The sequence below is a fragment of the Symphalangus syndactylus genome, chromosome 3 (genome assembly GCF_028878055.3).
Source record: "Symphalangus syndactylus isolate Jambi chromosome 3, NHGRI_mSymSyn1-v2.1_pri, whole genome shotgun sequence".
NCBI lineage: Eukaryota > Metazoa > Chordata > Mammalia > Primates > Hylobatidae > Symphalangus > Symphalangus syndactylus.
The window spans coordinates 74,563,770-74,707,948 of NC_072425.2; the positions used below are offsets into that span (position 1 = coordinate 74,563,770).

The 144,179-nt window shown below is 38.6% G+C and overlaps 2 protein-coding genes across 4 annotated transcripts; both read right to left on the bottom strand.

Moving 5' to 3' along the window:
* Positions 1–10,074: 10,074 nt before the first annotated feature.
* Positions 10,075–92,990, bottom strand: CFAP95 (cilia and flagella associated protein 95). 3 transcript variants are annotated; one of them, XM_055269957.2, is made up of 7 exons: positions 92,720–92,990; positions 72,419–72,527; positions 60,068–60,186; positions 58,778–58,846; positions 29,822–29,879; positions 14,221–14,354; positions 10,188–10,346 (listed from the first exon to the last, which is right to left on the bottom strand). In XM_055269957.2, the coding sequence occupies exons 1-7, from the start codon at positions 92,869–92,871 to the stop codon at positions 10,316–10,318; spliced, it is 672 nt and encodes a 223-aa protein (XP_055125932.1). In that variant the 5' UTR covers positions 92,872–92,990; the 3' UTR covers positions 10,188–10,315. The 3 variants fall into 3 exon arrangements, with proteins under 3 accessions (XP_055125933.1, XP_055125934.1, XP_055125932.1); XM_055269958.2 differs by lacking the exon at positions 14,221–14,354 and having other exon boundaries at positions 10,075–10,346; XM_055269959.2 differs by lacking the exons at positions 14,221–14,354; positions 29,822–29,879 and having other exon boundaries at positions 10,075–10,346.
* A 16,732-nt stretch (positions 92,991–109,722) lies between these two features.
* Positions 109,723–110,246, bottom strand: LOC129478519 (large ribosomal subunit protein eL21-like). Its single transcript, XM_055270072.2, has one exon. The coding sequence runs from the start codon at positions 110,206–110,208 to the stop codon at positions 109,723–109,725; it is 486 nt and encodes a 161-aa protein (XP_055126047.1). The 5' UTR covers positions 110,209–110,246.
* Positions 110,247–144,179: the final 33,933 nt, after the last annotated feature.

Sequence of the window (144,179 nt, forward strand, 5' to 3'; positions counted from 1 at the left end):
CTCTCCCAAACTTCAGGAACTTTCCAAAATGTGCTCTGCCTCTGCAACCTTTCTCTAGCCATGATCTCTGTCTGCAATTCCCTCCTCATCCCTTCTTGTCCCGCTGTACCCACAGCCAGTTCCTTTTGGCCAAATATGTACTATTTGTTTTTCATGTATTAACTCTAGTGCCCCTCTTTACTGAGAAGCCTTCTCTGATTTTCCCCAAGAAACTGAAGCACATTTCTAGAATCCCCCTGCATCTTCACACATATGCATTGTAACACTATCATAACATATTACAGTTTTCAGTTTGTAGGTCTATTTCCCATATAATCTATTGTTTTAGAGACAGGCCAATCCCTTCCTGGTGCCAGTCCTGGGTGTTTAATAAATACTTGTGGAACAAGGGAATAAATGGACAACATACTTTTCTAATAGCAACACAGCACTGCGAGGTCCTCAACTGTGAAAAGTGTTTACTATCCAAAACCCATTTGCAGACCATATTTAAATAAATGTCAAAAAGCACATTTATTTTCTTTTGTTGCTGTTGTTGAGACAGAATCTCACTCTGTCACCCAGGCTGGAGTGCAGTGGTGCCATCTCGGCTCACTGCAAGCTCCGCCTCCTGGGTTCACATCATTCTCCTGCCTCAGCCTCCCAAATAGCTGGGACTACAGGTGCCTGCCACCATGCCTGGCTCTTTTTTTTTTTTTTTTTTTTTTTTGTATTTTTAGTAGAGACAGGGTTTCACCGTGTTAGCCAGGATGGTCTCAATCTCCTGATCTCGTGATCTGCCTGCCTCAGCCTCCCAAAGTGCTGGGATTACAGGTGTGAGCTACCGCGCCGGGCCAAAAAGCACATTTGTTTTCTTTGATAAACTTTCTTTTCTAAGTATAATACACATATGGAAAAGTGAACAAATCATAAGCTTACAGCCCAAAAAATTTTTACAAAATGAACTACCACCTAGTCCAAGAAAAAGAGCAGTATCTCCCTGAAGCAGCCCTAGTGGCTCTCCCAGTCATACCTTCAAAAGATAGTCACCATTTCAACCTCTAACATTCTAGATTAGTTTCACCTTAATTATATGCTTTGAACTTTTTTTTTTTTTTTTTGAGATGGGGTCGCACTGTGTCTTTCAGGCTGGAGTGCAGTGGCAAGATCTCAGCTCACTGCAACCTCCGCCCACCCCAGGTTCAAGCGATTCTCTTGCCTCAGCTTCCTGAATAGCTGGGGTTACAGGCGCCCACCACCACGCCTGGCTAATTTTTTTGTATTTTTAGTAGAGATGGGGTTTCACCATGTTGGCCAGGATGGTCTTGAACTCCTGACCTCGTGATCTGCCTGCCTCAGCCTCCCAAAGTGCTGGGATTACAGGTGTGAGCCATTGTGCCCTGCTTTGAACTTTTAATAAATGAAATCACATAGTATTTTTTGCACCTGTGGACTCCAACTACCTCTTGACCTTTTTTTTCTACCAGATTTTTTTTTAGAACTGCTGTTGTTGAATTTATATAGAAGTATATTCACCATGTAAAAAACAAGATATTTCATGCAAGTAGATTAATTTATGGAAAAACAAGTTTCACATCTCAAGGCTAGGCTATCAATATCAGATATCACATCTCTGTAACAATTTCTCAGCCAGAATCTTCAGGTGCCAGCATTTATCACAAACATTTTTTAATGTTTAAGTAAACTTTCAATTTTAGAATGGCTTGAGATTTCCTGAACAGTTGTGAAGATAGTACAGAATTTCCATATACCTCTCACCCAGTTTTCCCTAGGTATTAGTCCATTCTTGAATTGCTCTTAAGAGATGCCTAAGACTGGGTAATTTACAAAGAAAAGAAGTTTAATTGGCTCACGGTTCTGCAGGCTGCACGGGAAGCATGGTGGCATCTGCCTGGCTTCTGGGGACGCCTCAGGAAACTTAAAAGTCATAGCAGAAGGTGAAAGGGGAGCCAGTACCTCACATGGCTGGAGGAGGAGGCAGAAGGGGTGGGGGGGACGCTACACACTCTGAAACAACCAGATCTCGTGAGAACTTACTCACTCACTATCACGGCAATAGCACTAAGGGGATGGTGCCAAACCATTCATGAGAAACAGCCCCCACCATCCAATCACCTCCCACCAAGCCCTACCTCCAACACTGGGGATTACAATTCGATGTGAGATTTGGTGGGGAGACAGATTCAAACCATATCACCCTATTATTAGCATTAGTTTGGCACATTTGTCACAATTAAAGAACTAATGTTGACGCATTACTATTAACTAAAGTCCATGCTTTTTTCAAATGTCCTTAGTTTTTATGTAATGTCCTTTTTCTGTCCCGGCACCCCATGCAAGATATCACCTTACATTTAGTTATCACATGTCCTCAGGCTCCTCTAGGCTGTGACAATTTCTTATACTGTCCTTGTTTTTAATGACCTTGAAAGTTTTAAGGAAGACTAGTTGGATATTTTGTAGAATGTCCTTCACCTGGAATTTATCTGATGTTTTTCTCATGACTAGATAGGAGCTTTACCACAGAGGTAAAGTGCCATTCTCATCACACCATGTCAAGGGTACATACTAGCAATATGGCTGATCACTGTCAATGTTGACCTTGGTCACCTGGCTAAGGTAGTGTTTGTCAGGGACCTCCACTGTCATTACTCTTATTCTTCCATTTTTATGTGGTACTTTTTGGAAGAAAGTCGCTATGTACAGCCTACACTTAACAAATTGAGAGTTAAGAGGAGCTCCACTCTTCCAAGGGTAGAGTAGTTACATAAATTGTTCAGGATTCTTCTGCATGGAAGATGTGTCTATTCTCCCCATTTATCCATTTATTCAATTATTTATTTACATCAGTATGGGCCATTTGAAGCTCTTTCTGTTGACTCGTGTCCCTTTGACATATCTTCATCATATTCCGTGTGTGTCTGTCTGTCTGTTGTGCGTGTTTACTTTCTGGGACTACAAGATGCGCCAGGCTCATCGTGTATATTCCTGGCCGCACCATAGAATCAACTATTTCTCCAAGGAGCCCTGGTGCCACAAACACTTTTATTGAGTCAGGCGTCACCTCAAGCTGAGTAGCCAATGCACATTTTCTACTGTTAAGTTCTAAAAGTCTAGAAATGTAAAAAAATGCATCATTGATATTTTTCCATGAGTAATCACCTCCTCTACCTTTCCTTAGCAGCATCAGAGAGGGGAGACAATCTGCTTATTCTCTACTCAGAAAAACTCCTGCCCCTACCCCAGGACTTCAATTAAGGTAATCCCATCTTCAGAGAAACCCAGGATTCTCTAATATGCCATCTGTTTGGCTAGCTAATGAGATAAGTTTCTCCACCTGATTTCTCTGAAGTGCGAGGCATTAAATCTGCCTCCACACAAACTTCATTTTCTTTATTTGATTGTCTTATTGTGTTTTTCACCTACCCATTTCCTTGAGTTTTTTCTCTTCCTTCACAGCCACTTTCTTGCAGTTATTCAATAAAAACCAGAAATGCCAACAGCTTCTTTTTCTACCTTCCTGCTTTATAAAAGAGCTTTATGTACACTCTGCTGGACTTTAAACGATGTATAGAAAGAGGCATCTTGAAAAGAAATGCTTTTTAATTTTGGTTTCCCCATGTTATTTTCTTCACTTGGCTTCAATAGAAAAATGTTTCAGATTTCAACATTTGCTTGGGTGTTTAGAAATATTTCTTTGTTTAAGGTACTTTAACTTTTAAAAAGCCACTATATATGCTGTGCAGTTTTTTTTTTTTGAAGTCATGACGAAGGGCTTTTCTGTGACCAATTCTTGGGTTTCATAAAAACAACCTAGTCATCTTGTTAATGATCAGTGTCATATCAAGTATCTTGTCAATATACTGCCTAAATTAAATCTATTGGGATTTTGAATTAATTTTTAATAAAAATGTTAATCAAATGCATCCAAAGAATACAATATTGAAAAATACTTTCACTTTAATTCATTCTTTATCTCTCCTCATCTTCCAATTACAATGTAAATTTCTCCTCTTCCAAATCTCTCTAACTTTGCTTCAGGTTATCCCATTCTATTTGTTTTCCTACTTAGTGATTCTACCTATTTCTATAGACTTAAATTAAGTTTAATTACATTTATGTTACATTACATAAAAACGCAAATTTTTCCTGATAGTTCTTGAGGTTAAGAGCCTGTTGCATAGAATCTTATATTCTCATAAATGAACACTTTATTAGGCACCTATGTGAATCCAACACATTAATTGCCATGGTAAAAGGTCTCTTATTAAGCCTTTAGCCTGCTCTTACCCTATAGAATAAAATAATTATAACCTACAAATACTCAATTCTGCCTACATTAAAATGATAGGTGAAACTATAGACCATAAGTTCTATTGGTACTTAATGAAAACCTTACAGGGAAATGTAACATAAGTAGCTCTGATAATTTAAAGTAGAGGGAGTTAGCCATACCTCTTTGTTTAGAAAGATAAGGAAGAGAGTATAGAATATGTACATGCCAATCACAATAACTGTTAAAATAAATTTATACTTTATTTCATCATCATGAAGTTGGGATTCTGTCTAAATCTGTTGACTGAAAGAGGTATTTAGAATTTTTTTCTTAGCAGTAGAACTGAAATTTTATAAAATCTACTTCACATGTGTATGGGGTACTTAGTAGCCACTCAACAAATATTTATTTTGTCCTTCATCCTTATTTAGAAATTGCTTAGATTAATGTTTTCCCTAATGTTTTCCATGAAATACTAATATCTTGGAATATATTTATAGATATCTCCTGCAAGAAGAAATGATTCTTTGATGAAATAAGCCTGGGAAATGCTGGATTAAACAGAGTTTAACTGCTTTCTGTTCTACAGAATTTCTCAGGGTCTTTAGTATTTGAATATGCAGGGTTTATTCTGATTGGTGCTCTGGTTGGCCAGCAATCATTATTTTAAGGAGGATTTTAGTCAGTTCCATGGATGCTCTGGCAAACTCAGGTTTTCCAAACAGGACATAACATTTTCTTAGGCCAATTTTGCCAACTCCTCCAATTTCCCAAGATTACCACTGAAGCCCTTAGTAGGACAAACATGCTAAATATCAGAATATTTTTAAACAAGGCCATTCCGATCATACAGATTGCATTTTTATCAATTACCCAAGCATTCATTCATATTAAGATACGATTATGACAAACATATTTATACCAACCCTTCAGCATTTCTGAGTGCTCACTGTGTATTAGACATTGGTAACCCCCAGATGAGCAGATACAGTCTCCACTCTTCAAGAACTCATGTTTTGTGAAACGGCCATTTGACAAACTGGTTTCAATCGAAACAATGAAAAATAACAAATATTGGCAAGGATATGGAAAAATTGTAACCTTCATACATTGCTGGTAGAAATGTAAAATGGTGCACTACTTTAGAAAATAGTTTGGTAGTTCCTCAAAAGGTTAAACATAAAGTTACCACATGACACAGCAATTCTACTCCTAGGTACATGTCTGTATTAGTCAGGGTTCCCTGGAGCGATAGAACTAATAGGATAGACGTATGATAGATGTATATATAAAAGGGAGTTTATTAAGGAGAATTGACTCACACAATCACAAGGTGAAGTCCCATAATAGGCCGTCTGCAAGCTGAGGAGCAAGGAAGTCAGTCTAAATCCTAAAACCTCAAAAGTAGGGAAGCCAACAGTGCAGCCTTCAGTCTGTGGTCAAAGGTCCAAGAATCCCAAAGCTGAAGGACGTGGAGTCCGATGTTTGAGGACAGGAAACATCTAGCATGGGAGAAAAATGTAGACCAGAAGACTAAGTCAGTCTAGTCTTTCCACGTTCCTCTGCCTCTTATCCTGGCTGTGCTGATAGCTGACTAGATGGTGTCCACCCAGATTGAGGGTGAGTATGGCTCTCCCAGCCTACTGACTCAAATGTTAATCTCCTTTGGCAACATGCTCACAGACACACCCAGGAACAATAATTTGCATCCTTCAATTCAATCAAGTTGACCATCACAACGTCCAAGAGAGATGCATGCAAAAACTCATACATGAATGTTCATAGGTGGAAACAACCCAAATGTCCATCAACTAATGAATGGATAAATCGTGGTTTATCTATACAATGGAATATTATTCATCCAAAAAGGAATGAAGTGCTGATATATGTTACAACATGGATGAACCTTGAAAACACTATGGAAAGTGAAAGAAACCAGTCACAAAAGACCACATATTGTAAGATTTTACTTACAGAAAAAATCCAAAATAGGTACATCTGCAGAGGCAGAAAGTAGATTCTTGGTTGCTTAGGACTGTGGGAATTGGGAGGGAATGGAGAATGACCACCAATGGATATGGATTTCTTTCAGGAGTGATAAAAATGTTCTAAAATTGATTGTGGTGATAATAGCAGAATTCTGTGAATATACTAACAACCATTGAATTATATGCTTTAATGGGGTGAATTGTATAATATGTGAATCATATCCCAATAAAGCTGTTAAACATTTTTTAAAGTTATGATCTTAATATTTGGAACAATAATTTACTGTGTTAGGTCTTGCTCAGATTTTCCACTTTGGTTTACAATGGTTGCCTCATACCTCATTCTCTGCTATTTGGAGTGAGCTCCCAGCTATCTGCAAACTTCCCTGCTGCTCTCTCTGAAATAAAGTTAGCTTCTGATCTGTACATCTTTATGAAAGAATTTTCCTGCTGCTTTATTCTTGGCAGTGGCTGTGCCAGGCAATTCCATGGCCTCTCCCAGCCCGCCACCTACATTCTATGTCCCACAAAAAGACTTCACCATTTTTTCTTAGCATTTTCACAAATCTGGAATTTTTCTGCACCTCTGGAGCACTGGTGTCCATGGAGTGACTTTCCTTTATAAACAAACCACTGAGCTATCTTGGCCCTGCCTCTTGTCTTGATCTGCCAGTGTCATATCCTAGGGTTTTGGCCTGGTACTCTCACTTCTTACTTCATCTCAAATACGTTCCCAATATAAACCAGTTGAGCTGAGGTTTCTCTATTCTATATTTATAAAGCAAAGTCCTTGACCCACTCCCCATCTCTATGTTCTATCTAGGCTGGGATCTTGATTTTGACTTGAACTGAACCAGATGCGCTATATCCCCACTATCAGGATGCAGCCTCTGCCGTCTTCATTCTAACCCTAGTCACCAGAGCTGCCAGTTTGCTGCTTTTCTACCATTCCTTCCCCCTACTATTTCACATTGTCTCATCTCTCCCTAGGGAGGGGGTCATAATGCCTCCACAGTTGAGTGAAGTGTACCAGGTGGAAATTGCAGCAAAACGATGAATTTAGCATCCATCTAAAGAGACCCCGCCCTCCCTCATACCCCTGCTGATTGTTACTGCCTGAAAATGAGGCCAAGTGGTGCCAGATCTGCCAGATATTCAAGGGAGAAGAAATCCTGACTTTTAAGTAAAATGTCTTAATTAATAAAGTTTGGTTCTATTTTTTAAAATTAATTTTTAAACACACTGTGCAGACCACATAAAACTTACATGTAGGTCAAACTTAACTCAGAGACCCCCTCTTTGAAATATCTGCTTAGGATCTGCCCAACATTCTCTCATTCTCCAAGCAGTCTGCACCCTGCCGTGGTGGGCTCACACCAATGTCTCTGACACAGCAATGCATAAAGGCCAAAAGAGAGATGCTGTGTACATTTGAATGAGATATTGATGTAGAAATGGATCTCACTAACTTTATAAACATGAAAGATATAGTGTGATTTTGGGGTCTCGGGTGTGATTTTGAGGTTTCATTTGAATGAGATATTGATGTAGATACAGATCTTATTAACTTTATAAGCATAAAAGATATAGTGTGATTTTGGGGTCTTAAGTGGGGTTCTATGACACATACACATGGACCAGTCAGGAGACAGTGTGGTCACTTCCCACAGAGGACATTATCCAACGATGAAATCTGAATTCCAGCTTGTCTTATTTGAAGTGGTCTTTGATGCTGGTGAGATGAACCACTGAAGCGCTTATCTCAATATAAAATATTTTTACCTAAAAGATCAAGTTGTTAGAATAATGTAGAGTTCACTGAGTCCAACATTCACTCATTCACTCACTGAAGGCAACGTAATGCTTGTCATGGGGAAAACCCCTGCAGTAACCTTTATTTCAGTGCATCATTTTCCTTGGCTAGTTTAAATACAATCTCTCTTTTTCATTCTCCTTCTAACCCAAACCCAAACTGATTTCTAAGGTGATCCCTAATAGCAGACCCAGTCGTTTATACAAAATGTCATGTTAGTCATCGTGACAGTATTAACATAGCTGCTAAAGTAAGTGAGTCTTATTTTATGTTCCAGGCACCAGGCAGTGTTCAAAGGTAATGATGTGGCCATTAAAACTTTTTCTCCACAAAAAGAAATTATTAAATGATGAGTGGCTTGACATCCAGATTTGCATACTTCAAATGGCTCTTCACCCCAGATATGTTAGTGTTAGGAATGGTTAAACTTGGATGTATAGTATGTGGAAGGAAAGGTAATCCTAGGTAGACATCTACTAGAATAAGTACTACATAATGAATTAACATTTATATAGACTATATTATACTTAATGTATATGTAATATACATAATTAGCATATATAATATACATATTTGTGTGCATATGGACACACATTTTAAAGCAGCAGGAAATTACAGTAAAATTCTTCTGGCACATGCTTACCTTGTATGTCACATTTTCTATATTAATTATCATTTCTCTCATCAAAAAGCTTATAGTCTTTTTCATATCTTGTGAATCCAGCATTAGACGCAGTGTTCAATTAGCATTTATCATGAAATGCTAGTTCATGAATTTTTTTTTTAAAGAAAAATAAGTAAATGAAGACCAAGTTGACCAAATAATTAAATACATCATCGGAAGAAATAAAAGTTTTCAAATGCACCTCAAAGATCCATCAGAATCTGCTACTCCTATAACCCTGGGCAACAGCTATGAACTGAATTCTGTTCTCCCCAAATTTATATGTCAAAGCCGTTACTCCCAATGTGGCTATCTGAAGATAGGGTCTTTAGGAGGTAATTCAGGTTAAATGAGAACATAAGAGTGGGGGTCTAACCAAATAAAACTGTAGCCTTACATGAAGAGGAAGCGAAAGATGTCTGCCATCCCCATCCCCCTCCTGCCATGCAAGAACAGGGCAAGAAGGTAACAATCTTAGCAATTGTTTTGACTCACCTTCCTATTATACAGAAATTTATTTTTGCATGGTTTGGAGGCTGAAAAGTCTAAGATCAAGGTTCTGGCAGGGTTTATTTCTGGTGAGGGCTCTCTTCCTGGCTTGCAGACTTTTTTGTTGTTTAAGCCACCCAGTCTATGGTATTTTGTTACGGTAGACCCAGCCAACTAATACAGCAGCCTACTTAAACCTCCACGGACCTCTGTTTGCTCATCTGTAAAATGTAAGGGTAAGTCAAAACAATGACTAAGATTTCTTCCAAATCTAACACTAGATGACTAGATTTCCCATTAAACCCCTAGAGTTTCACAAAGATTCTATCTGCACCTCTGCTATCTGTATATTCAAAAGGTCTTAACTTGAATAAGGAAAAATGTCATGCAAAATAAATAATCCACAATGAAACTAGCTACCACAGATAAATATAAATTTATAGATACCAATTTCCCCCTCAAAAAAAAATCATATGCATACTCAACATTATTATAGGGCCAGTGTTGCCTAAACTTTGGCCATTTAAGTTTTATGTCAACCTATATATTTATTCACTTAAAATTTGTCTTCAGTGGAATTTAAGTTGGCCTACTTTTTTATAATTAGCCACACCCTAAGAAATCATAAGCTTGATTGTGCTAGTTTTATGTGTTTTTCTAATAATTATTAAAAGAAATACCTAATCCATAAAATAATGTTTCACTAAATACCATCTAGAATTGTGTAGCATACTCTCAGCAAGACACACAATAAACTTTGGAAAATACCAGAGTAGCTTATGAAATAAGGATATAAACACTGGTCCAGAAAGTAAGACTTTCTGCTTAAAGGAATCTACTATAGTAACACTTCCATTGCATTTATTAAGATAGAAAATCATCAACTGCTACATCCATTTTTCATTAGTCAGAGATGCTGATTCTATACATTATTTTTAAATGGGCACAATAGGCCCACTAGTCAAGGGATAGTTTCTGTTTTACATCTGAATTAGCATAAATCCCACTCTCATCATGCCAAGTGTTGATGCCAAATCTTTTAGAACCATTTAGATCCGTGAACTGAGAACGGTATTTTCTGTGGACTATGGAATAATCATCTTGACAGGGATAAGCCTATGGGAGAAAGAAGAGAAATAATATTTAATAACTGAAATATGTAAAAAGAAGTAATCTTCAAAAGTTTATTTTTCATATATTATTCTTATGATTGAAGGTTAATTTTTAACAATTGATCAATTTGTTCTCTCAAATAGCAAATGTTTCAATTAAAAAAATGGCTATTGCATTCATAATTACTTCAAAGCCCAAAAAAAGAATATAGTTCATGGTTGTTTATAAAACTAAAAAGTTACTACACATGTAAAATTTTTCTAAACCACAAATACATAGCATAAAGAACAATTTAAATTTTATGATCATATATATAAGAACAAAACAATTATAATTTAACTACAATTCAACACCTTTTAAAAATATGTTATAACCTTGCAAAGAATAATATCTTGGGTTATATCTTTAATAATTGTTACCAAGTCATACTTCCCATGACACTGGTAAATGCCAAGCTCTGACACATTCCTGTAAGAATTTACCTCAACATAACCCAGTGTAGTGTTTAAGACGTTTATCCTTAGGCCACTTCAGAAAAGCTTCATTGTAATAAGACAAGATACTATCATTGACTATTTCCCAAAGGATATATTGATTCTTACCGATTACACCAAGGGTAATGGCAGACATGGAACATAAAGACTTTTAACTGTTTATCTAATTTCTGCTTTAAATTGGCTCTAATTTTAAAGCACTAGGACAATATTGAAATTAAATCACCAAAGCTATAAAACAATGAAAGAACACCAGTTATAATCTTAGATTGGTTTTGTCAAAAATAACTGAAAATTTTATTTATATATTCAACCTTAATAGTGTCCATGTATTTATTGAGTGCCTATTACGGGTTAGGCACAAGTATTTGAGTGTTTATGTTTTTAATCCATAACTGGGCTCTGAGGTATGAATTATTACACCCACTTTACACGTAGAAATGATGATTTGCTTAAAATCTCAGGAGAGAATTTAACGAAAGGCAGTAATAAGCGACTAAGCCAGGACTACAAATTAGATCTATCTGACTATAAAACTCATTATCCCTCCAGAACCCTAACAAAACCTTTATCAATTAAGAGATGAAAATAAATATCGACTATAAAATTGTAGAGCTATATAATATCTGTGTCACTGTTCTATGTAGTTTGGGCTTTTGCTTTTGTCATTCGGGCTATTTCTTCAGGTGTTATGGTTGGTTGCTTGGTGGGTAAGTCAAATAGAGGTCCTCTAAATGAGATTTGAGCATCACTGGCCAAAATGTTCCCTCAAAGGAAGGTGAGATCTTCTCATTTCCATCCCTGCTGCAGTCGAACTGAAGAGAGCTTCAAATACAGCATCTATGTGCTCCTTGAGCATTTCATAGGCAGAGAGAAGGATTTTTATGAGGTGAGTGACAAGATGAAATGTGCTGTTCTAGGAAGGTGATTCTGGTAGCAGAAGCACTAAAGACTAGAGGAGGAAAAAACTGGATTCTGGAACTGTGGTTAGAATTGGATCTCAATCATTCACATGTCATCAATTACATGAATAAACAAACATAGTCTAAACATACAATGAAATATTATTTGTCAACAAAAGGAATAAAACACTGATACATGCTACAGAATTGAAAAACCCTGAAAACATTGTGCTAAGAAGCGAAACCACATATTGTACAATTTCTTGTATTAAGTGTGCAGGACAGGCAAATTCACAGAGACAGAAAAGTAGACTGGTGATTGCCAGGGAATGGGATGATGGGAAGGAATGCGGAGTGACTGTTAATAGGTACTGAGTTTCCTGGGATGACAAAAATGTTCTGAAATTGACTGTGGTGATGATTGTACAATCCCATAAATATACTAAAAAATCACTGAATTGTACACTTTAAAAGGGTGAGTTATAGTATATGAAATTATATCTCAGTGAAGCTGTTATTAAAAAAAGAATGGGCCAGGCACAGTGGCTCACTCCTATAATCCCAACACTTTGGAAGGCCAAGGTGTGAGGATCACTTGAGGCCAGGGGTTTGAGACTAGCCTGGGCAACACAGTGAGACCACGTCTTTATAAAATTAGCTGGGCATGATGACAAGTTCTTGTAGTCCCAGCTACTCGGGATGCTGAGGCGTAAGGATCACTTAAGCCTAGGAAGCTGAGACTGCAGCGAGCCGCAATCATGCCACTGCTCTCCAGCCTGGGCAACAGAGCAAGACCCTGTCTCAAAAAAAAAAAAAAAAAAAAAAAAAAGAATGCATTGGAAGAAGCAATTCTGACATTAGAAAAACTAGTTAAGAGACTGTTGCCTGTTAATCCATGTTAGTTACACTGGGTTCCTCTCATTCTCAGTGATGTGTTGGTAAACCAGTTCTAAAAAATTAAAATTGTAATATTTGCCAATTTCTGTGGCGTAAATACCCCCACTAAGGCTAACTTCAAGTTACCAGAGTGAGGTAAGTGAACACTGAAGAAGAGGTGAGCATAGTTAGCTCATGCCAACTGTTAAGAGCTGGCTCCAGCTCACCCCTGAGTCTGCTTCTCCCATTTCCCAGGGTGTAGCAGGGATGCAGTTTGAGTAGGATTGATCCCAGTCCCAGGTCTAGGAGCAGAATCTAATTGGCTGAAGACAATCAGAATAGCGGCATCTCATTCTCAATAACAGTAATAGGTTCAGTGTTAGGCATGTGACTTAAAGTGGTCCAAACAGATTAAAGCCCAGGACTTCCGTTCAATGGTCTATGTGAAAGAGTTCTTTTTCCATGATTGGACATAAAAGAAGCATCTATCCCAGGGTGCTGTTTGCAGCTCTCCTACAACCAATTTAGCATGAAACCAACACCATAAAAGTCACATCTGAGAGTCAGTAAGAAACACAATAGCATTACTGTATCAATCATTTCCTGAAGTCTGACTTTTTAGAACATGGAAGCCAGTAAGTTGCTTTTATAGTCTGACCCAGTTTGAGCTGGATTTTGTACATCTTATTAAAAGCATCCTAACATACACCTGAATAATCTACAATATTGGAACACTGAGGTACTTGGAATCAGAGCAAATAAATGGGTTAAAACCAAGGGAGCAGGGCATATATGAAAAGTAGGAGGGGCCGGGCGCAGTGGTTCACGCTTGTAATCCCAGCGGAGATCGAAACCACGGTGAAACCCCGTCTCCACTAAAAATACAAAAAAAAATTAGCCGGGCGTGGTGGCGGGCGCCTGTAGTCCCAGCTACTCGGAGAGGCTGAGGCGGGAGAATGGCGTGAACCCGGGAGGCGGAGCTTGCAGTGAGCCGACATTGCGCCACTGCACTCTAGCCTGGGCGACAGAGCGAGACTCCGTCTCAAAAAAAAAAAAAAAAAAAAAAAAAAAAAAAAAAAAAAAAAAAAAAAGAAAAAGAAAAAGAAAAGTAGGAGGGAAGGAAAACAGGAAATTTGTGACAAAGCATACAACTAGGAATCAGAAACATGCAAACGTAAAATAGGAGAACAAGGTAGGTATTCAAAAATTAGAACAACTTACTAGAAACCTAGAGGGTCTAATTATAAGAAAGCAGAGTGAGTATGCTTTTCAAAGTTTAACACAAAAAGCATGAAATAGAATAGAAAAAAAAACCAAGTATACGAAGAACAACCTTAAAAAACGTTACTATTGACTGCAGCTCGGAACCGAGGCAAAACTGGTATTGTGGGAATCCTGGACAAGAAAGTCATTTAGTATACCACTCAAGTCAATAAAGGGGGTAATAACTGGAAAATTCTTCATGTGTTTTCCTCTTTCCATGTATGCAACCACCCATTTGTACTTTGTTTCAGAAAAACACCAACCAAAGAGCAAAGTCATACCAGCTTCTGACATACAAAATAGGATTTTTGAGCAAGACAATATCCTTGTAATCCAACTCACAGTTTTGAGGACTTTAGAATGTCAATGACCAAACCTGGGAGATTATAGAGTTCTCCAAATGGGTAGAGAAAATATCCTTTGCTATGAAGACTTAGAGAAGAGTTGAAATGAAGAGAAGGAAGATAGGGAAGAACCTGTCTAGGGAATTATAAGAATTAAAAAGCAAAGGGGAAAGGAAAGCAGAAAGAGCCAACATTGTGTCCCAATTTTCCCATCCCTGGGCTTTAATCAGGCGAAATCCCTTTGACCTGAATAGGGAATGGTACACTAGATGAATGAGAATAATGGCAATAAATACACAGGATCTCTTTGTAGATTCTGGATATTAGCCCTTTGTCAGATGAGTAGATTGCAAAAATTTTTTTCCCATTCTGTAGGATATGAACAGACACTTCTCAAAAGAAGACATTTATGCAGCCAACAGACACATGAAAAAAATGCTCATCATCACTGGCCATCAGAGAAATGCAAATCAAAACCACAATAAGATAACCATCTCACACCAGTTAGAATGGCAATCACTAAAAAGTCAAGAAACAACAGGTGCTAGAGAGAATGTGGAGAAATAGGAACACTTTCACATTGTTGGTGGGACTGTAAACTAGTTCAATCATTGTGGAAGACAGTGTGGCGATTCCTCAAGGATCTAGAACTAGAAATACCGTTTGACCCAGCCATCCCATTGCTGGGTATATACCCAAAGGATTCTAAATCATGTTGCTATAAACACACATGCACACGTGTGTTTATTGCGGCACTACTCACAATAGCAAAGACTTGGAACCAACCCAAATGTCCATCAATGATAGACTGGATTAAGAAAATGTGGCACATACACATCATGGAATACTATGCAGCCATAAAAAATGATGAGTTCATGTCCTTTGTAGGGACATGGATGAAGCTGGAAACCATCATTCTCAGCAAACTATTGCAAGGACAAAAAACCAAACACCGCATGTTCTCACTCATAGGTGGGAATTGAACAATGAGAACACTTGGACACAGGGTGGGGAACATCACACAATGGGGCCTGTCGTGGGGTGGGGAGAGGGAGAAAGGATAGCATTAGGAGTTATACCTAATGTAAATGATGAGTTCATGGGTGCAGCACACCAACATGGCACATGTATACATATGTAACAAACCTGCACGTTGTACACATGTACCCTAGAACTTAAAGTGTAAAAAAAATACATAGGAGCTTCCTGGCCCCCGTTTCTGTTGGAAACTCTTGAAATGGATCAACTCTCAGATGGCCCTTTCCTTTCACTAGCATGGTCAGGTAGAGGGAACCACTAAGATTCATCAATCCTGAGCCACTTTTGTTTTCCTGTGGCATGGATGAGATCCTAAGGTAGCTGCAAGTCTGCAGAGGAGGATACTAACAGGGGCTGCAGAGGTGACCATTGGAGCTGGGGCTGCATAAGAGTCACAGAAGTTGTCTGTAGGGTGTACAGTGTCTATGGGAATGGAAATGAGGCTGAGTCATCCCAGACAGGCCTTCTGGGCTCCAACCAAGCCCAGGGATAAAGAGAAAAAGACTGCCAGTTACAATGTCCATAAAGTTGGGCCACTAATGCCAGCAAAGGAAAGAGCAACCAGGTAGACTAGGGATATCACCCCAGAGAACAGAACAGGCAGAAAATACCACATGTAAAACCCTCCTCCTCCCTTCTGGCATCAGGATGCTAAGTCACATCCTTCTCTCCATGTATCTGGATGCCATTGTAGGGAAAGCTGCATTCTTGTTGCTGCAAACAACCCACTCTGCTCATACTAGTGTAAAACAATAGCCATTTCACTATGCCTCCAGATTCTTTGGGTCAGGAATTTGGACAGGATATGGCAAAGGCAGCCCTCTGCTCTGCAATGTTCAGGGTCTCAGCTGATTCATAGAAAGAAGACAGACTCATAGAAGACATGAAAGTTGGAAGTGAGTTGAGGGTAGGGGCTGTACACATCTCATTCCATTTGGTCACTGATGCTGGCTGGCTGCTGGGACCTCAGCTGGGGCTGTTGGTTGGAACAGCTGCATGGGTCCTCTGCTTAGCTTCCTCACAGCACAGTGACTGGGTCCTGAGAATGTGCATCCCACAAAGTGAAACAAGAGGAAGGTGTATTGCTCTTTATCACCTAGCCTTGAAAGTCACATAGCATCCATGCCACCATAGTCACAGTTCACCACGATTCTCTCTAGGGGAGTAATTTAGACTCTGCTTCTCAGTTGGAGGAGTGTCAAAATCACATCATAAGAGCATGTGGGACAGGAGCACAAGTTGTGACCAGTTTTGGAAAATAGGATTTTTCTCCTCTTTTCAGGGAGAAAAGAGTATGGTGTATTGGGGTCCCCAAGACCACCTCAGGTTTGATGATCTAGGAGGACTCACAGTTGTGTGTGTATATGCACACACACCTATATACAGATGCTCCTCAATTTGCAATGCAGTTACATCTTAATAAACCCATCTAAGTAAAAAAAGCTCATAAGGTGAAATGCATTTAATACCAATAAATGCATCATAAAATCAAAAAATTGTAAGTTGAACCATCGTAAGTCAGGGACCGCCTGTATAGTTGTACTCATGGTTTTGATTTATTACATAAAAATGATACAAAGCAAAATCAGCAAAGGCTATGGGCTGACATCCACAGGAAACCAGGTGCAAATTTCCAAGAGTCCTCTCCCAGTGGAGTCACACAGGATGAGTGTAAATCCCCCAACAGTGAGTTGTGCCATGCTATCTGCTGGGAAAGCTAATTGCAGACTCAGTGCCCAAAGTTTTTACTGGGAGCTAGGTCATGTAGGCAGCCTCTGCCTAGCATGTCCCAAAATTTCAGACTCCCAGAAGGAAACAGGTGTTCAGCATAAAACATATTGTTTGCACAAACATTTTAGCTACAATGGGTCATTCTAATCAGGGAATTCTTATCCTGAAAGCCAAGTTTCTAGATGCCCATCAAGGACCAACATTGTAAGCAGGCTTCGAAAGGATAGTAGTCTCAGTTCTGCTATGTTAGCTCTTCTCTGCACATACAGGATGGGAGAGGATCTCTGAGAAGGTGAGCGTTTTCTTCAGGAGGAATTAAACACTTTCTATAGAAAGCAGAACTATTTAAATTATGGCATCAGACTAAGCTTTATATGGATTGAAGAACTTATGTTTTCCCACTGGTGGGCTCCAGAAGAAGGTCAATTATCAGTTAGATAAATTTCCTCTGCATATGTGAGTTGTAGTTATATTTTCCACACCCTAACATAATTGGTAAATCTCTCTTCAACATTTATTTAGTGGGAATGGGGAGAAGGTGTGTATTGAAACAGATTTGTGAATTACTATATGTTACTGTTGGCTAGGTCACTATTCAGTGCTACACACACAGAGTTGTGACAGAGTTTACTTAAGGAAGGACAACCATTGCAAGCTTTTTCTGAGCCCTTCAGGTAGATGAGTGTAATCAGAAGAATTTGTCTGATGTGTGGGATGAGTGGGCATTAGTGCACAAAGGCTTATGCAGAATGAAAGAGTCATTTCACAGGAAGAACATAAAGGACTTACATAGCTAACTGGGGATAAAGAACAAAAGATGATTCATAGCTTCAAGCCTGGAAGGCCAGGAGAGTTATAATAACACTGAAAAGAATTAGAAAGACATGGGGGTGGGGATGATTTGTTTTAGGGGGGAAATGATGAGTCACATTTTAGACATTTTTAATTTAAGATGACATCAGTAAAAAATGTTTATTTGGAAGGTAGTGCTGTGGGACAGATGGCCTGGAGAGAAGTCAGTGCCCTAAGCACAGCAGTGATCACTGGCAGGGAAAAAATAGCTATAAAGAACATTATTGGGACCATAGATTATATTTAACATGGACTGTGGATTATATAATTGCACTGTATCAATTTTGCTGAAATTGAAAACTGTACCACAGACACTCGTCCTTATTTTTAGGAGATACACATTGAACTATTTAGAAGCAAAAGGGCAGGATGTCTTCAGCCTACCTTCATATGATAAACAGCTATCAACTCTGCAAAGAATATATGGAAGCTCCTTGTGCCATTTTTGAAACTTTCCTGTAAGTTTGAAATTATACAACAATTAAAATTACCCCCTGCCCAGTTGGTTAGGGGGTTGATTGGTTGATTGGTACAGAGCCATGGCAATGGATGAATTCTCTGAGATTGTGTAAAACGAGAGGTGCAGGGATCTGGGGCACAAATGTTGCGGAATCCCATGATTGGGTCCATAAAGAAGCCATGAAGGACAGAGAAGGAGAGGTTAGGAGAGAGTGTTGCAATGTCATAGGCTCTGAAGAGGGAGGGAGGCTGAAGAATGTAGCGGTAACCAACAATTGCTAAGCTCCAAAGAAGCCTAACCCAGAGTAGCACCTGACAAAACACAACAATGTCAATCAACCTCTAGCCACCCTTGAGGGTGCATTTTCAGTGAAGGATTGGGGGAGTCTCATAAAACATGCTGGTAGAAGGAGGAAAAGAAAGAGCATCAGAGAAAGGAATGCTGAAGGCAAAACAGGCCCTGCAAGACAAGAAGCACTGGAGTTGCAGCAAAAGAATCACCGTAGGGGAAAACTGGCCTTCAGAAAATTGGTTAAGAAAGCATTCTTCTTTCTTTTCTTCTTGTTCTCTTCCTTCTCTTTATTCTTTCTCAGATCATGGCAAGGCAGGTTAGGATGTTAAAGGAGGGTCCTCTTAGTGAGTGGTTCCCCCAACCCACCTTCCCTCATGGTTTTACCACTTACATCAGTAAAATGCATTAATGTATCTTTAAATGATGGGCTCTCCCAGTATCCACTCCACCTCCACCCCCATGGCCCCTTGTATGCTCTATCCTTACTCTAAGCACCATTATCTCCTGCACCTTTTTTCGGGATAAGATGATACTGCTACTTCTTAGTCAACTGCATAGCCAGTCCTTAGCTGATTTTTTCCAATCTTCTGGTAGGCTATTCCTTGGTTCTACTCATTAATATAGGATTTCATCCTTTTTCTTTAGGACTTTTCATTTCTGATAGTTTTATTTTTCAAGGTCATTTTCAGTTTTAGGACTGCCTTCTGGAACATAGTAACTCTGCCTAATTTAATATTACAAGATAATTTGGAAACATAGTCTCAATTCTTTCATCCAGATCGTCCATAAAAATGCATAATGGGCTATGCTTCCTGGCCAAATTAGTCAGTGCAAACTAACCTTGCGTCCACTATTAAAGATAGCTATTAGCCGCCTGGCATTATTACAGCAAAGACCATTTTCCCTAGTGTGCCTATAAGGATGCTCATTTTGAGTGTTCCATTTACTCTTAAAATGATATTTGAGTTAGTAAGCTTATTTATGTGAATGTCACATTGGATGGAATAAAAATAGATATAATAGTAAATTGTGATATTTTGTTTCATTATTTCCAGCAGACATCATGTATAAAAGTCTTTACCAATTACATGCACTTGACTGAAGACTTGCCTTCCTCTAATAAGGTTGTCTTCTAAGCACACGTGCAGAATGGTGGGAGGAAAAGAAGAATTATCCTACAATCAAACCTACCTTATCTACCCTGGGGACCAATGGGGGATGGGTATCTAAGGTGGATTCCCTCATTCATATCTTTCACTAAATTTAAAATATTTTATTTCTTTAATTTTTTCAAAATTTTTTTTTCAGAGACAGAGTCTTGATGTGTCACTCAACCTGGAGTGCAGTGGTGTGATCATAGCTCACTGCAGGTTTGAACTCTTGGCCTCAAGCCATTTTCCCATCTCAAGCCTCCCAAAGCATTGGGATGACAGGTGTGAGCCACCGCACCTGGCCAAATTTTATTTCTACTGGATATTTTTTCCTCCAATGATTGTGTCACAAACATAAGAATAATTGGCAAATGTAGCTAAATAAATATGTAACTAGTGGGATATATTCTTATGTATTTAAGAATTATTTACTACTACTATTTACTTGATAAAGTTTTAGAAGGGAGAAGCATTTGTAACAAATACAGGTATTAATAGAGCATAAGACTCTTAGCTACAGGGAAATAGCCATGGAAAGTACAAAGAAATTTAAGCTGTGGATAGAAATATAAATATCTCTACCACTAATGAATTCAGTCAACATAGTAAGGTTTCACTACAAAAAAATATGAAGATCTGTGTAAATGAACACTTCACAAATAAATTGACTTTTAAAGATTAATATCACACAAATTTTAGTTATGGCCAGCATCAAAAACTAAGCAATACACAATTAAACATTAGCTATTAATATATTTATTTCTTTCTAATGCACAAAATTGATTGGCTCTATCACTTCAATCATATAAAACACAAATATGATTTTTCTTATTCTTCAGTCTATATTATGTGAGGACATTTACCTCTGCCACTGTTTTATAATGGAATGACTTAATGGGCTGTATATCAATTTGAGGCCTAGGCTTCTCAATCTTTAAAACTTTATTTCTCCTTACAAAAGTCATATATGTTCACTGTAGAAATTGAAGATAATTAAAAAGAAGAAAATAAAATATCTCATAATTCCAAGTTCTCTGAAGCAGAACTTAGCTTTATGGCCTAACTTAGAAACAAATGTTAGACCAGCAGCAGCTCATGCCTGTAATCCCAGCACTTTCAGAGGCTGAGGCAGGAGGATCACTTGAGCCTGGAGGTAGAGATTGCAGTGAGCCAAGATCACACCACTGCACTCCAGCCTGAGTGACAGAGCAAGACTCCGTCTCAAAAAAGTTAATAAATAACTTTAGAGGCAACATAAGGCAAAAGTTAAGTTTCTGGAGAAATAGGGTATCTCTCTACTAAAAGAACACAACCCTAGAAAACACTATCTGTTTCCTGAGAATTAAGACCCACAATTTCTCTACTGTTGGTGATATACAAGATGAGCAGGAAGTTAAAATAATTAATTTATAATTAGGTATAATTAACATTTAATTTTCAACTAAGTTTGAATTAAATGTCTACCAAGGTCTTTAATCCAAAAGGATACGTGGTCATAAATGAATTACTATTTCAATGGGAAAAGATCATTGAGACAGAATCAAATCAAATCAAATAGTAGAATCTGAGAGCCAGAGAGCTTGGAAAGATCATTGTGTCTGTATCAAAGAACCAACAGAATAGACACACACACAGAGAGAGAGAGAGAGAGAGAGATTGATTTTAAGGAATTGGCTCACATGATTGTGGAGGCCAGCAAGTAACTCAGGAAGGATTTCTGTGTTACAATCTTGAGACTGAATTCCTTTTTCTCCAGAAAACCTTAGTTTTTTGCACTTAAGGCTGTAAACTGATTCAATGAGGCCCACTTACATTATTTGGAATAATCTTTACTAAAAGTTAACTGATTGTAAATGTTAATCACATTTACAAAAGACCTCCACAACAACATCTAGACAAGTATTTGACTAAACTACAGGGCAAATAATCTGGTTAAGCTGACACAGAAAATTAACCATCATACTGTCTAACCCTAGTCTTTTTTTTTTTTTTTTTTTTGAGACAGAGTCTCACTCTGTCACCCAGGTTGGAATGCAGTGGTGCAATCTAGGCTCACTGCTACCAGGCCCAACTAATCTTTTGTATGTTTAGTAAAGATGGGGTTTCACCATGTTGGCCAGACTGGCCTGGACCTCCTGAGCTCAAATGAACTGCCCACCTCAGCCTTCCAAAGTACTGGGAATACAGGTGTGATCCACCGTGCCTGTCCATCTAACTCTAGTCTTAAAGCGAGGAGATCAAGGCCTACAAAGGTTGGAGTATATAAGTTTTGAGTCGTGTTTTGCAAAGTAGCCAGAAATATGGCACTTGGAATCAGACCCAAGTTCACTTTGAACACTTATATGGTGTGTTATTACTCATACTTAAACTCTCTGGGACACAGATTCCTCAGTATATAATTCTAATAGGTTGATATTCTGGGGCAGTTGTGAGGATTAAGTGAGCTAATACATGTAAGATAACTAAGCCAGTGCCTGGAACATGGTAGACAGTGTTACTTCATTCCTCTCTTCCTCCCTTTATTTCTTCTGTCTTCCCTCCTTTCCTTGCTTCCTCGCTTCATTCCTTCCTTCCTTCTACTCATCTACCAGCAACTGTATATTTTATTCAATAAGGCAAATTCTATTGTATCCCAATCAACTCAGTAATCTATGGAAGTTCTATGGAGTTATATGAGCAACAACCAGCAGATCCTAAGGTTGAAGCTGGGGCCTAGGAAATGTGGTTCTTAGAGCTGGCAGAATGTCATGAGACTCAGAACCAGAACTGTTTGTTTATAAAACTATATAAAACCAAGCCTTCAAGTATAAATATAAGGTCAGCACACATATGTATGACATGTGTTGAGATCTTTCAGGCAAGATATTTAGGTTAGAAAGGCCACATATCCTTCTGAAACCAAGTCAAAAAAACCTGTTTCCATGGTTAACTAGCAGCAACATTATGGAACACTCTGGCAGGGATTATAAGACCCTTTCCTCTTCTCCAATTCCACCCCCTACCACTACCTTATTTGCAGAGGATTCTAAAACTCTCACTCATTTCATTTCAGTCAATAGTACACGATAGATAAATAAGCAAATGGCAATTATTTGTTTGTTAGTGAATATTGAGTCAGAAAATTAACAAGACAAAGAAGATTAAATTGTGGATATAGTCAGATGAAGTACAAATAAAATAGCACTAAAATGAAAGTAATAAAGATACATTATAAGCCTGGAACTTAGTTAAATTTCAGCCTTAATTTTCCAGGTACAAGTTTGGAAAAACCACACTTTACTCTAGAATACAAGGCTTTTATACTTGATTTTTCTATGTGGCCAGATTAACTTGAACAATTTTCCATGCTATTATTTTTTAAAATAACAGAAGAAAAAGAGGAGGAGGGAGAGGAGGAGGAGAAAGAAAAAGAAAGAGACTGTCTATGCTGAAATGAAAATGGGGAAGACAATAGGGACATGGAATGAAGCAAAGATACAAAGAGATGGCCTTAAAATAACTGGGATTTGAAAGCTAATGTAATTCAGACAAGTGAGGTTTTCTATAGAATCTTCACCCTGTTCTGGATTCTCTTTCTGTCCCAGCTCTTTCTGTTTCTCAGCAAGCCATTCTTTCTCTTGTCTTCTTTTTAAGGCACCTGGTGGGCAACCCTTCTTAGTAAAATGGGATCGCTCCCTTGACCCTTTCGTGGGACTCATGAAAGGGTGGCTTGCTTACTCAGCCAGCAGCTCTCAACTCCTTGCAGGTAGGTAAGTGAGTGCAGAGGCTGGGATAAGTGCTTCTGGGTGACCAGCAGGAGCAGAACTCTGTGTGAGCCCATGGAAGCGCCTAGGGGTTGCCCATGACCATCAGAGCCCCTGAGGGCATGTGTTAAAGTGTATTGTCTTAGCTTTGCCATCCACAGATGGCTAAGTGTTTTAACAGCTCTGTGTGACAGCCCTCTGTATCCTGAGCTCTTGTTCAGTGTCCAGGAAGAATCAAATCACACAAACAAATTGAAGATGGTGTCCAGGAAGAATCAGATCACACAAACAAATTGAAGATGGTGAATGTGGAGCATTTTATTGAGCAGTGGAAGTTGCTCGCAGTGGGATGGAGAGCTGGAAAGGGGATGGATTGGGAATATAATCTTCCCCTGGAGTTCGGCTGTCCCTGGCTGAACTCTTCTTTGAGGTCCTCCCAACAAACTGTCCCTCTGAAATCAAGCTGCTTCTCTCCAATGTCTGACTGCTTCTTCTCTGCTGCTCTGCTGGTGAGGCCTAGGATTTTTATAGGTACAGGATGGAGGGTGGGGCGGGCCAGGGTGTCTTTGGAAAGGCAACATTCAGGCAGGTAAACAGTAATGCATATTCTCACTTTGGGCCATAGGTCCAGGCTTGAGGATGTGACCCTCACTGGGGATCACCCTCTTCTACCCAGTATTTCTCTACCTCCTCTCCGTATCATTAGGAAATAGAAAACCAAATGCAATTCCTCTTTGGAGAGTATTTTTGAGGTGAAAGAGCCTAATTAAACAATAAAGGGCTCCTAAAGGTAATTCCTCCATGTCCAACTCTTGATTTTTAGCGAAGATGCATCTGCATCTGGGATGGTAAATATTTCTCAGCCAAGCCAACTGAGTAAGTTCTAGAGGCCCCCAGTCAGCCAGGTACTGATCTGGCTTCTAGGAAGTCCAGGCTGAAACAACTTAGCCATCAGACACAGAAAGCACAGTGCCTAGGGCTCACAATACTTTTAGGGGCCCATGAACATATTTTAATTTCTTTTAAAATCAGAATCTTTAAAAATGAATACAACAACAGGAATGTACTTAATGCCATTGAATTACATGCTAAAAAAGATTAAAATGGTAAATTTTACGTCATGTATATTTTATGTCATGCATATTTTACCACAATAAAAAATGCAGATGCCATTTTGAAAAACAAACTCCGTAGAAACTCAAAGCTAAGCCCGGAAATGATGCTGAAAATATAATATCCATAAACACCTCAGAGCAAAGAAACTGATGACAGCTGTTATACAGAAAATTTGTCTTAAAATAGGGCATAGAAGTCCAAGAGTACTTCCCAGTGGGGGAGAAAAAAAGAACACTGTGTGATAACAACACTCATTGGTATGTTAGTAATAATTTCAGGAGGGTTAAGAATAACGCAGTCACATCACATGGCCGTAAAATACAGTAACGCAGTCAAAAATAGGCAAGGATTCAAACAGCATAAAAGAGGGAAGAAAAGATGGGTATTTTTTACAAAATGAAAATGAGAACTATAGCCTAAAAAGATATTTCTTTTTAAAAAGCTTTTATTTTAGGTTCAGAGGTATATGTGCAGGTTTGTTTATTTAGGTAAATTTCATGTTATGGGGGTTTGGTGTACAGATTATTTTGTCACCCAGGTAATAAGCATAGTACCCAATAGGTAGTTTAGATATTTCTTTAATAAGCTTTAAATCCAAAAAAAAAAAAGGAGAATATAGTCTAACTCAGATTATTTTTGTCTTTATATCAACTCAGTTGTAAAATATAGTTGTTTGTTTGTTTTAGTGGAGGAAGGGGCCCATGAAGGCAAAAGTGCTTAGGGCCCAGGAAAGTCATAATGCAACCAGGAAGTCCAGAGGCTGAGACATCAGGGTCCTGGGGGACTTGAGGCCACAGCTCATTTCCAACCAGCACAGAAATCTCAATATTTTAGCAATGCCACATCCATACCAGTGCATAGAGTCCCAGTGGTAGGACAGGCAATCCTGCCATTTCAGGGAATAACTGCTGTTAAAGGGATATAGTTTCTTCTTTACTCTGAAACAATACATGGACGCCTTGTCCACGTATTGTGAAACAATTCTCTGTTAACAATTTTCTCAGTTTCTAACAGCCAGCTTTGGACCAGTTCTCTAATGTGCCTTCTTTCCAACTTTTCCGCTATTCTGGTTCTTTGGGAGATGATAGAGGTACTTTCAAGAGAAGGTTTCTTTAATTGAAATTGAGATGAGCTTTAATAAACATCCAGTTTAACAGGAGAAGTTCAAAATAAACAGCTTGCAATTTTCTTCCATTTCCCTCCTTGGAAATGACCCCATGGCTTCCTAATCCTCTGTATTTCTTTACCAGTGCTTAGAGCTATGGAATGATAACCTGCATTTCCTTTACTTTCTATAATGCTGTCCCACTTTATACAAATGTGGATTAAGCAAATGTAAGAGACCATAATATAAAAATTAATCAAGTCTCAATTTATGCACAACACTTGAGATAATATAAATCCAAATATTTTCAGATTTCTTCAAAACTTGCATAATTGCAGATGTAGTAGACTGAATGAATGGTGAACTGCGTTCATGGCAAGGCCACATGGTGAAGTCTCTAGCAAGAAAATATTCTCTCCTTTTTCAGTATGTGTGAATTATACGCTTGTTTATGTGCATGACAACATCTGTTAGAGTTCAATCACTATTCTCTGTTATTTAACTATCCACTACTATTATAATTAAAAATTATTTGTATCCAATAACAATGTCATGCAAGCATTCTTTAAATGTGGGTATCAGAAGCAGCACTAAAAACATGCCTCAAAATCAATTACTTTGGAAAAGACATTAGAAGTAAACGAACAAAATTGCAAATAAAGGCAAACAACTGTCATGGTATGCTGTGCTGTTAATGTGGAAACAAATAACATGAGAAATATTAGAAACAATGCTGAAAAAATTAAAAGCATAAATATATAATGCAATGGTTAATGATTTATGTGCCCTGAAAATACATCCCACATTATTTATATTTATAATATTTAGTCCTTTGAAATTTGTGTTTTTAATTAGATTTCTTTTATTTAAAGATATAGCCAAATCCCATGTAAATAAGAAAATGGACCTGAAATGCATTTTAAAATAATATGTTTCTTTCCTTGTGGTTTTTCTGACGATAAACAATCACACTTGTTACACTGGATAATTCTAAAAAGTGCAAAGATGAAGAAAGTCACCTAGAATCTCAACATTCATTGGCCAACTGTGCTAGCATTTTGGCAGTTTCCCTAGTTTCTAAAATTTTCTCTATATTTTTATGTAGTTTGGATAAAATATACATGCAATTTTGTAACTTAATTTTTTTACCCTTAAATGAAGATTTATCAAGACACTAAGAACTATCTATGGAGATTATAAAGGCTGCACAATATCTCATCATATGACTATAACATACTTGATTAATGCTACTCCTAATGTTACAGCCCAATGGATTCTTCTTGCCTGCCATCCCCCAAAAAACAATACATTGAGAACAGCAGGTATTGCAGCAAAGAAAGAGTTTAATTATCGCAGGACCAGCCAAGCAGAAGGACAGGAGAAATTTCTCAAATCTACCTTCCTAATAATTCAGAGGCTAGAGGATTTAAGAATAATTTGATGGGCTAGGGCCTGGGGAACTGAAAAGATTGGCTGAGAATGAAGCCACAGGAGTGTCTAAACTGTCTTTGCATAGCTGAGTCAGTTCCTAGGAGAGGATCTCAGGACCAGGCAACATTTCTCTGTCTGCTGAAATGCTAAATCTGAAAAATATCTCAAAGACCAGTTCTTTAGGTTTCACAATAGTGAAGTTATCCGGGAGTAGTTGGGGAAGTTATAAATCTTGTGACCCCCGTTAAATGGATCCGGAGCAGTAAGCAACGTATAGAAAAGCAAGTTAAGCAATGCCAGGTCATTATTTAACTATGCCTATTCTTTAGAAAAGTTCAAGCCCTTACCATAAGTCTAACCTTGTGACCTTTTGTTAGCATTTACAAATACGGTTTCCGTTTTTGAACGACGGTATCAGTTCAGAAAAAGAACTATTATGGCCTCCACACAAGAAGGAGCAAAAGCAACTGAGCCTGGTAGAAGCAAGATGGACTCAGTTATGTCACATTTCCCTTCTTACTGTAATTTTTGCAAATGCAGTTTCAGTAATACTAAATATTTATGTACTTTCAAAGTTTTGTCATCATAAATAATTCAGTGATGAATATATTTGCATATGAATTTTATTGCTAGTTTGAATTACTTTTCTTTGGGGAAGTTTCCTAGAAAACGAATTATTAGGTCAATTTTTTTTTTTTCCTTTTTGAGACCGAGTCTCACTCCATCACCCTGGCTGGAATGCAGTGGCACGATCTCTGCTCACTGCAACCTCTGCCTCCCGGGTTCAAGAGATTCTCCTACCTCAGCCTCTCAAGTAGCTGGACTTACAGACACGCACCACCACATGTGGCTAATTTTTGTATTTTTTTAGTAGAGACAAGGTTTTGCCACATTGGCCAGGCTGGTTGCAAATGTCTGACCTCAAGTGATCCACCTGCCTTGTCCTCCCAAAGTGCTGGAATTACAGGCCTGAGCCACCATGCCCAGCCTTAAATAGTATTTTTTGAAAACATTGACAATTTTATTCTCAAAAGAAAAAATCTTTTTGTCTTAATTCATATTGTTTATTATTTGAAAATGGGGTAAGTTCCCCATATTTACTAATTAGTTGATTATATTTCCTACTTTGTGAACTGCCCATATACTTCATTTGCTCATTTCTCTAGGGTCATTAAAATTTCTCCTGCCAATATGTATGAGTTCTATATATATTAAGTATATTAAACAATAAACTACCACATTTGCTGTTTCTATGTCTTAAATATTATTTTTTTAATAGAAAAATATAAATCAGAATGTAGCATATAATGAAGGTGGCATCCTAAACCCCTTACTTCCCTAAATCGGTTATGCTACCTTTTCAAAACATTTCTGAGTATTCTCATCTGTTTGTCCTTTCAAATAATTCCTGGAATCTTAAAATTCTCATAGAAAACAAAATCCATTGGGATTTTTTTATATTAAACTTATAAATTTGGTTTATAGTTAGTTTTCCAGTTCCCTAAAATGGTAGTTATTCCTTTTTATTTGAGATATCTGCCTCAGTCATGTTTTGGTTCATATTTTAAAACAAACAGATAATGGCTTCAATTTCTTCTTGTGCGTCCTCTAGGGTTGCAGTCAGATGGAAGCCAGAGCTGTAGTCCAGGCTCTGCTAAGCTGATTATCCATGATGTCTTCCTCACTCGTAAGTCAAGCTTGCCAGTGTTCCTCTCACGGCCTCTCCCTCCAACAGAGTAGCCTGGATTTCTTCTCTGGTGGCTCAGAGCTTAAAAGGTGGAGGCAATCTTAAAGCTAGGCTTAGAACTAGCACACAGTCACTTTTGCCATGTTCTACTGATCACCTCAACTCGAGATGGAGGAATCCTCACCTTCAGTGGGGAGTGGCTTGTGCCAACAGGAAGGTCTGCCATCTTTGGAGATAAACCGCCACATTATCTTTTATTGATCTTGGTGGAACTTTCCTCATTAAAGAATTTTGAATTTGTGTTGCTAATAATAATTTGTATGCTTTTTTCTTTTATAATTTATTAACTGTTAGTGTTGATGTGAAGGAAAGCTATTGTCTTATTTATTCTAATTACTTCTCAGCTTAATATCTTGGTTCTCCTAAATAGATAATTATACTATTGGAAAATAAGATGTTTTCACTTCTTTATCAATAGTTAAATATCTTATTTCTACCTCATGTCTACTGCCCTGGTAAGATTTCCAGAACAAGGCTAATCGGAAGCAGCCTTGTTTTGTTTCTGTTGCATAATTCGTAAAGTACAAATACATTCGAGTTATAAACTGGACATTCTTAAATTAACATACATATTTCCCAGAGCTATATTAAGCCACTTACTTTTATGTGTTGATGCAATACAAATGAATAGAAAGTGGGTTCTTATTCCAGATAAATTGAATTCAGGGAGGGGACAAGTAAATAAGATGAGGAAGAAAGTGTCTAATACATTTTAGATACTGCAATATTTTTCCCTGAAATCAATAAACATCCAAAAACAAATCATAACTATAAAACATTGTCATGATTCCAATAAACAGCTAATATCTCAAAGTAAATGTAAAATATCATAAACTTTAGCGATTTCTCCTTTCTTCCCAAGTTTGACTATACTAAGTGCAAATAATCACTTCAGGTACACAAATAGGTAGAAGACTACAGCTCTTGTACTCACATGTGGCTGATAATCATAAGGTGGAACATAATCTTCTGAGTACGTTGTCAATGCACACCTAAGAGGGATAAGTCAATGTTTGAGGAAAGAATGACTTCAAAAAAGAAAAATATTTTAAATTTTTATTGGTATATACTTTACATGAAATAAAAACATTTCAGGAAGGATTGGCCCTAATCAAAATTTAAAACCCCACAGCTGTCTCAGCCTCTGTATATAGTATTATCCACCACCAGCAGGGTACCCCCTACTTCAATTTCAGCAGTCTCCCTTATCCTTAGGGAATATGTTCCAAGACCCCTAAGTGGAAGTCCGAAGCCTCCGATAGTACTGAATCCAATTGCTGTGAATCAGAACACATTTCTGTTCACGTTTTCTACTCACAACTGTAGTGCCTTTTTCATCTTAGCTAAAGACTTATCAAGCACTATGGCCTTCGCTATTGCAGTCTGAGGTACAACAGCAAAACTAGCACGAATTTTTCTTTTCTTCTTTATAATTGCAAGGATAAGATTCGTTCTTACCATAGGTCTTAGCAATCTCAGCATACGATTTTTTTTTCTCTCCTTAAGTTAAGAACTTTCATCTTTACGCACCTAAAGTGCTTAAAGGAAGCACTTGACAGCTTCTTTTTAGCATATCTGAATGCCTGCACCACCACTCTTGCACTCTAGAGCCATCATCAAGTAAAATAAAGGTTACTTGAAGACAAGAGCTGCAATACCATGACAATCTAATAATGAAGAAGGCTACTAACAGCCAGGGACAGTAGACAGTGTGGAGACACTGGACAAAGGGAGGATTCATGTCCTGAACTGGATGAAGTCAGATGGCACAAGATTTTGTGGCGCTACTCAGAGCCACCTGCAATTTAAAACTTACAAATTGTTCATTTCTGAAATTTTCTGTTTAATATTTTCAGACTGCAGTTGACCTCATGTAACTGAAACTGTGGAAAACAAAACTATGAATAAGGGGAGACTACTGTACTTCCAATTTAGCACCACTTACCACTCTCCTGTACTAATGACATTTGTGAAAACCCAGGCTCAAGTTCCTGAACTCAGGAGCTCTGCATTCCAAGGATTCTCTTTACCACCAACTTCCTGCCTCTATGAGCTTTTTGACCCACATTCTTTGCCAGGTGACCGCTGAAGAATAGTGGAGGACAGCCAGATAGACTGAGATTACATAACATCCCCAACCTCCACCCCATTAAACACACAGAAATGCTGGATGAAATACATTCACGCTCATCCCCCAAAGTCTACAGGTATAGCCAAGCCCAAAAGAGAAACCCTGAGGTGCTAGAACTGAAGAGGATAGTCATTACAATGGGAAACCATAAACTGATGTGGAGTTTGACCCACACATCTAGAGTAAGAGACTTGGCCTTAGATTCACAGGAGGCAGAGAGCGAAACTCCAACTATAGCCAAGAATCTGTAAAGGGTATACCTCCATATAAAAGAAACCAGAGAAACCTCAGCTACCAGTCCAGAGAAACTTGCAAGAAAGTTTCTCTCTGCTTGAGTTCACGGTGGGGGAAAAATTATTCTCTTATGATAAATTAAAACCCCACCTCCATTCCTGACCATATTATGGGACTGGATGGCCAAAGAAACTCCTCTGAGTATTGCATACTGAAAAACCAGGGTAAAAGGAAAGTTTAAGAAGTTTTAATGCATGGCTGAGCTGGTGAGAAGGTAACAGAATCCCAACAAGAATCTCAAAATAACAAGTCCAACTTAGACGGGCTGTTGGATACCCAGGTGGTAACCACCAATTCTTGCCAGGCCCTCAGGGTGTGATTTCCTGAGTAGTAGCAGCAGTACCTGGGAATAGAAATGTGAATACTTGGGTCCCACCACAAAACAACTAAATTAGAAACTCTAGGGGTGGGACCCAGCAATACATATCTTAGCAAGTCCTTCAGGAGATTCTGATGTACACTAGAGTTTGAGTACTAATGATTAAAACAACAAAAATTAGAAATGTAACTTTCAAACCATCAAATGGGTTTTTTTTTTTTAAGACAAATCTAATAGAAATCAGGAAAGGAGAATAAAAGGAACAGGGGACATTATTTCTGCTCATAAAACAAATTAAAATCATAAAAATAAAATTAAATATCTTAGCAATTATAATAAAAATAAAGGGGTTAAACCTATCCATGAAAATATTTTCTCAGACTTAAACATCAAACTGTATTTAAAAAAAAACTCCTACTTGTCATGTTCGGTGACATGTGTCTATGGTCCCAGCTACTCAGGAGGCTGAGGCAGGTGGGTGAACTGAGCCCAGGAGTTCTGAGCTATAGTGCTGTATGCCTATGGGGTGTCCACACTAAGTTCAACATTAGTATGGTGACCTCCCAGGAGCAGGACCACCAGATTGCCTAAGGAAGGGGAACCAGCCCAGGTCAGAAAGGGAGCAGGTCAAAAGTCCTATGCTTGCTGGCTCAGTAGCTTGCACCTGTACTCCTAGCTACTCAGGAAGCTGAGGAAAGAGATCTCTTAAGACCAGGAGTTCGAGGCTGCCATGAGCTATAGCAGCACCAGCCCAGGTGACAGAGAGAGACCCTGTCTCTAAAACAAAAACAATTTTTAATGATCAACTACCTGCTTTTATACCTAAAATAAAATTACATTCAAAGAAGCTTGAAAGTAAAAGTATATAAAAATATATACCAATGAATGGAAATTAAAATATATACTTCTCAGTGACCAGTGGGTTAATGAAAAAATTAAGAAAGAAACTGAAAATTTTCTTAAAACAAATGACAATGAAAACACAACATACCAAAATTTAAGGGATACAGTGAAAGCAGTACCAAGAGGGAAATTTATAGCTATAAGTGCCTACATCAAAAAACAAGAAACACCTCAAATAAATAACCTAAATAACCTATTGATACATCTTAAAGAACTAGAAAAGCAAGAGCAAACTGAATCCAAAATTAGTAGAATAAATGAAATAATAATCAGAGTAGAAATAAATGAATTTGAAATGAAGAAAACAATATAAAAGAATGATTTTTTTAATTTTTTTTTTAAAAGATAAAATTGACAAACGTTTAGCCAGACTAAGAAAAAAAGAGATGAAAAAGGAGACATTACAACTGATAGGGCAGAAATTCAAAGAATCATTAGTGGCTACTACAGGAAACTATATGCCAGTAAATTAGAAAATCTAGAAGAAATGGGCAAACTCCTAGACACATACAACCTACCAAGACTGAACCGTGAGGAAATCCAAAACCCGAACAGGCTAGTTGGCAGAGCAGGAGCATCGCCATCTTGGACAAACACCACCATTTTAAAGTTCACTTTGATCAAAAACTGCCTAAATCCAAAGGGCATCAGCCTAATGGCTAAGGTCAGCATGATCATAAACCACAAATGACATCTCCAACCAGAAACATTCCAACCTTAAGACAAACCCCTTCCCAACCAGAGAGATGTCAGCCCCAAGATAACCTCCCCTCCAACCAGAGTCATTCCAACCCCACAATAAACTTCTCCCCAACACAGAAACATTCCAAGCCTATGATAAGTTCTCTAGCACTGAACCTTTAAATGCTCTTAGTCTGTATGAGAGAATACTCCTGACAGAAATAGGCCAGAAGCCCCTCTCAGGTTTATTCTCCAAAATAAACCTGTCTGACTGTTGAGCCACTTTTTGTGTTTCTTTCCTCTTTCTTTAACTCTTACACCAATAACAAGTAAATGAGATCAAAGATAAAAAAATCTCCCAGTAAAGAAAAGCCCAGGACACGAGGGCTTCTCTGCTGATTTCTACCAAACATTTAAAGAACTAATACCAATCTTACTCAACTATTCTGAAATAGAGAGGCAGAAGAAATACTACCAAATTCATTCTAAGAGGCCAGTGTTACCCTGATTCCAAAACCAGACAAAGTCACATCAAAAAAAGGAAACTACAGGCCAGTATCTCTAATGAATATTGATGCAAAAATCCTCAGTAAAATACTAGCAAACCAAATTCAATAACATGTTAAAAAAATCATTCATCATGACCAAGTGGGATTTATCCCAGAGACACACGGATGGTTCAACCTATGCAAATCTATCAGTGTGATACATTATATCAACAGAATGAAGGATAAAAATTATACAGTCATTTCAATTGATGCAGAGAAAGTATTTGATAAAAGTTCAACATCCCTTTATGATAAACATCCTCAAAAAACTGAGTATAGAAAGAACATACTTCAACATAATGAAAGCTATATATGACAGACCCACAGCTAGTGTCATACTGAATGGAGAAAAACTGAAAGCCTTTCCTCTAAAATCTGAAATACAACAAGGATGGCCACTTTCACCACTGTTATTCAACATAGTAAGGGAAATCTTAGCTAGAGCAATTAGACAAGAAAAAGAAATAAAGGGCATCCAAATTGGAAAGGAAGAAGTCAAATTATCCTTGTTTGCACATGACATGATCTTATATTTAGAAAATCCTAAAGACCACCAAAAAAACTATACTGATAAACAAATTCAGTAAATTTAGAACTGATAAACAAATTCACTAGAGTTGCAGGATACAAAATCAACGTACAAAAATCAGTGGCAGATCAGGCACCCTGGCTCATGCCCCCAGCATTTTAGGAGGCCAGGTGGGTGGATCACTTGAGGCCAGGAGTTCAAGACCAGCCTGGGCAACATGGTGAAACCTGGCTTCTACAAAAATACAAAAATTAGCCAGGTATGGTGGCACACACCTGTAATCCCAGCTATTCAGGTGGCTGAGGCAGGAGAATTGCTTGAACTTGGGAGGCAGAGGTTGCAGTGAGCCACAATCACACTACTGCACTCCAGCCTGGGCGACAGAGCAAGACTGTCTCAAAAAAAAAAAAAAATCAATGACATTTCTGTATGTTAACAGTGAACAATCTGAAAAAGAAGTTAAAAAAAAACCTAATCCCATTTACAATAGTCACAAATAAAATTAGATACCTAGGAATTAACCAAAGAAGTGGAAGATCTCTACAATGAAAACTATAAAATGGATGAGAGAAATTGAAGAGAACACCACAAAATGGAAAAATATCTTATGTTCATGGCTTGGAAAACTCAATATTGTTAAAATGTCCATATTATCCAGAGCAATCTACAGATTCAATGCAACCCCTATTCAAAATACCAATGACAACTTTTATGGAAATAGAAGAAACACTTCTAAAATTTATATGGAATAACAAAAGACACAGAATAGCCAAAGCTATCATGAGCCAAAAGAACAAAACTGGAAGAGTCACATTATTTGACTTCAAATTATGCTACAAAACTATAGTAACCAAAACAGCATGGTACTGGCATAAAAACAGACACACAGACCAATGGAACAGAATACAGAACCCAGAAACAAATCCACACACCTACAGTGAATTCATTTTTGAGAAAGGTGCCAAGAACAGACACTGGAGAAAAGACAGCCTCTTCAAAAAATGGTGCTGGGGAAACTGGATTTCCATATGCAGAAAATGAAACTAGACCCCTATCTCTCACCATATACAGAAATAAAATCAAAATGTATTAAAGACTTTAATCTATGACCTCAAACTATGAAACTACTACAAGAAAACATTGGGAAAAATCTCCAGGACATTGGTCTGGGCAAATATTTCTTGAGAAATACTCCACAAGCACAGGCAACCAAAGCAAGAGTAGACAAACGGGATCACACCAAGTTAAAAAGCTTCTGCATGGCAAAGGATACAATCAACAAAGCAAAGGGATAACCCACAGAACTGGAGAAAATATTTACAAATTACCCATCTGACAAGGGATTAGTTACTAGAATATATAAAGAGCTCAAACAACTCTATGGGAAAAAAAATCTAACAATCCTATCAAAAAATAGGCCAATGATTTGAATAGACATTTCTCAAGAGAAGACATACAAGTGGCAAATAGGCATATGAAAAGGTGCTCAACATCATTGATCATTAGAGAAATGCAAATCAAAACTACAGTGAGATATCATCTCATGCCTGTTAAAATGGCTTATATCCACAAGACGGGCAATAACAAATGCTGGCGAGGATGTGGAGAAAAGGGAACCCTTATATGCTGTTGTAAGAATGTCAATTAGTACAACCACTATGGAGAACAGTCTGGAGGTTCCTCAAAAAGCTAACAATTGAGCTATCATATGATCCAGCAATCCCACTGCTGGGTATATATGCAAAACAAAGGAAATCAGTATATCAAAGAAATATCTGCACTCCCAAGTTTGTTACAGCACTGTTTACAATAGCCAAGATTTGGAAGCAACCTAAGAATTCATCAACAGGTGAATAGATGGAGAAAATATGGTACTTATAGACAATGAAGTACTATTCAGCCATTAAAAAGAATGAGATTCTGTCTTTTGCAACAACATTGATAGAACAGGAGATCACTGTTAAGTGAAATAAGCCAGGCACAAAAAAAACAAATATCACATGTTCTCACATATTTGAGGGATCTGCAAACCAGAACAACTGAACTCATGGACATAGGGAGTAGAAGGATGGTTACCAGAGGATGGGAAGGATAGTAAGGGCGGGGAAGGGGTGGCACAGTAGGGAGGTGAGATGGTGAATGGGTACAAAAATAATAGAGAATGAGTAAGATCTAGTAATTAATAGCACAACGTGGGGACTATAGTCAATAATAATTTAATCATACATTTTAAAATAACTAAAAGGGTATAATTGGATTGTTTGTAACACAAAGGATAAACGCTTGAGAGGATGGATACCCAGGTTTTCATGATGTGATTATTATGCATTGCATGCCTGTACCAAAATATCTCGTGTATTCTATAAATACATACACCGACTATGTACCCACAAAAATTAAACATAAAATAATAAAAAATAAACCAAAACAAACAAAAATATATGAAAGTATATACAGTGCGATGTGAGAGACCAAAATAGATGCCCCTTTATCAACTAAGACAGAACCTAAGGTTAAAAAAGAAACAAAAAGTTACCTATGGGTTGGGGATTCAAGGATGGTTTGGCATGGCAAATTTCTAAATTCTCACTAAATATCCTAACAATAGGAGATATCAGGCCAATTGTCCTAATTCTGACTTACAATCCAAACCACTATGACTCTAATTGGATAAAGGACTGGCCTTACAAACTTTCTTCTCTGATAAGCAATTGCAGACCTTTAACCAGTTTCAGCCAGCTGATAGAGGCTGTGCATAAACTATCTTTGTGTCCTAAAGTTCACCCTTTGATAGAGCCAAATTCCACCTCATTTTAATGTTAAAACCCCGTCCCAAAGTGAACGTAGGATGTATGTCATATACATATTTATCCATTATATATGCACATAGCTCCCTCATAAATACATATAGCTTTTCCCCAGAACCTCCTGAATATGCATGATTCAGGCCCTGTGAGGCATAAAACCCAACCTGTGCTTCCCCTCATCCATGCCGGAGACTTTCTCTTCCCAGCTTCCAAACCAATATCTCCAATAAAGCTCTCCTTTCTAATATTTAGCCATCCTGGTACTCTTTTGGTCAACAACAGCAAATATTAACCAAAGGAAATTGAATTCTTATAATAATATCCTATGTAAGAGACTTTGAGCAAAAATTACTAGTTACAAAGATCATTATCTACTGATTAAAAGACCAAATCACCAAGAAAGTATATAACAATCTTATGTCAATAAACCTAACAACATATAGAATATTGACACTGCTTGGATATTTGTCCCTGCCCAAATCTCATGTTGAATTGTTAATTCCCAGTACTGGAGGTGAGGCCTGGTGGGAGGTGTTTGGGTCATGGAGGCAGATCCCTCATGGCCTGGTGCCGTCTTCATAATAGTGAGTGAGTTCTCACACTATCTGGTCATATAAAAGTGTGTAGTTCCTGCCCCCCAACTCTCTTGCTTGCTCCTGCTTCTGTCATGTGATGTGCCTGCTCCCCCTTCACCTTCTGCCATGAGTAAAAGCTCCCTGAGGACGCCCTAAAAGCTGAGCAGATGCCAGCACCATGTTTCCTGTAAAGCCTGTAGAACTGTGAGCCAATTAAACCTCTTTTCTTTATAAATTACCTAGTCTCAGGGATTTCTTTATAGCAATGCAAGAACAGCCTAATACAAATATGTAAGGCAAAAATAGACCAGAATCAGAAATAAAATGACAAAACCACATTTATGCAGGAAGGTTGTAACACACATTTCTCAACCCTTTGGTTCCTTAAATCCAAATCTCTACATACATCCTCCAAAACCATACAGGTCAACAGTAAATCAAATAAAACTACACAATTGCCCACAGGTAGAGCATAGTGAAGGATAGGAAATACCACAAACTTCAATTTACATGTAGGTAGAACAGACCAGAATCAGTAGAGCCAAATCAGAGCCCATGCTGAAACAGAATCAGGCAGGGATTATATGGAAGACAGGAGAGGTGGCAAGTCTCTAGCAAGGGTGGAACACAGAGGACAGCACCCACAGAAAGAGAACGCCCTTTCCTGATGAGGAAATCGTGAGAACAGGTCTGAGACCAGAAGATCTGAAGCATGACTTTTCAAGGAAGTATCCAGGACCACAGTTATAGTCTTGGGAAGACACTGCTTCTGGGGAGGAGCGGGGCAACTAGAAGGTAAAGAAAAATAAGAAATAAAACACAAGAAAATAAGGATCCTAGAGCTATAAGATAGTATCATGATTATCAGTAAACATCACTCCCTCCTATGTTTCGCCACCCTAGAAACGTGTCATTAATTAAATAAGCCTCACTTCACTGTTAGAACTGAAGAGGGCACTCTCGAACTAAGATATTGAGCAAACTGCCCAAAGATTTCATTCCTCCTGGATAGAATTGTCTATGATTGCTGCTAGTCCAGGAAAATCCATCATACTTTAAATGAACAGAACAAGGCAACATTACTATGAGAAGAACACAATAAATAAGAATAAAAACTAAGCTCATGAAAATTCTCCCCTGAAATATTCCCAGTCACAGAAGTCCTCCACTAGCATTTCTATTCAATAATGCACTAGAGAGCCTAGAAAATGCAGTAAAACAAGAAAAACCAGCAAAATCAACATTAGCAAGTAGCATAATTGGAATAAAGGAAACAAAATCGTCGTCTTCCATGGATGACAAAGTTGTTTACATTTTAAAAAATACAAGAGAATATACAAATTATAACAATAGGCAAGTTTCAGCAAGGTTGTTGGATAAAAGATCAATATACAAAAATAGCATAGCCATATACCTGCAACAAGAAATTAGAAAGCATAATCAAAGTAGGAAAATCCCATTTATACTTGCAATAAAATATCTAAGTTTTCTATAAGAATACATATAACAGAAGACATACAAGACATTTATGGGGAAAATACAAAATGTTGTTGAAAAACATAAAATAATTTATGTATATGTGGAATGGTGGATATAATGATAGCAATTATTCCATCCAAAAAATTTAAAGCACTTCCAATCTAAACACCAATAAGGTGTTTTGTAGAACTTGACAAACAAATCCTAATAGTCATATGACTCTATGAAGTGCCAAAGAGAGTCAGTATAAAAATAGATCAATTGAGAAAATGTAAAGCCTAGAAGCAGAACTGCTTAAATATAGGAATTTGGTGTATGACGGAAATGTCCTTACAAGTCAGTGAAGAAAGAGTGAGTCACATGATGCTGGGTTAACCTTTAGTCTTATAAAAATATTACATATACGCATATATAATTACATGTATATTACATATATATGTATGCACATATATATGAAATTTCTAAAATTTTAGAATTTGACATTTCATATTTAGGTCTTGACTACATTGTAATTTAAAACTTCTGTTGATCAAAAGATACTATAAACAAAGTTTTCAGAAAAGTCATAGACTGGAAGAAGATATTTATTATAAATCTAACCAAAAGGCCGGGTGCGGTGGCTCACACCTGTAATCCCAGCACTTTGAGAGGCCAAGGCAGGTGGATCACTTGAGGTCAGGAGTTTGAGACCAGCCTGGCCAACACGGTGAAACCCCATCTCTACTAAAAATACAAAAATTAGCCAGGCGTGGTGGCTGTAGTCCCAGCTACTTGGGAGGCTGAGGCAGGGGAATCACTTGAACCCAGGAGGTGGAGGTTGCAGTGAGCTAAAACCGCACCATTACACTCTAGCCTGGGAGACAGTGCAAGACTCCATCTCAAAAAAATAGTAAAATGAAATAAATCTAACCAAAAGAGGATCAATAAAATAAATCTAACCAAAAGAGGATTAATAACAGAATTAATTTTTTAAAACTCTTTTTTTTTCTTTTTAGACAAAATCTCACTCTGTCATCCCCAGGCTGGAGTGCGGTGGCACAATCATGGCTCACTGCAACCTCCGCCTCCCAGGTTCAAGCAATTCTCCTGCCTCAACCTTCCAAGCAGTTGGAACTACAGATACGCACCACCAGGCCCAAGTAATTTTTGTATTTTTAGTTGAGATGGGGTTTTGTCATGTTGGCCAGGCTGGTCTTGAACTCCTGGCCTCAAGAGATCCACCTGCCTTGGTCTCCCAAAGTGCCGGGATTACAGGTGTGAGCCACTGTGCCCAGCCTTTAAAACTCTTGCAAATCAAATTTAGTAATTAGTGAAATGCAAAGTAAAACAACAATGAAATGCCATGTAATATCTATTAGATTGATAAAAATTAAAAATCCCTATTTATGAGGATATGAAACAATAAATATGTTCAAACAAAACTAGTGGCAGTATCCTGCAAAATTGAAGGTGCATATGTCTTATTACCCAACAATTATGAATATAAAGAAAATCATTTTAAAAAATGTTATTGTGAATTGATGATTTATAATTGTAATATTTATGGTGTATAAAGAAACTCTTACATATATATTCAAGGAGATGTGTATAATGATAGTTACTGTGGCCTTATTTGTAATAGTGAAAATTTGGAAGCTAATGTCCTGCAAGAAAATGGATATATTGAACGGTCATATAAATCATGATAAACCATTTCTTTAAAAACATTGAAGCATGTATAGTAAAAATATTAACTTACATTATAACTGGGTAATGAGTAGATGGGTGTTTGAAGAGTATTTTAGATAATGAAAATATTCCATAATCTTAAAATATGTTTGTGTTAATAGATAACAGTGAACTTGCTTCCCCACCCTCTTCTCACTCAAAGTTATGACTCAAAAGATATGCTTATCAGGAACCCCAGTAGAACACTGGAGAGTTGCTTTGGATAGAACTATCCTGCATGTCAGCATTTGGGTATCTCTCTACTCATGTAAAGCAGATAGAAACCTATCCCTCCTAACTGAGCCCTTCTCCCTCTCCTTATTATCACCTCCTAGCACAGAGTCTGATACAAAGTAGGCAATGAGAAGCATTCATTGAATATTTAAATCAATAAAAATAAAATTAGAATATAAAGATATATAGATTAACTACATTGAGTATGCAAAGTAAATACAGGTGAAAGATTAAAACATTCAGTTATCTTTCTAAAAAGGCATTGTGGAACAAAATGGAAACTTATTATATTGAATGATGACTTTCAGCCAATTACTCACCAACTCTTTGTGACTGCCTTCTCCTTCCCTCACCCCCTTAAAAAAAAATCCAAAAAACAGGGCAACAACCAATCTTTAAGTGATAGAGAGTACATTATGTGCTCCCCAAACCGGAAATAAGGTGGTCTTTTGAGAATAAAAATATGGGAAATCAACATGGATCTTCCTCTAGATATTAGCTGTAGCAAAAAGAACAAGTCCATTAAGAGAAATGCCCTTCAGAGAAACTCCAGGAAGCAAGAGGTCAGAAAGACAAGGGAGGCATTATTTCTAGGCATTGTCTTGGGGAAGAGGTATCCTGGTTTACAAACAGATCCCCCTGGTTCTGGAAGCACAGCTGAACTACATCAATGTCAATTCACCAACCCGGACTTACTGACAGCCAACAGTGACTTTAAGTCATTATCTGGAACCAGCAAGAACAAGCCTGCACCAGGTGGCTCTGCTTTACAGTTCCCATCCCTACTCGTGGCTCTTAGGTCCAAATGCCAGTCTGATCAGGGCCCTCTTTGGGATTTCCTTTTCTTAATAGAAACCAATGGAAACGGGCCACTCACTCTCCCGTGACAGCAACTGAGGGATGTAACATCCTCCAGCTGGTGGAAGAAGTTGGTCCTCAGAGGGAGGGAATGAAGCCAACAGGAAGAGAATCCCAAGTTTTTTCTAGTCCTGAGTCCAGTCATCTCTGAAGCCAGGCTCTTCCAAGGACTTTCCCAAAGTTCGATGAGGCACTCCAGTGCTCTTTTAATAAACTGTCCTTTTTGCCCAAGAAAATTTTAATTGTGTTTTTGTTCCTTACAACCGAAAAAACCCTATTACAATCAGGCCACCAAAGTCTAAGGCCATTCATCATTGTAATCATGTAACCAACTCCCCTTGCTCTGATTCCAAAGAGTGAACAACATTCTGATTATTGTCTGGCTTCCCGTATGGTTTTTCAGAGAGAGAGAGAATGCCTTTTGTTAGGCTGACATTAGCGTCTGGTGTGCTTGAAATTTTTATTTCTCATTATAAATTAACTAATTAGAATTCTGGTGTTTATCGTGAATTTAATGAGCACGAATTGATCTCCATGCATCAGTTAAATTCTGAAGTACTGATAAAAACAGGCTTTCTGGAAATGTAAAACTGAAGACCAGAAACCAGTAAATTCACTAGGATATGCCACACTGTAACGATGCCGGGAAGTTAGGTGGCTGGCTTTCACCCTGCACCACCCACAATTTGCTACACGTGCCCTCTTTTGTCTTTAACAGTTGTAGTTATTATATACTTTATAAGGCAGAGTACAATGAAAGGTGTTTTGTAAAATAAGAAAGGAAAAGGTGTCTAATATTGGAGTTATCATAAAATTCATGGTATGAGTTGAAATGTCTACAGCTGCCCTAACACCAGTGGTAACATATGCGACTGGATGACAAGATGATGTACCCAAGCCCACAGAATCACAGCTTCTTAGGCTCAAAGGAACCTTAAAGACCAACTGTTTCTTTTCTGTTTTGTCTAGATGGGGGGCAGATATTTTATCACACAGCTTCCTGGCAGCCAGAACAAGGGCATGTGACATGTATTCACCAAATCAGATGGGTCATCTAGGAGTCTGAATGTGAGTATGTGACTTAAAGAATCAGGGAATTAATTTGGAGTTAATCTTGTCACTGGCAGCAGTAGAAGCAGTATTCATTACTTAAGATAAACATAGCCACAGCGGGTCACGGAGTCTACCTGACCCTGTGTTGAGGTGATGGGGTGCGTGGTGCAAGTGAGGCCGCAACTTACAACCACTCTGGAAAACTCTGTCTCATTCTTAACAGCAACCATCATTCACACACACACACACAAAAAAAACTTAAATTGAGCTGATACAGACATCCCTGTCATTTCCTCCTACTTCTACCTGCTGAATTAGCCACAGAACAAATCCACAGCTGCTGAATGCCAGGCCTATTTTTTAATTTTGTTTATTAAAATAAATAAAATAAAATAAAATATAAAATAAATATATATAATATAAAATAAAAATATAAAATATAATATAAAATAAAAATATAAAATAAAATAAAATAAAATAAAAGACAGGATCTCACTCCGTCACCCTAGCTGGAGTGCAGTGGCAACATGGAGAGAAGAGTGACTTTATTTTAAATGCCAATCCACCATGTAACTTCTAACTAACCCCAAGTTCAAGAATGCCTCCCAAATGTCTGACTGATGTATTACTCTTTATGTAGGAAGACCTACTCATTTTAAGTTTCCTCCAAAACGACCCTTGTTGTTCTGGAAATCACAGGCTTTGACACCCATAGCCACCTACACATTCCTTCCGGAGCAGGGATACTTTCCCCAAGATTTAAGCCCTGGGGTCTGGGGATTTGTGATGTGGAGATCTACCTGTATTGTGGCCTCCCAAGACCATTCTTCTGTAAGTCTCCCTGCTTTTAAGTTCCCCTTAAACTACCCAAAACCTATGACCTGGATTTGTCTGCCTCTTTATTTGGTTTCTTATTTCTTCAGCATTCGGGGGGTCACTTTGTATACACAGCCCTTTCACAGAACAGGTGATTCAAGCTCACCGCAGACTTGAACTTCTAGGCTCAATTGATCCTCCCACCTCAACCTCTCAACATGCTGAGACCACAGGTATGAGCCACTGTGCCTAGCCCCCAGGCCTATATTTTAGAGATCAACCTCTAAGAAGCTAGTGGGTAAGAGGTGGAGAGGAAAGATGAAATGGAGGACAATTTGAATCTGATTTTAATCCTGATCCAAGCCCAGCACTTGCTAAGATCCCTAGCAGTTTTGCAAGATGTTCTCCCCTCCCATCAAGAACACGGAACTATGACCCAAAGCTTCCAGTTTCTGCTTTGCAACTAAGCAGTCATGGAGCCTTGAGAAAGTCACTTAACCACTCTGCATTTAAACTCCTCCCATTAGTATCAGCCTCATAAATATTTATAGAATAAATGGATTAATTACTTAATGAGAAATTGAATTCTTTGGTTATTTTTGTGTTTTGATTTTCTCCTCTATACAACTAATACTCATCCAAATGACCTTGCATGATTGTTAAGCAGAATGGAATAATGGATAATGTGTGTGAAAGTACTCTGAAAGATATGGAGCACTATACACATTTAAGCATCAAAGATGATGCAATGTAGTATTTAGGTTGGTGCAAAAGTAATTGCAGTTTTTCCCATTAAAAGTTAATGACACAGGCTCTGCAGTCAGACAGACCAGATAGGAGTTTAAAGCCCAGCTCTAGTGCTTACTGGCTAAAAAACTTTTGGAAAGTTACTTTACCCCTCTGAGCCCTTTGTAATGAGGATTGTTGCAGTATCTATCTTAAAGAATGAGCATTAAATAAAATATGGCATGTAAAACCCTTAACTCAGTGCCAGACACATAGTAAATGCTCATTAAGGTAGAAGAGAAAACTGTACTGTAATGACATTAAACAGTGAGAAGGGTTGGTTATCTTTGCATTTTAAATAAATTATTCAAGCTGCAGGTTGGAGAATGGAGTGAAAGGGAAAGATGAGGCAGAAGAGCCAGCTAGGATACCTATATTAGCAGTTGGGACTGGATCAGTAATCTCTCTTGTGCTCCAGTCTCAAATATCCACATGCTATCTGATGTTTGCTCTTCCTCCTGACTTCACTGCCTCAGTGAGTGGCCCCATCACCCTCCAGTTGCCTAAGCCAGAAGCCTAGGAATCAATCTCAAGTCTGCGTTACCCCTATAATTATTCAATCTTCAAGTAGATGTCAATGCCTCTTCTTTTTTTTTACTAGATCTAAAATCTGCACCCTTCTCCCCCTCCACACCACCGTCGCTTAAGGTCAGGCCCTTATTACGTCTTGCCTTGATACGTTCAAGATGGCAATCTCAGTTGCCTACCAATCTGTTCTCTGTTTTCTAAACACAAATCTGATTATTCCTATCCTATGCTCAAAAACCTTTCATACCACCTACATGATAAAGTCCAAACTCAGCATGGCTTTCAGGCCCTGCTTTCTTAGCCCCAATACTTCTCACCAACTTTAGCTGTCATCACTGCAAATTCTTGCTCTATGAACCATTCATGCCTCCCATAGGTTCCGCTCCTCCCTGCCTTTGTTTGTTATTATTATTTTATTTTTATTTGAGACAGAGTCTCCCTCTGTCCCCCAGGTTGGAATGCAGTGTGGCAATCTCAGCTCACTGCAACCTCCACCTCCCTGGTTCAAGCGATTCTCATGCCTCAGCCTCCCAAGTAGCTGGGATTACAGGTGCATGCCACCATACTGGCTAACTTTTGTATTTTTAGTAAAGATGGGGTTTCACCATGTTGGCCAGGCTGGTCTTGAACTCCTGGCCTCAGGTGATCCTCCCGCGTCAGCCTCCCAAACTGCTGGAATTACAGGTGTGAGCCACCACGCCCAGTCTCCCTGACTTTTTTGTACATCCTTCATCCTCTGCCTAGGGTGCCCTTCTCTCCTGTTGATCTGGCTGACTCCAGCTCAGACTTTGTGACTCAGTTCAGGTGTCGCTTCTACCCAGAAGCCTTTCCTGACCTCCCAAATCTGAGTTCAGTGCTCCCTTGCATCATGTTCACTCCTAATGTGTTGTGGCATGCAGTTTGGCCCAAATAACACTTATTCCAAATTCCCTTCTCCCTTGTCTTTCCCTACTTACAAGCTGAAAACAATCATGTAGCCATGGGCGGCCATGCCACAGCCCATAAAATAGATGTAGGATGAAGATCCTGGGGTGGGCTTCCCTTTACCTCTTTACTTTTTCACTTCTTTCTTTCTGGAACAGAATGGGGATTGGAGGCACAGCAACCATCTTGAGGTCGCAAGGATGAAAGCTAGTTAATAAGACTTGTAAAGAAGAAACACAAAAAGATCCAAATTCTTGACGACATTGTTTAGGTGCCATACCAGTTTTGGACTCCTTGCCTTTATATTTCATGCCAGGTGACCAAATAAATGTCTTAATTATTCAAGCTGCTATTAGTCAGGTTTCCTGTTACTTTCAGCCAAGCATATTCCTTGGCTGATACACAAGTATTAATTGGTTGTTTTTCTGTCTCATACATTAGACAAATGAGCTGATATCTTTTTTCTCTGTATTCCCAGTGCCTAACTCTTCTTAGTAAATAGTATGTTGTCATTAAATGGTTATATTGAAAGAATTAACTCAGATATGTGGGACAAATATAATTTCCTCAGGCCTAATAGTTTTTAAAAGCCATTTGAAAGAACAATATAAGATTTATATGTTTGAGTAATAATTTAACTCCATAACTGTCAAATACAGAATCAAATTAAATACAGATAGCAGGAAAGACTTCTGAAATTCTGGAAAGTTCTTATTCCTGTGAAGCCACCTCTGTAACTCAAAGATGCATAGTACACTACTATTCACTGAGATCAACTGAAGACTTCATTTGAAGTAATTAAAACTAATGATTTTCTATGGCAACTACATAAACTTTAAATATTATGAAGAGTAATACTAATTATATTGGCTCTTTATTAATATACATGGGACTAAAGGAAATGTCAGGCTTAAATATAAATTCCACAGCCCTGATATTTAAAAAATCTTTCCCACTCAATTTGGGTTTTTTTATTATTTTAAATCAAAACTGTACATCTTTAAAGTGCATGACATAATGTTTTGATATATATTTACATATTAAACTGATTTTACTACAGTCAAGCTAATTAACATATCCATCTCTTCACAGTTACCTTTTTTGCAATAAGAACACTTCAGATCTGCTTTCTTAGCAAATTTCAAGTATGTGACACATTATTGTCAACTATAATCCTCATGCTGTACATTAGCTCTCTAGCACTTATTCATCTTGCATGACTGAAACTTTGTACCCTTTGACCAACATCTCTCTATTTCTCCCACCCCTCAGGTCCTGGCAACCACCATTCTACTCTCAGCTTCTATAAATTCAACGTTTTAGATGCCACTTAGAAGTGAGATTATGCAGTATTTTTCTTTCTGTGTCTGTATTTCACTTAGCATCGTATCCTCTAGGTTTATCTATATTGTCACAAATTGCAGGATTTCCTTCTTTTTTAAGGTGAAATAATATCCATCAACAGACACTTGGGTTGAGTCTGTATCTTGGCGATTGTGAATAATGCTGCAATGAAGATGAGGGTACAGCTATCTCTACAAGATACTGGTTCCATTTCATCTGGATGTGTACCTGGAAGTGTGACTGATAAATCATATTGTAGTTCTATTTTTTTATTTTTAAGGAACTTCTATACTTTTTTCCGTAATGGCCGTACCATTTTACACACCCACCAACAGTGTTCAAGGCTTCTAATTTCTCGACATGCTTGCCAACACTTATCTGTTGTCTTTTTGATAAAGTCATCTCAACAGGCATGAGGTGATATCTCATTGTGGTTATGATTTATATTTGCCTGGTAATTAGTGATGCTGAGCACCTTTTTAAATACCTATTGGCCATTTGTATGTCTTCTTTGTAAAAATGCCTATTTAAGTCCTTGGCTCATTTTATCAGGCTTTTTTTTTTTCTAATAAGTTGTTATGAGTTCCTTGTAAATTTTGGATATTAAGCTCTTTTCAGATATATGCTTACAAATATTTTCTCCTCATCCCTAGGCTGCCTTTTCATTTTTGTTTCTTTTTGTTTTTGTTTTGTTTTGTTTTGTTTTTGTTTTGTTTTTTGAGACGGAGTCTCGCTCACTCTGTCACTCAGGCTGGAGCGCAATGGCATGATCTCAGCTCACTATAACCTCTGCCTCCCAGATCCAAGCTATTCTTCTGCCTTAGCCTCCCAAGTAGCTGGGATTACAGGCATGTGCCACCGTGCCCAGCTAATTTTTGTATTTTTAGTAGAGACGGGGTTTCACCATATTGGCCAGGCTGATTTCATACTCTTGGCCTAAAGTGATCCACTGCCCTTGGCCTCCCAAAGTGCTGGGGCCACGACACCCAGCCTCATTTTTGTTTCTTTTGCAGTGAAGAAGCTGTTTTTTGTTTGATGTAGTCTCATTTTTGTTTGTTTGTTTTTTGCTTTTGCTGCCTGTACCTTTGATGTCTGTCCAAAAAAATCATTTCATTTCCAAGACCAATGTCAAGAAGGTTTTCCTCTATGTTTTATTCTAGGAGTTTTATGGTTTCAGGTCTTACACTTAAATCTTTAATCCATTTTGAGTTGATTATTCTGCACATTGTTTTATTAGCTCGTCAGTCCCCATAATTTGAACTGCTTGCATCTCTAATCAATGAGAAATGGCAAAAACTATACCTATAGGCTTAATATCAGAAGAAATGACCATATAAGCATGGTATTAAGAGATATGAAGGTTGTTTCAATTACCTATTGTTATGGCTTAAAAGTAACTTAAAATAACAACTATTTTATTATCTCTGATTATTCTGTGGAATGATTAGCTCAGCCAGGTGGTTTATCTGTTCCATGTGATGTTAGTTAGAGCTACAGTTGTCCAGAGGTTTGACTGTGCTGGATGATCCAAGACAGCTCATTCACATGGCTCCAGTTTGTTTTGACTATTGTCTGGGAGCTTCACTGGAGCTGTCAAACACAAGCCTTGATTCTCCTCCATGTGGCTTCTCCATGTGTCTTCGGCTTCTCACAGCATATCAGCTAGGATCTGAGAATCAGAAAGTAGAAACTACTATTTTTCTTAATGTCTGTACTCAGAAGTCCCAGGATATCATTTCTGCCACATTCTATTAATCAAAACCAGTCAAAAGGCCAGCCCAGGTGCAGAGGGCAGGCAAATAACCTCAGCCTCTTTCTGGGAGCAGCAGCATGCGTGTTCAGGGAGGGAACAAAGTGCTTCAGCCATCTCTGCAAACTAGTGGCCACAAGATAAACCATATAAGCCTATATTCATAATGCTGGTTTTAGGGCCTCACTGAGCACACCCAAAACTACAAAGAAACCTGACTTTCCACTTGGCAGATATAACTTGAATGGCTACTGTAATAAAGTTAGACTCAATAAAGACTTACAGGAAACAAAGGATGGTCTGAGTCAGCCATCAGCCCATCAGGATGCCAAAACTTCAGATCTAACGGGCACTATATCATGTGCTTTCACATATATTTTCTTATCAAATTATTTGAATTACAATGCAAGGACAGTGATAGAATAGGTTATTGTTACCTGCCATTAAAATATCCTTTGCCAAGGCACACAATCCAGATTCCAAACCAAACTCATTAGGACCTGAATCACAACCCCAAATACTAACACCAGATATCCCAACTCCTTGGTCATTTGGCTTCAACATACATCAGCTAAGGAGAGATATCCTATATGCAAGGATAACACAAAGAAAAACTGCATTTAGGTTGACTCCAAAATTAATTCAGCAACTTGCCAACTAGTAAGCTGTCACCACTCAGTACCAGCCAAGCTATCCATTCCAGGAAATTCAAGTTGGTGATATGCACTCAGGTAGCATTCCTGCCTCACAGGGCAAAAATGTCAAGCAGGGACCTAGGCATGTCTAAGGAACCAGGAGCCCAGGTAGTTTAAGAAATGGAACATTTGAATTGAGAAATTTCAAAATGGATAAATAACTTTTCACCAGTATTTCCTTTATAAGCTTAGTGCTTGTCGTGGCTAATTTTATGTGTCAACATAACTGGGCCAAAGAATGCCCAGATAGCGGTTAAGACATTATTTCTGTCTGTATCTGTCCATCTCTTTTGCTAATCCAAAATAGAGTAGCTTTTGAATCAGTGGACTCAGTAAAGAAGATTTGCCCTCACCAATGTAGGTAGGCATCATCCAATTCATGAAGGGCCTGAACAGAACAAAAAGAGGAAAGGTACATTCTCTCTCTTCTTGAGCTAGGACATCCATTTTCTCTTGACCTTGGACATCTGAGCTCCTAGTTATCTGGCATTTGAACTCTGGGATTTACACCAGCAGGCCCACTAGTTCTCAGGCTTTCAGAATTGAACCTGGAGTTACACCATCATCTCCCTTGGCCCGCCAGCCTTCAGACTCTAAGTGAGTTGCACTACTGGCTTTCTCAGCCCTGCAGCTTAAAGAAGGTAGATGGTAGGACTTCTCAGCTTCCATAACCATGTAAGCACATAATAAATCTCCTCATATATATCATATTGGTTTTGTTTCTCGGAGAATACTAACTAATCCAATGCTCAAGGCCTGGCCTGACTAAATATAGCCATTATTCTCTCCATGTTTACAAAGACAAGTGATGTTCAGGAAACTTAAGTATGTGCCAGAGGTCTCTTAGTTGGCCTATTATTGAGAGAATCAGCATAGAAGAGTGGCTACGAGCTCTGGTATTAAACTATCTCAGCTCAAAGCCTGGCCGTTATCCCTGGCCAGCTGTGAGAGTTTGGACATGTTATTTACTTCTCTGTGCTTCTGTATTTCCCATCACAGAATGCAGATAATGGAGAAATCAATTCATAGAGTTTTTGTAGGGAGTACTGGGTTAACATATATAAAACACTTAGAATAGTGCCTGGTACATAATAAGCATCATGTAAGTGTTTGCTTTTATTAGTATAAGTTATAGAAACCCAACTCAAACTTAATAGATAAAAATTAAAGGAAAATATCAGCTCGTATAAGAAGAATGTCATCAGAACTGTCTTTTCCCATACCTCTGCTTAACTTCATTTATACATAGATACTCCCACAGAAGCAGGATGTCCTCTATAACTTGCAAACTGGAGCGGGACAGGGCATCTTCCCTAGAACTCCAATAACTATCCTCTGAACAGCCTGGTCTGGATTTGTGCCCAACACTTAGGCTTGTGGGGAGGTAGAAATGGGGAACAGAGTCAGCCATCCATAATATGGCCTAGTCAAATTACACTGAATAGGTGAGAGGATGTTGTCCAAAAGAAGAAAGCTGGCCGGACAAAAATGAAAGCTCCCACAATGAATAAGTTGGAGAATCAAGAACTGAATTCAAGCCTGTCTCACTCTCATGGCCTTTCATCATCCCACTCTCCTCTTTGCATATTTTTGTTTTTATCCTCCTCCTCATCTGTATTAGTTCATTCTCACACTGCTATAAAGAAGTGTCCAAGACTGGGTAATTTATAAAGAAAAGAGATTTAATTGACTCACAGTTCAGCATGGCTGGGGAGACCTCAGGAAACTTACAATGATGGTGGAAGGCACCTCTTTACAGGGCAGCAGGAGAGAGAACAGTGAGCAAAGGGGGAAAAGGCCCTTATAAAACCATCAGCTCTGGTGAGAACTCACTCACTATCAAGAGAACAGCATGGAGGAAACTGCCCCCATGATCCAGTTATCTCCACCCAGTCTCTGCCTTGACATGTGGGGATTATGGGGATTATAATTCATGATGAGATTTGGGTGGGGACACAAAGCCTACCATATCATCATCACCATAGGGTAACTTTTGAAACCTTTTTTCTTCTGGAAAAATGTTCAACAACTGGGTAATATTTTACCAAGAGACAAGCTACAGAAGAAATGCGTAAGTAGAAAAGAAAATAAATGTTCTGTACTGTACTTTAAGAAAAGAAAAATCCTTCTTACTATTTACATGTAGTCCCTTTCCTCTGAAGAGTGCCAAAGATTTTATAGATGTTAATGTCTCAGAGAGAGGAATAAAAGGGAAGAATTTAAACTGCAGCCCAGACTTGCTACTGCTACTATGAAGACCACTCCACACACACAAGGATAAGTGCTCCATCCCAACAATGAACACTTAACTGCCTGAACTACTTTTGGGCCTCATTTAACTTGCCCATTTATGCAACTATAGATGCCTTTCTCCTAGAGCCATAAAATTTTAGAGTGGGAAAGGACTTTACGGATCATTTGGTTCAATCCCCTCATTTTCCAAATGGAAACAACGGAGTCCAGAGAGGGCTATTAGGCAGCACACGGTCACGTAGCAGGTTTATTGCAGGCCTAGAAGTAGAACCCAGGTTTCCTATCCTGTGTTTCTATACCATGTTCTTTCTGAAAAAAGCAAACACCCACACACACACATACACACACACATACACACACACATATACACACACAATTTCCAAAAGCTACTTAGTGATCCCAAACACCATTAATTTCTTTTTTCTCCCATTATGTGGATTACATAGATGTTTGGATGAATTATGGAAACGAGTCATTTATTATGAAATTTCAACAATATACACTAATCACTACCACCAGGAGGCAATCAAATTTGGTAAAAACGACAAGGTGCAGTAGTGAGGGCTGACCTTGTGTGAGGTCTACCTCGGGTGCTTCTCTGTCCTCCAGTGGGAACTCAGTACTCCTGGGGAGCCCTCAAACTCAGGGCCCCACGGACCTGCTTCTCACACAGCAAATACCCTGCCTGAACTGATTTTTCCCTATCAAAAAAAACTGACTTCTCCTGTGGACCATTATCCTGGGACCACACATGTTTATATGTGTATATATTTTTTTCCTTTCTTTTTTTAAAGAGAAAAAAAAAGTGAAGTCAAGTGAAACAGTGGGAATAGAGAAGGAACTCTATGTGTATATTTAAATAAGGGCTTCTGAGAAATAAGATCTTAACATAAAATTATAGCTATTACTACATCTCCCTTTCAAAATTGGATCTGCTTGATACAGTTCTGATTGTTTGTTTTACTGGTTTGGTTTCTGATCGCTTGTTTAATGGTCGTAGACACAGCCCGGAGATTTGTACATGGAAAACCTTACTTCCTAGAATGAATTAGCTACAGTCATCTGGTTCTGTGGACAAATCATAAAATGATTTTCTATTAAATAATCAGATATACAGGGGCCTTTTGAAAATCAGTGAATTTATTTTCCATGCCTCATAAAGAGTACTTTCAAATTAACTAAAATTTCTTGAGAATGCTTGAGAATCAGGTAGGAAGGCAAATAAAAACTCTTAAATTGACTTACTAACTATATGCATGTTCCCATCTACTTTTCCTATATGCCATAAAGGAAATGTGCCTTCATTACTTTTCTATTCCTCTACTGTCTCTATCCATGTAGCATAAGTTATCCATGTTAGAGACTCCCTACACATGCATCTGTATTATTAATAGTTTGAGACCAAATGGGCATTGTTGATGCTTAAGAGGTCTTTGAGCCTCCTTGACTCTCACTGTGCCCATCACAGGCCACTGTCAATTCCGTGGAGACTCACTAATGGGACTGAGACCAACTCTCAAGGAAAACAATAGCTTTAGTTCTAGACAAGCTCAATTGAGACTCGAAGTCTATAAATTTCATTTTTAAAGTTTAAGTCTTTGATATCACTTTAGTGTCATCCTAACTGTTCCCTATATTACAATTTATTTTTCATCTATCTCCTCCATCTGTGATGCACATGGAAGGAATTATTCACAGAGCCCTTTTCTTTAGTTAAGGTCAGGAGTGACAGGTTCTGGTAGTGTCAAACATTCTAGCTGTTCTGATTTTCAATTAGTTTCATTGAGATGTTTGCTACCCAATTATGGAGGAAAGGTGTTACGTCTTCTTCACATTGGTCCAAAATAAAGTAGGTGGGATATAGGTTGAGTTATGAGAAAGAGAGTCAGTCAAATGCCATTTCAGCATGATGGACATTATCTAAAAATTAAGATAAGTCCATCAACCTAATGTCTCCTTAATAACAAAACTTTACCTCATCCTGATTTTTCTCCCTTAATAGGTAACCTAAACCTTAAATTTACCTTATGATTACAGTCTTTCTTTTATAACTTGAAGCATATTTTGGTCCATTGAGCAAACTCATTCTTATTCATTGCCTTTTAAAGTTGACATTTAACTTTCAGAGCTGTAGAGTTGGCAAGAAGCAAAAGATTATTTAATATTCAAGAGAGCAGATTCTAAAACACCACAGCATTCTACTGTATGAAACATTCTATAATTAGTGTGTATTAACTAAAAGAAATAATTACATATGGAATTAGCAGGGGCCGGTTGAAGGTGTTCATGTATTTATTTCCTTGTTAATACTCATGAATCAAATAAAACAAATGAGTAATTCTAGCAATTCAAACTAATAAGGGCTGATTTTCTAAAAGAAACTATGTCTTCAAAAGCATTTACAAAAAATAATTGAGAACAACTTGTGGTTCTAAAGGCCTTGAACCCCTAAATCAAATAAGATAGGAATTAGCCAAAACCCCTTCTATTATAATTTGCTGTTCAACCTCAGAAATAATTAATCTCTCAACTCAGGAGATAATTGTGGTGTCTTTGCTGCAGGTTAGGCTCTCTTTAGGCACTGGGGACAGAATTGTGATAGTCTTTCCCTTCAGAGCATTGAATTTAGCAAGAATGAGAAGAATGCAAACAATTGCAACAAATATTAATAGTGTTTGCATAAAAGAAGCACACAGTGCTATGGGCACCCACAGTGAGGGACCTAACCAAGTTATGGGGAGTGGGGTGGCAGTAGGTATGGGAAGGTCCTCTAGAGGAGGTTGCAGATCAGGTGAGACTTGATAACATCGAATCTCTGATAACTCTGGTAACATCAGAGTTAAGATGAACATTGAATCTGCTTCCTCAAAAAGCTCCACTAAAACCACAGTAAAGAGACTTAAGAAAGTGTTTTGTTTTGTTTTTTTGACCCATAAGAATATGGAGAACAGGAGAAAGGACAAGAGAAACAAATTTTGGAAACTGAAGAGAAGATTGACAAGTGGTTCCTGGCTTAGCAGAAAGCTGAATGAATCCTAAGTCAGCAAAGGCCTGTGGGCAGAGCTGTCTGAAAAGCAGGTGTTGCTCCAAAGCTCTTCCCCAACTGCCAGGTAACTGCCCCTCCCCTCCCTTAGCAGAAAGCTAGAAATTTATTCATCTGTAGGGTAAGAAAGTCCTTAGTCAAAAACACAATTCAATTCAGTGACCATACATAATGCAGTATTCATATTGATGTCCCAGTCCAATTGCTTGCTCACTCTAAGAACACAGGCACCAGCCCACTCTTCACCCTTCAGAAGGGAGATTGAAGAGGCTTATCTGGAAATATGACCAGCCCAAAAGGAGAGGCTAAATTAGAGTCATGCCAAATAATGCTCTTTCAGTCAACAACAGGCTGGACAGTATGTACTATGAAGACTCCATAAGATTATAATGGAACTGAAAAATTTCTATTGACGTTGTTGCCTCTGTAATATCATAGCACAATGCATTACTCACATTATTTGTGGTGATGCTAGTGTAAACAAGACTACTGTGCTGGCTGGTATATAAAAATGGAGCAAATACAATTATGTACAGTATATAACGATACTTGATAACAATAATAAACAACTGTTACTGGTTTATGCACTTACTATACTATGCTTTTTATCACTATTTTAGAGCTTATTTCTTCTACTTATTTAAAAAAAATGTGAACTGTAAAACAGCCTCAGGCAGGTCCTACAGGAGGTATCCAGAAGAAGGCATTGTTATCACAGGAGATGACAACTCCATGCATGTTATTGCCCCTGAAGGCCTACCAGAAGCTCAAGATGTGGAGGTGGAAGACAGTGATATTGATGATCCGGACCCTGTGTAGGCCTAGGCTAAGGTGTGTGTTTGTGTCTTTGTTTTTAAGAAAAAAGTTTTAAAAGTAAAAAAAAAATTGTTTAATAATAAAAAGCTTACAGAATAGGGATATAAAGAAAGAAAATATTTTATACAGCTATACAATGTGTTTGCATTTTAAGCTAAGTGTTGCTAAAAGAGTCCAAAAGTTAAAAAAAAAAAAAAAAGCTATAAAGTAAAAAAGGTGCAACAAGCTAAGGTAAATTTCTTTTTGAAGAAAAGGCAAATACTGTTGATTTATTTTTGATGTTTGACCTATCCAAATCGCATACTGAAATTTGATCCCCAATGTTGGAGGTGGCGTCCGATGAGAGGTGTTTGGGTCATGGGGGTGGATACCTCATGAGTGGCTTGGTGTCCTACTTGCAGTAAGGAGAGTTCACATGAGATCTGGTAGTTAAAAAGACCCTGGCACCTCCTCCCCTCTGCCTTGCTCCCGCTGTTGCCATGTGACATTCCTGCCTCCCCTTCACTTTCTGCCATGAGTAAAAGCTTCCTGACGCCTCACCAGAAGGCAAGGAGATGATGGTGCCATGCTTGTACAGCCTGCAGAACTGTGAGCCAAATAAACCTCTTTTCTTTATAAATTACCCAGTCTCAGGTATTCCTTTATAGCAATGCAAAATAGACAAATGAAATTGTTTTACAAATTTAGTGTAGCCTAAGTATACAGTGTTTATAAAGTCTACAGTAGTATTTAGTAATGTCCTAGGCCTTCACATTCATAGACTCTCTGCTCACTAATGGACTAACCCAGAGCAACTTCCAGTCTTGCAGGGTGCATGCATGGCATATGCCCTATACAGGTGTACCATTTTTTATCTTTCATTCTGTATTTTTACTGTACTTTTTATGTTTAGATATGTTTAGATACAAAAATACTTAACACTGTGTTATAATTGCCTACACTGTTCAGTACAGTAACATGCTGTACAGGTTGATAGTCTAGGAGCAATGGATTTTACCATCTAGCCTCAGTGTGTAGTAGGCTAGACCATCTGGTTTGTGTAAGTACACTCTATGATGTTCACACAATGATGAAATCACCTAACAACACATTTCTCAGAATGTATCCCTGACATTACGCAATGCATGACTGTACTGGTACTAGGGCTTCTTTGAAATAATAACCCACCTAGATTCCTCCAGGGAATCTCCAAGGCAGTAAGCCTCACTCACAGGCTGGGAGCCCCATCTCTTAATCATGAGCAGAGGATTGATTAGCAGGTACCTGAGGAAAATGTCTCTAGTGTGGAAGATGGATACCATACAAACAAATAAAAAACAGAAACAAAAGTCATCTTGGAGAAAACAGAGAGTATGCATGGGGAAGAAAAAAATTTTAAAGCTATCATTAAAACTTTCATTAACATCTTCAGATAGAAAAGACACTGAAGTCATGAAACCAAAAAAAAAGATCCTATCAAAACAAAAGGATTCAGAAAACAAAAAGATAATTCAATGGTAGAGATGAAGAAACAGAGAGGAAAGTAGATAGTAAAGACCAAAAAGAAAAGGTGAGAAAAGACAGGAAAGTTTTAGGATCAGGACAAGAAATCCAACATTCAAATAAAGGATTTCCAAAAGAGAAAACAGTGAAAAAACACAATAAGTCAAGAATAAAATAAATCAAGAAAATTTCTCTGAACTGATACGAGTTTATAAACTGAAAGGTTCACCATGTCCAGCAGAGAATTTAGTACTTATGCATCAGTTACTGCTCTAATTGTTTGACGTGTATTAACTTGCTTAATCTCCACAACAACCCCATAATGCGCAATGCAATCCTTAGAATTTTTTCATGCTTATGAGTGCATTTCCACATTACTTACCTGTACATAATGAAAGTTTATGTTTAGAAAGATGAGTGGATAAGAACTTTTTCTTTTGTAGTAAGAATTCATGCTTCCCTGCCAAAACAAACTTATCTCTTATATCAGTAAAAATAGTCTCTTGCTGTAAAGTCAGTTCTCTTTGTTCACAGTAATGTTCTATGAAGTTGCTGCAAACTCTGAATTAGCAAATATCGAACCATTGATCTTAGGGGAAATATAGGGTTAGGTTCCTGCAAGCCTCTGGTCACATTTTCACCAATCAATCAGTATAAAACTTTGTTTTATGTCTGTTTCTGCTTAAAGACATCTTATTTTTTGATTTATCACCTTTGAATTTATGACCAACAACACTGCAACTCATGCCTGAATCAAGCTTGTCTAACACATGTGTTTTCTCTGAAAGGCACATCACAACCTTCTTGCTCTAAGGAACATGGCAGCACTTCACCACCATGCTTGAGGGATGTCCTAAACGAGATCACCAACAAAAAGCATAAGAGTTTGAAAAACGTATCGCTGAATAGACTGTGAAAAGAACACGTTCATAGAATGAGAGCTGAAACAAGAAGGCAGGGCATCACCCTGTTCAACCTCAGTTGGGATTGTGCACATCTGGTGCCTTCCCTTTTTTACCACTCTGCATATGTCCACAAATGACCATGACAGAACCACGAGTATTGACTTGTGGGATACAAATAGGTAAATTTTACAGAGAAGAAAAATTTACAAATACAGGATCTGCAAATAGTGAGGATTTACTGTTTTATTATTATGGTTATTAATGCTATGCATGTGAAAGAAGAAAATATTTGGTTAAAGGCAAGTCGAAGATGTCACGTAAAGGGCATTTTGTTGACCTTGGCTCACCCTCTCATACCTTTGCCCCTGCAAACAAACCTTCTGAATCAAGAAATATTTTGTACAATTCTAACAGTTTAGGGACTACTAACATTTTGCTCCGATCTGGTGGATGTCTAGGAAAGACAGCTCCAAAACCTGTGGCAGGCAATCCGGTGACCCTAAAACAAGATAATATTTTTTAGAAAACTTGTTAGACTGTAATGTGTAAACTTTTAAAATCATTTAAAACTAATCTAGGGGCCGGGCGCAGTGGCTCACGCCTGTAATCCCAGAACTTTGGGAGGCCGAGACGGTCGGATTGCCTGCGCTCAGGAGTTCGAGACCAGCCTGGGCAACATGGTAAAACCCCGTCTCTACTAAAAATGCAAAAAAAATTATCCGGACGTGGCGTTGTGCACCTGTAGTCCTAGCTACTCAGGAGGCTGAGGCAGGTTAATTGCTTGAACCCAGGAGGTGGAGGTTGCAGTGAGCCAAGATCGCGCCACTGTACTCCAGCCTGGGCAGCAGAGCAATACTCCATGTCAAAAAACAAAACAAAACAAAAACTAATTTAGGGTTAGATTTTTATGAGGATTACTTTTTAAAGAGTTTTCATGTTTGCAACTTTTACAAACTTTGTAAAACAAAATGTCTCAAGTCAATGGAATTTTTAGCATTTTTGTCATTATTTTGACGGCATTTTTCAACAATTACAGTATAAGACAAAGGCTATGTGTCATACACTTCGATGGGGAGGCACTGTGCCAGGATGCAGGATGACAGCTATGATGAATAAAGAGTTTCTATCCTCAAAGAATTCTCTATTCCTGAGGAAATGCCTTCATATAAATAACTAGAATGCAAGTCCAACTGTCATGTAGGACATAAAATACTCAGAGAACAAAAATAGAAAAGGAATTAATTCTGATTAATGACAGCTTACCTAATTCTTACTGCATGTCAGTCAATACTTCTATGCACACTTCATACTTTATTTTATTTCATCTAAATTTCATAACAACCCTACGAAGTAGATGCTTTTGTAATTCCCATTTTACAGGTGAACAAGCTGGGTTATAAACACCAAATAACTTTTACAGTAAATTGTAGAGCTGGGATTCAAACCTGGATAGTCAGAACCCTGGGCCAGAAAAAAAAAAAAAAAAACACATATAAAGAGGAAATGGCATTTTAGCTGGGCCCAGAATAAGTAGAGAGTTGATTGGTAAACAATTGAGGAAAAGAAACTCCCAAACAGAGAAGAAAGCATGGAAGCTTGAGACGAATGTGCTTGATGTGTTCCCTTAGTGTGGAACTGGGGTATATATACCTTTTTGTTACTTATACAAGTCCTTTCTGCATGTCCACATTCTATAAGTAAAGAAAAGTATTAAGAATACCTTTCAATAATCCCAGAGCTCACTGTTTCCTCATTCAATAAAGCCTTGCTCTTCATTTCAGCCCATTCTGTGTTTAAACACATTTGTGACAACTTTTCATGTGTTTCTGATATCCAAATCTGGAAACACAGAAGCCACATGTAAGAAAAATGAATTCTTACTAAAAATGGTCGGTTACTAAAACACGCTTTTATTGAAGTACATTCTGATTTTAATTGTTGACTCTAGTTGACATTAAAAATAAGTAATAGCTCATAGCTCATCATAAATATGTAAACATAGCAATTACTGGATGCTGTTGGGAAATAAAAAGCAAATTGGTTGTTTCTATGAAACATAAAGAACTGCATTCAATTAAATATACTAACTCTACCTACTTTCTATTTCCTTCTTTATCCTTTTCAGGGTTGGTATATTTTAAATACCCTAAGTAGGAAAATGTTTGTAGCAATCACTTTGTAAATCACAAGGACTTCAGATATCATCATCATCGTCATCATTATTATTCACTTTCTGTCATACAGCATAATTCAATTAATTACTAAGCAATTATTGCAATGTGGAAAAATCTGCAAACTATAAGATGTACTCAAACCAATTGCAGAAACATCAAGGGTAGCAACTCAGGGATCAAAGGAACAAAAATGGATATAAGGGATTCAATATTTTCTCCATACAAAACTCTAGAAGATCATGAAGCTGGAGGTTCAGAGCTAAGAACCAGAACTCATCACCAAGAAAATCCATTACTTTATCTGAAAGACTAGATTCCCCAAGATATTCATGAAGCCTGAGAACACATTAATACCACTAGACTTTCAGGTTTTTATTGTTTGTTTGTTTGTTTGTTTGTTTTTAAAGAGAGACCACTCTTTAGAAAACCAGAGCCTTCAACTGCAAGAGTATCATGGCTATAGTCAGATGCTTTGGGTCCATTTTGCTTTAGTAATAAGGTTTTGCTATAACCAGGAGTCTAGCCTAGTCAAAACCATTTTGATTAAGTCTCTGGTGCTGGTTTCCTGGTCTACTCCATGGCTCTCTGGATCCTTGGCTTCTCAGAGCATTGCTCTCCAAGACCTCAACCTCCTGAATTACCATCCTCCCAGCCAAATTTCCCAGCTTTGATCCATATACCCTTAGCTCAACTACTCTTCTTCTTAGATGTTCAGGTGTCAAAGTCAATGGTAGGGGACACTACATTGGGTCTTATTTATTTTAACAGCAAAAAAAATCTTTTGAGAAATAATTAGTAGCCACCATTTTGTTTGAAGGTTAAAGATTGACCAAAAAATTAAGCTTAGATTGCTTCTCAGCCTTTTGGCTAAGATCAAGTGTAAAAATTAAGCTTAGATATGCTCTGATGATTTTTAACAGTAAAATATTTCAGCAAATCAACCAACTCTTTGAAAATCATATGAAACAAAGATATTGCCAAACATAAAATAGAGGAGTTAAAGGAAACAGATAATCATAGCATTAGTGGAGCAGAATGAGTGCTTATTCTGTGCCAGACAATGTACTAAGCACTTTAAATGTATTATTTCAATACCTTCTTAAAGCAACCCTCTGAGTGTTATGTATTAATATCAATCATGGTCTCAGAAGGGAAAAACAATCAAATTGGGAACTGAGGAGAACTTAATGAAGGATCTCTTTATAAACGTGTGGGAACCATTAAGAAAATCAACACTATTGGCCGGGTGCGGTGGCTCACGCTTGTAATCCCAGCACTTTGGGAGGCCGAGGCGGGCGGATCACGAGGTCAGGAGATCGAGACCACGGTGAAACCCCGTCTCTACTAAAAATACAAAAAAAATTAGCCGGGCATGGTGGCAGGTGCCTGTAGTCCCAGCTACTCCGAGAGGCTGAGGCAGGAGAACGGCATGAACCTGAGAGGTGGAGCTTGCAGTGAGCCGAGATCGCGCCACTGCACTCCAGCCAGGGCGACAGAGCAAGACTCCATCTCAAAAAAAAAAAAAAAAGAAAATCAACACTATTGAAGCACCCTGAGGATAGCAATAGTGGAGAACCTTGAGGGTAGAACAGTTACTGTAACTCAGAACAACCTACAGCTATAGTGAGGGCCACCTGATAGTCATATCAACCTACTCAGAACAACCTACAGCTGTAGTGAGGGCCACTTGATAGTTGTATCTTTCATAACAGAAACCCAGCCACTGCCAAACTATGGTCCTACAAGGAGGAAATCACAGGAATAAGTGTCCAAGCTCCCTCTCCTCCCACCTCTGGTCACCTGCCAGTGCCTCCCATGGGCCCATCCAGTGGAAAGCCAGAAGGCAAGGAGCTCATTGCAGCCAACCCTAGAGGTCAGCCTCCTTGGCACAAAGCAGAGTGAGAAGAGTGGAGAGTGGACCTGGAGGTGCAAATGAAGAACACTTGGTATGATTTATTTCTGTTTTAAAAAAGGGAAAACTAAGGCTGGAAGGGATTAAATAATGCCCAGGCAAATCAGCTAGAAAGTAGAAGCTCCACAATTTAAGACTCATGCAGTCTGCCTCATTCATTCATTCATCCATCTATCCACATCTATTAAGTGCCAGGCATCATACTAGGTTCTACAACTAGATTTGTAAACAAATTCCAGAGGCTACACTAGCTATAGCATAGTAGGTTATAGTAAATCATGGGGATAATGGTAATAACAGCACATGGCCAGAAACCGTTCTAAATGTCTTCACATTAAATGCTTGTGACAACTCTACAATTCTCACTTTACACATAAGGAAATAAAGACATGGAAAGTTTGAGACTCGACTTAAGTTACAACCCTGTAAGTGGTAGAGCCAAGAATTAAAGAGAAGCCATCTGACTCCAAAGACAACTCTTAACTTCTGTTTCCTGTACCAGCGGCAAATGTTATCTCCCAATATTAGACATTCCTTCTTCATCATCAATAGAATCCCCAAACTTTAGCTGGGTGCCTGGTGTTGCAGACCACATTTTTCAGATTATTTTACACTTAGATATGATCAGTGACTGGTTCTGGACAATTGAGCATAAGTGGAAATAGTTGTTTCCTGGAAAGAACTTCCAGAAAAAGTCCTTCTTTTCTTTTCCTTCTTGCTACCTGGAATGGGGACATAATGACTGTTTTCCAGCAGCCATCTTGGGTCCTACCCAAGGATGGCAGAGCAGAAAACTGGAAGGAATTGGTCTCTGACAATACATAGAACTTTCATACCAGTCCTGCTATCCTCTAGACCCTTTACATGAAATAATACAACCCTATATGAACAGCCTCTGTTGATTTTCAGTGTCTGTTGCATGTAGGCAAACCTAATCCTACACCATCTTAATGTGAAAAAATCACTTTGGTGCAGAAATGTTCATAACCTGACATAAGGATGGTACTTCATAAAAGCACTTCCATATGTTTAAAAGTCTTTTGGGCTTTGTATATATGTATATCACAGACTGGAGATTGGCAATTTGGTATGTGAGATAGCTAAATTAACACAGCACAAACTCACAGGATAATCACTAAAATTTCCATTTAATTTACATAATAAAATCTAGCTTGAGACAAATTATAATATAGAAAATATCTAATGGATATAGGAAGCTCATTTCATAACATTATTCATATTCCCTGTTTTCCTGACTATGAATTATTTTTAAATCCCAATTTCTATTCTTCTAGAATGAATTCCCATTTGTGCTACACTTATGGGAAGAAAATCCAGTAGACACATAACCTGGGTGACTGGTACAGGGAATGAGGAGAACACTTATGACTTCTCAGGTTATATATTTCAGGTTGGCCAGACTGTTCTGTTGAGGATGACTTACCCTTGGCAGAATCTCTCATGGCAAGATTCATTTTAGATAATCCCCAATTGACAATTCTTTCCTGGGTTCTTTACAGGCACCCAGAAAGTATATTCCTCTGACCCACAGTGAAGGAAGCTGTATTGGTCCGTTTTCATGCTGCTGATAAAGACATACCCAAGACTGGGTAATTTACAAAAGAAAGAGGTTTAATGGATTTACAATTCCACTAGTCTGGGGAGGCCTCATAATCATGGCAGAAGGCAGTGAGGAGCAAGTCACATCTTACATGGATGGCAGCAGGCAAAGAGAAAGAGAGTGTGTGCTTGTGCAGGGGAACTCCAGTTTTTAAAGCCATTAGATCTCATGAGACTTATGCACTATTATAAGAACAGCATGGGAAAGACCCGCCACCATGATTCAATTATCTCCCACTGGGTGCCTCCCACATCTTGTAGGGAATTATAGGAGCTACAGGATGAGGTTTGGGTGGGGACAAAGAGCCAAACCGTATTAGAAGCTCAGGTACTTCTCACATCAAGCTTTTCCCTCTGATGCCACAGGCTGCTTCTGGAACCCTCCAGTCTGCAGCGTTTTGTCAAGCATGAGTGAGACCCCAGTGCATCAAGTTCCCTGGGTGGTATCATTGAGGCCCCACTCTCAGGGTTGGAGTTAAGGAGACACACTTCCCACTCCTACCCCTTAAGGGATTAGAGGGGTGGGATTCACAGCATGCATGCTCTCTCCAGACAACTCCTCCAACTTCTAAATTATTTTGACCAGATCTCTTTGATTTCAACCTTTTTTATTTGTTTTTAAATCATCAAGGTGAATGAGACACCAAGCAGCTCAAAACTCAGTTACTGCCCAAATAATTTGCATGTTTTCTGCATGAGTGGGTTGGCATCTCACTTACTTGGAATAAAGGAGGAGTTGGCATCTATTATCTTAGATCTTCAGTCATAACTAAGGAAGAGTCTTATTTTAGCCTGTTAAGCAGCATTCCCCCTACCAACTGTAGCTTTTCTGCACCATTGCCAAAAAAAATACAAAGGCTTGATTATCTTTTAAAATCATCACAAAGACCATACTTATATCTCAGAAGTTTTGTCCTTGGAAATCCTGGCTGTTTTTGCATCTAGGTTAACTCAGCAGTGCCATGTGAAGATTCCAAAGGATCTGAGAGAGGCCTCTGCAAATATAACCACTACTATTTTGAACAAGTGAGACTCATAGGGTGCAATCAGAAAAATAATTTTATTGTTTTCCTAAACTACCTCTTCAAGCAAGCTTTTGTGAGCTTCTTCCTTCTTCCTCTTCTTTTTTTTTTTTTTTTCTCTTTTTTTAGAAATAGGGTCTCCCTGTTACCCATGCCGAAGTGTAGTGGCACAATCATAGCTCACTGCAGCCTCAAACTCATGGGCTCAAGCAATCCTCCTGCCTCAGCCTCCCAAGTAGCTAGGACTACAAGTGTGCACCACCACACCTGGCTTATGGGATGCTCCTTTTCCTGTCTTTAGCAGAAATAAATTTATAACAAGTCTCATTTTTTCCTGATCACTCTGAGATAACAAAACCACTCCTTGTCACAAAATAGTCTCAATTAAATATTTAATATTAGTAAAATAAACACAAAAGGCTCTTCTAGTTGTCTGGGGGAAAGGAAAAGCAGAGCAGGTGGAGAAATAAAAAATTATCCAACCCGGCCTACCCTTCACACTCACTTCCCTCTGCAGACTTACCAGCCTAGAGCAGGCTGTAGCTGGAGGAAGAGAAAAGCTTTAACTCTAAATGAAATTCATCATTTTGATAAAATATTTTAGTTATTGAAATGTGACCAATAGGCTTTTTATTATCTGAGATTGACCATAAAACCTAAGGAAGCTGCACAGGATTTTGTCCAAGCATAAAGGAAGAACTGACTCCAGAAAGCAGGGTAAATAGGCAGTGGAGGCAAAAAATATGGATGTGTGTGTCTCTGCATGTTTGTGTGTGCAGGTGTGTGTATGTACATGCACATGATTGCCCAATTTAAGTCTCATTTGTTCAACATAACAGTTACACCTGCTTAAGCAAACTATATTAGTCTAGTTTCCGTAAGAGTTAAATTAGGGCATGATTACTGATGTAGAAAAGGAGCAGCAAATGAACGTGATGGGATCAAAATGCTGGGTGGCTTGCTTTCATTCCCATCCCAAATGTCTGGAAATGACAGAGAAGATATTTGCTAGAATAAATAGACTCGGAGATGCAGCAGAAAACAAGAGAAGTACACTCAGTGGGCCAAAATTTATACAGAATTCCTAACACGGGAAAGCCAGATGTGATTGTGGTGATATTGGAAAAGCTGATCCAAAGTTGTTCCAGGAGAGAATGCTGAAACCTGTGACATCAACCACAAGCTCCAAGATTATGGAGACAGGAAGCAAGAGGAGACCCTAGCTCAACAGCCTACTATCCCCAAACATCTTCCTTTCCCCTGCAAATGGCATTTAAAATTATTCCATTTATAAACATTTGATCCATATACCCCTTTCAGGTGCTTAGATATGAATGCAAGAAGCATCTATAAGATTATAAGATTATACTGATCAAAATACTATCCTACAATGTCAAAGAAAAAAATACTTGAACCAATTAAGTAAATAATTGAATTTCCCATATCTGGTATAATTATTTCCTTGGTATCCCTTTTAGGAATATTAGTTTTCAAATGTGATATTTTTATTCACTAAAACAGCTCAGATTTAGGCTTATTCGGCTATTCTTAATCTATTCATAAAATGAATGCTAATATACTTTTGTACTATTCATTTATTTGCCATTTTTAAATCCAAAATATCTGTGATGCTGTTAATATTAGCCTAATTTGCTCAACAATGTTGTCCTGTTAGTTCCAAAAATGCCTTGGCATTGAGCCACTAGCCATATAAGAAAAATCTGTTTAATAAATTGCTCATGTATTTCTTTGTCCATTTATGTCTGACAAGTTCTCAGCTTCTATGACACAGCATCATATGTGTTCTGTACTTCATCCTTCTAAATGTATGGGATTCAACATGCACTCCCTTCTCAGAAGTGGTCTTTCTTTGGCCTCCCAGTGGCTCTCACTTTAGTATTAGCCTCACATGCTAGGAAGGTAACATAAGTGACTGTGATAGGGCCTTTGGCAGTGTCGTGAGGATCCTTGGGTGAGAGGCTTTTCAAGTTGAAGCAAGGATGATAGACATACTCTTGATGATTTTAGTTTGCATGGAATTCACCCGGGTAGAGATACGTAGCACCTGAATAAAGTCCAGGTAAAAGACCATAGTTTAGAATGCTATTACCCACTAAGCTTAGAATAAGAAAATCAGGGCAAACCCAGTGGCTTGAACTACTGTTCTCCTGTGAATCTATTTCCCCAATGGCCTCACTTGGCCTCCTGAAACCTGAGGGACCATTGAAGTAGGAAATCAATTATCTCACCATTGAAACCTGAATGGTATGTTTCCAGATTCTGCCAAGAGATGGTTCCTTTAGGATTCAGCTCCAGAGCTTCAAAGGAAACCACACCCAAACCTCCTTCCAACCCATTTCAGTTCAGGTGAACCTCACAGCATCCTGATGTTCTTCCTATCATAGCATCCATCATACCCTTTGCCACCATGGTTATGTGTTCCCATTTCCCCTAGGAACCTATGAGTTCCTCATATTAAAGTACCAATTTTTGAATTATGTTTCTTACCCTAGCACTTAGCATTATGCCTGGCAAAGTAATGGGGCCTCAAAAAATGTTTGTTGAATGTAGAACTTCTTCCTTTTATCCTCTTCCCTTTCTCCCTCCTCCCCTTCCTCCCTCCCTTCCTTCTTTGTTTCCTTCCTTCATCCCTTCCTCCCTCCCTTACTTCATTTCTTCCTTCTTCTCTTTCTTCCACAAATACTTATTGAGCATCCACTATGTTCTAGGCACTGTTCTAGGAACTGGGGATAAAACAGGGAACAAAATAGACCAAAATCCCCACTTTCATAGAGCTCGTATTCTAACAGGAGGTGACAAAGGATTAATAACTAAATAAGTCTAAAACATGTCCAGCAATGTAAGTGTCATGAAGAAAACTAAAGTAGGGAAAGGGGATAGAGAGATATGATAAGAATGGACTGCTCTTTTACATACAAAAGGGCAATTGGCTCATTGAACAAGTGGGACTTGTAAGTAGGTACAATCAGAAAACAAATCTACTTTTCCTCCATCACTGCCCATCCACAGTCATTTGGAGGGACTAGTTCTTTCTCATGCTCCTTGATGAAATATAAGACAGGTCCCGGGGCGTTTCTGGTGGCTCTCAGATAATACAAAACTTCTCTGGCTACTTTTGTCCCAAGAGGATTTTCACTGAGGTAATTAAAATGCCAGTCCCATATAATAGCCAAAACTTCTAACTTCATGGGAAGATTCTCATTCCTCCACCTTGGGGCTGCTTTGGCCTGGCCCACTATATTGGGAACAGGGGGCACAGTTGGCTTCTTCTCAATTATCCCACTTGGACTTCTTCCCTATTCCCCACCACCCTCTATCTCCTTGGGGACAGATGCCAAGGATGTGTGGAGATGAGGAAGAGAGAGAGGTAAATGTGGGAATGGCAGAATGTAATCTTGATTTGGTTTCCCCTGGGTATGTTTATCTTTGACCCTCTCTGGCACTGGTGAATGTTCCAAGGTGACTTTCTTGGGAGGTTCTAGTAGGCTTTGGGATCACCTCTGGGAACATTGAATGGCATGTCCCATGATAGAAGATGCCTCTGGCTAGACTTAAATGTCTTGCCTCAGCTCTTGGAAACCCAGCTAGACGCCCTCCCATCTCTCCTTTTTTCCTTCTACAAATATTTATTGGGCACCCACTATGAGATGCTGTTCGACAGGCTCTGAAATGACTCCACGTCATTTTCTTCTTCCCCATGGTCCACAATGGATCCACAAGAGGCACATCTGGGACTGAGGATTCACATATCCTTGCTCCACCTCTAGAGGAGCTGGCTCCATCTTTCTGCTCTGCTTCCTCTGACCAGTCATCAGAGCCTTGTGTCTAACTTTGCGAGGCACACAATGGTTCTTGCAGATAAGACTTAGAGGACACTCTTTCCAAAACCCTCTCTGTACTATCAAACTCCTCTTGAGGCTTCTTGCATTTCAATTCTCTTATATCCCTCATGTGAGTGGGAGCCTATTAGCACCATCTTCTTTGAGGATCTTGCATAAGTGACCATTCTTCGGCACATGAGGCTATTGTTCTGTTCTTAGACTTTTAGAGCCTTAGCCAAAATGTAGACAAAAGTAAGTCCCATTTTAAATTCTGCTACAAATAAATGATGCTCACATTGGCTCCTGCAACAGCATTTAAGGACAAGGACACCTTCAATCAGCTAAATGAAAATGCAGTGGACATACAAAGCAGCCACTCAGCAGCAATCTTGCAAAAATCCAAAAATGTTAAGAAGGCATTCAGAAGGGGAAACAGATGGGAATAGGGCTAGCCAGCATGTGTGTGGACATAATTCAGGAAATAGGACAGAAGTTATGGCTAAGATGTAAGAAATCAAAGCCCCAACACATATGCAGTGAGATATACAATATCCAAGCCAGCACAAAAAATAATCAAGTCTATTTTCTACAAGGAAGGTGCAGTGTAGTGGGGTAAAAAGGCCAGCACACTAGACATGGAAAAGTTTGGTACTCCAGGAGGCAGTTTAGAAAAGTCTCTAACATCTTAATATTTAGAGCCAGAGAAGAACAATAGGTTTTAATTTTTAATACACTTTCTAGCGTTTGACTTTTCACCAGTGATTAAGCTTCACTTGTTCTCAGTTCCCTCAACTATCCAATGTGGATCACGCATGATACCTGCCTGAAGAGCTGTCCAGAGGATGAAATGAAGCGCTTTTAATGGAACCATCTTGTTGAATTGATCCTATTGCATCAATAGGATGCAATCATAAAATGATTTCATTTTTAATCAAACTGCCCCTTCCCTCCCACAGCAAGTTATTTCCTTTTGTTTAATAAAAGTCTTAGGCAAGTCTCTTCTTGACCACTACTGTCCCTGCCCCGAGGGCAGTGCACTCCCTCTTTCTGCTGTGCCATATCAGGCATGACCTCTCACATTTAGGTTTGTAGGCATGTGACTGGACCCCGTGTCCTCTAAATTCCAGGACATACATATTAATCTCTCTGAGTGGTTCCCTTAAACCCCTCTCAACTGGAGAAAGAGGGGCACAGAACCCACAACTACATGAATCCTCTTTTAACTCTTCAGCCCCTTGTCTTCAAGGACATAACTACTCATACTGGTTTAATCTAATTTAGTCTCTTAGCAGGTCCTGCCTAGGTGGCCCAGATTCTTGCTTTAAGGCATGTGGTTCCTGCCAACTATCAAGAGTGTCTTTAGGCCCTTATCAAAACTCTGTAACAACAGGAAGAAGGACTTGCCCATCCTCTTGCTACATCCAACCTCACACCTGGCATGTGAAGGTGTGGGGGCTCGACACCAGTATCCCCTCCTTCTCTTTACACTTGGGACCTTGGGTGAGTCATTTAAGATCTGTAAGTCTAGGTTTAGAACTAAATAATAATATACTTCTTGACAGCTTTATAGCTTTGTTGTGAAGAACGAAAAACAAGATGGATGAGCCAGTGCTTTATACACAGAAAGTCTATAGGGAAAAATGTAAATTTCTATTAAGATAGAGAATAGCAGTTCCATCAGAAATAGTGATTCCTCAGTCTGTTTTCTTTTCTATTGAATACACATTCCAAATCTGGCAGGTGAAGGACAGGGTTTCAATGGCCATCAACAAAAAGACATACAGACAGTAAATACTTATTTACACATTCTCATTAAACCTGAGGCTTGACCACTGTAATGTATATAATATTGGGGAAGGAATGTTTGTGGCTCCTATACCTCATATCCCGCTTCATCTCACTTCCCCCATGATATGAGGTATAGGACTATCCAGAGACCAAGAGCATTTCTATATAGGAATCAAAAATGAATGTTTTTAAGGACCAAAAGTTCTTTAAAAACATCTTTAATATAGGAATCAAAAATAAATGTTTTTTAAGGACCAAATTCTCTAAGTGCGTGTCAAGCAATGCCTGTCTTGCCCAACTTACTCTTGTCCTGACCACAGCCCCATGCTGAAGAAAGCAAGGTGAAGCTGTGTTTGTGGGGGAATGGAGCAAGTGGATGTTGACTGAGTTGGGCATCACACTGCAGAGCCCCATCCACATGCTGGCTGATGACCCATGAGGCAGCCTGGTACAAAGGGAAGAGGGTTGGGTGGAAACTGAGGAAGTCATCAGATTCCCCTGAGATCTGGGCTGTAGAGCAAGAGGTAAACCTGAGCAGAGAGAAATAGAGATGCCAAAGAGACTCTGTGTGTGCATGTGACACAGAGAGGTTGGGGTGGCGATGGGGATGCCTTGCTTTAGAGCTGTGTTAGCTCCTGCAAGTTTGCTCATTCCATATCCAGGCAGCTGTCACTTTACGATAAATCCCCATTCTCCAGCCGATCCTTATTACTCTCTGTCCACTGCAACTATAAGAGGAAAGGAGGAAATGGCACTGCCATGCTAAGCTAATTTGTCCTCATTACCTTGCAGAATGGAGAATCTTCTAGAACAATTTCCAGTGTGGAATTACGCATCTTTTTACACCTGCCCCATTTCAAACGCTGGTCTAAAACTAGCCCAGCCTGGTGGGGGCAGAATGTGACACAAACCTAATCTTTTCATCACTTGTACAACCACCCTCATCAAATCACCAGCTCTTCATGCGCTGAGGCCATCCTCTAAGGCTAAATTGTCTTCAGCTAGCCCAAAGCTCCTGACATTGTAGGACTCAATTTGGGGGTCTCCTAGGAGTTGAGCTCTTGCCTTATGCTGACTGGACAGACACCTAGGTAGCCAAGCAGTAACCCACTCACCTCAATTCAAACAGGAATTACTTATATCATAAATATTCTTCTTGTAACTGGATTGTACAAACATTATGAGACTGTTAATAGCATGTTATAATTACTCGCAACTCCACCAGCTTAAGATAAGTACAAAACACCTGAAACCAAAGACTGGGATATAAACTCTCCCTCTTCCACGCCCTAGCTGTGTGACTTTGAGTAAGTTGCTTAGTCTTTAAGAGCCTCTTTCCCCTCCTCTGTAATTAGAGATGGTAATACCTACTTTGCAGGGTTATTGTGGCAGTGAAAGGAGACATCTAACAGGATATTGCTGCTGTAGTGACAACAGCATCATAGCAACAGGAACAATTTCCTAGGCACTTTTATGTGCCAGGCACCATGCCATGTACTCAACTTGCTTCATCTCATTTAATTCGCCCAATCACTTTGTGAGGTAGGCACATTTTACAGGTAATGTTGCTTCAGCACACAGTGACTAAGTCATCTAAGTAACTAACACAGTTAATGAGGGATGGTGCTGCACAAAACACTCCTCCCTTTACCTTTTCGTGTTTCACTATGACAAAGATTTCAGACTTAAAATGAAGTAACAGTAACTACTTACTGGAGATTCATCGGTTCCAAGTCGCCGATATGTTGAATTACACAGTTTTTTAACTTTCTCGGGATCCTCTATATCATAATCTTTGGGAAAAGCTTCTCTGTCATGGTGCCTTAAGAAAAAATTAGGAGTCCGTTAAGAGATGAAGTTTATTTATTCTGTATTGCATTCAGATTTTTAAAAATTATCCAATGAAAATTTTCTGTGTTTGTAGTATTATTTTAAGTATAAATTTATTAGATTTGTGACATATAAAGCATTTTCCATCTCTTTTCAAGTAATGCTGAGGCTAGTTCCTAAAAGCAACCTAGCATAAGTGATAAAACTAATAATATCACCCAAACATTACTTATCAAACATAGTAATAGTAATTACTCAGTGATTCCAATGAACTGAATCGTATTTAATAATGTAGATTAGTTTACCGACACTAAATTCTAAAATAAGACATGGTAAAATCTTGGAAAGGCAACTTTCTACTTTAGAAATTCTTTCTACCATGAATTTTAATTACAATTTTTTTCAAAACAAGACAGCAAAGTATTTGCCCATATTGATTTATAACCTGTGCTTCCTGCTTCTAAAGAGGCAATAAAGGAAGCTGATAAACATGAGGTAGAAGAAAACAGTTCTTAAAAATGTAGATGGAAGAAGGAAAAAATATACCAAACATCTTGATTAAAAGAGTGATTAAGAATAATAAGAGGCAGGGAACAGTAACACACGCCTGTAATCTCAGCACTTTGGGAGGCACGCAGATCCCTTGAGCCTAGAAGTTCAAGACCAGCCTGGGAAACATGGCAAGACCCCATCTCCACAAAAAATACAAAAATCAGTTGGGCTTGGTGGCATGTGCCTGTAGTCCCAGCTACACAGGAGGCTGGGCTAGGAGGATCACCTCAGGGAGGTCAAGGCTGCAGTGAGCCATGATCGTGCCACTGAACTCCAGCTTGGGCAACAGAACAAGACCCTGTCTCAAAAAAGAAGAAGAAGAAAGAAGAAGAAACAAGAAAGAAGGAAGAAGAAGAAGGAGGAGGAGGAGGAAGAGGAGGAGAAGGAGGAGGGAAAGGGAAGGGGAGGGGAGGGGGGAAGAAGGAAGAAGAGGATTTGGGGGTAGAGAAGGAAAAAGCAGAAGAAGTCGCTGGCAACTGAAGTAGCTATTTTTAATAGAACTTTCATGAGTGAAATATAGGATGCTAAGACTAAGCACCCCTCAGAAGTTACCTTGCTTTAAGGGATACAGGGCTAGAATTGTTTAGGGGACACTCAAGTACCCGAGAATTCAATCATCCAGCCATTTGTTTATTCCACAAATGTTTTAAAATTCCTACTACATGACAGGCACTTTGGTAGGTGTGGGGGATGCAGTGGGAAGTGAGACTAATGGAGTCCCTGCCTTCAGTTGCTTGCAGTCTAGATAGAGTGACACAAAAATAAGAAAAATCTACAACATGGTAAGTGTGGGCAAAAAGCTAGGGAGGCAGAATTGCTTCCCTTAACCTAGATTGGGCACCCAATCCAAAGGGCATCTAAGTCATGAGGCCCTTTAGGATCTGACCCCCTTCCCCATGCCCACTGGACTGGGGCTCAGCCCCTGCACTACATTCCCATTAACACCCCTGCCTCCCCACCTCTAAGCGTGACAGCGGAGCTCTGCAGTAGAACCCAGCAGCGAGGGAGCCCACAGTGGGTCGGCAGGCAAAACATCACACCTGAGCCCTCTTCTCTCCTCACATCTGAGCATCAAAGTGCAGAACACTAAATGTTTTTTGGTAACCTACCAGCATTTTATGAGATCCTAACAGGAAGCTTTCACTTAAGTCCTCAGGGGGGATATTGGACAACACAAGCTCAACCAGGTCCTAGCTGTGTGGCCTTGGGCAAGTCACTTAACCTTTCTGTGCTTCCATTTTCACATGTATGAGGACAGAAATAATAACAATACCTTTTAAGATCTTAACATGAATTAAAATTTTTCTTAAAAAACAGAAAATCCTTCATATGCTGTAAAGCATCATAAACATCTATATATAGTAAATACTAATTGAGATCCAAAATCTGGTATACATTGGAACTTAGTTTCGCCATAATTGAACTTAAGTTTTCTTCCAAGCTCTCATTTCACCAAGTGGAAAAACTGGAATATTGGTCAATCCTGGATTTCTTCCAGTTCTGAGGGGTTTGTGTGGTGCCACAATGCCAAGAATCCATCTTTGTTGCCATCCTTTCTCCTTGCTTACATCTGCAGAAACACTCTCCTTCCCCTGTGGCCTTCCCTTACAGATCCATGCAGGTCTCCATCCTCCTGGCCTTGCCACACAGACTTGTAGGTAGACTGGTGCTCTGCTGCAAAGGTGCCACTCTCTAGCCCACCAGACACCTTCTAGTGTCTCTCTCTACCTGGGTTCCTGGAAACCCAGCACCATCCCTGGGTTATGTGCCTGATCCACCAAACAGATAGTGTTTCATTTCTCCAGCACTCTGGGCTTGGGGACACATGGGAGCCCCAATCGTCAACAGTTCTGAAAACGTTACCCTGGGAATAGGGGGTGATGGGGAGAGGCAATGACAAGTCCTGATATGGTTTGGCTGTGTCCCCACACAAATCTCATCTTGAATTGTAGCACCCATAATTCCCATGTGTCATGGGAGGCACCCTGTGGGAGGTAATTGAATCATGGGGGCGGGTCTTTCCCGTGCTGTTCTCGTGATAGTGAACAAGTCTCACGAGATCTGATGGTTTTATAAAGGAGAGTTCCCCTACACAAGCTCTCTCTTGCCTGCTGCCATGTAAGACATGACTTTACTCATCATTTTCCTTCCACCATGATTGTGAGGCCTCCCCAGCCATGTGGAACTGTGAGTTAATTAAACCTCTTTCCTTTCTAAATTACCCAGTCTCATGTATGTCTTTATCAGCAGCATGAGAACAGACTAATACAGGTCCCATCTGGCTCTAGGATTTCCAAAATCTTAACTCAAATTGAGGATCCCAGACAAATTCAAACATTCTCAGCTTTTTCTCTGGCCTTCTCCTATTTGTGTCCATGAATTCTTCATTTGCTGTGGAACAGAGTGGCTTTGCTCATCACGCTCCCAAATCTATCGGGCTTATGCTAAGACCCAAGTTTTTGAAATCCAAATCCAATAATTTGGCTCTTTTTTACCTGCTGGGTCATTCTTCCCTGAGGCAATAAAACCAGAGTACGTCCCTACAGCAGCACAAAAGTGAAGGAGAAACATACCAGTGATATTTCAGCATATTTGCCCCAAGGCCCACCTCTTTATTAGACACTGAAGAAGGCACAGGGCCCATACTTCTAGAGGCCTACAAAATAACTACCTTAAATCAGAAATATATATATATATATATATATAATCCAGCTTGGATTATACCTGTCTTTATACCATCAGTCAAACTATCATTTTTAACTTTTTTGTTAATGGAAGAAGGGGCCCAAGAAAGCAAAGATATTTATGGTCTGTGAAAGTCAGTATGTGGCCCTAACCATCCTACCATATACTTTAAGTTTCATGATAACTAGATTCTTACAAAAGATGCAGATATGTTCTTTTTTCATATAGCAACCTTAGATAGCAGCCAAAAACCTAGCATTAAAACCATGAATCCACAATGAAGGTGTTTCTTTGGAGGACTGAGCTAATGTAACTGGCATTTCCTCATGCCTGCTGGCTGCCCACGGATGCTGTGCCCACAGCCTGCGGGGCTCTGAGAGATTCACAGCCCTAAATCTGCCCCTACTCCCAAGAGGCTGCCAGCCTAGCAGAGAGAAATATACATGTTTGTATAAAATATACTGTATGAAATATAGTAAAATATATAGACCCAAATAAAATATAAGATATGTCTTTACTATATACTCTCTGTATAATACATATTTACCATATATAAAATGATTAAGGCTTTCTAAAGGAAACAGGAGACTGAATTAATTCTCTGACTTTATTATGTTAGGGGAACAGTGGCCTGTGCCTCAGATTTCCTGAGATGAACTGAGAATCATAAACCGAGGAACTAAATGAATCAACAGCTTGAGAGTCTCAAATGAAAGGTGACATATAAATGCAATATATTATTAAGTGTAATGATAATATCTACAACAGGCTTTAGTTGGGTATTTTTAAACACTTTGTCAAAACTAACTAAGCCTTATAGTCTTTCTGTGATTAAAATATAGTATGTACATATATAAAAATAATCAAGGTGCAATAATATATATTTCATATAGCCTCATTCTCCTTGCTACCTGCATTTGTTTAGTCAATCAAACGATTTGCCATAATTTTTTATTTGTTGCAATGAAAAATTCTTCATGAGAAAAATAAATGTACTAAAATAGAATTTAGAATGCCTCTAGAGCAGTAACTTTCAAACTCTTCAACTACAGTCCCCAGTAAGAAAAATGATCAATCTTTTTTTTTTTTTTTACATGAAGTTTTGTTTTTGTTGCCCAGGCTGGAGTGCAATGGTATGATGTTAGCTCACTACAACCTCTGCCTCCCAGGTTCAAGCGATTCTCCTGCGTCAGCCATCCGAGTAGCTGGGATTACAGGCACGCACCACTGTGCCCAGCTAATTTTCTGTATTTTTAGTAAAGACGGAGTTTCACCATGTTGGCCAGGCTGGTCTCGAACTCCTGACCTTAGGTGATCCACCCACCTTGGCCTCCCAAAGTGCTGGGATTACAGGCATGAGCCACTGCGCCTGGCCAAAAAGTGATATATCTTAATCCAGAATATGTACATGTATTTCCATGCATAAAATTGAACCCAAAATTTGTCCAGACACCGTGGCTCACACCTGTAATCCCAACACTTTGGGAGGCTGAGGCAGGCGGATCACTTGAGGTCAGGAGTTCAGACCAGCCTGGCCAACATGGTGAAACCCCGTCTATACTAAAAATACAGAAAATTAGCTTGGCACAGTGGCGCGTGCCTGTAATCCCAGCTTTTCAGGGGGCTGAGGCATGAGAATCGCTTGAACCTGGGAAGCAGAGGTTGCAGTGAGCTGAGATCGCACCACAACACTGGTAGCCTGGGTGACGAAGTGAGACTCTGTCTAAAAAAAAAAAAAAATTGGAGCCAAAATTTGACAAAACAGTCTTTACTCTCATAGGAATTTGGATACTTTTTATTCTCTATTATTTTATTTTTTTAAATGCCATTATTAATCCACTGAATTGAGTTCACAAGACATTAATGTGTCGTGAAAAATATTGCTCTAGACCAGTGGTTTTCAATCTGGTTGGAGAAGCGGATAAATTTGTGGCCTCCACTCCCACCCCAGAGACAATGCAGACATTTGGCCATGCCTGGAGACATTGTTGGGTATTACTTCTAAGGAAGAGAGTGCTACCAGCGTCTAGCAGGTAGTGGACAGCAATGCTGCTAAACATCCTACAATGCACAGGACAGCCCCCAACCCCCAACTTGCCCAAAATGTCCATAGTACCAAGGTTGAGAAAGCCCTAGAGAACGGTTGCACCCCAGACTCTCAGTGGTTCCTAAACCTAAGTGCTTCATGGAGCAGCCAAACTTTCCCCCAAAAAGGATGGGGCCAACATAAAGCTGCCAACTTTTTCTTTTGACAAGAACATTCAAAATAAAATAATCATCTAACACCAACAATCAGTAAAAACAACCTCACAGTCCTTCAAACTGAATAGATTTAGCTATCTGAAAAACTTGCTACATTGAGTTGCAGGACTGAACAAACTAGAGTCCAGAATTGCATGTCAGGAAGGTCCCGCAGCTCTCCAAGGCTGCCCCAGGCCAGAGGGCACAGCTCCCTCCCTGTCAGCGTAGGAGAGGGTGGGATTAGGTCATAGGAGTCTTCTTACAGGAAAGGAAACAGGTTACACTCTAGGGTTTCTGTGGTTGTATGTTTATGTGGGGCAAAGGAATTGGGAGGTTGCAAAGAAACCAGCATCTTTGTCACTGCCGCACCTTTCACATTGTTTTGTAATTATCCGTTCACGTATCAGCCTTCTCATTTGACAGAAAGCTTCTTAGACACAGGGACTATTTTTTATTCATCTTTGTGATCTTGGTCTTACACATTGTAAATGCTCATTAAATCATAAATGATTGACTGATTGATTGATTAAATGAATGTTCTTACATTTTGTTACTGTCACCTTAATATAAATGCTGAAAGCAACGGCTTTCAAACGTGTCCATAAAAATGAAGAGTATCCTGGCTCAGTTTGCAAAAGCACCCGTAAAGAGGGAGTAATTATGCATATAGAGATGCTAGTCCTTTGCAATGCTAACTTGTCTCCAGAGGAATTATAAATCTACTTGCTGAATGAGAAAACTTTCAACATACATATGCATAACACTGATTGCAAAGGGGTTTGAATCTGAACAATATCTGACATGAGAACAATGAAAATCTGAGCTGAATTCTAGCTTCTGGTGACTTGACAAGAGACACACTTTTCTTTGCAGATTTCAAAGATGTTTAAAATGTTAAGACTCCAGATGGCAGAATATATTAATTTTAAATTTTAGAATTATTATTGTAGTTCACAACCATGCCGTCAGCTATTGTATTTTCTGATGTAAATCTAGTGAAATGAGAAGCGAAAGATACCTTTTCTATTAGATTTTTATAATCATCTGCTATCTAGAACTTTAAAAGAAAATTACCCTTGAGAGTCAGCTATATTCTCTAACACATTAGAAGCATAAAACCAATAGAATCAAAGACTATGAGCCATTGACAATCGTCTTTGAAGATTTCGTGGGCAAATGATTTACATGCCAAGGCAGTGTTATCGGTGGCATAGCCCTCAAACTGACAAATGAAGATTTTCAGGTGTATTTGCAGAATCATAAAGAAAATCTTATGTTCTTGGGAAAAACTGTGACATTTCAGATTTATGAAGAAATACTTTGTTTTTCTATGTGTCTCATGCTGTATGTGATCTGTGCATCTATAACCACGAAACCACAGAATTTGAAACTTAACTGCACTCAAAAGGAAACCATTTGATGGAGATAGATAAGTGAAGTCATCTTCTTCACTCAGCGTATATTGAGTGGCACGTAAATAAGACCCATCATTATTATAAATTTTCTTAATAGAAAATCTTCAAAACAGAAGGCCCTATGGAAAATATTGGAAGGAAACAAAAGGAATACAACAGTTGGAGGCTTTTTCTATCGTAACAGTTTAAATGTTAAATAAATGTGGTCAGTCTGATTAACTGCCAAACACATGACTTTGAAAATAGCTGAAGGGACATGTATAAAATAGGGCAGCACTACAATTGATAATCCCACCTGGGACACTTTTAGAGGGGAATAAGATGCTAAGTACACCAGGAGTGGTGAAAAGCGGGACTGTCATTGTCAAACCAGGGTGAGTACGTTCTATCACCCTACGTTTAGACAACTGGGTCTCAATTATCTTCAAACCCTAGGATACTTCCGAGTTTCCTTGATCCTCTCCTCCAGAAACAACTTGCAATAGCTGGCTGAAGATACTGAGTGGTGGAAAAGTAGGGCTAAAGAGGGAGTGTTTAAGGGGCACTGTACATTAGTAATTACTGTAGTCTGAAACACCTTGCAGTATATCTGGCATGGAGTGACATGGAGATCAGGCCGCGCCCCTCCAAAACGAAAAGCAAAGAAACACTCAATTACCTGTGTAAGCTCCCATTCCAATAGTCTTAATCTTACTGGCTTAAATAATTTGAATTAATTATTCCAGAATAACATCAAAAGATTACATTATGTCACCTTAAGATATATTTTAAATCACACTTAGTGATTCCATGAGCTGTGCATATTGAGTAGATAATACAAAGTCTTTTGGTTTCAGGACAATTTGTTGCATTTACATTAGAAAACAAATAAGTTTTTCTTAAAGAATAAAATCTAGAATTAAAACAGACTTCTATAATGAACATAACTACATAAATGTACATTTTTCCCTTTCCTCCTAGAATTCATTCAAAAACAGCAAAGGAAATGAAACAAAAGCAAATAAATTTTTGGCAAAATCGCAAGTTATCATCCCCAGGTTATAACATGTACAAAGACTATGAAAAGCAGCCAGAGTCCAGCTGAGGCCAAGTAGAAGGAGTGCTGAGATCGACAAGATTGCACAGAGGTGGGCCTCTTGGAGTGCAAACCAAGTGACATTTCCTGCGGCTGCACAGATAAACTCTTTCACCGGAAACAATGGAAAATGTTAGACTAAATAGCATATATATATTTTGGCCGGGCGCAGTAGCTCACACCGTAATCCCAGCACTTTGGGAGGCAGAGGCAGGTAGATTGCTTGAGGCCAGGAGTTTGAGACCAGCCTGCCCAACATGGCGAAACCCCGTATCTACTAATATACATAATGACATATTATTAAGAAATAAAAAGAAATTAAGTATTGATAAAAACTACAACACAGATGAACCTTGAAAATATTATGTAGGGACCATATGTTGTATAATTCCATTTATGTGAAATGCTCAGAATAGGCAAATCTATAGAGGCAGAAAACCAATTAGTGGTTGCCTGTGGCTCGAGGGCTGAGGACTAGGGGAGGCTTGGAGTAAGGGATAAAGGGAGTGGGATTTATTTTGAGGGGGTAATAAAACATTCTAAAATTGATTGTGGTGTTGGATGCACAACTTGGTGAATACTAAAAGCCACTGAATTAAATACACTTTAAAAGGGTGATTTGTATGGCATGTGAATTACATCTTAATAAAATTGTTAAAAATAGGATATAACCATCAAAATAGAAGAAAAACATCTTAATCATTAAAGATTACTTTCCATAACTCTATGCAAATATATATGTAAAGCTAGATGACTTACATCACTTTCTAAGAAAAACTATTTCCCAACACTGCCCCCAGTAGAAACAAGAAGTCCAAATAGGGAGGGATAGCATTAGGAGATATACCTAATGTGAAATGACGAGTTAATGGGTGCAGCACACCAAAATGGCACATGTATACATATGTAACAAACCTGCACATTGTGCACATGTACCTTAAAACTTAAAGTATAATTAAAAACAAAAAAGATTAGGCCTAAGGCCAGCTGAGAAAAAAAAAGGTACTGTTAAGGGCAAAAAAAAAAAAAAAAAAAAAAGTCCAAATAGACTATTTCCAAAGAAGAAATAGAGAAAATTATCACAGAGCTAAGAGTTATTCCCCAAAACAGTACTAGTAGGGAAAAAAATTCATATTTGTGCCTGAAAGTCCAGCAGGACATTTGGTATGCCTTGACCTGCTCATTTGTCAGAACTACATGGGCAAGGGCTGAGACAAGGAGCAAGACTTATCACATGACATTCACCACACTGACTTTGACATACGTGGAAACCAACCAATAGTATTTCCAAATTACTTATGTTTATTATGGGATTGTTTTACACACAAAGAAAAATTCAAATTAAAAAACCAAGCAATCTTTCCAGACTAAATTTTTCTAATAATTGACATAACAACTAATTATTTGTTAGAGGTCTGGGTGGGATATCACAATGTCTTAACCTCTGAGAGACTGCCTGCAGTGGTCCATTGTTGCCTTATTGCATCCCTACAAGGAGAGCAAGTGCCACTGATCTCTGAAAGCTCGGCGTTCTTATACAATACTGAGTGGGGAATTCCCTTTCTGTGACTGGATCTGTGACTGGATCTATTAGGAGAGTTGCTGTTCACACCCTTGTTATAAATGGCCATATGCAAACTAGCTAACCTTGATGTGTTGATGCTAGATACATGTTAGCTCTGCTGTTTTCACCCATCTGGCTGTTCTTATAGTTCATGGATATGTAAATTAGGCTTCATATAGATAGATGGATAAATGCTGTTAAGATGCTATGGCCACCTCCAGGACTAAGAGTCACAATTCTAACAATCACACATTCTGCATCACAAGATACCAGTCATTAAGCAACAAAAAAATGCCCACACGTATTTCCAAAGACTCTTGGGGAAAGGGTAGTACTGCCCTCAGTTGGAAACTAATGCACCATACTTTAGTTCTCCTTGGGGATCCTAGGAACTAGGTGAACCTCCTCTGGAAAGCTGCCCTGGTCCAACAGGCCTAAGTTAAAGGCTCCTCTTGGACGCTCCCTGAGCAACCTGCTTACCGCTAATCATAACACATATCACAGTACATTGTAGTTGCTGGGGTAGCCCTCCCTACTCCTGTCTCACAGTAACCTCTAACATCCTAAAGGCAGGGAGGATGTCTTAGTCACTGTCAAATTCCTAACCCAGCAAAGTGCCTTCAACAGAGCAATGGATTCATAAATATACTTTTAATAAATGCAATTAAAAAAAGAGTTCTTCATCTAGGAAGAAGATAGTGAATAAAAGCTTAGTGTTTTTTTTTTTTTAAAAAAAAAGCTTATTTAATGCTTCTGGATCCTTACTGAGCAATTCAGTTTTTCCAAATGTTTAAAAAATTGTGACAAGTTATTTATTCCTATATTTTAATTTCAAAAAATTTTATCCTACCACCGTCTATAAAAGGAGGCTAAATTATTTGCAATGAAATTTACTTTGCAATAGATAAATGGTATTATATTAATTCTTCCATTTAAGTGAACCTGGAACAATCTCATCGGAGATCTAGTAGCTTACCAAATAAACATATTATAATATTTCTGCCAATTAATGCTCTTTGTTAATGCATCACAACTAAGTTAAATAAAAATAAAGAAAATACATGGTGTGACCAATAACAATTAAAATATAATTGTATTTCAAATGAAATAAAGCAAACAGTAATAAAGATTAACGTCTATCAAAAACAGTAAGAAGTCTGGGTGCAATGGTACACATCTGTAATCCCAACGCTTTGGGAGGCCAAGGTTGGAGGATTGCTTGAGACCAGGAGTTCAAGACCAGCCTGGGAATTAGAGGAAGACCGTCATATCTACCAAAGAAAAGAAAAGTTTTTTAAAATTAGTCAGGCATGGTGGTGCATGCCTATAGTCCCAGCTGCTTGGAAGGCTGGGGCAGGAGAATCACTTGAGCCCAAACGTTTGAAGTTACCATGAGCTATGATTGAGCCACTGCACTCCAGTCTGGGTGACAAAGTGAAACCCTGTCTTTAAAAAAATAAAATAAGAGTACTCAAATTTATTCATAACCTTTGCAAAGCACTGCAAAGATATGTTTCATCTAATCTCTACACAAGATTTCTGTTTTCTGCCCTTACATCTAAGATACATTTTTTAAAATTGCATTGAGTAGATACAAGTTGGCTGGGGAGGGAGAGTTTAAAGTCAAAATAGCATCAATTGTAGGAAGTCTCCCAATATATTAATGGGTTATGTTCTAGACTTTTGCTGCGAAACTGAGTGTGTGGAATTTGCTATTCCTTCTCCACCACAGTAACTCTCTCTAGGACTGCCAGCCCAGCACTCCATCCTTCTCCTGGATGCGTCCTCCTTGTTCGTGGCTCTTGGAGAGCTACCATATTTCCATTTGCCCTTGCCCAGCCAGATGACTCCAAACAGGTACTTGGTCCAGGGAAAGACATATGGCCTGGAATTTGTTTAGCCAGAACTGAAAATACCTGAAAGCCAATCTTTCTTTGTGGGATCAAGATGTAAGTTATATATTCCAGAACTGCAGCCGCCATGTTTCCCATACTCTTCCACAACAAGATGAAGCAAACCCACAAAGAGAAAGGGGAAACACAGTGAGACCTGGTAGCATTTTCATCCCTCGTTCCAGTTGTTCCTAAGGCCCAGCTTACCACTGCCCTTCTCACTTGGTAATCAATCATCCAGGAATATCCTGAGTTAATTCATTCTGTTTTCTTAGGCTAGGGCAAGCTGACCACCTGTCACTTGCAACCAAAAGAGCTCTGACCAGTACACACAGAAAATGGTGTGAATGGGGATGGGTTCCCAGAGAAACTCAGAGAAGTGTGTCCAACAATACTAGTTCTAGTGCCACAAAACCCCCTGAGCCCCAAGTTTGGGCTTCTCAGTGTGAACTTCTCCTTATCAAAATGTTACAAAGCCCCACATTCTTCTAACTTCCTCTCCCAACCACAACACTCTTACCTAGAAAGAGATAGTAAGGTAAAAGAAAGCAAGCTTGGTGAAAAAGTACCTTAGACTATCTGTGAGAGGAAAGACTACAGCAGCATTACAACAAGGAGAGGACTCTAACGGCTTCTACAGCCCAGCTATGAGATGGTCATAAGGGTAGGGGTTTGGTTTGAGGCAGAGGTGCTTCTGCACAGCAAGGATCTTTCCTATCCAAGTTTGCCCGTGTGGTGAAATGCCTCTTCTGTATACTTTGCCTTACCAGGACCTATCTTGCATGTAAAACGATTTTATTTTTGTAAATGCCAGTTAAGTTGAGCAAACTTTCACACAAAGGTCATGGCACAATCATTCTATAACGATCAGTTTTCAGAAAAAGAATTTGACTAGAATTTCATAAAAGAAAATAGCACTGAAAGAAAAATGTAGTCAGGGCAAAAGGAGGCTGAGTCTCCTGGATTTCGTCTTGAAAAATAAAAAATATAGTGCTTTCCCCAAAAAACTACTATATCCAGAAGCATTTGTAGGTAATGTGCGTATGTTGAGGAATGAGAATGTAGGACTAGATTAAAAATAACCGTGGCGTAGGATCCACCGTTGTAGAACACAGACGAGAATGAAAGGGTGGTTAAACCAAATGAGTGTGAATAACATCATCCTTTTTACCCAACATAAACTAGCAATTAAAAAGATATTTTTAAAAGGCTCATAATAAACCATGGAGGGTGACTCAGAAGCTGAAAGAAATGAAGTATTGTGTCTAAATTCTGATCCTTTAGAGAATGCTTGCGTCCAGGGAAAAGCTGTAGAAAGTGATTATCACAAATTTTAAGTAATTTTACTTTATTCTTATTATGAAAATACATGTTCGTTATGGAAAATGTAGAAGTAGCAAAGAGAAAAAAGAAAAGGACAAATAATCCATAAATGCACCATCCAGTAATAAGTATCATGTTACATGGTGAATATTTTTTCACTCTCTTTTCAGTGCATATAGACTCATTTATTTTATTTTATTTTATTTTTTGGAAACAGGGTCTGTCACCCAGGCTGGAGTGCAGTGGCTCAGTCTCGACTCACTGCAACCTCTGCCTCCCATGCTCCAGCGATCCTCCTGCCTCAGCCTCCCAAGTAGCTTAGACCACAGGGACGTACCACCACACCCGGCTAATTTTTGGTGGTTTTTTGGTAGAGATTGGGTTTCACCATGTTGCCCAGACTGGTCTCAAGCTCCTGGCTCAAGTGATCCTCTCACCTTGGCTTCCCAAAGTGTTGGGATTACAGGCATGAGCTACTGTGCCCAGCCTAGACACATATTTTTAGCCAAAGAGAAAATTCCAGTACATGCTGTTTTTTTATACTTGAGATTAATATTTCAAATATTAATCTTCATACTTTTCTTTACTGAGCCACCCTTTAAAATAACTTTTGCTCTGATAAATCAGAGATGCCCACATTTGCTTTGGGAAAAATTAGGACTGTTTCACCAGAAATCTGAAGAAAAATGGAGTATTATTGATTAACTTCCGACTGACAAAATGAAATCTTTGAGCTCTGGGTGAGATATTTTCTTGAAAGTCAGGCATTGTTGAGAATCAAAAGGCCTTCTAAATTCCTTAAGCTTCTATTAACAACAGGAACCAGAAGCTCCCAAACATACCACAGGGAGGATGACTTTGTAATTAATCTTCTGAAGAACACTTTAGAAACTAAAAGAGGGGCTTTTTTTGGTAAGTCTCAGGCCAATGAAAGTAAACCATCCTGGGCAAACCATGGCATCAGCTCGCTCTCTCTCCAAGGCATTGAGAGGGAAGCTGAGTAGCGTGTCACTAGGCCAGCTGCAGGCCACCATGTTGAGGGTAGAGGTGCCCCACCACTGTGGCTGCAGGGTGACCAGCCTAAGTTGGGGGCTGTGGGAGGATGAGCCTGACAGGTATCTGTAGTCCCCTGCAAGAGACCAAGTAGGACCGAATCTGGAGGCAGAGACACCAAGTCCTCAACAAACCAACAGGATCAGCCACAAATTCAGCAGCAGCAGCATGCACAGCACTTGGACCAGGATGAGGTGAGCAAGGACAAGGACCTACAATAAATCTGGAGGCCTCACACCTTCACCCCCACCAAAACGTCACATAACCTCAGCCCCTCGTACACATACAGATGGTTAGTGGGGAAAGGAGAAGGTGGAGGAGGAAGGACTCAAAGAGTGGGCACAGTTCTGAACGAGACTATTTTAACCTAAAACAAGCTGTTAAACTAAAAGAGACAGAGATAAGCTTTAATTGGCATGTTTGAATTTTTCTCTAGTAACCAACAGTTGAAAAGTTTGAGGATTGGTTTTAGAAAATAAATTTTATATATGCATCTGAGTTGTGTGCATATTTCTAATTCTGCTACCCGCTAGAGAGTGAATATATTTCCATGTTCTTAGCCTACTATTACATCATCTTAAATGCCTGCATGATATTATAATTTGGAATTTTTTAAAGTATAAATTGAGAAATAAAAATATCTCTTTAAAGTGTAAATATCATTCGTCCCTATATTAACTCAAAACCTCATTAGTACCTGTCAATTCTTGATGGTATGACACATACTGCAACTAGGAACAGCACAAGCTTAGCTCCCATTTAAAAATTCTTTACTATTTTAACAGAAGTATATGTTATACCCTTCTAAGGTCATTTCTACAGAGGTGTCCAAACATACTTCCATGTTATGCTATTGCATCAAGAGCATAGCTGTGAAAATCAGCCCTGGTTTTAGTGGGGATTTTGTACTATACTGTAGTCTTTTACCTCAAGGCCTCATTAAAATATAAATACAGGGTCCCAGCCTGAAGTACCTTTTGGGTTTCTGTCTTTATTCTTTCTGCCTGCTCATTTGCTTATTTATTTGAGAAACATTAATTGAGCACCTACTGCATTCTTATCCCTTACCCTGATGCTTGCCCTTCTTTCTGCCTTCTAACTATAGATCCAAAAAGCCCCTTTAAAGCCTCTTCTCTCCCCCACCAAATTTTGTGTTGTTTGCATGGAAACCACATAACCAAACTTAAAAATGTGTACAAATTAAGAGTCAATAAGCTTTTGATTGAGGGCCTGAGTCTGTTAAAGGCAGAAAGATGAAGGCTTGATAGAAAAGAAGCCCTTGTGGATTTCAGCAAAAAGACAGGCTGCAGCATGTTGTTACCAAGGGTCCTTATTTTTTTTTTCTTTGCTTTTTATCGTAGTTCTCGAATGTGTGTTGGAGATGTAGAAAGATGGGATTGCTGGCTAGCAAAGATCTGTGTAACACAAGCTTGGTCTCCGGTGACAGGAGGAACTCTCAGGTTAGTACCTGAGAAGATCATTGATTAAATACAGGAAGAATGACACAGCTTATTAGAAAATTCAGACACTCTCTTTTCTATTTAAGTGCACTCATAATATTCTGGTGTCTTGGAACTGGGCACTCCTGTGAATGTGAAGTACCTTAATACATATAAACTTCCTGTTCAAACAGTGCAGTAGGGTGGGGGGAAGTCTGAAGAGCTTCATGGAAAGATTCCCCCCTTTAATTCTAATTCTAATTTATTGCCCCAGCCCAAATGATTTTGTAGAAAAGTCTTTAAAACTGCAAAATTCCCTACCCCACAATTATCACCATATTTCTTCCCTTTTTTCTGTTTATCTTTCTGGTTTCTTCCTATAAGGGACAGGAAGTGAAACTCCCAGGCTCTTTAATTTGGGGCTTAGGCAGGGAAGAAAAGTAATTAAAATCACAAATACATAAAATTAACCTGAGTCCTTAAAACTAAATGTCACCATGGAGACCAGAGCAAGAACTGTCTCCATGGAGATCCCAATGAATTTGTTTTGCTTTAAATTATTATCACTTGTTACCAGATGTTATTTGGCCAAGGAAAAGATGAGTATGAATGAATGAATATAAGAATTAGCCTCACCTGAGAGAATTTGTTAAGGGTAAGTCTAAATTGCTGTGGTTCTTAGTATTTCATCATGCCAATGAGTGGGAAGATATCCTAACAGAAAATATTTCCCCTTAGTTCAGTTCTAATGGAATCACCTGATGATATGGCTCCATAGATGCTACAGGAGTAAGTAGGGTAAAATAATTCCTAGAAAAAGCATCTCTCGCTCAGAAGCATCAAGGTGTGATGAGGGTGGTATGGCTCTATCTATCAACCACTTCAGTTGCAAGGAAGAGGTGGCTCTTTGGCAACGTTTTATCCCAGTAACGAAGCAAAAGTAACCCCTGAAAAGGATTTTGGATATATTACTTTATCACGTCTATTATACACAACTGATTTTAAATGAGTAATGAGGTCAAATAGCTCTGTATCACATGCCAGATAAAGAGAAACACAGGAAAAAAAACTAAATGTTCGAACTGTTTAATCAGAGGAAAGTCAGAATTTCTCCCAGATACAGATTTTATTTTGTACCTATATGTACAGTCACTTAACTGATTAAATACTCTGTTGAGAAGCCATGCAAATGGTGTGTTTATAGATATTAAGTGTTCATCATTAAATAAATCACTAATAAAAGATTAAAATTTAATAAAAATTTAATCTATCATAAAACAAATCAATAGAAAGCTAACAATTATGACCAAAATGCATAAAAATAAGTCAATGACATCGTTCAATTTAGAATTTTACACAACTTCAGCTTTGTAGGACAGATCTTGGTGACTGGTTGGATACGGAAGAACAAGTATGCCAGCAATACAGTCAGCACAGAAAATGCTAGTGCTTCTCACATTTCACAGTCAATCTTGCTATCTTTCTATTCTATAAAGTTGCCTTGAACACTCAATTAGCAAATACAGAAATACAAGGTTAGGTTTCTGTGAGCCTCTGGTCACAATATTTTTGTCAATCAAGACATAACCTTGTATTATGTGTGTTTCAGTTTAAAAACACCTTACCTAACGTGTATTGTTGATTCATTAACATTGAAATCGCTGCCAACTGCACTATAATTTAAATCTGAATGAAGCTTTCTAAGGCATGCATTTCCTCTGTAGGGTGTGTCACAGTCTTCTTGTGCTTAGCATGATGCTTAGGGGCCATTTTACCATATAGCTAACAAAAAGCATGAAATGCAAAAAAAAAAAAAAAAGTAGCATTAAATAGAACGTGAAAAGGATACTTGTTTACAGTATGAGGGCTGAAACGAAAAGGCAGAGCGTTGCTTGTTTGACCTCAGTTGGGAACATGCACGTTGAGCAACTCAAATTTTTTTTCCTTTTTTGCTGCTCTGAGAATGTCTACAAATGACCACAAAAGTGCATCAAGTATTAATTTTGACTTACAAATAAATCATAGCAAGTAGGTGAATTTACAAACACAGAATCCAGAAATAATAAGGATCAACTATATTTGTCAACTATTGAAAAAGAATTCTGTTTCCTGTGGGGCTGCTCTTTACTATTCCACTGCACATGCCTATTCTTTTTTGTCCCCATCCTTAGTTCAAAACCCTGCTCGGGAACCAACCTCCCCACCACACCACTACCTTTGCTTCTTATAATCATTTCTTTTTTTGCAAAAATCAGATGATACTGAATTTATTGATATTATTCTCCTTTTCTGCCCTATGGAGCTCCTTGAGATCAATGGCCATGTCCTAATACATATAACTAACTTCTACTGTTCTTAATATGTGGCAGGCCATGTATTAAAGGGTGTTTTACATATCATACCTCATTTAATCTTACAATAATCCTATCATCTCCATTTACAGTTGCAGAAATAGGCCCAGAGCAGTCAAGTCACTCACCACAACACACAGCAAGAGAGTTAGTTTTCAAACCTAGAGCCCAAGTTTTAACCATTATGCTATGCTAAATCACTAGTGTTAGCTACTGATATGGTTTGACTCTGTGTCCCCACACAAATCTCATCTTGATTTGTAATCCCCACATCGGGAGGGACCTGTAGTCCCCATGTGTCAAGGGAGGGAGGTGAATGGATCATGAGAACAGCTGTCCCCATGCTGTTCTCATGATAGTGAGTGAGTTCTCACAAGATTTGATGGTTTTATCAGTGTTTGGAAGTTCCTCCTTCACCCTTCTCTCTCCTGCTGCCTTGTGAAGAAGGTGCTTGCTTTCCCTTTGCCTTCCACCATGGTTGTAAGTTTCCTGAGGCCTCCCAAGACCTGCTGAACTATAAGTCAATTAAACCTCTTTCCTTTATAAATTACCCAGTCTCTGGTATTTATTTATAGCAGTGTGAAAATGGACTCATACAGCTACCCTATATTATTGAAAACTTATTATTTTCCTAGAATGATGGTAAATGCTTTATAAAAATTATCTCATTGAATCTGTTTCTCTTTGCTGTTTCACTTTGAATCTGTTTCAAAGTGCATGACACACAAATGTATGTTGGGTTGAATTTAAGTCTTCCTGTTCCCCAGCCTTCCTTCTAAAACCAATGTATGAGGTCCCTCTATATTTTCAGCAGTGGCTGGAATGACTTACAGTGTTCCACTACCCTTCTCTCCTCACCAGGTTCTTCACCTTCTTCTCATTTGTGTTCTTCTGTGGTTTTGCTATTGATGTCTGTAACTTTCACAATGCAATTTTCAAAGTAATAGTGGTGCAGCAGAGAGCAGAAGCACTGTCCCTTTGCAAAAGCTCTTTCTCTTTAACAATAACTTCTAGTGGTGATTTATGTTATGATTCAAATCTCTGTGGGGTAATAGAATCACAGAAGAGCTAAGTGTTTTGCTTGAGAGCTATGAGGTAAGCCCTATATGAGGCTAAAAGAGGATTTTCTGTTTCCCAGTGTAGCTTTGGATTCCAAATCTGTATAACCTCTCATACTGAGTTCAAAGGAGGAAGAGAGACAGTTTCAGGGTTGAGAAGTAAAAGCAGAAAAGTAAACTTATTGGAAAGCAGGGAATAGGCTTTAGAAAGTTTGCAAGACAGAAACTGCAGGGGTCACATATATTACATGAATGAATGGGATGAAGTCAGGCTTAGCCTTAGGGCTAGAGTCAAAATCATTCATTTCTTTCAAAAGCAAAAACATAAAGTAGACAAGATTTGTGACTTCTTTTCATTTCTTTTTTTTCTTCACACTCCTCCCAAATATTCCAACTACTCCAAATGTAATTACTATCAACAGTAGAGCCAGGAAAGTTAATTCAAGGGACAGAATTTGAAAAGTCCTAAAAGTTTCCACTTTTCTTCCAGTTATACATCACAGTGTTGCTATTGGTCACTGTGATATTTAATAAAAGAAAGTGAATTCTCTTAAAGAGAAAGTGAATTTCCAGGTCAAGGTCTAAAGCACAAGAAGTAAACCAAATGCTTCTTGGGGCCAAGCAAGAACTTACATGAGGGAAGTTCCTAAAGACAGAACAACACCCATCTTAAGGTGTAGCCAGTGCTCAACTCTGGTACATTCATAGTAGTTTCCTGGAGAAATAAAATCCTCTCTGGCCAGGACTTTCAAATTTTCAAAGATACAACCCTGGATTTATGGTGAATCTGCTACTTTTAAATGTGGCCAACTAATTAAAATGAAAAAAAAAGTAAACAGATCTCATGCCAAACAATGTCTGTTGGCCTTAACCAGTGGGAGATGCCAGTTTGCAGTCTCTGGCCAGAAAAGTTCTCGTATGTAGCCTAGAAAATAGGAGGGGCCTCGTTCAAATCACTCCATGTACACCCTACCCCCAGGAAGTGGCAGCCCTGGAGGCTGGTCCTCTAAACAGGCATCTCCCTCCTGCTGTGCCCCTGGCCTCCAATTCCTTTTATGAGTAACTGCCTGTCTCAGAAGTGTGATTTCCAGGCCTCTGACAGCAGCCCCTTTTCACCCCCTATTTATACACACCTGCTCTGTGTGAATGAGCTAAAACCTCAGGTGGCCGGGGATTTGGCTGCTGCGTGGCCGTGTGTGGCTGGGAGCTGCCCCTGAAAGGCTCTCCTATTTCCTCCTGCCTGCTCCAACGTCTCTCCCCCTCTCTCCATTTCTCCTTTGAAAATATTTCTTTCCCTTTTCTTTCTTTTCTCTCTTTTCCTCCTTCCCATTCCTCTCTCGTCTCTTTTTCTCACCTTTCTTCTCATTTCCTTCTTTCTCTACCTTTCTCTCCCACTTTTCTCATTCTTTTTTCCGTTTCCTCTGTCGTCTCCACTCCTGTCCCCTCTCTCTGACTCTCCTTTCCTTTCCTGTTCCATCCTTTCCCCTCTCTTTCCTCCCCGCAGTACCCGGGAACTTGCGGGGGGACCTCGCTCACCAGGAATACACCAACACCGGCTTCGAGTATTTCTTGTGATGGGAGCGGAGGGTCAGGGAGCCCTTGCGCTCCACCAAGTCCGGGGGTCCGATCTCCAACCAGTGTTGCTTGCTGTCGCACCAGTCCTGGCAGGATCTGTCAAGGCTATCCATGGGAGCCCTCGAGGTATAGACCTCTGAGGAGTTCTCTATGCACCTGTCCTGCCCGACAGGACCGCAAGTACCAAGATTCGGCGTCTCTTATCTCCTAAGCAACCTGGGGCGGGGCCAATGGAGGGGCGGATCCCTCCAACCTGACGGCCAAACGTTTCCTAGACGTTGTCGTTACTGATCAGAAACTACATTTCCCAGAATGCAGTGAGGGTAGCGACCGGGCTACACAGCTGATGAAAGGGGGAACTGCATCCTGAGATCCGCAGTTTCGCCTGTCCACCCGCCAAATCCTAAGAGTGGCTGGGCACAGTTATGGGGGAGTGGTAGGTCAGTTAAGGACCAAGGGAAAAGCAAATAAGCAAATTCCCTGAACCCCGAGTGGGTCTGTTTGGGCTGTCTTTACAAAAGTTCTTTTTTTTTTTTTGAGACGGAGTCTTGCTCTGTCACCCAGGCTGGAGTGCAGTGGCGCCATCTCGGTTCACTGCAAGCTCCGCCTCCCGGGTTCACGCCATTCTCCTGCCTCAGCCTCTCCGAGTAGTTGGGACTACAGGCGCCCGCCACCACGCCTGGCTAATTTTTTGTATTTTTAGTAGAGACAGGGTTTCACCGTGGTCTCGATCTCCTGATCTCGTGATCCGCCCGCCTCGGCCTCCCAAAGTGCTGGGATTACAAGCGTGAGCCACCGCGCCCGGCCTTTTTTTTTTTTTTTTTTTTTTTTTTGAGACGGAGTCTCACTCTGTCGCCCAGGCAGGCTGGAGTGCAGTGGCGCGATCTTGGCTCACTGCAACCTCCGCCTCCCAGGTTCAAGCGATTCTCCTGCCTCAGCCTCCCAAGTAGCTGGGATTACAGGGGCCCGCCACTACCCCCGGCTAATTTTTTGTATTTTTAGTAGAGCCAGGGTTTCACCATGTTAGCCATGCTGGTCTCTAACTCTAGAACTCAAGTGATCCGCCCGCCTCGGTCTTCCAAACTGCTGGGATTACAGGCGTGAGCCACCGCGCCCAGCCTTTGCAGAAGTTCTTTTTACCGTCCATCATCCATTGCCACCACACCTTCTGCTTACAAGTTATTTATAGTAAGTTTGACTAAAAGAGAACAAGAGAACATCCCCTGAAACCCAAAGTTTGTCATTCTATACAGCTTTCCTACCTGCGAAAGAGGAGGAGCAGGCTCATCCAGCAAATCACCTAAAAAGTTTGAAGATCAAAAAGCCTAGCTCCAGTTTCAGATCCTCCCTCAACCTTTCTGAACACTAGTTTCTTCCTCTGAAAAACGAAAGAGGGAATGGGACCGTAGAGTGGAGTGGGCACAAGAATCGCAAGTCCCTTCTGGCTATGACGCTGCAAGACTCTAGGTACAGTTTAGGATTCTGGGCGTTCAGATCCCCAGGATTTGTCAAGTTCTCCTCATTGAAATTTTTGATATTTTGTGACAACACAAATTCATCACATTTTTGTGCTGTGTGTTATATGTGGGAAGGAGATTTCAAAAAGATGGCCTTTTGAAGTTATTGGATAGCTGTGTTACAGAAGAAAACATTGCCTTCAAGAAGTTATTGGATAGATGTGTTACAGAAGAAAAGACATTTATTTCATTTTTGACTTTGCAAGAAAAGAATATGTAACACATTAGAATTCTTCTCTCCTCCCTGGCCTTAGTCGAGTACCTGAGGGGCATTAAAGAACTTCGTCCTTGCAATCACTTACCCAGCATAGTCCTTAATACAGATATCTTCAGTGTTGAATGAATGAATGAATGTTCATTATGTTTGATTACCTTAGATTTACTTTCCAAAAGTGTCTTACTTGAGGAAGACCACATGTACACAAAAAAATCAAACTTTAAAACAGAGTAAGAGACCATTCACACTACAAATAGATTCTTTGGTTTATAAAATGTGTTATAGTGCTCCCATAAATAGTGAGGCACTCTTCTGTATCAGATGGCACAAATTTGATTACATATAACTACTAAGTGCTTTTCTGTGGTCTGTGGTGCATAGTGTGGGTGCCTGTGGTATGCTAAGGTCTCTATTTTACTGACAGCCACAGTTAAAACATATTTCTTAAAACCAAATAAACAGTCCACCATCACCAGCCAAATGCTAGGAGAGTGCTGACTGCTATTTTAGCCATTTTCTTCTAGGCGGAATGAAAAGAAAAATATAAGTTAACTTTAAAAAGGGAAATATGATCCATGTCAAGCTCAATTCTGTCCAATCAAAGCACAGCATATTGCTGTTGCTCCAAAAATATTATCATCATTGCTGTCATCTGTTCATGTGTTCATTTTACTTACATTTAGAGTGGCGGTAACATAATATATGTGCAACCAATATGTCAGATCTCTGCAGACAATTTCTCTCAAAGATAGAAGCTGCCCAGGGCCAAGTTCTTTCCACAGTGCATGAGTGCCACAGAGATTTAAAAGCTTTTCAGCACACCAAGAAGAAATAAGTTAAGAAAACATTCAAAACAAACATAGCTTGTATTTTAGAGTTCCTTAAACCATGCCGACCACCTATTTGAATTTGTGAATATGCTTTTTGTTATACTCACTTTCCTGTTTGTACCAAATTTATAAACTTCATTGTCTTCTGTGTCTACTAAATACTTTTCAACATCCTTGTCCTAGGATTTAGGATATTAATTCTGTGATATCCTCGAGTTTATGTTCATTCCATTCTCTTTGTATACACCAATACATACTGTAGAATTTTGGTTTCTTGATTCTTTATCGATAAAATAGGAATAGAACAGCACTTATTTCAGAGAGTTCCTTTTTTTTTTTTTTTTTCTGAGACGAAGTCTCGCTCTGTGGCCCAGGCTGGAGTGCAGTGGCGCGATCTAGGCTCACTACAAGCTCCGCCTCCCGGGTTCGCGCCATTTTCCTGCCTCAGCCTCCCGAGTAGTTGGGACTACGGGCACCTGCCACTACGCCTGGCTAATTTTTTGAATTTTTTTAGTACAGATGGGATTTCACCGTGTTAGCCAGGATGGTCTCGATCTCCTGACCTCATGATCCGCCCATCTCAGCCTCCCAAAGTGCTGGGATTACAGGCGTGAGCCACTGCGCCCAGCCAAGGGTTCTTATTAGAATTACATAAGATAATAAATACATTGAAAGCAGATAGAACAGTGCCTAATAGATGCTCAGTCCTCACTTAAATTTAAACTGCTGCTGCTAGTATTATTACATCCTGATTTTGTCTTTATCATTTGTAAAAATATCCTAAAATGTGGTGGGTTTTTTTGTGTGGAGTTTCCTATACTCACTGTTTTCAACGTTTGTCTGTTTACAAGCTCTTTTTAATGAATATCTTTTTTATTCTAGTTTAATATGAAATTTAATAGCCTGGATCAGAAAAACGTAGGCAAGAAATTTGGATATGGTACCAGCGATAACGATAACTTTGCATTCCTATAGAATCCTTTCTCTTCAAGACTATAAGTAAGTTTTATACTTTACAAACGTGAAATCACTGATCCTCAACATACTTGAGTTATCCCTGTTTTCCTCAAACTTTATCAAACCACTGAAATACAGAGCTTAAAGCAATGCCTTCTATTTATATTAATCCCTTCATGCTGTAATATCCTTATGGTGAGAAAATTAGAGCTCAGGTCGGGGAGGAATTGGGACTTTTCTGTAAGATGAGTGTAGGCAGGCCAACTCAGGAAGTGAGCTTATGCTAATAAATTTCCTTATTAGCTTTATCAGATTCCTGAAGAGATTGCCAAGAACTGAACAGGACAGCAAACCTCAAACAGATGTAAACCAACGAGATGTAAACGTCTATTGGGGCAAACCTCTTTGCCATCTCCTTTCCCTTCCGGTCTGGATCTGTGCTCAATTCCTGGAAAAGCCCCTACTCAGGATCTCCTGAAGTCTCCCGTAGCATGTTTTCCCCTACCATTAAAATTTCTTCTCTCTATCAAACGTCTTTCAATTATGCTGAGAGACAAGAATTTAACATTGCTTAAGAAAACTAATTTATACTATCTCTATGTCAAATCCAGTTTAAATATATTAAAAACTCCTATTTAAATTGTATAGCACTCAGAAACTAAAAACTAAGCAGTGATGTCCTAATCAAGGATTGTATAGTATTTTTTTTTTTTTTTTTTACTACTCCAGGAATAGGGACTTTCTGTTACTCATCCACATATACATCTATGGTTACCCTTTCTTTACAAAAAGTTGGAGTCCACCTGCTATGTCAAAATGAATAAGAGGTCCTTGCTCAGAAAAGGGGGATTGGGGGAAACTGGGGGTGGTGAGGAACCAGACCTCCCCATCTCCAGCTCCCCCCATCCCTATTTTCTTTCCCCTCTTCCTCTCCCTTCTTCTTTTGCTTTTTCCCACTTTCCCCCTTATCCCTTACTTTTCCATGTCCTACTCCTTTTCTTCTTTCTTCCCCTATTTCTCTCTCTCCTCCTCCTCTCTGTCTCTCTGTTTCCTTCCTCACTTCTTCCAACTTTGAGAAGTAGTATGGATTTTGGAGTCAGAATCTATTGCTGAGAACCCAGGTACAAATCAAATGAAAGAAAAATAATCAGACCTAGAAACCAGAGCCAAAATTTATATGAATAAGTTTATGTCTCACAACTCTCAAAGGAATCAACTTCAGCAAAACTTCAATCTTCTTTCCTTTCCTGTAACTGTAACTACCAACAGTCTTTTTTAGAATGATTTTAACCTTGAGAATGATTCCTCTGTGCTTCTAATTTGGACTGTGAATCAATTAGGCATCTACTTGTCCTTAAGCCATTATCACTAACTAGCATTGATTAAGTGCTAACATGCAACAGGCATTATTTCTGGAACTCCTACTGTCAGCATGGGGGATTAATTTATTAAATATTCAATGTATACTATAATTCAGCATTTCCTTCATTTTAGTATCTAATCCAGCCAATAAGTGAAATACCTTGACAGAGTTATGCATAATTATTATGATAAATTTTAATGCCCAAGATTAGTAATGACATACTCTAGCATAAAGGTAGCCTAGGGACTTTTAAAATATCCTATAAGTTGGATATCCTTAATTATTCAAAGACCGAATATCCATTTTCATAAAATATTCTCGTCATTTTCTCCCCAGTGCTGCTTTGCTTTTTGGAACCTTCGTTGTTGTTGTTGTTGTTGTTGTTGTTGCTGTTGTTGTTGTTGAGATGGAATTTCACTCTTGTTGCCCAGGCTGGAGTGCAGTGGTGCGATCTCGACTCACTGCAACCTCCACCTCCCAGGTTCCAGCAATTCTCCTGCCTCAGCCTCCTGAGTAGCTGGCATTACAGGTGCGTGCCACCACGCCCAGCTAATTTTTTGTGTTTTCAGTAGAGATGGGGTTTCACCATATTGGCCAACCTTCATTGTTTATTAGCAGCAAGAATGAGACAATTTAGCTACCACTTAAGAGTTCTTATGAAAGGAGTGGTACTTGAAATTAAACTCAGTATTGTTGTGGTTTTCTTTACTATTCGTGGTCTTTAATCTGGTTGAAGGAACCTCATCTCTCAGGGAAAAAGCTCAGAGAAAATCAGGGGGTGGGGCAGGGGGTCTTTTCTACTCTGAGGATGATGGACATTTGCCCATATCCCTGACAAGCCCTGCCACCAACCATGTGGTGAGCAGGCTGGTAAGGAACTGACTGAGTGGATTCCCCCAGAGGGTCAGGTGTGAGCAGGCGGTTCAGGGTTGTTGCGTAGAACAGAGGCAGTTCTAGGATGAGGAAACCTACTCACCAATCTGGGGGTAGTGGAAGGTTCAGAGAAGAAGCTGGAAAATTTCTTGACCTTGTCTGAAAAAGAAAAAAGTACCAAAGGAAGTGAAATTTTCCTTGCTTTTAGGGTTGAATTTTAAGTAGTCATCTAATTGCTTTAATATAAATGAGGTCCAGAGAGTTTCCAAGTAAAATGATAATTTCCAGTTAAAGTTTCCATAATAGTAGTGACTCAGGTTTGTTTTTTTTAAGAGATGGAGTCTTGCTATGTTGCCGAGGCTGCACTTGAACTCCTGGGCTCAAGTGATCCTCCTGCCTCAGCCTTTCCAGTAGCCAGGACTGCAGGCTCAAACCACTATGCCCAGCATTGAGCTAGTCTACTCTTGATGACAAATGACAGGAAGTTAAACTAATTAGGTCAAAAAGAGGAATTTTTGGACTTACACAACTGGGAATTCCAGGGGTACGTCTGGTTTAAGCACATCTGAATCCCAGGGCATAATAATGTCTTCGGGATGCTGTCTCTCTATTTCTTGGTTCTGCTTTACTTTTTGAGTTAGCTTATTCTCAACCAAGCCCTCTCCAAGACGGACATTGGCTTACATTATTCCCTAACTCCCCACAACATGAAGCATTCCTCTTCCTTCAAGCTCTAGCAAAAGTCTTGGTCACTCATTGACCTGATTTGACTCATGCGATCTACTCTGAAAATGTCACTAGAGTCAGGCCCAGAGGTAATGTGGTACTTTCCCCAGCTGGGTCTGTGTCATGAGGTTCCCCTTGAAGGATGATGCCCACCCCTTCTAAATATTCTGGACTGAAAGTATGGAATTGGACTAAAGGGAAAAGTAGGTTGCTACTTCCAAAGTAAGGGAAAGTGTGCCTGACAGGCAAAAATAATAGACACCCACTGCAGATAGTAACAACAAGACATCCCAACCACATATCACCTGATAGAATACTTTCACATACACAGCAGGTCCCTGAGTAACATCATTTCATTTCATTCAATGCCATCTCATCATAATGTTGATGAGAAAAACAATTGCTTGCCAGCCGGGGCCATATCTGTGTGGAGTCTGCACATTCTTCCCATGTCAGTGTGGGTTTTCTCCGGATACTCTGGTTTCCTCCCACATCTGAAAGCTGTGCAGATTAGGTTCATTGGCATATAAACACAGCCCCATTGTAGGTGGGTTCAGGTGGGTTCCAGCCTTGGACCTGAGCTGCCGAGATAGGCTCTGGCCTCCTACAACCATGAACTGGAATAATTGGGTAAATAATTATCATACTTGTTTTCTTGTTTGTATTAATCTTTCTTAAATGTATATCTAGCTCACTTTTTTTAATGTTTAATATTAGAGAGTTTATGGTCTTTATTAAGAAGTTTGGTGATGTTTTTGTGACCTGAAATATGCCATAAGAATGTAACTCATTTGTATCAATTCGCCTTTGGTAAAGTTGGTTTCGTCACAGCTCTTTTTCACTTAAAGTCAGTTTTCAAGAACCTGGGTGACAATGTTGAGTGAAGGCTTACTGTACTCTCTTACTTGACCCTCACAAAAACTATGTATTGTATTAAGTTCTCCAGAACCAATAGGACATATATAGACATATAAAGGGAGATTAAAACGGGAGTTGTCTCATACGATTATGGAGGCCAAGAAGTCCCACCATCTGCTGTTGGCAGCTGGAGTTCCTGGAAAGCCAGTGGGATAATTTAATTCAAGTCTGAAGGCCTGAGAACCAGTGGAGCCAATGGTGCAACTCCCAGCCTGAGTCCAAAGGCCAGAGAATCCGGGGAGTTGCTGGTGTAAGTCTTGGAATTCAAAGGCCTGAAAACCAGGAGCTCGGATGTCTGAGGGCCCAAGAAGACAGAGAGAGAGAATTTGCTTTTCCTCTGCCCCTTGATTCTATTTGATGTTTCGTTGGATTGGGTGATACTGGTCTGCAATGGCGAGGGCAGATATTTACTCAGTCTACTGAGTAAATGCTAATTTCTTCCAGAAACACCCTCACAAACACACTCAGAAACAATGTTTTACCAACTATCTGAGTACTCCTTAGCCCAGTCAGGGTGACACATAAAATTACCCATCACAGATACACAGTTGACCCTTGAACAACATGGGTTTGAATTGCACGGATCCACTTATATGTGATTTTCTTTTCAGTAAGTTACACTGAGTGTGCCAGACTCTCCTGCCTCCCCTTCCACCTCCTCTACCTCTTCCACCTCTGCTGACCCTGAGACAGCAAGATCAACCCCTCTTCTTCCTCCTCTTCCTCAGCCCACTCAAGTGAAGACAAGAAAGATGAAGACTTTTGTGACGATGCACTTCCACTCGATAAATAGTAAATATATTTTCTCTTCCTTATAATTTTCTTGATAACATTTTCTTTTCTCTAGCTTACTTTATTGTGAGACTAATATGTATAACATACAATATATGGGTTAAGTGACTGTTTATGTTATTGTTAAGGCTTCCAGTCAACAGTAGGCTATTAGCAGTTAAATTTTAGGGGAATCAAAAGGTATACATGGATTTTTGACTGCACAGAGGGCTGGCACCCCTAACCCCACATTGTTCAAGGGTCCACTGTATATTGTCATTTCTATTTCTAAGGTGAGTAAACTGAATCGCATCTAGTAAGTCAGTCCTGCATTCTTATCTTTGGACTTCAAGGAATTTTTCATTCTACTGCAGAAACCACACTTAAATACATACACACACACACACACACACACACACAATATATATGATCTATGTGTAGAAGTCTGCACCTAAGATTATTTCCTCATAGCCATTATCTCCATAACTTTTGTCTCCTGTGGGTATGTGATTACTTACCACCTAAGGCACTGGTAGCTGGTCAATTAGCAGAATGTTTCTAAAGTACCTCCCTTGTTAATTGCCTCTAAAATGATAGAATTCAACTTCCCCAAGGCTTTCAAAAAATATGGTCGAATAGCTTGAGTCCTGTCCTTTGGCCTTGTTACTTGGTATCAGATTTCCTTTTTGTCCTGAAGAACATCTGGCCTACAATCTGCCATTCTTTGCTCTAATCCTGTTTGTGTCTGGATTGATTTTTCTTCTCTGGGTAATTTCACCCCACTGTGGTGTGTCCATTGTCCCTCGTAGGACTAGAGGACTCAATTCTCTCTTCCTCAGGGTTCTATTGTCACTCTAGAATTTAAAGATGGTAAAGAGTAGCTGAATTTCTAAAACATTTCAACCCTATATTTTTATACCACAGTGGAAGATTATATGCTTTGTTTTCTCCAAAGCTATTATTTTAAAACAAGTATGATTTTATTTTCATACAAAATTCTAAGGAAAAAAAATTACTGAGATCTCGATGTGCTCTGCAAGAATATTCAAATGCCTGTATCCAATTCTATCAAGAATTTGTTTTAATATTAAAGGAAACGACCCTGAAATATATTTTAAGTTTTATTATATAGCTCATGCCATGTCATCTCATCTCATTTACCAGTGTCTGTTCTATTTAGCTTAAAATGAACTAAATTCGTACTCCTAACCGAACCTTATTATTATTAAAAAAATACATCATATTTTCTCCTAGTGTGGATATGCATGAGGATGGTATTTTGCATAAAATTAATTACCTTTTTTCTTGACATATTACAGGGATGACTATTTTGGAAGTAAAATATATTAACGATTACTCTGATTCATCAATTTGAAAGGTTTCTTCAATACTGACACAAAGTTTTCTTCTATTATAGTCAGAATGTGGGATAAATACTTTTTCTAGATGGCTTCAATGTCTTTTTTTTTTTCATCTAAATATAGAGAGAGTCATGGAATAAACTAGCCTAGAATCTGAGCACTGGGAGGGTAAAGGTTATTTGATACAGCATCTTAGCCAAAGTATAATGGCTGAGGATATGTACTCTGCGTCCACATAAGTGTAGAGAGGACACTTACATTCACAAAGGCATCCTATGCCAATTTATACAAGTTCCATCTTCTATTGAGCTAAAATGAACCTTCTTGCTAGATCTATCTGTTTATTCTACTTTTGGAAGGCTAAAGATAAGTCTTATTTCTCTCTCATGAGATCCTTTCAGATAGTTGAAGAAGAGTTCATATGATTTCTCTTTTTTTTCCAGATAAAGTAAACAAACCTACCTGCTCTTCGTCTTTATGATGACTGGCACCTCTGGATGTGCATCACGTTGGCTAAGATTCCCTTCAAAAGTGTTTATCAGAAACTCTTTTGTTTTTCTGATAAACACAGAATGTTTTACTCTGACTGGCACCAAGTACAGTGGGGCTACTGCCTTCCATACACTTGATTCTGTACTTTTACTAGCATTGACTAAGCAAGAAGGAAGGAAGAAAAGATGGAGGAAAGGAATAAAGAGAGGAATGGGGAAATGGAAGGTAGGATAAAGGGAAGACAGATAAACTGAAATCAGAGCAGAGAAAAATAAACAAATTCAAAATAAATAAGACTTATTTAAAATAAATGTATTCTCCAAGGCTAACACTAGGATCAGACCCACCACCCAGAGACTAAGCTCTGGACTTCTGGCAAGCTTGGAAAGCTTATACGAAGTCCTCCAGCATGAAGCCGGGGATATTTTGATATGGGACAGGGGCAAGTGAGGGCTGGGAGAAGGGCACGGTCTTTGGTGAGGGCTCCACCCCTGGGCCTATGCCCATGGACCTAGGTGAGGACAGGCATTTCTGTTTTCATGCCCAAATGCTGCATTTTTCCAAGACTGCCCTGGCCCGCCATGCTGCATCTTGTGCGTATAAAAACCCCAAGACCCTAGCGGGCAGAGACACAAGTGACTGGACATTGAAACACACCGGCAGAAGAACACAGAAGTGGCTGGACGTCAAGAGGAGCAGAGGAGAAGAGGAGCACACTAACAGGCGCCGGCAGTTGGCAGGTCATCGACTTCTGAGAGGCCCAACTCCAGGGGAAAACCATCTTCCCACGCCACTTGCCTTCTGGCTCCCCATCCATCTGCTGAAAACTTCCACTCAATAAAACCTTGCACTCATTCTCCAAGCCCACGTGTGATGTGATTCTTCCGGTACACCAAGGCAAGAGCCCTGGGATACAGAAAGCCCTCTATCCTTGCAATAAGGCAGAGGGTCTAATCAAGCTGATAAATACAAGCCACCTACAGACGGCTAAACTGAAAGAGCACCCTGTAACACATGCCCACTGGGGCTTCAGCTGTAAACATTCACCCCTAGACACTGCCGTGGAGTCGGAGCCCCACAACCTGCCCCTCTGCATGCTCCCCTAGAGGTCTGAGCAGCAGGGAACCAAAGAGGTGGGCCACGCCCCCATCGTTCGCTCTGCATGGGGGACAAGGGAAATTTTCCTGGTTTATTTTGAAAGGGCTTATGAAAACACAAATCCTCTCTGAAGCCATATACCCCCAATCTAGGCCCTCAGGAGTCCCCCAGATTAAATTCAAGAAATGTGAGCTCACAAGAAAACACTGCTAAACTTAGAAGGAAATAAGCTAGGATGAGCAAAACAATAACAACAGAGCTATGTTCCCCTCCTTCCCCCAGTTCAGATTATGAATTATTAGACACAGAACATGAGATAAATATGAATGGAAATTCTAAAGAAACAAATCTTGGAATCATAAAATAATTTTATCAAGCAATAAGACACTATCAAAAATGGTCAGAAATTTTCAATATTTCAGTAGTTTCTTTCTCTCATCATGGAAATCCTCTGAAGCCACAGAAAATTTAGAAAACAAAAATTCAGATTTTGGTAAAATTAAAAGAGACTCGAAAACATTTGTAAAGGCTACTGAGTAATTGTATTCCTTTGGAAGTCATGTGGCAGTAAATAGAGAGAAGCCTAAGAATGATGTAAAATCCACACCACTCCCCCTAAGATTTCCTACCCTAATCCAAGGGATAGGAATGTGATGCATACTACATCACCCCTGTGATTATGGCTCAATACATGGCAAAGGGGGGTTTGCAAATGTAACTAAGAGTACTACCCAGATGATTTTGAGTTAACTAAAAGAGAAATTATCCTAGTGGTTCTAATCTAATCATACGAGCTCTTTGAAAGCAGAGTTTTCTCTGGCTGGTGGCAGAAGGGAAAGTCAGAGAGATTTGAAACACAGAAAGGTTCAAAGTGCCATTTCTAGCTTTGAAGATGGAAGGGTCATGTGAAAGACAGGAGAGAGGCCTCTAGAGCCAAAGAGTAAACTTCAGCTGAAGGCTGGCAGGAAAATGGAGACCTCAGGCCCATAACTGTAAGGAACTAAATTCTGTCGGCAACTGGAATGAGCTTGGAAGTGGATTCCTCCCCAGAGCGTCCAGATAAAAGCCCAGTCCAACTAAAAGCTGGATTTTGGCCTTGTGAGACCCTAAAGTGGAGAACCCAATCAAGCCTTTCCAGACTTCTGTCCTATAGAATTGTGAGCTAATAAATGGATGTTGTTTTAAGCCATTTCATTTGTGGTGATTTTTAATGCAGCAATAGAAAACCAAAATGATATTTCAGAAAGCAGAGTTTAAAAATTGTTTTTAAAGATGATGAGTAACATCTTGAGGTACAGGAACTATCCCTAATGAGCAGGAAATTGATTAGGAAAAGAGGTAAATGTTATCAGATGGTCCCCTTATGATTGACATAGCAGAAGAGGAGGGCTGACAAGAATTGACTAGTGTATATCCTCCAACGGCATGAAAGAGCCTATGTCTTGTAATCTTTGCCAAAAGATAATATTTTTATTATTTCCATCAATATAAAATTATATCCTTTGTGCTATTTTAATTATTTTGACCTGGAATTATCCTTATTTGATATTAATATTGCAACATCAACATTATGATTATTGGTGATTCTTCTGGTGCATCTTGGCTTATCTTTTTATACTAAGTCATCTAGGATTATTAGGATGGGTTTCATTTATAGAGAAAGAGTATAATTAATCTTTGCCTATAAAAAAATGTTCAAACCATTTCTTTCGGTTGTGACAACTTATTTTTTGTCCGATGACATCTTTTTCTTGTTTTTCAATGTTTTCTCACTTTCCTTTTATTTCTCTGTTGTTTATAGATAAGACTTTAATTGCTACTGTATTGTCATTACTCTTTAAAGCACACATTCTATTTTTATTTTTCTAATAATTCCTATGAAGCTTTTCACTTTCTTTAATCTGTACTTCTCTATTTATATTAAGATCAAGAATGAAATGTTAGCTTTTGACATTACTTAAGATGGCAGTGCTGAGAACAAGGTATGACATCAACAAATGCTTATTCTATCAGTCTGAGTTGGAATTAGTTTTTCTCAATCTCATTTGAAATTATTTGAGACATGGGATTTGTACAACATCTCAGACAGCTCAGAGAAAAAAAAAGCAATATGGTCTCTGATAATGCAAATAGAAATGTTTCTAAATTAATAGTAAGAAAACACTGCCAAAGTTTCATTATTTTTACTTACTACTCTTTGTTGAGAGCCATCAAAGTACTACATTTTTTAATGTATGTACAAAAATAAGTTTGGTAGTTTGGCATCTCTCTTCCTGTTCAAACAAAACCCAAGCAGAACTATTAGTTCATTTACCTTCAAGTGCCTTTTGCTTTTTTCTAATCTAAACTCCCACACATGGAATGTAGCAGTACCTCCACAATTCCCAGAAAGTTTCTAAGCACCTGCACGTGGTGTCCTGTCCAAGGTCAATTTAACTGTCGGAATATATTATCATCAAGCCCTTCAGCAAGTTGTGCACCTTATCACTATGGCTCCACAAAAACTTTTATTTGACTGATATAGTCCTAAATCACCTAAATCTGAGAGTAATAAAAAGCAGTTTCAAAGATTCACACAGTAATTTCATTAAGGTTTCTAGATAAAACATGACGGCCATGAAGGTGGTTTGGGAGAAAAAACAGTTGTCACCTCTGTTTGCCTTTCATTTCCTGCCCATGTTCCTTTTGAACTGAAAGATAAGCTGTATAGCTGACCTAAGTGTTTCTTACCATGAGTCTCAGAGGCTACCGGGAAACTGACCCTATTCTGGCTCTGCAGTGTTAAATTTAAGAGTATATATACTTGGACCAGAACAGAATCCAGTAGTCTGGAGAGACCAAAGGTGATAAATGAGGACTGTTCACTGTCCTAGGTTTACTGTACTGTATTGTATTGCCTCTCATAATCATTTTTTGTGTTGTATTGAGAGATTGAATATACAAATGAAAAATGACCAGATCACACATAAAAGGAGAACTCTGACCCACAACGTGTAACAACCTGCCCAGGAACTCAACCAGCCCAGGAAGCCAGCCTGCTGTAAGTCAGACTTGTAGAAAGTCAGACTACTATCTCCATTGACAGTCTTGAAAGCCAAACGATGGTTCCTAGAACAATCAATCCCAAATGGCCGGGACTTTGAGGTAGGAGATCAGCAGGACTTGTCCTCTAAGCACCAGTCATGACTCTGCTGATAAAACAAGATGTAGCAAAGAAACTGACCCAAAACCGCCAGGACTAGGAACTATAACACATTTGCATAAGACGCTCCCACCAGTGCCTTGACAGTTTACAAATGATGCCATGGTAATGAACCAGAAGTTGCCTTATATGGTTCTTGGAACTTGTCGCCCCTTTTCGAGAAAGTTTGTAAATAATTCGCCCTTTATTTAACATACAATTAAGAGTGGGTATAAATATAGTTAACCAGGAATTCACAAGTGCTAGTCTGGTCCACTCTACCTACAGGGTAGCCATGCTGTGTCTGTGGCGTAGCCATTTACCTGTACACTGTTTCTCTAATAAACTTGCTTTCTTTCCCTGTTGGCTTACTCTTTAATTCTTTCCTGAGAAAAGCCAAGAACCTTCCCAGGCGAAGCCTCAATTTGGGGGTACACCTGCATCAGCCTGGTGACCGTGAAGGGATGAAGGAACAAACAACACAAACAAGACAAACAAGACAAGGACTCAGTACAGGTGGGAGCTGTAAGTCTATAATAGGGCTTTAATGCTATAGAGCTGTGTAGCAGCAGCCAAAGCGTCCTTTCAGAGCCATTATCTTTCCTGGTGACTAACAGGCTGAGGGAACCTGAGGGAAATCTTCACCCATAACCCAAATTAAAACTGATCGGCACCAACTGGCTTCCACGGATGGCTGAGTCTCTCTTTTGCTCCCCATTGATACCGACATTTCTGGGTGAATGAGGAAGTGGAAACAGGACCTCTGGCTTGATAATTTGTTATCCCCTGTCATTTAGGTGGCCCAGAAGAGAGCATGACTGGCATGTTTTTGTTGCTCTTTCTCTCAGACTTTTTTCTTTTGCGTCTCTAACGGCCAGCCATTTTACTTTTACACCAATTTCGTTGCCGCATTTGTGGTCTTTGCTTTGGCTATGGGGGCAATTGTTTATTTTGAGAGGTTCTCCCATTGTACTGATTGTGGAACACCAGAGTCACATTGTTCTGTGGCCCCAGTTATATTAGGTCTTGGGCCTTTGTGGTTCACTGTTGGCCAACCTTCGCATGCCCCAGGGTTTTTGGCATTTGGGAAAGGGACCTTCGTTTGCCAGTGCTCCAGGTTTTTTGGCAGTAGGCACCCTTTTAGTGTTGTTTGCCTTTGTCATACTGCCCATTTCAGTAAACACTTTCTTTGCTTTTTGTAGAATTCAGACTATGAGAATCCCATTACCCTCTCCTTCTATATTTTCCTTGTTAAAACACCTCTTTTGTGTGGCGTGAACCCGGGAGGTGGAGCTTGCAGTGAGCCGAGATTGTGCCACTGCACTCCAGCCTGGGCGACAGAGTGAGACTCCGTCTCGAAAAAAAAAAAAAAAAAAAAAAAAAGCCGGTACATAAAAGCCGTGTCCTGGTAGAAGCAGTCACCACTCCACTGCCCAGTCATATCTCAAAATTCACTTTTGTCATGCCCTGCTAACTGTATTTATGACCCCTTTGCTAGAATTGGTGAAAATTCCCCTACTGACCTTTCTTGAGGAAAAGGGAGGTGGGAATCTGAAAGGGAAAATAAGTGGGCTCTCGCTAGACTTAGAAAAACTTCTGCATCTAGTACAGATCCTTGCTAAACATGGGGACGACACCAAGCATCCCAAGGGACTCGCTGGTAGGATGCCTTTTATGCAATTGGAACAAATTCCAATTAGACAGCACAGAGTGAAAGAAACTCTTTTTCTATTGCAACACCATTTGGGTTCAATACAAATTGGGAGACCAAGAAATCTGGCATAAAATGGTACTATTTATAACTGGACTTATTCTGTAAAAAGGAAGGCAAGTAGGGAGAGGTTCTTTATGTACCGGCTTTTTTTTTTTTTTCGAGATGGAGTCTCTCTCTGTCGCCCAGGCTGGAGTGCAGTGGCACAATCTCGGCTCACTGCAAGCTCCACCTCCTGTGTTCATGCCATTCTCCTGCCTCAGCCTCCTGAGTAGCTGGGACTATAGGCGCCTGCTACCACGCCCGGCTAATTTTTTGTATTTTTAGTAGAGACAGGGTTTCACCGTGTTAGCCAGGATGGTCTCAGTCTCCTGACCTTGTGATCCGCCCGCCTCGGCCTCCCAAAGTGCTGGGATTACAGGCGTGTATGTACCAGCTTTTATGGCCCCTTACCAGGATCCAGACTTAAGGGACAACTGTAGGATTTGTGTGGCTTATCTCACTTCCAGGCGCAAAGAAGCCACACCAGATATCCCAGATAATCCCCCTCCCAGTGACTCTCAGAAGGCCCGTGCCTCCTCCCCAGTGCTGAGCCTCCTCACTTCCCCAATTCTGAAGTGGCTCCCGTCCAAGGTTACCAAACACCCTTCTCCCTTATTCAACTAAACCCAGCCTGTAACCACTGCTGCCCAAGGAAGTAAGTCCAACCAATACCACCAAGAGTAGGTCCCCATGTCAGCCCCTAAAACTGAGCCTGTGTCCATTTTGAGAGGTAGCTGATGGAGATGTGGGGACAACAAGTATATGTGCCTTTTTCTATGTCTGATTTGGCTTTACGCAAAGAGAAATTTGGTGAGTTTTCAGAGGACCCAGGGAAGTTTGTAGAATAGTTTTTTTTTTTTTTTTTTTTACAGCCCAGAGGTCCTTTATTATTATTATTTTTTAACACCTATGATGCCATGAATTGATAGGGAATAGGTTCCAGCAGCTCAGGCTCCTTCCCACTGGTTCTCACAAAGTGTGCTTCTCTGGGTGGAGCAGGCTGGCGCTTTAGTTGAACCCAGGTACCTTTCTCTTTGGCTTCTTTCTTTTTCTGATCATTTTCCTTCACGCGTTTCAGGAAGCTATCTCGGTTCTTAGAGTGCTTAATGTGCTCAATACGCACATTAATTCTCTTGGCAAGAATCTTGCCCTTAACTTGTTTGTTTACAACAATGCCAACAGCATGCTGGGTAACATTGTAGACTCTTCCAGTTTTGCCATGGTAACAGTTGTGGGGTATTCCTTTTTGAACAGTACCCATACCCTTGATGTCTACAATATCACCTTTCTTATAGATTCGCATATACGTGGCCAAAGGAACAACTCCATGTTTTCTAAAAGGCCTAGAGAACATATATCGGGTGCCTCTCCTCTTTCCCTTTGTGTTTGTCATTTTGGTGAATTACTGGAAGATGGCGGTTCCGGCCGAAAGGCAGAATAGTTTGTTAAGTTGACCATGTCCTTTGACTTAACTTGACATGAGTTGCAAATATTATTGTCCACCTGTACTGTACTGTAGAGGAGAAACAAAGGGTTCTGGGTACTGCCTGTGAATATGCAGATGGAGTGGCTGCTCATAACTAAGGCCATGCCGTTTATCGTGTGAGGGGAGATCCAGTTCCAGATCTGGACCCTCAGTGGTATTACCAGAGGGGTTCCCAAGACCTCAAATGCTAAATCACATGGTAGCTCATTTAATTGAAGGTATGAAAAAGTATGTGGTTAAGCCACTCAATCATGACAAGGTTAGAGAAGTAACTCAGGGGAAGGACAAAAATCCTGCTCTGTTTTAGGGCTGTTTGGTTGAGGCCCTCAGGAAATATACAAATGCAGACCCAGACTCCCCAGAAGGGCGCAATCTCCTGGGTATGCATTTTATTACTCAGCTTGCTCCTGACATTAGGAGGAAGCTGCAAAAGGCAAAAATGGGACCTCGAACCCCTATGAGCCAACTCTTAAAGATGGTCTTTGGAGTTTACAATACAGACAGGGCAGAAGAGGCAGAGAAAAACAAAAGAAATAGCCAAAAAGCACAATTGTCCGTGGCTGCCTCAAGCCCCTTGCCACCTGAAGGTTACCCATCCCGAGTAAGTGTAATGAGACCAGCATCTGGGATGCCCAGATGAGGGCCCTCAACTTGCCAGCCCTTGGGCCAGAATCAGCGCGCCGTCTGTAATCAAGAGGAACACTGGAAAGAGACTACCTCAGGCTCCAAAGAGGACCTGGGCCACCCAAACCCATAATGGCCGAGATAACAGAGGCTGACAGAGCCCAAGGTTCTCCTCAGCTCCCACAGGATACCTTACCATCTCCACAGAGGAGCCCCAGGTAACCCTTGATGTGGCAGGCTGAGCAACGGAAAATAATTAAGCTTTTCCACATCTCCTCATATTTGGGATGGGATTCTCTATTCAAATTGGTTTCCCAAATATTCCTGGGGAAGGGACTATTCCAGGCTGCAAAAAGGATCTCCAGGGCCTGTGAACTGTGTGCTCATAGCAGCCCAGAAAGCCACCTCATGCCCCAACCCCTGCTCAAACCTATGTTAACACCAAGAAATATAACCTAGGGAAGACTTGCAAATAGATTTCACCCAGATGCCGTTTGCTAGCACTTGTAGACACATTCACCAGGTACATAGAAACTTTTCCTACAAGGACAGAAAAAGCACTGGAAGTGTGCAATTTCTTACTCAATTATTCCAAGGTTTGGATTACCAAAAAGTTTGCAAAGTAATTATAAACTTTCATTCACAGCTAGAGTGACCCAGCCTTAGGCTTCCTCAGCCTTAGGCATTACCTATCATCTTCACTCCTCGTGGAGGCCTCAATCCTTAGATAAAGTAGAAAAAGCCAACCCTGTTTCAAAAAGGACATTAACAAAGCTCCATCAGGAGACCTTGGAGGCCTGGGTTTCTCTCCTACCTATAGCCCTCTTGCACATAAGAATGGCTCCAAAGGGAACATTAAAACTTAGCTCATTTGAAATGATGTATGGGAGGCCCTTTTTAACTTCAGACCTCCTGTTTTATGAGGAGACACATAGAATACTCACCCATATTATCCACTCAGGTCAGGTTCAAAAGGCCCTTCAAGATTATGGAAATAAAGTATTGTTATTTTCCACAAAGGAAAAGAATAGCATCCCTGTTCAACCAGAAGACTTAGTCTTACTAAAAACTTGGAAAGAAGGATCCCCTGAGGATCAATTACAACTGAAATGGAAGGGCCCCTATCAGGTGTTGTTGAGTACCCCAGTGTTGTGAAACTTAAGGTAGTCACTAGCTGGGTACACCTGTCCAGGATTAAACCTGTTTCTTATGAGTCTCTGGAGACACAGGAGGAGGACACCATGACCTATACTTATGAACCTCTAGAAGACTTAAAGCTGTTGTTTTGGAGGCCGGGCGCGGTGGCTCACACCTGTAATCCCAGCACTTTGGGAGGCCGAGGTGGGCAGATCACCAGGTCAGGAGATCGAGACCATCCTGGCTAACACGGTGAGACCCCGTCTCTACTAAAAATACAAAAAATTAGCCGGACGTGGTGGTGGGCGCCTATAGTCCCAGCTACTCAGGAGGCTGAGGCAGAGAATGGCATGAACCCAGGAGGCAGAGCTTGCAGTGAGCCGAGATCGCGCCACTGCACTCCAGCCTGGGAGACAGTGCAAGACTCCATCAAAAAAAAAAAAAGCTGTTGTTTCACAAACACATAGATAAGTAGCATGGCAAGGAGGAGTATGTGCAGTAATAAACCACACCTGTTCTTATGTTAACAATTCAGGGTTAGTTGAATTGCAAATTCAAAAGATTTACCAACAGACTACCTAGTTACATAATTTTAATAACTTTAATAACCCCACCACTCAAAACATCTGGGACTCTGTCAAAGGATACCTACCAAGTGTGATGATAGCTAGTAAAAGAGCTAGGCCCTTTACTAGCTATCTTATTACTAATCTTTGGCCGTGGCTTATTTAACCTGTTTGTAAAGTTTGTGTTTTCTAGATTACAACAATTCCATGTGAGTGTGATGCTGGCACAAGGCTTCCAACCCATCCCATCTTCTAAGTGAAAAAATAAGAAATCCTGCCTTTGGGTCCCTTAATTCAGGCATCTAGAGATTTTTCGGTTTTTTTTTAGATGGAGTCTCGCTCTGTCGCCCAGACTGGAGTGCAATGGTGTGATGTTGGCTCACTGCAACCTCTGCTTCCTGAGTTCAAGAGATTCTCCTGCCTCAGCCTCCCGAGTAGCTGGGATTACAGGCACATGCCACAACTCCCAGCTAATTTTTGTACATGTAGTAGAGACAGGGTTTCACCATGTTGGCCAGGCTGGTCTCAAACTCCTGGCATTAAGTGATCTGCCTGCCTTGGCCTCCCAAAGTATTGGGATTACAGGCATGAGCCACCACACTCAGCCTCTAGAGATTTTTTTACTTTTCCAATGCTAGGCCGGGCCTACACTCGTAAAATCAGCAGGAAGCAGTTTTAGAAGATGGACTCCACCCTTAAACAACCCCTAAAGATTAAGGAGGAGTATATAATCTGTGAGGGGGAAATGAGGTGGGAGATCAACAGATCAACTTGTTTTCCAAGCACTGGTCACCACCCTGCTGATTAAAACAGGATGCAGCAAAGAAACTGGCCAAAACCAGCTAGAGTACACTGTTGCTTTAATAAATTTGCCTTCTTTCACCATCAGCTCACTCTTGAATTTTTTCCTCAGTGAAACCAAGAAAGCTCCTGGGCTGAGCCCCAATTTGGGGGTTCACCTGCATCAACTTGATTAACTGAGTTTCCCTAATTTTTGTCCCCAGTATGCCTACAGCTTTCCCATACCCGGAATTATAATGTGTTTGCATAAGACACTCCCACTAGCACCATGACGGTTTATAAATGAGTCTGTGGCAATGACCCAGAAGTTACGTCATATGGTTCTAGGAACTCCTCACCTCTTTTCCAGACAGTTTGTGAATAACCCATCCCTTTTTAGCATATAATTAAGGTGGGTATAACTAGCCACCAATCCACGAGTGCTACTCTGGGCCACTCTGCCTATAGGGTAGCACTGCTCTGTCTATGGAGCAGTCATTTTCTGTTCACTGTGGCTCTAATACATTTGCTTTCTTTCACTGTCAGCTTACTTTTCAATTCCTTCCTGAGTGAAACCAAGAACCCTCCTGGGCTGAGCTCCAATTTTGGGGTTTGCCATCATCAACTTGATAATTAGCTGACAGTTTCATAATTTTTGTCCCCAGCATGTCTACAGCTTCCCCATGCCAAAACCCTCCAATCCAAGCATGCTTGAAATCTTCCCTTTTTTGCAGTCCTGTGCCTGCCTTTGAGTTCTCTGCCAAAATGTAACTGACAGTGGCTGACTCCTTTGCTACAGCAAGCTTGTTCTAAATAGTTTTTGCTTATTCTCATTTGGTTGGTCTTCAATTATTTCCATGGTATAAAGCTAACTTTAATGGGTGCTCCTGGCTCCAATGAGGTGGGCCCTAGAACATACTCAGACTAGCCTACTTACAGAACTAATCCAGGGTTGGATGCAAGTATAGATGTAAAGATAAAGACCATTTAGTCCCCAGAAGGACCGATTATGACCTTTACTCGGATGTATCATCTGTAACTATGCACCCTGTAGTGAGGATCTTAGAAGAATAAACCTCCATCTGTCCTGAATGATGTTGTTGATCTTTATAATGTACATCACAACTGTGCTGATTTCCTTTTATATCCTTTAGATAAATAAACCCTATTTGATCTACCCAAGGAGTATGTGTCCAGTGTTTCCACCATTCTGAGCTTACAACTGACATTGGTCAATACTATGGTCATGCACTTTCCACTTTTCAGTTCGGGTAGGTAGGGATTATATATTTTGGGGATGAATATAGAGACTTTTGTCTTCTGTCCATGGGTAGAATTTATAAATAGATGACTGCTTATGGTAGTATTTCTTAACCTGGGGCCAGGTATCATTTAGGGGAGAAAGGGCATTCTAGGCAGAGAGAGCAGCATTAGAAAAGGCAAGGAGGCAGGAAGGCACAGAGCAAGGTGATGCATCTCACAGGCCTCTGAAACATGCCATATGGTTCACATCTAATTTTAAAATGCAAGCTTTTGTCTTCTACAAACAGAGGAATTAATGGAAGAAAAGACTCTGAAGCAATCAGCTGTGCTCTAAGGGGAGCCTTCTTAAGACCACTTATTTCTGGGTTCTCTTGCACTAAGGAGGGCAAGCGACATCATAGGCTTAGCTTAGCCCCAAGACATCACCTTCTGGATGTTGTTCTCCTTCATTCACACTGCACAAGGACCACAGTCACACTTGACTCTTAAGTGGGACTTTGACACAGTCAAGGTGTTCATTTTCAAAAATATGAGACCTAAATAAACAAACAAATATTTTCAGAGGGAACGGTAGCTAAAACAACTATTTGCTAACTATGAATGTCTACTTCTCTCTCTCTGCATTGACAATTTCCTATTTGATATTAATCACAGTTGCTAACATTCATCCCATTATCCATAATAGAGCTCCCAATTCCAGTTCCAACAATTTGCATATACCAGTCAATAACAACAATTTTCTTTTTTTCTTAAGATTTTTTCATCTTATCTTTGTACAATGTAGAAAATAGAAAATAGGGAAGAAAGGAAAGAAGCTAAGAAGGAAAGAAGATTACAAAGAATACTAACACCACTGTTAATATTTGTATTAATAATCTTTTTATTGTTGTTATGTAATGACAATATATACACCCTTTTGTAATTCTTTTGCTCAACAATATGTTTAGCTCAACAATAAGTTAAAATTTTCCATGTCATTAAATATTCCAAATATAATACTTCATGACAGGAGAACATTTCATTGTTTGAGTAGTCCAAAAAATATCCCCTATTGTTAGATATTTATTATTTCCTATTCTTCATTATTATAACAAATGCTGCCATTAACATCCTTCTAACTAAATATCTTCATGCATGCATAATTATCTCTATATGAAAATAGGTAGAAACTGAATTTATGGATCAAAAACTAAGCACGTCTTTATGACTTTTGAGCTCTATAGCACATAGCCTTCCAGAAAGGCTGAAAGAATTTATACTCCCTCCAGCAGTGCCTGAGTATACTAATCTCCCCAAATTCTCTTTGTCATGAACACTATATATATATATATATATATATATTTTTTTTTTTTTTTTTTTTTTTAAATTAAAGACGGGGCCTCACTATCTTGCCTAGGCTGGTCTCGAACTCCTGGGCTCAAGTGATCCTCCCACCTCAGCCTCCCAAAGTGCTGGGATTACAAGCATGAGCCACCCATGCCTGGCTGTTATGAACATTATATTTAAGAAGGTCTTTTTCCCCCTTCTTTGGCCTTTCTTTCCTTTCTACTTCTTGCCGACTATGAACACAATCATAAGCCAAAGTTGTGCTAAAAGAAAGATTTGTTTGTCTTATAAACATTTCATCAAAAGCATCCCAAGGACTAGTGATACACAGAATCTGAAGGATATAACTTCTCCAGGATAGAACAGGGGCTTTGTGGGGAAAAGCAGAGTAATAAAAAAAGATCTGAATGGGGACAATGAGGAAAAATAAAAATTGGCCCTTGGTTATTCATCTGAGAAAGACTCTCTGCAGAGCAATAGGTGACTCGGTTGGAGAAGTCAGTCAATGTTTGCACCATCTTCTGGATATTATATTCAGTGTAGGCTTTATCCCCGAACTCCAGACTTACGTATGTAACTACCTATTTTCAGGTTTTCACTTGTTTAGCTATTTATCTCTTCACCACATTACCAACATAGAGTCCATTAGAGAAACCTATTCATTCTACCTCTAAAATAATTTGGCCCACTTTTCTCCAAACTACTGCCATCTCCCATCTGGCTATTGACTCTAAATTGTTCTCCCTGCTTCTACAATCATTCTCCTCACAGCAGCCAAAGGGTGATAGTCACCTCATGCTAACTCCCAGCTTAAAATAATCCAATAGCTTCCTATAACTCTTCCAATAAAACCTCAACTCCTTATGAGGCTTATAAGCCATTACACATGAAGGGGATCCTGCCCACTTTTCCAACACCATTTAGCAGTACTCCTCCCCTCTATCACTCTACACCAACCATACTGGCATCATTTCTGCTCCTATAGCATGTTAAGTTCTTTTTCACATTAGAACTTTTTTTCTGCTGTTCCACCTCCTTGACCAGCCTTCTCCTCACTCTTTACATGGGTAGCCCTTCTCATTTATCATGTCCCATCCCAGAAAGTACCTTCCTGACTACTCAGTTTAAAGCCACCCCCACTCACCAACCCATTTACTTTCCGTTACGCAACCCTATTTTTTTCCTTTATTAGAAAACCAAAACTACCTTTTTATTTATTTGCGTGCTTGGTTACTGTCTTCCTCTCTAAAATGTAATCTCTGTGACTCCAATGGCTTACTTTTCACTGACCCATTGCATCTCCAACACCTAGTAGAATGCCTGGCACATTGCTGACGCCCAAAGAATGCCTGATAAATAGATAAAAGGAAGGTATATACTACATTTTCATTCTGGCAGTAGGTTTTCTTACATGCACATATAATCGTTATGGGTGTAACCAGGGGGGTACTTAATTTTAAGTAATTTTTTATTTGTTGGTAAAAGGGAATGTGGCATTCTTTGAATATCCAAAAATCTATTTAATCATTGTCCCTTATTATTAGAAATTTATATTTCACCATTTTTCATTATTATAAGCAATATTACATATGTAAATTTGAAGCTAATATATAATTATTAAAATTACTAAAGTGGCTTTGTTAGATTAAAATGTTTTTATGTATTTCATTAAATTCCCCTTCAGAAATATTAAAAGAATTTCTTTTTCATCAGCAGTGAACTAAAGTCCTTTTATCTAGTATATCAGATTGCATTCAGCTAAAAGGAACAGAAAACTCTAATAGAAATTGATTAATAAGGGAAAAAAACATCGCATTTAACAAAGGACCTATGGAACACTTTTCAGAACTGCTTGATTCCATGGATTGATGGTGTCATTTTTCTTTTTGTACTTTGCCCTGAGGCTGACTCCCCTTAGATTTACTGGACAGCTGAACAGCTCTGGGCTGTATATCCCAGGAAGGCCATAACCAGAGGTAAAAATTTATCACCTTTTCTGGTGTTTCCTTCCTAGTATGAAGAAATCCTTCCCAGAAGCTTGAGAGCAGACTTCCCTCAGGTCTCATTGGCTGGAAATGGGTGACATTCCCTCTCCTAAACCAATCACTGACAAGAGGACTGAGATTAACGGGAATTCTTTCCATCTAAGCCTTAAACCAATCTGGATTTTACTGTAGAGCAGAGTCGCATGGGTATTCTGCCAGTAAGGAAGAAGTTAGGGTGAGGTGGATCTGCGTAGACAAAAAAAATGAGTCTTAACATTAAAAAAAAAAAAAGAAAAACAAACAAAAAAAAACTTTGACAGTTTGGTGAAGAACTACTACTTAAAATTGCACTTTTTTTTTTTTTTTACAGGGTCTGGCTCTGTTGCCCAGGCTGGAGTGCAGTGGTGCAATCTCCACTCATTGCAACTTCCACCTCTTGGGTTCAAGCCATCCTGCTGCTTCTGCCTCCCAAGTAGCTGAGATTATAGGCATGCATCACCACGCCTTGCTAGTTTTCTTATTTTTTAGTAGAGACAGGATTTCACCATATTGGCCAGGCTGGTCTCGAATTCCTGCTCAGGTGATCCGCCCACCTTGGAGTCCCAAAGTGCTAGGATTACAGGCGTGAGCCACCATGCCCAGCCTTAAAATTGCACTTGTTTAATAGTTTGCATTAACGTTTTCTTATACGTTCTGCTAATTTTCTATCCTCTTTTGTTTTGTTTTGAGATGGAGTCTTGCTCCATTGCCCAGGCTGGAGTACAGTGGTGCTATCTCGGCTCACTGCAACCTCCGCCTACCGGGTTCAAGCGACTCTCCTGCCTCAGCCTCCCGAGTAGCTGGGATTACAGACATGCACAACCACATCCAGCTAATTTTTGTATTTTTAGTAGAGACGAGGTTTCACCATGTTGGCCAGGCTGGTCTCAAATTCCTGATCTCAAGCTATCCGCCCGCCTCAGCCTCCCAAAGTGCTGGGATTACAGGCATGAGCCACCACACCTGGCCACTTTCTATCCTTTTTTAACTCCTTTGGGAGAGCTCAACTCTTCTTGGTGGCAACAAAAAAGCAAAGAAAAATAATAGAAAAATAATCCAAGTAGCAGGCTGATATCATTACTAAAAACTCCAGCTAGTTTATAAGAGCCATTATTTTGAGCAAATTCCCTCTACATTTCCAAATCCACACCCTTCCTCCAAGCACACTGACTACTAGTAGAACAGGTGCAGCAATATGAATTCACAGAACATTTATTATTTGCATTAACCATACGTTTATTAGCAGGAGAATCAAGAGGAATGCAGCTCCCAAGAAGTTTCTTAAGTTTTACAACAACCCAAGAGCATTTCCTTGTGATTTCATATTGTAATCTATGTCCCAGGCCTCTTATAACCTCCTCCCCACACCTTCCTTTAAGGTGGAAAAAGTTATATGACACATGGCTCTGACTCCAATTACACTTGTTTGCTTGGGAATTTTCTTTCTAATATCATTAACTTGATAAATCATTGATGTCACTGAGAATGGATATAGATTAATCTAATTGTACCACCAGCTTCATTAATGTGAACTGCACTAAACACTGTAATCTCTCCTTATCTTTATCTTTTTTCTTCCAATATTTCTATTTCAGTCACTAATTAAACATACTTTAATTATAATAACTAGATAATAATACATTTCCCTCTACTAAAAACGATTTCCTTTTTGGACAATAATACTTGACAATTTATTGCATTCTTTACCATTTGCTTATTGGTATGTGGGCTATTTATATATTAGAATTTTCGATTATATGTTATATGGGTTACCAGATCTTTTTTCATGTTATTTTTCTGTCTTTCAGACTTGATTAGAAATATCTATCCATCCATCTATGGATAGATATAATTATTTTTTCTATGTATATATCTTCTATTAATCTACATAGTTTTATTAACCTAAGTATTTTTATTAATTAGACAATACATACCTTCTACATATTCTATCTCTATTAATAGAAGATACATAGATTAATGGAAGATGTATATCTTCTATTAATAGCTATAGAGATATAGATGATATAACTTCCATTAATCTTTTTTCTTAAGACTTTCTGCCCTGGGTGACATGTTTAGAAAGGTTTCTCATCCAGAGATTAGTTATGTATATCCACTCGTTCTTTTCAAGGATCTTAAGCCTTTTAGTTTTACCATAAATGTCAGCTTTATTTATGTATTTATATATTTAGCTAATGAAAACTTTTCAAATACCAACAAAAAAAATTATTGAGGCAATACATTAAAGCTGACATGAGAAATGAGGGCTTTCAGGCAGACCTTTGTCCTATCGATGGCATTCTTCTCTTTCACATTTATTTACTCTCGCTGGATGACATCATCATTACTCATAGCTACTACATTCACACTCATGACCACCAAATCCAAATTTCCAGTCCAACATGTAAAGGAATTCCCCCAGTCATGAGAAGTAGAAGAGAGTCAAAGAGTCAGGAGAAATGAATTGAGACCCAGGGGTAAAATAACTGAAGGGAAAAGATGAATGTTGTGAATGTTGGGCCAGCACTATCATTCAGCTTCATTTCATTAATCTTCTGTTTGCTCTGGCCAAGGTCAAAGCGATTCCAGTTTTAAACTCCTGCTGCAAGAAACAAGAATGCTATCTGGAACCACAAAACTAAAAACTGCAGGAAGGACTGAGAAAAGCAAATATTCATGGCTTCTCCTAGAACTGTGTATTGGATGGGAAATCAGCAATCAGGATTTCTATAATGATTAAAGAATATACAACTACTTACCTGTCATAATTCATGAACTGAAAAAGAGGGAAAATGTGTTCAAGAGTCATTTCCATCTGAGTATGTCTTATATATCTACTTTTTTCATAAAGAGATTGCTATGTTTGCCACTATTTAAAGAAAAATTATATTATATTCAAAAATTAAAACGAGTAAATTAAAAAAAGAGAGACAGAAGTGAGTTGGGCTCAATTTCCAGAGATAAATCAACAAAATTTTAAAAAGCTTCTTGCGCAGTACTCCGAGAGTTTTCTTAGAAGTTGGTTTAAAAGTGAGAGAATTCAGGATACAGGTGTTTTAGGTTGTTTTGTTTATAATAAATTACTAACTGGATTAGGATCTTCTGCGTGCTCTATGTGTCAGGGGAAATTGACAATTTAGAGTGAGGAAAATAGACACCTCAAAAAAGTTAAAAAGGGTCAGACCTAACATTGGAAATCATGTTTTCAAATTATAATTTTGGTATTCCTTCTACTCCTTTTACCATAAATTTCTCATTTTCTCAGATTTTGTAATAAGGCCAAATGATAAGCTGGTTACAAACAATTGCAATGGCTTGGTAATATTAGAGCATTAAGAAGATAAGGTCACAGTGACAGGAAAATCATAGCAGGAACAAGTTGTCATCATATCCATCCGTCTGTTTAAACACCCTCCATCTGTTTAACCAGGGTGGCTTTTAGCCAGAGAGAGAAGAGGAACTGTAAAAAGCTAATGTGTGACACCCAAAATTCTAGAAACAGCTTTTCTGGATTTTAAAAAGAAAAAAAATTACTTCTAACTACTCTCTTAAAGGAAGGCAGGCATTAGGTTGTGGAGCTCAAGGAGAGAACATGGGCTCTGTTATGGTGCAAGTCCCAGCTCTGCCACTTATGGTAGACTTTGGGCTAAGCCACTTATCTAAGCCTTGCTTTCCTCTCTAGACAATGGAGAAAAAGAAAGCAGCTACCTCATAGAGTTTCTCAGAATTAATTTCAAAAATATATTCAATAGTGTGCGTAAAGCATTTAGCAGAGTGCTGGGCACAAGGTAAGCAGAATAATGATCTCTTGCTGTGGTTTTTGTCACAGTAAGGAGCACAGATAGTTCTAAGACATTTCTTCATGGTGGCTTTTAGTTCCCGAAACTAATATCCCACTTCTTTCCAATTTTTTGCTCTTAAATCAAAGAGTAAACCCTGATGTTTTCTCCATGATGATAACAGAATTTGAAGACAGAGGAAGGCTGATTTAATTTGGTGTGTAATCTTGAGTCAGCAACTTGATCTCTTTGAATTTCATTCCTTATCTGTGAATTGAGGATACCAATAAGATCTCATGAAGTTGTTTTGAGTGCTAAATAAAGTAGATAGGTAAGAGATGGTTATTTTTGCATTAAAGCCTCTGTAGACTCAAAAAGCCCACACAATATGGGTTATAATTACTCATCACTCCACATGCATATATAAAAGTGGCATTACTATTAGCAGAGCCTCATTGTCTTCCCACTATTTTTCATGGCTTATTTTCCTCATAGCCATATCTCTTTCCGATTCTGGACTCCTTTATTTGGACCAAAACAGATGACAGGTGAATAGCCTTTATTTGTTCAATGAACATAACAGCCCAGGATTCTCAAATGCCATGGCGATTCCTGTTCTATGTGCTAACCAGACAATTTCAGCTACTAAGAAGCAGAACCAGTTCACAATCTGTGAACTCTCCAAGGGTATAATATCAATTTCTCATTTTTTCTTTGCAACTCTAGCTCAAGGTCTAACACCAAGAATTAACTCTAAAAAAAGTAGGTTAGGTTGGGCTATGAAAGCCTTCTGTGTCATGAGCAAGAATCCAGATATGTCTTCAGGGGGTGATAACGAGCAAGTCAAAGCTTTTAAGCATAGGATTAACACAATCATGTTTCTGTATTAGAAAAATCACTCTGAAAGCTGTGTAAAAGTTAGGAGGAAGTTTGGCCTGCAGGTATAACCTGCATAATCAGCATAATCAAGGAAAGGGAACATAGTCTAAGAACTCTGCCTAATTAGGAAGGCAAGTATTTAAAATATTTTTTAAAATGTTTTCATCAATATCCTTGACATTTGATTTAGTTACGTTTAATAATATAATTAATACCTAATAGTTACTGAAAATTAGAAAATACAGAGAGATAAAAGGAGAAAAATTAATTATCCACATCCTACCTCTCAGAGATAAACTACATTTTGGAATACAACTATCGGCAGATTTTTTTCCTGGATGTGTGTTGTATGTATGTGGAGAGAGAAGAAGAGAGAGAGGGAGGATCAGATATGATAACAAATTAAAAACTTTTTAAAAATCAGGAAAAGGAGGATCCACAGACAGAGGTAGACATATGAGGAAGAATTCTTTTAGGAGGTCAACACATACACTCCAAAGTTGGTAAGTTGAGAACGCCCAGAAGAACTAAAAGTAGACACTATGGGCAGTGGGCCTAGGAGTGGGAATAAGAGTGGCAGACATTACTTTAAAAAAAAAATAGCTTGAGATATAATTCATATGCCATGCAATTTACCCTTTTAAAGTGTATAAATGAATGATTTTTAGTATAGTCACAAAGTTGTGCATCCATCACCACAATCAATTTTAAAGCTTTTCATCACCCCCAAAAGAAACTCCACCCAATTTAGCCACCACCTTCCAACTACTCTCATCTCCCACTCAACATTAGGCATCTTCTAATTACTTTCTGTCTAAATAGAGTTACATATTCAGGATATTTCATATAAATAGATAGCATAATAAGTGGTCTTTTGTAACTGGCCTCTTTCACTTAGCAAAATGTTTTCAATGTTCACACATGTAGTAGCATAAGACTTTAAATTTAAAACTTTCTGTACTAGTTTACTTGATTTTGTTTATAGCATTGGCATTTCTTGCTTTTATAATCTAAAAAAATGGAAAAAGTATCTTGTGTGCATATTGTTAAATACCAATATGATAATTGCTTTCTACAATCTGTATTTTTCCCTTCAAACCATGTGACAAATGAGAGCAATTAAGATCTAGTAAGCCAGGTATTGTGCTAAGTACTTCCATGCATCATCTTAGTTAATATGCACAAAAAAACTTTGAAATATTATAGTTATTTTATAGAAAACTGAGGCATTTTATAGATGAGGTCACAGAGTTAGTGAGTTGTAGATCCTAGATTTTGAAACCAAGGAGTCCACCTCTACAGCCTGCATTTTTCAGAACAGTAAATAAAGATGCCCTGCCTTTTTTTTTTTTTTCTTTTTTTGAGACGGAGTCTTGCTCTGTCACCCAGGCTGGAGTGCAGTGGCATGATCTCAGCTCCCTGCAACCTCTGCCTCCCCCAGGTTTGAGCGATTCTCCTGCCTCCACCTCCCAAGTAGCTGAGACTACAGGCGCCCGCCACCATGCCTGGCTAATTTTTTGTATTTTTAGTAGAGACGGGGTTTCACTGTGTTAGGCAGGATGGTCTCGATCTCCTGACCTCGTGATCCACCCGCCTCGGCCTCCCAAACTGCTGGGATTACCAGCGTGAGCCACTGCGCTTGGCCGCCTTGACATTTTTAAAAGTATTAGAAGTTAGAAATGTAGACCTCAATCATATAAAATAACTGTAGTTATGCAGAGCACCTTGCCTTTGAATAAAACATGATGTTTTTCACATAGTATCAATAATTTTAAAAATCAAAGCCAACAAGAGAAAAACATTATCAGTGATTTCTATAGACTGTGAAAGGACTTTGCAGGCTGTTTTTAGCTTTCCCATAGTACATTTAAGATATCTTTTGAATATAATGGCTGAGTTACATGTAATCAGGCTTTCCAGAGAGATTCTATTACATAAAGCAAGATACCCCTGAATGTGTACAGCTGCTCTTTTGCAAAGTACAACACTAGAAAATTATGCTATCTTTGCCTGGTTGCAGAGAGAGTGTCATCCATAGCCATAGTATTTCTTATCCCCTTAGAATGAAGGGATATTCATAGATATTAAAAGCACTCCCAAGGCAACAATTTTGAAGCCAAAAACATAAATCAAAATATTTAGCAATGCTGTGTTTGTGTTTGTTATTAATACATATTGTTCTGTTAAGGCTTCCCTTTTGGTAGGACTATTATAGACTGCAGAATGAGCTGCTGTTCATGCATGACTCCATATGGCAAAAAGAACTATGTTCAAGGGGTAAAATTAAGCCATCTGTGGTGGTGTTCATTTTCTTCTTTTAAACTGGTACTTTTAATGGTAAGTCATTAAGATATATGAACATATTTCCCCTTTATTAGATGTCCTCTTCATTTTAAAAAACTGTATTTAACTGGCAAATCTCGCATAGTCATTTGTATTTTTTATTTTTTGATGGATTTTCATGACCATACAGCTGCTTCTCCTTCAAAAGCAAAATGCCATAATAGTAAATACTACCAATTCTATATCTATTTCTTTCCACAGAAAAGGTGAAAATATCATTGCAGGCTTTTACATGGTTTTTCTTCCAACTTGTTTCTGTTAAATTCTAGAAATGAACAATGAAAGATAGAATTATTAATTTCTGGTTCATTACCAAAGTGATGAAGTTGTCACTGCTGAGAAATGCTCAAGGGACATAATGCATGCAAGGCTATGTTTTTAAATAAAGGTTCTCAGAACCAATGCAAAGTAGATATGCAATAAAAATATAAGTTGAATAAATAAATGGAGGAGCAAATGAATTAGAACCGTGGTTCCTAAATCCAACTTTCGGTTTTCCCTTATCCTTGAGAAAATATATTTCTTGGACATTACAAGATGTTGAAATTGTATGTTTATCTGTGGGACAATTATAAAAGGCATAACATACATTGAGAAAGAAACAGAAGGAAGGTTTGATACAATAATGGCTGAGAATTTTCAAAATTGATGTTAGGCACGAAACCATAGATCCAGGAAGCTCAGAGAACAACAAGCAGGCTAAATTCCAAAAAATCTGTACTTAGATATTTCTTATTCAAACTGTAGAAAATTAAAGACAGAGATAAAATCTTGAAAGAAGCCAGAGGGAGGAAAACATGTTACCTATAGAAAAGCAAGAATAAGAATTACATCAGATTTCTCTTCAGAAACCATGCAAGCAAGAATAGAATGGTATACAATATTTAAAGTGTTCACACACAAAAAAAAAAAACACCAACCTAGATTTTGTATCCAGTGAAATTATCCTTCAAAACTGAAAGAGAAATAGAGACTTTCTAGACAAATAGAATTTGAAGGAATTTGTCGTGTTAATAGAAGCTCTTCAGAGAGCAGTAAAATAATATAGGTCAGAAACTTGGATCTACACAAAGGAGAAGGCTTAGAGAAGGAATAAAATAAAAGTAAAATAAAATATTTTATTTTTCTTATTCTTAACCTAAAAGCTAAATTTGTTGAAAATAATAATAATAGCAACATTGTATTCAGTGATTATCACTTATGTATAATTAAAATAAAAAACAGCAGTGCTATAAGGGAGGGGGGACAAATTGGGAATATACTGTTATGAGGTACTTGCACCATACTTTTTTCTTTTTTTCTTTTCTCTTTTTTTTTTGAGATGGAGTTTTGCTCTTGTCACCCAGGCTGAAATGCATGGCACAATCTCAGCTCACTGAAACCTCTGCTTCCCAGGTTCAAGCAATTCTCCTGCCTCAGCCTCCCAAGCAGCTGGGATTACAAGTGTGCACCACCATGCCCAGCTAATTTTGTATTTTTAGTAGAGATGGGATTTCACCGTGTTGGTCAGGTTGGTCTCGAACTCCTGACCTCAAATGATCCACCTGCCTCAGCCTCCCAAAGTGCCGGGACTACAGGCGTGAGCTACCGCGCCCAGCCACTTGCACCATTCTTTAAGAAGTAGAGTAGACTTTGAATAGCTGTAAATAGATATTTTACACTGTAGGACAACCACTAAAAAATTTTAAAAGAAATATAATTGATACGTGATATATTCTCAATGGTATCCCCCCAAAATTCATAAGTTGAGTTTTGTACCTAACCCTCAATACCTCAGAATTTGGCTGGATTAGCAGATAGGGCATTTAAAAAGGCAATTATGTCAAATTGAGAGCATTAGGGTGAGTGCCAGTCTCATATGACTGGCGTCCTTAGAAGAAATTTGGACACATGAACAGACACTGGGAATGTGTGCACACAGAGGAGAGACCATGTGGGGACGCAGCAAGATGGCAGCCATCTGCAAACAAAGAGAAAGGCTTCAGAAGAAACCAACTCTGCCAATGACTTGATTTTGGACTTCTAGCCTCCAGATGTGTGACAAAAATAAATTTCACTTGTTTAAACCACCCAGTCTATGGTATTTTGTTATGATAGCCTTAGCAAACTAATACTAAAGAGGGGAGAGAAAATGAAATCATATAAAATGTTCCATTAAAACCAGAGAAAGCAGAGAAAGACAAAAATAAATAAATAACAGCAAAGAACAAGGGTAACAAATAGAAAACAGTAACAAATATGGTAGATAAAAATCCACCTATATCAATCACATTAAACATTAGTGCTCTAACTTTAAGCATCAGTGGTCTAAATACAGCAATTAAAAGACAGTGGTTTCTGTCTTTTACTCTTTAATCCACTCTGTTGGAGTGGATTAAAAACAAAGAAAAAAGACCCAACTATGTGTTCGCATAATTATGTTGGATTCTAACATGAGAAAATGTATGCAAATGAACTGAAACAATGGGAAAAGGTGCATAATTACTAATAGAATAATGAAGAAACTCTTAGGTTAGAAAAAATTTACAAGATTATGTACTCCATAAGAACTGTCCTTGGTGACTAGTACGGTGGCTGAAACACAGTTAGTGTTCAACAAATACTTGTTGAATAAATACATGAATTTAAAAATTCAAAATAGTCAGCAACCTAATATGATTATCCCACCACCACCACCACCATGAAAACAGTCATCTACTAGAAAAAATAAGTTATTCTTCAAAACAGCTCATTAAATGTTTCTGTGCCCTCACCTTATGTGTTCTTCAGAGCTTAGTGTTTGCATAGCCTGCTATGTAAAGGAATGTTCAGAAACAAAAAGAAATTTAAAAAATAGGACACAGAAAGAAACACTTTCAACTGTAATCTCCCTTCTCATCCTTTCTCTGGGAAAGAGGGAAGGTCAATGGCATGAGACAGGCTTTTCTCCTACATGAGTGATCTTAAAATACGTCCATACACACACACACACACACACACACACACACACAAATGATGCCTCAAGGTACTTCATGGAGCTTTGAATAGCTCCATGGAGCTCAAGAAAAATAGTTCCCTTATTTTTCTTGCAGCACAGTCCATCTAAATGCTGGTAAGAAAGGGAAGAATCTAGAAATTCAAGAAAACCAGTTTTCCCTATCCAGGCAATTCATGGGTTTCCAATGTCATATCTACCAGCAAATAGCTACCTAGAATAATGTACACTGTTTTTAAAACCTTCTCCTCTATTAGTTCTTTAAAGTTTGAAATATCCTAGGCTAGAAAATTACTTATTCTAAAGACTTAAGTTCTTGTCTTAAAGACAGTACAGTAGTCCCTCCTTATCCAGGGGGAATATATTCCAAGACCCCCAGTGAATCCCCGAAACTACGGATAGGACCAAACCCTATATGTCAATGTTTATTCCTAGATATACATACCTATGATCAAGTTTGATTTATAAACTAGGCACAGTAAGAGATTAATAATAACTAGTAATAAAATAGAACAATTATAACAATATACTGTAATAAAAGTTATATGAATGTTATCTCTCTCTCTGTCTCTCTCTCAAAATATGGCAGTATCTTTGGTCTACAGTTGACCACAGGTAACTGAAACCTCAGAAAGTGGAATAGCGGACAAGATGGGGCTGCTATAGGAATGAATTGAGACCTTGCTTGTAAAACTCTGTGCTTGCGTTTAGAAGGACAAATCTAGATTTTTGAAAAGGCATCTTAGTCCTAAAATCTACATTTGGCTGCGCATACAATTAACAACTCTTTTTTTTGTTTCATTTTTTTTTTTTTTTTTTGAGATGGAGTCTCTGTCGCCCAGGCTGGAGTGCAGTGGCACAATCTCGGCTCACTGCAACCTCTGACTTCCAGGTTTAAGCGATTCCCCTGCCTCAGCCTCCCGAGTAGCTGGGATTACAGGTGTCCGCCACCATACCTGGCTAATTTTTGTATTTTTAGTAGAGACAAGCTTTCACCATATTGGCCAGTTTGGTCATGAGCTCCTGACCTCAGGTGATCCACCCTCTTCAGCCTCCCAAAGTGCTGGGATTACAGGCATCAATTAACTACTCTTATAATAAAAACAAAGGAATTGAATTGCATGGCATTGAGTTCCAATTCAGGTTTATAATTTAAAATGAAAGAGTCTTAGTTTACATAGTCAAAAATGTGTCAGAGAGCAGTTTGTATTTTTCCAAATATGACTTCTGAAATAAGTCTGAAATACATTTTGTTTAAACAACTTATGTCTCCTTTATCAGAATAGTACTGGTTTAGAGCTTTTAATCTTTCAATCAGTGGATAAGCAAAAGTTTCCATTTGCTCTATTTCAAAAGAAATTATTGCTATGCAAATTAGATTTACATCTTAAAAAGACTGTAGGTGGATAAGGTTAGTCTGCTTTAAAAACAAGTTTTTGGGATCAAGGTCTAGGTTTTGGTCATCTTTGTCACCCCCATGGACTGCCATGCCTACAGCAGATACCCAACAAATACTGCTCAATTGAAATACTTCATCAAATAGATTATTTATGTGAAGATAGATAGTGTTAACTATAAATGAACCTCATCTTTTTATTGCATCAAGCTAAAAATACTTATTTAATAGTTCCAGCTACCAAATATGGAGTACTGGAAAGACATAATATCATATTGAAATTACTTCTACAATTTAGGTTTATTGCTACTCAGACTGACTTTCCTTAATAAAATAATTTTTCTATAAGTTTTAAAGAAGGGTGTCAAATTAATATTTAAAATAATTTCACTCATTCTTTTTTAAAAAAAGTTCATGGAATAACACTTTTCTTGTTGAAAGAGAAGAGAGCTGTCAGCTCTGTTAGAGTCAGTAAGAAGGAACAATCCTTTCTTGGTATTGATATTGATGTTCGTATTGAGTTTTCACTGCCTTACAGACTTACCTAAGGATTGTAATAATAATAAAGGATTATAAGAAAACTTATATTACTTGGTTATATTATTTGTATATGGTCTGGTGGCTCAAATATATGTCAGTCATTAATGATAACCAAAAACCTATGGCTCAAATATAGGTCAGTCATTAATGACAACCAAAAACCTAACTCACTCTGACACAGATATAAATGGATATGGACTTTTGGGGGGCTGTGAGTACCATGTGGTCGGAACTATTCTTGGTCAAAATTGAATCTCATTAAAAACGTGAGAAAAATTATTAAACTATTTTAACTGAATTTTAAATATTTCATTTAAACTTTCTTGTAAAGAACATATTCATTAGCAGAAGATTAAATTTGCTCAAGTAACACAAAGTCATTTTAACTAGAGTTTATGAAATACAGGAATTTTAAAGCAAATAATTATCATGAGACTGTACGATTTTTTGGCATTCATTAAGATTATTTCTTGTACATTAAAAACTTCTGTAAGCTAGCTTTCCACCTTACATTAAAAATATAAGATACATCTGAACAGACTAGCTTATATTTTTAGTTCAATATACGTTTCTTTGCTAAGCAGCAGTAAAAAAATAGAAGGAAGATTTTTTTGAAGTCATACTATATTTAATATTCATGATTCCTATTCATTATAACTAAACTGTAGAAACTGAATGTTTTTTCAGAATCTTTTCCCCAAAAGTATTCTATACTCCCATGAGAGGTTTTCTGTCTACTCTTTTTCTCTTTCATTAGAGAACAATGTTGACACCATTTTCATGATGCCATTTTCACCAGTTCACCATATGACAAGCTAAGCTTCACTACATACATTCTTTGTAGCATGGAGAAACCACAAATGCAGAATTCAATTTATCATGGTGAAAATATAGCCTGTTATAAAATTAAAAAATATAACGTTAAGTAAGTCTTTGTAAGTCTATCATACAGGAAATTGTATATGCATTAGCTCCCTGTAAAATAAGAAAAGTTGGATAAATTAAAGAGACAAAATGCGATTTAAAAATCTGAGCAACATTGCATGTATTGATGGTAATTTTGTCACTCAGTCTAAAATGGAATAAGGGAATAAAAACTTCGGAAGTCTATATTACAGTTTTCTTTATAGTAATTCACTATATCATTAATAAAATATTTCACTGTAGTTTAAGCATATAAGTAAATTAACATTCCTCATTATAATACCTCACCAATGGCTGATAAATAGTTACTTAAGCTAAAAACTCTATAGTTCCTAAATCATTGCTTATATTTATTAAATTATTGAGCAAAGAAACACCTCTATTATTTTATTGCCCAAGATTTTTTCAGAATGTCATATGTTGCTAAGAATGAAACATCTTTTCTGCAAATAAAATACACTGTTATAATGCATACACAAAAATCAACTTGTGCTTAATTAGGAATTAGTGAATGACATGAAACAAATAAAAAACACCTCAGTAAGGTCATTGTGTAAATTCTGGATAGAAATCTCTGCTGTCTTAATGTGGTGTATGGTAAGGTTTCTTAAATGCCTCTCTTTTTTTTAAGCTAAAAAATCCATCAACTAGTGATTTGTGGCTTTGTGACAAATTTCCTTTTATGTGCACTTCAAATGAACCATTGTGCCCAATGACAATATGACTTCACAAACTTGGCAAACATATAAGAGAATAAAGACCAAAAATAAAGATAAAAAAACTGAAAATCAATCCTGTCTATAAAATATAGGACCCCTTAAAAACATGTAAAGTGTTAATATTTTCTTTACATATAACACAAAATTACATTTCCCATCTCTACTTCTAGCACACTGTAGAGTATGGGAGGCTAAAATGGTAAAGGAAAAATATCCCAGAGAACTTAAGGTCCTGACACAAATTTTTTGTTAAAGGTTTATATCTAGTGCTATGGTTTGAATGTCTCCTTCCAAAAGTATGTTTTGGAAATTTAATCCCCAATGCAACAGTATTGAGAGGTGGGGCCTAAGGGGAGGTGTTTAGGTTATGAGGGTTCCACCCTCATGAATGGATTAATGTCAATTATAAAAGGGCTTGAGGTTGCAAGTTCAACCTCTTGATCTCTCTCACCCTGTCTTTGCCCTTCTACCATGAGATGACACAGCCATAAGGCCCTTGTCAGGTGCTGGCCCCTTGGTCTCGGACTTCCCAGCCTTCAGAACCATAAGCCAATAAATTTATTTTCATTCAAAATTACCCAGTTTGTGGTATTCTGTTTTACCAGCATAAACGGACTAAGACATCCAGGGAACCCAAACTGTGAACTAGGTTAAAGGTGGTTTCAGACTGGTGGTGCACCAGGTACCTAGAAGAAGCAAAAGCAAATCCTTTTACTAAAAAGGCATTTTTCATCCTGGGCTTTCAAGAATCCCCCAAATATTTATTCAGGGATAATAAGCACAAAAGGCAGAAATATCACGAGCAATAAATAACTAAAACAAGAATTTAGGGAAATACATAAACAAAGAATTCAGATATTGGAATTATTATATACAGCTTATAAAATAACTATGCTTAGTCTACTTGAACAAATAAAAAGATAACCCTGAAAGTATTTTCAAAAAACAAGGAGTTCTAAAACGAAACCTAGTATATTTGTAGAAAAACAAAAAAGAACTTGTGTAATTAAAAAATAATAATAAAATTTAATATTCTAAGTTCATTAAACATTACAAAGGAGTAATTTAGTAAAACGAAAGACAGGACATATAAAATGATCCAAAACGCAGCAAAAAGAAACAAAAATATGGAATATATGGAAGGAATGCTAACAGACCTGGAAAAAAGGTGAAAAATTCCAACATTCTTTTAATGTGAAGGAAAGGAAAAAGAGGAGGGTACAGAGGCAATATTTTAAAATATATAGGCTGAGAGTTTTATAGAACTGATTAAATGCACAAGTTCTTTAGTTTAAAAAGCCTAGTGATTTCCAAGCAGGACAAATAAAAATAAAACCATAACTAGAAATGTCATACTGATATTATGTATTACCAAAGACAAAAGGAAAAATGTTAAAATCAGCCAGAAAAAAAAAACTAGCAGATAACTTTCAAAGGAGTTATATGCTGATAGCTGACTTCTCAGCAGAGAAAATATGAGTCAAAAAGACAGTGAGATGTTCTTCAATATGCAAGCGGAAAAAGACTGCCAAATGAGAATTCTAAACTCAGTGAAAATACCTTTCAGGAATAAGGATGAAGCTAGGTGACATCAGTAAAAATGGCAAGTAAAGATCTCCAAAAATTCTTTCTGTACATAAAAGCAATGAGCAACAGTGCAAAACTTGACAGAAATTTCTGAATTTTTCAGAATTCTAGAAATTAATCAAATGCAAAAATATAGGAAATATTTATTCAAGAAAAACAACTGAAACTTGATAAGAACAATGAGCTTTGTGTTGTTGTAACTTACCCTATTCCTATTCTTCCTTCTCAGCTATTCAGTACCTTGAAAATGAACAGGTCACAATCATGGTGAAAACCAGCAGCCTGTCAGGCACTGGAAAGGGAAGAATGGGGCTAAGCTTCCTTCAAAGCCCTGTTCCCAGAGGATTGTTGTTTTATCTGTTGGTGGTTCCCTGGAAGACCACATCCACAAATTTGTCTTTATTTAATCTGACTCAGAGCTCATTCAGTGTAAACAGCCATATCCTTAGGGACTGCATTAGTCTTTCTTGCATTACTATAAATGAATACCTGAGACTGGGTAATTTATAAAGAAAAGAGTTTTCGCAGGCTGTACAAGCATGGCACCAGCATGTCCTCAGCTTCTGGTGAGGCCTCAGGGAGCTTACAATCATGGCAGCAGGCAAAGGGGGAGCTAGTGTGTCACATGGCAAGTGAAGGAACAAGAGAGGGAGGAGGTGGTGCAAGAATCCTTTAAACAATCAGTTCTCACATGAACTACCAGAGTGAGAACTCATCATTACCATAGGAGGTCACCAAGCCATTCAGGAGAGATCTATTCTCATGACCCAAACACCTCCCACTAGGCCACACCTCCAAGATCAGAAATTATATTTCAATATGAGATTTGAAGAGGACACACATTCAAACCATATAAGGTGCATTTGTCAAAAACAATTAAGGGCAATTGCCTAAAATTGTATACAATGGTTGGGGCAACAACGAGCTAGCCAAAAAGGTTAAAATGAAAGTCTCGGGAATTAGATGTCTGTAGGAGATTCTGGAAAGCTTCAACATATTCTTGCAATCTAGAAGGAAGAACATATATTTACGACTGTGTAAATACTCAAGAAAATCCTGAGAAGGTTCAACCCCTCTCACTTCTAGCTAAAATGGAGGCTCTTTGCAAGGAGAACATAAAGTTTAACTTTTTGTTAACTGCCTGGATGAATGTTGAAAGCATGCCACCACAAATATATAAAATCTCTCAGAAAAGATTTGGAGTCTTACTGGTTGCAGGCATTTAAGAAAATCACTATCCAATCATTACTTGATTATTAACCTAACTAAGCAGAGACTTCACTGGCAACACATAACAAAGAATACAGACTTTACCATATCAATTTGGAAAAGTTGCTAAATAAACAACTATCTACTACAATTAGCAGCAACCAACAACAGATCCTGAGGAGGAGGAAGAATTTTATTTCCAGAGTTTTCATATTATATTATTTTAAATGTACAAGTTTTGACAAAAATAATTATAATATATGCAAAGAAATAAGAAAGTATGGCTCATACACAGGGGAGAAACATAGTAAAAATAAACTATCTTGAGGAAAACCAAAGGTTGGACTTACCAGACAAATAATTTACTTATTTATTTATCTGAGACAGTCACACGCTGTCCCCCAGGCTGGAGTGCAGTGGTGCACTCCTGGCTCACTACAACCTCTGCCTCCCAGGTTCAATTGATTCTCATACCTCAGCCTCCAGAGTAGCTGGGATTACAGATGTGAGCAACCATTCCTGCTTAATTTTTGTATTTTTAGTACAGATGGGGTTTCATCATGTTGGCCAGGCTGGTCTCGAACTCCTGACCTCAGGTGATCCACCTGACTCTGCCTCCCAAAGTGCTGGAATTATAGGTGTGAGCCACTGCACCTGACAAATAATTTAAATTAGCTAATTTAAATATGTTAAACTAAGTAAAGAAACCCATGTTTAAAGAACTTAAGAGGCCAGACACAATGGCTTGTGCCTGTAATCCCAGCACTTTGGGAGGCTGAGATAGAAGGATAACTTGAGGCCAGAAATTTGAGACCAGCCTGGCTAACATAGTGATAGCCTATCTCCACAAAATCTAAAAAATTAGCTAGGCATAGTGGCACAGGCATATAGTCCTAGCTACTCAGGAGGCTGAAGCAGGAGGATCATTTTTGCCCAGAGCTTCGAGGCTGCAGTGAGCTATGATTGAGCCACCAGACTCTAGCCTGAGCAACAGAGCAAGACCTTGTCTAACAAATAGATAAATAAATAAACAAATAAATAACTTAAGAAAAGTATGAGAACAATGTCCCACCAAATAGAAATTTTTTTAAAAAAGAGAAAGAAATTATAAAAAAGGAGCAAAAATCTCTGGACTTGAAAAGTACAATAACAGAAATGAAAGTTTCACTTGATGGGGCCAAGTAAAGACTTAAGCAGGTAGAAGAAAGCATCATGAACCATGAAGATAGATAAATTGAGATGATCAAATCCAATGGACAAAATAATAAAATAATGAAGAAAAATAAATGAAGCCTCAGAGACCTGTGGGACATCACCAAACATAACAACATAAGCAACATGGCAGTCTTTGAAGGAGAGAAGAGAAAGGTGTAGAAAGAATAGTTAAAGAAAGAATGACTGGAAATTTCTAAAATTTGATGCAACTATTAATCGGCACATATAATAAGCTTAGTAAAATTCAGGTAGGATAAACTCAAAGAGAGCCACAACTAGAAACATTATAATCTAATTGGCGAAAGTCAATAACAAAGAGTAAATGTGAAGGGAGCAACAAAGAAGCATCTTATCATGCACAAAGGATCCTTAATAAAACTTACAGCCAATTTCTCATCAAAAACATGGAAGTCAGAAGGCAGTGGGCAGACATATTCAAAGTGCTGAAAGAAAGACTATCAACCAAGAATCTCATCATCCAGCAAAACTATCCTTCAAAAATGAAGAAAAAATTAAGAACTTTCCAGATAAACAAAACTGAGAGAATTTGTCAGAAGCCCACCTGCCATACAAAAAATACTAAAGGGAATCCTGTAGGAGAAAATGAAAGAACACTAGATAGCAACTCAATTCACATGAAAAAATAAGGAGCACCAGTCAAGGTAACTAAATAAATGTAAAAGGCTGCATGCATGTATTTTTTGGTTTGGAACTCTTTTTTATAAAATCTATCTAATTTTTAAAACAGCTCTATAAAGGAATGATTATAATCAGTGTTGGACAGATAATGTATAAAGATGTAATTTGTATGACAATAACAACACAAAGGAGGGAGAAGGAGATGAGGATCTATAGGAGCAAAGTTTTTTTTTAATATCATTGTAATTATGTTATTATTTTAAATAGATTGTTATAAAATTAAATTTCAATTGTAATCCCTAGGACAATCACCAAGAATGTAACTCAAAAAATAAATACAGTAAAGGAAATGTCAAGGTAATTTAAATGGTATACTATAAATTATCTTGTAGACAATATACAGTTGGATCTATTTTTAAGTCTATTCTGTCAATCTCTATCCTTTAATTGGAGAGTTTCTTCTATGTACAATTAATGTAATTACTGAGAAGTAATAATTTATGTTTGCTGCATTTTGCTATTTGTTTTCTATGCCTTGTGTCTTTTTGTTCCTCTATTCCCTCATTACTGCCTTTGTTGGTGTTAAATAGATATTTTATGCGTACCATTTAAATTACCTTGTCATTTCTTTTACTGTATTTATTTATTAAGATGGAGTCTCACTCTGTCACCCAGGCTGGAGTGCAGTGGTACAATCTCAGCTCACTGCAACCTCCACCTCCCAGGTTCACATGATTCTCCTGCCTCAGCCTGGGATTACAGGCATTCACCACCACTCCTGGCTAATTTTTTGTTTTGTTTTGTTTTTTTAGTAGAGACAGGGTTTTGCCATGTTGGCCAGGCTGGTCTCGAACTCCTAACCTCATGTGATCCACCCAACTTGGCCTCCCAAAGTGCTGGGATTACAGGTTTGAGCCACCACATCCAGCCCTGCAGTATTTATTTTTTGAGTTATATTCTTGGTAGTTGTCCTAGGGATTACACATACTGCAGTTTGGCTCCCAGGAAGCCCCCTCCTTAGGAGAAGGAGGAGTGTACTATATCAAGGGACCAGCCCAGGGAACAAAAGAACCTGAACAGCAGCCCTTGGAGTCCAGATTTTTTCACTGAAATAGTCTACCCAAATAAGAAGAAATCAGAAAAGTAATTCTGGTAATATGACAAAACAAGGTTCTATAACACCCTCAAAAGACTACACTAGCTCCCCAGCAATGGATCCAATCCAAAAAGAAATCTCTGAATTACCAGATAAAGAATTCAAATGGTTGATTATTAAGCTACTCAAAGAGATACCCAAGAAAGGTGAAAACCAACTTAAAGAAATGTTTAAAAAATACAAGATAGGAATGAAAAACGCTCCAGAGAAATAAATATCATAAAGGAAAAACAATCAAAACTTACGGAAATGAAAAACACACTTAGAGAAATACCATCAAACAAGTAGAAGAAAGAACTCTGGAGTTCAAACACAAGGATTTTGTATTAAGCCAACCAGATTAAAGAAATAAAAGAATTTTTAAAAGTGAACAAAGCCTCCAAGAAATCTGGGATTATGATAAACAACCAAACCTAAGAATAATTGGCATTTTGGAGACAGAAGAGAACTCTAAAATTTTGAAAAACATATTTGAGGGAATAATCAACGAAAACTTCCCTGGCCTTGCTAGAGATCTGGACATCCAAATACAAGAAACTCAAAGAACACCTGGGAAATTCATCTCAAAATGATCATCACCCAGGCACATAGTCATCAGGTTATCTAAAGTCAAGACAAAGGAAAGAATCTTAAAAGCAAAAGCATCAGGTAAACTATAAAGGAAAACCTATCAGATTAACAGCAGATTTTTCAGCAGAAACCCTGCAAGCCAGAAGGGACTGGGGTCCTATCTTTAGCCCCTCAAACAAAATAATTGCCAGCTAAGAACTATGCTTCATAAATGAAGAAGAGATAAATTATTTTTCAGACAAACAAATGTTTAGAGAGAATTCACTACTACCAAGCCAGCACTACAAGAAATGCTAAAAGGAGTTCTAAATCTTGAAACAAAATCTCAAAATACACCACAATAGAACCTCCTTAAAGCATAAATCTCACAGGGCCTATAAACCGATAACACACCCTACACACAAGGTATTTAGGCAACAACTAGCACAGTGAATATAACAGTACCTCACATCTCAATACCAACATTGAATGTAAATGGCCTAAATGCTCTACTTAAAAGATACAGAATGGCAGAAGGTATAAAAATCCACCAACCAAGTATCTGCTGTCTTCAAGAGAGTCACCTAACACATAAGGACTCACATAAACTTCAGGTAAAGAGGTGATAAAAGATAGTCCATGCAAATGGAAACCCAAAGCAAGCAGGAGTAGCTATTCTTATATCAGACAAAACATACTTTAAAGCAACAACAGTTAAAAAACCCAAAGAGGGACATTATATAATGATAAAAAGGATCAGTCCAATGGAAAATATCACAATCCTGAATATATAAGCATCTAACACAGGAGCTCCTACATTTATAAGACAATTATTGCTAGACATAAGAAATGAGATAGATGGCAACACAATAATAGTAGGGGACTTCAATATTCCATTGACAGCACTAGATAGGTAATCAAGACAGAAAGTAAACAAAGAAACAATGGACTTAAACTATACCCCAGAACAAATGGACTTAACAGATATTTGCAGAACATTCTACCAAACAACTGCAGAATATACATTCTTTTCACCAGTGCATGGAACATTCTCCAAGATAGACCATATGATAGGCCACAAAACAAGTCTCAAGAAATTTAAGAAAATTGAAATTATATTGAGTACACTCTCAAACCACAGTGGAATAATATTCTATGCAAATGGAATAACACATCTGGACACAGAAGTATTTGTTGCATATATATTTAGGATTGTGATATTTTCTGTTAGACTGATTGTTTTATCATTACATAATGTCCCTCATTGTGTTTTTTAAGTGTTGTTGCTTTAAAGTCTGTTTTGTCTAATATAAGAATGCCTACTCCTGCTTGGTTTGGGTTTCCATTTGCATGGAATATCCTTTGGAGTTCCAAACTCCAAGAGGAACCCTCCAAACTATACAAATACACGGAAATTAAATAATCTGCTCCTGAATGATATTTGGATCAACAATAAAATCAAGACTTCTGGGACATGGCAAAAGCTGTGCTAAGGGAAAAGCTCATAGCATTAAATGCCTACATCAAAAAGTCTGAAAGAGCATAAATAGACAATCTAATGTCACACCTCCAGGAACTAGAGAAACAAGAATGAACCAAACCTAAACCCAGCAAAAGAAAAGAAATAACAAAGATCAAAGCAGAACTAAAGAAAATTGAAACAAAAAAATACAAAAGATAAGTGAAACAAAACTGGTTCTTTGAAAAGATAAACAAAATTGAGAGGCCATTTGCAAGATTAACCAAGAAAATAAGACCAAATAAGCTCAATTAGAAACAAGACAGGAGATATTACAACCGATACCACAGAAATACAAAAGATCATTCAAGTCTACTATGAACACCTTTATGTGCACAAACTAGAAAATTTAGAGGAGATTAATAAATTCTTGAAAATATAAAACCCTCCTAGATTAAATCAGGAAGAAATAGAAGCTCTCAACAGACAAATAATAAGTAGTGACATTAGAACAGTAATTTAAAAATTGCCAAAAAAAAAGTCCAGGACCAGATGGTTTCACAGCTGAATTCTGTCAGTCAAAGAAGAATTAGTACCAGTTTTAAAGAAACTATTTCAAAAGATAGAGAAAGAAGGAATCTTCCCTAAATCATTCTATGAAGTCAGCATCAGCCTAATACCAAAACCATGAAAGGATATAAAAAAAGAAAACTACACAGACCAGCCTGAACGACATGGAGAAACCCCGTCTCTACTAAATATACAAAATTAGCCAGGCGTGGTGGTGCACGCCTGTAATCCCAGCTACTCCAGAGGCTGAGGCAGAGAATGGCTTGAACCCGGGAAGTGGAGGTTACCATGAGCCAAGATTGCGCAGTTGCACTCCAGCCTGGGCAACAAGAGCAAAACTCCATCTTAAAAAAAAAAAAAAAAAAAGAAAAGAAAAGAAAAAGAAAACTACAGACTAATACCCCAATGAACCTAGATGCAAAAATCCTCAACAAAATACTAGCTAACCAAATCCAAAAGCATGTCAAAAAAAATAATACACCATTTTCAAGTGGGTTTCATACCAGGGATACAGGGATGGTTTAACACACGAAAGTCAACACATGTAATATATCACATAAACAGAATTAAAAACAAAAATCATATGATCATCTCAATAGATTCAGAAAAAGCATTTGATATAATCTAGCATCCCTTTATGATTAAAACCCTCAGCAAAGTCGGCATAGAAGGGACATATAAAAGCCATCTGTGAAAAACCCACAGCCAACATTATACTGAATGGGGAAAATTTGAAAGAATTCTTCTCGAGAAATGGAACATGACAAGGATGCCCACTTTCACCACTTCTATTCAACACAGTACTGGAAGTCCTAGTCAGAGCAATCAGACAAAAGAAAGAAATAAAGGGCATTCAAATTGGTAAAGGGGAAGTCACAATGTCACTGTTCACTGATGATATGATTGTATGCCTAGAAAACCCTAAAGACTCATCCAAAAAGCTTCTAGATCTAATAAATTAATTCAGTAAAGGTTCGGGATACAAAGTTGATATACATAAATCAGTAGCTATATGCCAACAATGACCAAGCTGAGAATCAAATCAAGAACTCAACAACTTTTACAATAGTTGAAAAAAAAATACGTAGGAATATACCGAACCAAGGAGGTGCAAGATCTCTACAAGAAAAATTGCAAAATACTGCTGAAAGAAATCATAGATGACACAAACTATTGTAAACACACTCCATGCTCATGGATGGGATCAATATTGTGAGAATCAATATTGTGAAAATGACCAACTGCCAAAAGCAATCTACAGATCCAATGTAATTCCCATCAAAATACCATCATTCTTCACAGAACTAGAAAAAGCAATCCTAAAATTCATATGAAACCAAAAAAGAATCTGCATAGCCAAAGCAAGACTAAGCAGAAGGAACAAATCTGGAGGCATCACATTACCCAACTCCAAACTATACTACAAGCCTATGGTTACCAAAGCAGCACGGTACTGGTATAAAAATAGGCATGTAGACCAATGGAACAGAACAGAGAACTCACTCAGGAATAAAGCCAAATACTTACAGCCAACAGCAAAGAAAAACATAAAGTGGGAAAAGGATACCCTATTCAACAAATAGTGCTGGAATAATTGGCAAGCCAGATGCAGAGAATGAAGCTGGATCCTCATCTCTTACCTTATACAAAAATCAACTCAAGATGTATCAAAAAGTTAAATCTAAGACCTGAAACCATAAAAATTCTGGAAGATGATATCAGAAAAATTATTCCAGACATTGGCTTAGGGAAAGAGTTCATGACCAAGAATCCAAAAGCAAATGCAACAAAAACAAAGATAAATAAATGGGACCTAACTAAGCTAAGAAGCTTCCGCACAGCAAAATAATAATAATAATAATAAGTACAGTAAACATAAATCCACAGAATGGGAGAAAATATTTGCAAACCATGCATTCAACAAAAGACTAATTCCAGAATCTACAAGGAACACAAACAAAACAGCAAGAAAAAAAATCCCATCAAAAAAGTAGGCAAAGGACATGAATAGACAACTCTCAAAAGAAGTTAGACAAATGGCCAACAAACATGAAAAAATGCTAAACACACTAATTATCAGGGAAATGTAAACAAAAATACAGTGAGATACCACCTTACTCCTGCAAGAATGGCCATAATTTAAAAACTAAAAAAAAAACAGATATTGAGTGAATGTGGTAAAAAGGGAACATTTCCACACTGCTGGTGGGAATATAAATTAGTACAACCACTATGGAAAACAGCATGGAGATTCCTTAAATAATCAAAAGTAGAACTACCATTTGATCCAGCAATCCTACTACTGGGTATCTACCCAGAGGCAAATAAGTCATTATATGAAAAAGACACGTGCACATGCATGTTAACAGCAGCACAATTCACAATTGCAAAAATATGGAACCAGCCTAAATGCCCATCAACCAATGAGTAAATAAAGAAAATAACATATATATGTGTGTGTGTATATATATGTGCATATATGTGTATATATGTATATATGTGTATATGTGTATATATGTATATATGTATATATGCATATATGTGTGTGTATATGTGTATATATGTGTAAATATATGTATATACATACACACACACACACACACACACACCATGGAATACTACTCAACCATAAAAAGGAATGAAATAATGGCATTCGCAGCAACCTGGATGGAGTTGGAGGCCGTTATTCTAAGTGAAGTAACTCAGGAATGGAAAATTAAACATTATGTGTTCTCACTTATAAGTGGGAGCTAAGCTATGAGGATGCAAAGGCATAAGAATGATACAATGGACATTGGTGACTTTGGGGAAAGGGTTGAAGGGGGGTGAGGGATAAAAGACAACATATTGGGTGCAGTGTCCATTGCTCAGGAGATGGGTGCACAAAATCTCAGAAATCACCGCTAAAGAACCTTTCCATGAAACCACCTGTCTCCCCAAAACTATTGAAATAAAAATTTTTTAAATGAAAAGTAGCCAAAAAGAAGAAACTAGAAAAAGCAGTGGAAACTAAACCCAAAGTAAATAAAAGGAAGGGAATAGTAGAGATCGAACAGAAATAAATGAAACAGCAGCAAAATAGAGAGCCTCTTATTCATTCTGCATTGCTAGGGCTGCATTCATGCTATAACAGTAGGTGTGAGTAATTGGAACAGAGTATATGACTCACAAAGTCTAAAATATGTCCTATCTAGCCCTTTAATAAAAGGTTTGGAAGAATTCTGGTTTCTGCTCCAACATGTAAAAGCTTCAAAGTCTTCACTCTCATCCTTACAATAAGACAAAAGGTGAAACTGAAAATCAATTACTTTTCTTAGACCTGTTAAAAAACTAAGGTCACAGAACAAACTGCCACCCAGAAATCTAGAGAGAAGAAAATACAGAGAATCACAGCTGATAACAGCTGACCTGGAGCAGAAGACATTGAATCCATAAACTGGTATGAACATTTAAGTGGTAATCTTGACCAACTGCTACAGCCTGAGTGTGGACTTGCTCTAAACTGAGAAAATCCTTAGGGGTCCAGTCTTAGGGGTCTCCCACACTTTTATGTATTTTACTTCCAGGAACCACACCAGGCGTTCATGGAGATGACCCCAGAACAACACCCTCACATTTTAGTCAAGGGGAGGGGCATGTTGAAATATACCCAAAGCAATCTTCATAATAAGAACCAATGCTCCAAGTGAAATGATGCTACCAGGTCTTTTGACCAAAGAAAGGGCAATTACCCAATCTTAGCCCCCTTAGCTTCCCTATCTCACCTAAGAGGAGAAATGTGAAAGGCTAAGAAGCACTACTGAAGGTCAAAGTCCAAGGACTCAGGCCCACTAAATGACTTAGAGTTAATCACAAAAGTATAGATTCCTTCCCCACAGGACCTTACCACCACACCTGCAAGGCTCCAGTTTATACCAATAGATTTCAACTAAAAAAGTGACAGGACACAGATTCTATCTAAGAAGTTCTTATGAAAACCTAAAGATAACAAGGAAGAAAAATACAAGTACACCTGAGGAAACTGAATCCACTGGCGCTTACAGTTTCAGCAAACATTAAACACAGCCCAGCTGCTGGCCACTTTACCATTATAACTTTTCTATTATCCCATACATTATAACAAGTTTTTAGCAAAAGATTACAAGGCAAGCTAAAGGGCAAGAAAAAGCAGTCTGAAGAGACAAATCAAGAACCTTCATCAAAACTACGTCCAGGGGGAG

Excerpts from the sequence above, each read along its gene's own strand:
- CFAP95 (XM_055269957.2), bottom strand. The coding sequence starts at position 92,871 with ATGGATAGCCTTGACAGATCCTGCCAGGACTGGTGCGACAGCAAGCAA. Across the intron at positions 14,355-29,821 it reads CTTATGATTATCAGCCACAT|GTTCTTCCCTATCTTCCTTC; the intron begins GTGAGTACAAGA and ends TTCCCTAGACAG. Across the intron at positions 10,347-14,220 it reads ATTCTAAAGTCCTCAAAACT|GCTTATCCCTGTCAAGATGA; the intron begins GTGAGTTGGATT and ends TTTCTCCCATAG.
- LOC129478519 (XM_055270072.2), bottom strand. The coding sequence starts at position 110,208 with ATGACAAACACAAAGGGAAAGAGGAGAGGCACCCGATATATGTTCTCT.